The following is a 105047-nucleotide window of genomic DNA, read 5'->3' on the forward strand; positions in this document are numbered from 1 at the left end:
TTATTTAGCCTGCCTAATAGACACTAGGTATTCTATTTTTATTATCTATCGTACTAAAAGCTCCTTTACCGGTGATATTTTAGTAATACAGAACGTTTGTTTACTTTTACTGTGGATGGACTGGTTACCTATTGTTTTTAATAGTTTGACAAAAATAGGTACGTAGACCTTAAACTCATAAAAGGAAGGAAAAACTACATAAGTTTACTATTAGCTAAACCATTGCAATATTAAGCGATCTTCACGATAATACAGGGAAAACAGCTAGGTACATATTTGCAGTTCTATTGATAACAATCTGGTGTAGGCTCAGCTCGCCCCTTGGATCTCGCCCCTGATTGCCTAAGTGCATCAACTCGCCCCTTAAATTATTAGATACTCCAACTCGCCCCCGATTGTTGGTTAGTTAAAAGTACTGTCAGCACTCTAAGTTTATAAAATATTTAAATGAATATTTTTTCTTAAAACTTCAATAATGCCTTGGGATTTAATAGTGAAAATTGAAATAAAACTGCATGTGGAGTTAAAAAAGTGTAATATATATATAATGTAAATCACGCATACTAATCTTTTCAATGTTTAACAAACAAAATGTTATACTATGGTTTATACCTAGATAATTTTTCATAACATTTTTCTGAATATACCTTTTTTAGTTAAATTTCAAAGGGAATGCCGCAAGGGGCGAGTCGATGCATCAAAATAATTATTTAATTGTTAAATTTTTCAGTCGCCCCGTAAGGGTTTTCGTAAGGGGCGAACCACAACTCCAAATTAATAAAAACGGGGCGAGTGGAACATTTTAATCGGAAGGGGCAAGATCCATTGGGGCGAGCTGATACTACACCAACAATCTTATACCTATACCCGAGTATTTCTAAAGCCAAGGAAGGTTCAGGAATATTGAGAAAGCAACTCCATGTCATGTCATAACATACATATATGCCCAAACAGGTTTAAATTAACATGGACACAATGTTGTTCATACATCACCCTAACAAATTAATCAAAATGTCATCTCGACTGTACTTAAACACATAGTTGACCAATGAATTATTCGTATTTTGACAGGCTTTTAATATACTTCTAGTTATCTAATATGTTTAGCTTTAAGTTTACATAAGAATCGATCATTTGTCTACAAACCGGACCTCATTAGTGCCTAGGCCGTATAACAAAGACCTCGTTTAGATAATTATACAAATTCTTTGTTTTTCGGGATGAAGTACATGCGTTACATTTCTTGGCTCTTTACCCTGCTCATTTCCTTTTTATTTTTTGGTTATATTCCATAATCTGTAAGCTGCAGATGTCGTAATTCGGAGGTTTAAGATACCCGCTCCTCAAGCATGAGAGCGCGGCTTCGAAACCTACCAACGGCAAGTACCAATGTGACTTTTTCCGATTATTTAGACACCAAAAAGGAAAACGTCGTGAGGAAACCTAGGTTTATATTCGCAAATTATGAGTTTGAAATGGCCAACTCGCATTGAGCAGGCATGGTGATTAATGCTCAAAACCTTGTCCATGCTACATCGAGCAATGAACAATTATTTCATTATTGTGTTGATTCCACCCAAAATGTTAATTCTACTACTCGAATTTCTACATTTTAAAAATTAATCTCAAATAAATTAAATATTGCATGCAACATTCTAAAATTACGTAAAACGTCATACGCTATTTACTTAACATATCATCGTAACATTATATTTTACTTAAAGTTGATCTTCCATAAGCATTACTTAAAGGTTACAAGATCGGTATCAAGTAAGTAAGATAATTTGAATAATTGTTGACCTTATTAACATCAAAACTAAACAGTTTAAGTTACTTATACCCATTGAACTGCACAATTATATGCTTATTCATTTTATAGGACCATTACTCATATTCACGAATAGGTAATTTTATTAAGATAGCCCATAATACTTTGAAATAAATAATGCATTTTGCAAGTAAATTGATAGTTAATGAAATAATCGATTTTAGGGATAAAAATAAATAAAAAATCTTTTTAAGTGTTTGACAAACTTTTATGTTGAATACTGGTTTTTTAAACTTTATATAACGTTTTACTATACTCATTAGTACTTTAGCCGTATTAATTAATTAAATAAACTATTGATTTAGATAACAAATTAGGTATATAAAAAAATCATACACTCATATAAAAGCCAAAGCCACCGTATTAAGAAAATAGTAAAATTAGTATCAAAATGTTCTCCAAATAAAATATACACGTTCGTGAAGTTACATGTACATAAAAAATGTTCTTTTAAAATATAAAAATCAGCGCCATCTATACAAAGTCGGCAATACTCGCTACAAAATAAAGGTCGTATAAGATATTGTAACATCTTAAAAATCGATAAACAAAGAGAATGTACACCGTTGAATGATCAAAGCCTGCGTTACTTCACAGTTGAGCCGATAGATGGAAGCAAATAAAATGATACCGGTCTATAGTATATCATATGTATTATTGAATATTTTGTGTAAAATAACTTTGATGGATATTAAAAGTTACGTAATGTAGGTACAATTTTAAGTTAAAGTGCCAATTTATTCAAATTTCATGAAACACGAAAAATTTTAAAAACCAAAATTGAATAACATGATTTTGATTTTTTACAACCGAATTAGTCGCCTACATTGTATTTATGCAGCATCGAATATTACATAACTTTTTCAGACACAGTATTAGTAAAATATAATTTCAAAATTCTTTCTGAAATCACAGTCATAATGACATATTACTTTGCAAATTCAAAAAGCTTTGAGGCAATCATAATATTATAGTGTGAATGACCTATGCACTGAGAATCAATACGAAAACATAATGACATTGCAGGCAGAGTATTGAAGATTAGAAAATATGTAGACAGTACAAATTATCGTTCATATCTGATATAATTGATACCCTTTACAAGCCGAGGCGTGTGCAATACCGGCGCGTAATCTAATCATGGGACGTATTCACGGTGGGCCAGTTACCTTTGGTCCGACATCCCATCTGTCAACTTACATAACTATTGAAATCTTCGCCGCACTAAACCCGACAATACGAGACACGGTTTCATCATTATTATGCGACACATCATAAATCAATTGTTGGACATCACGCTAAACAATGACACCTGAACTTTAGATAATACTTATGTAATGTATTTGTGACTCTAATACGTTTTGAGTAGCTGTTTTTTATGACCGTGTTAATTTCTTATCAATCTGTTGTGGCTACTTTGTCAGCTGGCTCAACCGGTCGCAAGTATAACTACCGAACATCATATTTTTTTCTTTTTAAGGGGAGAAAATCAATGAGTGGCTTCTTCCGCCTTGGGCGAGGCCAGTGGGAGTGTCAGATTGTTATTGACTAGAAACCACCCAGTTCCAACTCCTGCTTTTCAAGCCGGCTCCGGTGACTCACTGGGCCTGGAAATCGAATATATTAGTTAAAATTTTCAGAGAAGTATGAAATTATCTTCTATTTTCACTTATAGCTGTAATTAGACCAACATTAACAGATGTGATAAAAAATGTACCAAACAGCTAAAAAAATGTTTGTGCTCTTTTAACAACATGACTTCTGGTCGTAATGCAATCTTTTTGTCCTCATTCAAATAAAAAAATATCACTTTCTTCCTGCACTTGCGAGGTCACATTGAGTTGCATTTCAATACACAGTACACTGACAAGTGCACTATGAGAAATATTATTCATCTCTTATTTTTTGTTGTAAAGGTGAATCCATATTTGATCTTTTTATACGTTTTTTTTTTATTTATGTGCCTTCCTCCTTTTAAATTATTTTAACCTCGATAAATCTTAAGATATCGTTCTTCTAAGACTTTTAAAATATGTATGCTCTTTGAAGCTACAAAGTATTTTTAGATGGATGTTAAATAATTCATCATTATTTATAATTAATATTTTGGACAAATATTTCACGCCAATTATATTATTAGTTATTGGGTTATAGGAAAATATTACACTACCAATGTCAATTCGAATATATATTTTTTTAAAGAAACGTTGACCCTGATTACTATTTTCCTGGATCGTTAGTGCATTTACAAACATACAAGTTCACATACACATCACACTCAAACCAGAATCTGTTTGTGGATCACACAAAGAGTTGCTTCGTGCGAGAATTGAAGCCGCTACACGTTGCGCGGCAGCCGGTTGCCCATCCACCGTGCCAACCGTGCAGTCAAATTACGTAAATATTTTATTATTTATTTATAATAGCGTCGATATCCATTAGTTTAATAATTGTATGCCAAATAATTATTTAATCATTTTAAATTTTTGTTGTTAAACTAAACGATAAAATGACTTAAGGTTTTTTTATTGTGTCGTTCGTGGCTCAAAGCGGAATTTACAAGCGGCCTTACTTATCATCAAGTAAAATATCTAACTTTGAATTGTAGGTCATTTATATACGATATATAGAAAGCAGCAGGATTTATTTAGGTCAAAATATAAATACTAGGTTCATTTCAGAATTAAATCAAAATGTGATCATTCGATGTGACTTTACATTTCATTTGACATCATTTTTGAAACCTCTCTTTAATCAAAGTTAGCTTTGATGTGTATATGATGGCTACCTACTACTTAATTTATAATGTAGTAATCAGGTAACTGAATGTACGGTATGTGTAATATTTGAACTTATAAAAAACTAAGCTTAATAATATGATGTTTCGTTGTTGTTATTTCTTCACACAGGTATATATTACTGTGGAAGCTTATGATTTAATGCATTTATAGCTTGTATGTGAGCATAAAAATCAAATTATTTCAAAGTGTTTTTTATATTAATATTGAGTTTATATCTTGAATTTGTGCTAATAAGCCTTGAGTCGTGTTGAGAGTTGATTCAAAATGATTCGGATTATCATCGCGTGCGCAGTCTTGTCGGTTGCTGCGGCAGCCGTCCTCCCTGAGGATTCTCAAGCTCAAATAGTGGATTATATTAACGAAAATGACGGATCTGGTAACTATAACTTCAGGTGAGATATAGTGAAGAATATAATTAGAGTTACTTTTTAAATAAGGTATAATACTTAACACATTGAAGGCCGTGGTGATCACCGGTGACCGATGTTAGCGGAGGATTTGCCTTTAACAGTTTTCTATTGGTTGTTGAGGAATCGGGGATTAGGAAGTTTGGGAAGGGGGTAAATGGGCATCCGGTAACCTCACTCACACAACGCAAGCGTTGTTTTACATTTGTTATCTGTGAGGCTCACTCCGGTGGGCCAGCCCATTCGTGCTGAAGCATGGCTCTCACATACTTCCCTTTGCCGAAAATACTATTTTTATCGAATATATTTTACAGATTCAAGACATCCAATGGCTTGATTCGTGAAGAAAGTGGTAATGTGGTGAACCCGGGACAAGAAGACCAATACATAGACGTTCATGGATCGTACAGTTACACAGATACCAATGGACAAGTCGTCAACGTCAGATATAGTGCAGACAAAGACGGTTACCACATTAACGAAGTAAGTTTAAGTTCGTTTATTGAAATTAATTTCGATTTTAAAATGATATAATACCTCAATTCTGATCGTAATTTCGCTCTATACATAAAATATTACGGGTATACTTTTGTGAATATTAGCTGTTAAAAGTAAATATTACAATTTATTAAAATAACAATCGTGAGAGGAACCGAATTATTTAGATAGTACCGTTCATTCACATGACTAGTTGAGAACGTTGTACTAGTTTCAAGATAAGACTGGGGCTTATAATCACAAAGGGTATAAATATTTAAAAATGTGGCGTGTTTACTGCAAAATATTTAAACTTTACTTGACTATTTAAGACAAAAGTTCCTACTTCAATTTATTAACAAAAAACTATTAACTATAATATTTAAAAAACATTAAGGCGTAGTCACGTTGTTGGACAACGCTCTACTAGTTTCGAGGTACGTTCGGAGTCTAAAAAATAGTGCAAAGACCAACAAGTAGCTACTGGATGTTGATCTACGGTACTGTATTTTTCAGGAAAAAGTGACGTCGCAGTTTCAAGATTTTGGTGCACCAATTCCACCAGGACTCCCGGCTGCTGCAGTAGCGTCATTGCTAGGATAAAAAATATTAAGAAGCTTCGAATATATTTAAATGATAAATAGGATTTTTAATCATTTACAACATGTCAATTTATGTATATACGTATTGCCTTAGATTGTGAATAACTCTTGTTATATTATCTCCCCTATGTTTTGCTTATTTAGATTTAGTAATTTTATATCATTTCATTACCTACCTTAAATAAAATTGAAAATTATGAATATTTGTTCGCCAAGACGGCATAAGAATAAGCTCATGTATTTCTTATTTATAATACCACTCCTGTTAATACATATAACAATATCTTTATCTTTATGAATAAAATGATATTCATCCAATATGAAGAAATAATATTGGAAACTATACAAATATGTCAAATAACATATATACGGACTATATGTGATATAAGTTAATAGTCAAAGAAACTGTTCCCTTATATTTGTTTTACGTTTAATATTTTAATTAATAAAAAAAAAAACTAGAATTAAATTGCGTAGATGTGTAATTATTTCTTCAGAGAGGTATATAACACTGAGAAGGCTTATGATTGAAATCATTTATAGTTTAGATAACCATAAAAATCGAAATATATTCGAGTTTTATAGTTATATTTAATTGATTTTCTATCCTGACCTTGAGGTATAATAATCCGTAGTTTCGTGTTATTAGTGAGTTAGAAAAAAATGTTACCATACTCTGTAAGAGTATGGAACGTGTACTTAACAACAGGCTCCTGGCATACCTTGAAGGTAACGACCTCCTCAGCGATCAGCAGTATGGGTTTCGCCACAACCGATCCACTGGGGACCTTCTTGCGTATGCCACCCACATTTGGAGCGAGGCCATAGAGAAGCACGGGGAGGCAATAGCGGTCTCACTCGATATATCGAAGGCCTTTGACAGGGTTTGGCACGACAGCCTTATCGGCAAGCTTCCTGCATATGGACTTCCCGCTGATCTGTGCAGATGGATTGCAGACTTCCTGAGGGATCGGTCAATTCGAGTAGTCATCGATGGCTGCTCGTCTGACCAATTTGGTATCAACGCCGGAGTCCCTCAGGGGTCAGTACTTTCAGCAACGCTCTTTTTGCTGCACATCAACGACCTGCTTAAGCCCGGTATCTTTGGGTATGCAGATGACAGCACAGTTGTTGAAAGGTATGTGTCCGATGCGCGGACTAGCGGAACACAGATCCAGTCTCTAAGAGAATCCATGGTCGAACGGTTGAACTCGTCCTTGAAGGCGGTCTCCGATTGGGGTGACGCCAACTTGGTCAAGTTCAACGCTACCAAAACCCAGGCGTGTCTATTCTCTGCCAAACGGAGTCAATTTCCGCTGGCTCCTACTTTCCGAAATGTATCCGTTCCAATATCGGATCATCTAGAGCTTCTGGGCGTAACTCTATCGCCAACGCTAAACTTCGGCTCTTATATAGAGTCGAAGGCGCATCTGGCTGGTAGGAAGTTGGGTATCCTCTCGAAGGTGAGACGGTACTTCACACCGAAACAACTGCTGAGCCTGTACCAAGCGCAGGTTCGGTCATGTATGGAGTACTGTTCTCACCTTTGGGACGGCTCGGCTAAATGCCAGCTAGATGCGCTCGAACACATTGAAAGGCGTGCCAAGAAGCTCATCAACGATGATGCGCTTGTGGAGGCCCGGCTTCAAAGCCTTGAACACAGGCGCAAGGTCGCAAGCCTTTCCGTTTTTTACCGGATACATTTCGGAGAGTGTGCGGGGGAATTGCACAACTTGATTCCCCCTAGTCCTTTTCATCATCGAACCACAAGACAATCGGCGAGGCGTCACCGCTTCATGGTAGATATCCCACCCACTCGCACGAAGCGTTTCGCTTCAAGCTTCCTTGTGCGAACTGCTAGGGAGTGGAACTCCTTGCCGGAGTCTGTGTTCCCTGATGGGTATAACCTGGGTGTCTTCAAGGCCCGAGTGAATAGGTTGCTTATGGGCAGACGTGCTCCACCGTAGGCCGCATCATCACTTACCATCAGGTGAGATAGCGGTCAAACGTCGACCCATTAAATGTAAAAAAAAAAAAAAAAAAAAAAAAATGTTCAAAATGAATCGGATAATCATCGCGTGCGCAGTTCTGTCGGTTGCTGCGGCAGCCGTCCTCCCTGAGGATGCTCAGGCTCAAATTGTGGAGTACGTTTATAATAATGATGGAACTGGCAACTATAATTTCAGGTATGTTTTTTTTATATTTCTTATACAAGCTTTCATTGGAGTATTGAAAAATAAAACAAATATAGTATAGTAATATTACTTTGTTATGGTACAAGCCGCTAAACCAGCACACGAATCATCTGATGGTAATCACCGCCGTCTATGAACACTCAAACACCAGAACACCAGAGGCGTTACAAGTGCGTTGCCGGCCTTTTGGGGGTTAGGAATTTAAAGGTTGTTGGAGAATCGGGGATGGCGAAGGGTAATAGAGCCCCCGGTAACCTCACTCACACAACGAAACACAACGCAAGCGTTGGTTCACGTCGGTTTTCTATAAGGTCGTGGTTTACTCCGGTCGAGCTGGCCCATTGGTGCCGAAGCATGGCTTTCACACACTTGAAATCTCACACTTTTTATTCAAGTCCGTTGTATAGAAAAATACTGTACCTATATTTTCAGGTTCGAGACATCCAATGGCATATCCCGTGAAGAAACTGGTGAAGTGATAAACCCAGGACAAGAAGATCAGTACATAAAGGTTTATGGATTGTATTCTTACAAAGATACCAATGGCGAAGTCGTCAACGTCATTTATGGTGCGGACAAAGACGGTTATCACATTGAAAGTGGAGAAGTAAGTGCATTATAATTATTTTTAAGTAATAAATAGTTAGTCAAAGTCAAATCAGTACTTAGCACTCTAGTTTTGAAACTTAGTACGAGTTTGAAAGAATAAATGAAGCAAACTCATACTAAGGCTACCGTACCTATATTACATTTTGCGCTAGTCTAGTGATTGATCCTTCTTTCGTAATCTCTAAATGAGGCCTAATGTTCATGACGGTAATTTGACCAATGTAAACAACTTAGCACGGTATATGCTATATGTGTAGGCTATATGGACTTACGATAATAACTGTGCAGTTCGACTGTGTGTTAGTAGACTGCTTTACGTACCACCTGCATATCCACACTGTTTCTAGAGAATGCTCGATTAGTTCCGAGCTAAGACTGGAGCTAAAATCTAGAGACTAAGGACTTGCAGCCACTCCAACCTGAACTATGATACTGTTTTTTCAGGAGCCCATAAGTCTTCCTCCTGCCGCAGTAGCTTCATTATTAGGATAAGAATAAAATGAAGTTCATCCAATGTGAAGAAACAATCCTGGGAACCCCAATCAAATAGAAAAACTAAAAATAAAATTTGTGATACAGACGTTAACATTTTTGAAACTTTTAAAATAGGGATTTGTTACAAATTTAATGAAATAAATAAATATTTAGGACATAATAAGATGCCTACGTATTGAAACATGATTTGTATTCAGTTGTATATGACCACTGGGGTCTAGACGAGAGGGTTTCAGTGATTTAAGGTTAAGATTTAGATTGGATTACTTGCTTCTTTCGTATAATACTTCTTAAATAAAATAAGTTCTAAAAATGTGCATTTTTTATTTTCCTTCGATGATTTTTGTGGCACTAACTCACATAAGAGTAATAGATACGCAAATAGGTACGAAAACATTACATATATTGCACCTATTGTATAAGGAATTTACATCATAAATGTTTTTTTCCTATAATGAAATTTACCGCAGAACATAGATAATAATTGAGTTTATAATAAAGTAAGTAGTCATGAAACTAAACAAAAATACAATACATTTTTAATTTTAAAAGCACATTGATCAAGAATTTGAGTACTTATCTGTGTGCAATATTCTAACTTAGACAAAAACTATAATTATTTTCATGGCTGTCATTATTGCGAGGTATAAAATAGAGAGAAGAGTTAAGATTTGAGCCATTTGTTGTTTGTATTCGAGTACAAAAATCGAGATTTTGTAAAGTTTTATTATTATATTTCAAGGTATATTTGAATTGAAGCTTACTGACCTTGCGGTATAATCACCTAGTGTCTTCTTCTTAATGTAAAGAAAAAATAACGTTCAAAATGAATCGGATAATCATCGCGTGCGCTGTTCTGTCGGTTGCTGCGGCAGCCGTCCTCCCTGAGGATGCTCAAGCTCAAATAGTGGATTATATTAACGAAAATGACGGAATTGGTAACTATAACTTCAGGTACGTTCATTCATATATAAATAGTGATATTTTTCCCTGAAGTAAGTATTATTTCAAAGATTGTGTGATTTGTTTTGTAACTAATATTACAGTTTTTTAACACAATGTTGGAGTCAAATTGATGTAAAGAGTTAAGACATTCGAGTAATAAAAATATGAGAATTTTTGTAGCTTTTGAATGAAGTAAAAAAGCGTGTACTTACCTTGGACATTTGTTCAAAGTATTATACTGTTAGTGATATTCATATACCTAATGCACTATTGAGGGATTAAAGATATTTTACTACGTATGCATATAACACTATTACAGGTTCGAGACTTCCAATGGCTTGAAACGGCAAGAAAAAGGCTCTGTGGTCAACCAGGGTCAAGAAGACGAATATATTCAAGTTCAAGGATCGTACTCTTACATAGACACAAAGGGAAGACTCGTTAACGTCGTTTACCGTGCTGACAAAGATGGTTACCATCTCATTGAAAAAGAAATGGGAGTAAGTAAATCTTTATATTATATTTTACTCAACATTTTCGTAATGTATACGATTAATAAAAAAAAATATGCCACATACGCTATGTTGACAGAGTTACCATAGTTAGAGGTGCTCACTATGCAATAAATTCAACAATATGAATTAACAAGATTTAGCTTTTAATAAAGTTTATATTACTTATACACTGAAAACATCATTGACGCCCGTTTAAGTTTAGTCAAACTTCTGATATAACGAAGATATCTGTATGGTTTTGTAAGTTGTTATGGATAGCTAGTAATTGTTCCATATAAAATACTGAGAATCAGCAAAATCTGACTCTGAATCAAACGAGAAATTAATTTTAAAAAAGCCAGGAAAAAATAGCACTCAAAACAGACCACAACTGTTTTATCGAGAATTATTTGATTGTTAATTAATTCAGATAAAAAATAATTGGTTTATTTTGAGAATTTATTCCGTAATTTTTTGACTAGACGACCTTAATATAACCCGGTACGTGACTTGCATCTATTTTAATAGATGTAAACATATATGTATAAGACGTAATTTTTGATTATCGGTTTTACCGTCCTATTAATTTTAAAATCCTCTCATGTCAAAAGATCATGATATTTAAGAAGTCCCAAAAAATAGCATATATCAATTATATATCTACTAGCATCCGATTCACATAGTACTAGTTTGTTTTAACATTTTTCTTAAAAAAATATAAAAAAACTTGACTTTAACAAAAAAAAAAAAAATAGCGATACATTTCCCATTGGATAAAAAGGGAAATCTTCCTGAACTATGAGTAGACAACCTTTATGAATTCATGAGTATACATTCTACCAACGCCTTCACCAAGAAAAAGTTAAAGAATACCTTAGCATTTAAAATATAAGGAGGAAAATTTTAAGTCTAACTAAAGCTAATTTATTGAAGATTTTTATGAATTTGAAAGACTAATGTCAGGTATTTATTAATAGACTATAGGTCACTAGACATGAGTGACATACACCTTGAACTTTGTAAGTATATATTATTAGATATCTTCAAAGCAATCGTGTTGTTATATACCGGTAATAAACAGGTCAAACCAGCATCATCCTTCATTATATATGCAACATTAAAAACATCATTTTTTCAAATTTTTTTGCTTCAAGTTCACCTTATTCAAGTTATTATTATATTCTAAGTAAGTAATAATGTTTTTTTTACTTCTTAATATTAATACTATGTAATACCTAATATGTATGTATTCTTCTCTTTCTTAGTAAATGTACTAAGTTTCAAACAAAAATATACTATAAAATTTTATTCCATTACGCTATTCTATCCACAGCTTCATCATTTTACAATGTCAATCAATAAACTACCCTATGTAAGAATGATTAAAGTTCACGTAACATCATATTCCTCAGAACCTTTTACGATACTTACATATATACGTTTTTCATAGTCTTGTCTTTAAGAAAAAATATGAGTATCATTAATATCTCTATGTATTATTTCTTTTTACAGACGCAGAAGCGTATTTTCTCACCGAGTGTGACGGCTACCCTGCTAGGATGATATAACGGATTTACGTCAAAATAAAATAAAAAAATATAATATGTATGAAAATTGTACCTGAATTTCGAAGTTATAAATTAGTTAAATTGACCAAAATTACTAGTTCCTATGTACTTTATAAAGTACAAATATATTTATTTTTAATGTCTTTTTGATTATTTTAGGAAAACGAAATTGAACTTTAGTCAAAAATCATTTAATTTTATTTGAATAAATTACTCAAAAAATTTAACACGTTTATTATTTATGCCATGTGAAAATAGATGTTAAATATTAACTAACAAATTACTTATTAAAAATAGTTAATAAAATAGTTTTAAGTTCTGTCAGACACAACGATTATGACGATTTACTATTAGGAAACATTAATTAAATTAAACATTTTCTCTGTTAGGTACGTAAAGTTTATAGTAATTGAGGCTGCTATACGTAATACATGACAAAACTACTAGTAGCAATCAAATATTTACTTTAAGCACCTAGCAGTGAACAAATAAAGCGACTAATTAACGCTATTTGCTGTAACTTGAGTGTGAAATGAGAAATTTACATAACAACTACTTAAATCTAACCTAGTCTTAATCTTTGTATTGCATAATGTGCTTTATAAGAGAATTAAAATCTAGCTCTATAAGTCTTTAACCAAATATGTATTTATAAAGAATGTTATGAAAAGAAGTGGTAGATTCAGTATGTGGTGGATCATATAGTATTAGTTGATTCATCTTTTTCGTGAAAATATTTCTGTGACACCCTAGTTTAGCTTTGGTTGGTGCAGTACTTCAGTGTACATTTTAATTGAAAAGCTAAGCATATTTTTCTTACTTTAACAACTACCTGAAGACCTCGAGAGGAGAAGTCTTGGATAAAGCGCTAATTGATTGTTCGAGTAATCTTTTTTATTAAGTTATTGCAATGTGTTTTTATTATTTGTTACAGCCAACCATCACTTTGCAATCCTCTGGTCTATCACCTGCTGCAATAGCTTCATTGTTAGGGAAATAAAGATTAAAATAAAAAGATCAACATCATACAATTTGCAAATCTATTAAATAGGTACACATATACAGTACATATAAGTAAAATCGTTATTGTAATAATTTGAATAAAATAATATTACAAGACTAACATTTACAAAATATCGATATATTAATAACCACTGTTGCGAACCTAGCTCAGAAATTACCTATGTAATAATTATAATATTTACAAAATCCATATACATCAATTATTACCTGTAATAAATACGTAGATTGTATAAAACAAGAAATAATTTGATCAATAAATGAAAGAAACGCTATTTGTTATGCAGAAATTAAATTAACTTTCATTATACTTTGTGAATTATTTTCATTATGAATTAAATGTAACTATTAGTTAAACAGATTCAGAAATAGTGTCGATATTGTCCTTATATGTACAATTAAATATTGATTTAAACATTTCTTTTGATTCAACCATACTTCTATCCCTTTAATAGTATACAGAACTGTTTTAATATCATATGTAATTGTGACACAAATTACAATAATTCTGCTAGTCAGAATGTGAATTATTTAAAGTCCTGGCAGTAGTTTAAATCTCACCCATTTTTTTCAATTTAATAAAAGAAAGCCTTTAAGTTTTCAAGCTATCAAGATTCAGGCTAAATAAACTCATATTTGAAGTTTAAATATTGTAGTTAAACGAGGTTTTGCTAATCACTTGACAGCATCAATAGTCCACGAGTTGGTTTAAATCACAATTAGTATATTATTATAATTGGAATTAAATTTTAGGAATGAAATTAAAGGTCTAAACATAGTCCAGAGAGCTGCGGACTTACCTAGCGGGTTTGCTGGGGCTCTGGCTCAAAAAGCAGGAGTAGGAACTTTTTAACTTAGAACCTTTTAGTCAGTAAGAGTCTGACACTCCCTCTCGCCTCGTCCAAGGTGGGAGAAGTCATTGGATGATCCTCCGTCTTCATAAAAACCATAGTCCAGAAAAAGAAGAACAGTTAATTATCTACTTAATTATTTACTATTATTTTAAATGACCTTGTTTTCTATTTGTTTCAGCCAGCCGATAATGATGTTGGTGTTCTGCAACCAATGACAATAAGTCTACCGGCCGCAGCAGTTGCTACACTGTTGGGAGGGTAAATAGGAAGGATTTTTTTACACAACACGAATAATTTGTTCAACTGAGAATCCATGCTGAATATATAAACACATGAAGAGTGACGAGGAGAGACGGCAACCAACGAACAACAAACCTTACAACAATATTATTCAATTTCAATAATAAATAAAAACATGTTATACTTATATAGCTAAAATATTCCCAATTATTTAATGGGTTTGGTTTTATGAACTATTGTAAACAAATAAAATGTGAGGTCAAAGTCAAAGCATTTATTTCAATTAATCCTAACTTAGGCACTTTTGAAACGTCAAATATAAGTACGTACTAAGTGCCTAAGTTCTAAGTGTATAAGTACTAAGTGCCTTTTCGTTTGTTTAAAATAATAAATGTATTTACAGATTATAGGTACTCATCGAATTATAAACTTTTAAAATCTAAAATAACCTCATACCTATACTTTCTGGAAGGGATTACTGGGACAGAAATACCCGTCATTCACTACTTAAGAATTATTAGCATAGGTATAAAATACTGGAATATTTGAAAATTTCGAAAACAATATTAGGTCTGATCTACTAAACCTTTCGCTTGAATCACTTATCTATTAACTATTAACATCAAAATCCGTTGCGTAGTTTTAAAGATTTAAGCATATAAAGGGAAATAGGGATAGAAAAAGCGACTTTGTTTTAACCTATGTAGTGATTATACGAGTATATTTTTTATTTACAAAACTCAACACAAAGATATCTTATTCAAGGACAAATCCTTGATGCCCATTAGAAAACATGAATATTGATAAGCGGAACCATGAACTAGAACTTAATGATGGTAAATTGATCACGATTAGGAGAATCATGGTAATAATAATTTAGTAACAGAAAAACGACTAAATAACTATTTTTATTCTTATATTTTTATTATTCTTTCTTTAAAAATCAAGAAAGAATTAATAAAAAAAGATATAATTTAAGATTTTGTCAGTTTATCTAACTGGATAAGTCTACTACGCAGAAGATATTAGGTATAGTGTACAATAGTGTGTGCGCAAACACAGTTGCACTCTCTGTTCCCTCATACTCTGAACCCGACGGGAGGGTAGACTGACACGACCAGAGAGGTTGCAGTCTCAGGACCTTGCTTGGCTTTACGCCTTTTTTTGCTTTTAAAAGCTATACCAAAATCAAGATTTCTTTAAACACGAAATAAAATAGGATGTTTATCAAACTGTTGTCAGGGATCATCTCGACAAAAAAAATTGAATTAAAAATTAATAGCTCTATACACAACATATTACACGACGCGATGTCACGAAGACGAATCGATTAGATTTTTAGCCTCTTGAAGGCAAACTTCAACATAAATCATAGACATTTAATATAGGGTCTATTATAGGTTAAAGTAACGGCCTTATAACAAATTTAATCTCCTATTAATTAACTAATAGCCTAGGTGTAGACAATTTATGTTTTTTATAAAGGTTCCCGCTGTTTTATAGAAGATTATCAAAGCATCTGCTTTAATGTAAGTATCGTATGATACTTAAAGATGATTATTGTTTAATGATTGATTTAGAAGACAAGAGCTTGTATGCTTTTCTTCATCATTATTATCAAAGTCAACATGTTGAGGTCCTTAGCCGACCAAAAACCTTAGCGTATCACATTATCTTCCTTCCCTATTCAATTACCTCCTGCCAGTAGCTCTTCTTGTTTGTTACTAATGAAACTTATCATAAGAAATTGAGTTAACCTCCTCAATTGGCCTTCCACCTACATTATTAATATACTAAGACTTCCTTTACCATAAAAAAACCCTTTACATATACAATGAAACAAAATAGAGCATCATCAATATAATACGCATAAAAAACTTTAACAGTTACATTGAAAGAGCTTGCTCGTTAAAAGACCTGAATGGCGAGGAACATTAATATAAATATCAGCCCTATTATAAAACCGGGTGAGATTAAAAAGAAACAGTGACTATGGTAGTTTACATTTTATTATTACAGGGCTTCTCAAACTTATACGCTATAATTTTTATAAAGAAAACAAAACTCTTGCATTCGGTGTTAAGTTAATTAGAGGCTTAAGTACGTTATAATTGAGTGGGTAATTGGTTGGCGGTGCACTTGATCATAAGTGAACAATATATTTAATGCTAAAGGCTCGTATGATCCATAATTATGACGGTGTTCATACTCTTTGTTTGGGTGCTAAAGAAACACTAATTCTTGCTCTTCACTCTCATTATTGCTTATTGTTTCCTAAGATGGTTAGTATTTCGAAGTCCATAGTTTCTCTCTAGTAATTGAGGTCATAAGATCATAAGACAAATGAAAGATTTATATAAAGTAATTACAAGTAGTAAGTATAAGAATAGTATCGATTAAATTAGGAGTAAATATAATAGGTCTGCAATTATGGGTAATAGTTAACCATAAATTCTTTGATAAATGATACCCCACCTGACGGCTCTTTAACACTGTATTGAATAATAATAAGGAATAATGATGTTCTATCTTTCTATTCATGTCAATCCCATAAAAGTGTTTTATGTGAAAAATAAAAGACAGCCACGTTAACATAAAATGGTATAGAGTCGTTTGTTTATAATAAAGTTTGGTTATTTGTAAAGATCACGGATATTTTTATTTTCATCTCTGTCTTTCTTTGTTGAATATTATAACGTTATGCATACTAAAAGTTCAACAGCAACAAAGCAGAAGCTTTGCTGTCGATACTTTTAGTGAAACACTGTTCCACAACATTTATATTTTTTTTGGTTCAGTACTGCATACTCATTCCAAACCTGTGTAATGATGCTGCGATGATGCGATGCTGAGTCTTCACTCTTACCAACCAAAGCCGCAGTCTCAAAGCTACCACCTATTGGGAAAAAGTAACTACACCAGCGACTCCAATCCCATTCAATAAAACAGGAGCGAATAATTACGCAGTTTAGCTGACACAGTGTGAACCGTCCTTCCCACGTTTGCGTAATAATGTTACAGTGTCAATGTCTCCTTTAGTCCTTGACGTGGCAATGTACTGGAATGAAGTCCAGACATGACATTCTTCAAGAACTGGATATAAAGTGTGGCCAGTTGTCCCCAACTCACAGTCCACTTAGATCCGCACTGTTGAAGAACACGCCCAATATGGTAAGTAAAAAAAAACCAGTTTCACATGTTATGTAATTGGCCGTATTAATTAACTGATTGGATTCGAAAACCAGATTTCAAGAACTTCAAATTAACTATGTTTTTGAGTTATCTATTATTATTTAGGAACATTGACCCTTAGACAAATAAATAAATGCATAAATCTCTACGTTATTACAACAGCTTATTGTTCACTATTTTCTGCCAGCGGCTTCTCCCGCGTTCCCAGTGGATAATCGTTCCCTTAGTCGGCTCATATCCTCTCTGTATAGGGTACCAAATGTCATCAAAATCCGTTCATTAGGTTCAGCGTGATTAACGAACAAATATCCAAACAAACATACTTTCATATTTATAATATTAGCATGATACACTTAAACAACTAAATATCACCCGTAACTAGTTAGTAAAAACACAACGCACATCACTTCTATTATTACTTCTATTCCAAAGACAGAACAAAAAATAGACAAACATCTACATAATTGCTTAGAAATGTCACTAATGATTATCTACCTATTGAAGTTCTTTTTTTACCGACTACATTATTTTGTACAGGTAGGTGGTCAAACTTGCTAATGTGCCAATAATATTCTAAAAGAATTATCTCGACTTGTCTGTCAATATGATAAGTATTTCACAAAACTTAAAGGCACGTACATACATAAATAATAAGTGTTTGGGTAACATACATGTATTGATTTCATATAATAATTCTTTCTTATCAAATTAGGGCGCTTACTCTGAGTGTCGCGAGCGCTCGAGGCGAACATTAACACATTGTCAAGTTTGCAGCCGTTGTTTGTAGATTAAGCGGCCCTTATGTGCCAACATGACAAACACATTCTCTCGCAATAGAATTAAAAAAGTTAATCTCTTGTTGATAGGTTGCTTCTTAGGAAACCGATAGCTTTTACACACCACTCCCACATTATTCTTTGGTAATATTCGATTTAGTATGATAGTTAATTTCCATAGAATTGTTTAATAAGTGTATTTTTATTGTTATTATACTCGAAATCGGATCTTACAATCTTATTATTATGTTCCTCATAAATCATCTTATAATCATGTCATATATGGATACCTATTATCTAAATATTAATTGAATGTACCAAGTAATAAAAAGTTAATTTGAAATTCCTATCAAGATATAGCCGCCACGTCAAATCAGTCTTTCAAAAAAATTAAAAAAAAGGTTTTAAAACTAAAAGCAGTATATTTTATTACACTAATTTGCATTTTACGACTTGTATCTATCATAACAATGCATTTTGTATTCTAAAATCATGCAAAACATAAAAAATGTAACGTGACTGTTGGAAGATGCATCCGGGATCAAAGCCTAAAAATCCGCATTCTTATAATATTACGATAGAATAAGGAAAATATCAGAATCTAATTAATGCAAATTAAATCAACACTTCATCGAAACAGATGTCATATTATTTATGACGTTAACATATCTTAGAAATGTACGAAAGTAGGTATATGTTTAGAAAACTTATATTGCTTAGTTATAGAAAAAAAAGTCTCTCTTTGAATTCATATGCCGCAATCTACTATGCCTAATCTAATTCAGTTAATGCATTCACAATATTAACCAATAGTGTTAAAACCATCAGACAAAGATGCAGTCAAAACTGACCCCGTATTTTATTTGAACCACGCAGGATCATTGAATAATTTTACAAAACTTCATGCACACATAAAATCTATGAATGTGGATTCTCAGGATAAAGTATGTATGTATATAAAACTGACATTGCAAACTAAAATCATCATCGTTATAGAAACCGCAAATGCCTTTAATAACACTAAAATTGCAGCTATTTTGTGGTTACATAACTACTAAATGTTTTTCAGTTCATTGCCAGACTTCGATAATATACCTAATATTTGGCAATAATCAAATATATCTAATTTGTAATCGGAACACGGATATATTATAATTTAAAATGCTATCTTCAAACATTAGTCTGTATTACTAAAGAGCGTTACAAATACCTACTTGCATGGTCATTCTCACCTTTTAGATTTAATATATAACAGAATAATAAGATATATCTGTTTATTTTTAATGTTTTTTAGGGGGTTGAGACTATTACTGGTTATTGTAATTAACACGTGGTTGGTATCATTGAAATAATCGTTTGTTTTCTTACTTGTTTCAAAATATTGATTTCATCATACAACATCTCCAACACTAGCCTAAAAATGTTCAATTGTTTAAAAATTATTCGCAATTTCCTCGAGTAATTGTCTAAAATAATTTAAATAAATACAAACTTGCAAAATAATTGTGGTACAAACCGCTGGCAGAGCCGCGAGCATAACTAGTGTTTTTATAATGAAAAGCGTAGTCTGCTTGACCCGTTGGCCCTGACATTATGGTATTTTGTTGCGCAGGTAAAAGGTGCTCATCTCTACGTCCTGCCTATGGTCTTTATGGCATTTGTCACTGTAGCTAGTTGCCTTGGGGGGCAAATTAAAAAATTCACTTACAACAATAATGGATACGGCTCGTACAGTTTTGAGTAAGTGTGATAATGACTGGTAATGCAATGTTAAAACTATTATTTTGGAATAAATAATTTTCTTGATGTAATAATCCTACGAAATTTCTTGAGAAGGTCATGTTTTATCAATTTTTGTTCGGTGATTTATAGTCTTTAAAAATCTACGACGATATTTCAATTATTAAAAAAAATACCTTTGACTTTCTTTACAATTGTTTCATAAAATATTAGACAGATGTATGATTTACGTAATAGATCATTTAATAGCTTCTTGTTTAATATTTACTGAAAATAATATTGGAAATTATTTTTATTTATAAAGATTAGTCATTGTTGGAAGGAAATTGAATTGAAAATATTATATGTTGTCCCAAATCGATATTGATGACTAATTTCCAAGAAAATTGTATTTTGGTTCGTGATATAACAAGGTAAACTCGTAAAACGTTTAGCATATTCGATTAATATAATTAGGTACCTATATTAACTGTACCTACCTCACGATCTCTTTATTAACAGAAAAACAAGTAAAAAGAAAAAGAGATTTGCTTCTGATTATGAATACATATCAATATTATTATCTTTCGATTTGATTTTATGACTATCTAATAACATGTTGACATGTTAATCTGCAAACATGACGTGGTTTTATTTTAATAAGGTCACATGTCATGGAATTAATGACAACGCAATTGTTTTTTTTTTATATCATAAGGAACATATGAGATTTTCTTATTTTTGCTTTTAATATAAATATTGTATGACATAAGTGTTAATGTTTTATTCTCAAAAAACATTTAGTTAATTTTGATCCATGATGAAATGAAATGACCTAAGCCACAGAGTTAATCAAAGATTCATTTTTATTCATTAGGTATAAGCTCGTGTAATAGTGCTATGTATAGTGATTAGCACACTTAACTTCATAACGAATTTTCTTGAAGCCTTATCTTTATTTCATACGAAGTGTTCTCCTAAATTAGACATACAGCTTAATAAAAAATATGTTACATTGTATGTTTTATTAAGCTCTACAAGTCATTACTGTTGAGATCCTAGGTTTTAATGGGGTTGTCGATCTTTCTCTTCACAGTTACTCCTCTTCTACAACAGATTATTATTTAAAATGGTATTCATAGCCTGGATTATTAAGGGTTTACTAAAATAAACTAGTGAAAATTTGGGGGATTTACTTTTATTATTTTCTCAGGTGTTTAGTTATGGTTATTAGTATAATTTATCCACTTTATAATAGCTATTATGACATTATAAATCGAAAATATTTGACATAGTTTACGTAACAAATGGGTACACTGTGTAATCAGAAAACCAATTGAGGTCTTATTAATCTGAGGTTAAGTCGAGGTGTCATCGTATAATAAACGATTATACAATGTTTTGTTAAGCATTCAATGTTTGTTAATTTTTATATAATCACGTTAAACTAAATATAGGAGTCACATTAATTTCAATAAATCTCGAGTTATTGCTTCGAAACTTAAATTTTCTATTATATTATTGTTTTTTCTATCTGTATTGACATGAGTTCGAAATTCGAATGTCTCGATAAAAAATAGCTCTTGGTTTTTTTTTTCAAGAGAACAAATTAGGAATGGTGTTTATTTTTTACTTTAGGATCTACCATAGGCTTAATAACGTAACTAATGAAATCGAACTCGAAAATCCTCTACCTTATATATCACTAAACAATACATCGTTAGAACCGACTTCTTAGCCTTTCCATATGAGGAATTCAGGTAATCATTGTTTTTGCGTGCAGAGTAACGAAATGCAATTCTATTTTATTAGGCAACCATGCATGACCAGATCGTTTCTTGCAATTGTTTGCACATCCCTCCTATTCTCTAAGCGAATCTGTACTTGCATATTCTTTGTTATTTTACTATCAGACCGTGATGTTAAATAATTTGATTTAGTGATTTTACAGTTTTAAAACACCATGTACCTATATAGGTATACAAATATTTTTACATTTATCTATTATTGCATAAAATTTAACGATCATACAATTAAACACAATTTGTTTTGATTTACGTTTAAAATAATTGTTGAATTGTATTTATTGTAATTTTGAATGTTGAGAAGTATCTAGAGTTGAGCAACTTTTATTCAATGTCTTTTATATCGCTGTCCAACCACGGAAACTTTATGAATATTTAAAACATACTGCGCCTTATTTGCCCAAAGGCCTAGACAGTGATCATACACCCACTATTTGTCAGTTAATTAATCTAATTGTAATATGTGCTGTTTATTACCAAAGCATTCTTAATTGGACAGGTGCAAACATAAATTCTATACTATTACTGATTTTTCTGAAGGCATGTTGTATAATTAACCGACTTCAAACAAAAGGAGGAGATTATCAATTCACCTATATATTTACTAACTATTTCTATATTTTCTTTCAACAGGTATGAGACCTCAGATGGCACCTACAGGAGAGAAGAAGGTGGCCTTGTTCCAGGGCCTGACGGAAGATCATTGGTAGTCCGTGGGGAGTATGGCTACATCGACTCCAGAGGAAAGCCATACTCCATGAAATATGTAGCTGATGCCAATGGATACCAACCAAGGATCAATGATGACCACACGAGGTTCAACGATAGAAGAATAATTTGATGTTGTTATAATAAAATAGTTGAAATTCTATTGATGTTTAATTGCCTCACCCATAATGCATTTTTTACCACCAATGGAAAGAGATTCCGTGAATGTTTTAAAAATTGACAGGGACTCAATTAACTGGACGGACTAAAGCGCTCTCTATAGTTGAAACTTTAAGTTGCGATCTTGGCATTCCTGCCAAGCATAGAGATTATAGAATAGCGCCATCTCTGTTTCTTGTAATGAAGTTCGCAAACAAACTTGTATTTTAAAGAACCTAGTAAGTGTAGGTATTGTCTGGTTCTAATAGATTAAAACTTATGTTCGAAAAAGTTGCATAGAAGAATGATTGTGTAATGAAATATTGAAACGTTTGTAATATTTAACTACGTTAGATAAGCATGTTTACTTGATTTGCGTGGCTTTTATTTAATTTTGTATCTGACGCAACTTCCGAATTTTTACTATATGTTGAGTGAATACCCGTACTTAATCATGCATGTCATACAATTTTCTGCTTATTTTCTTACGGAAGTCAATTAATTTGACAAATTAAATATGACAAGATTTTAAGAATTTGTTTATCTGTTGTCTGAAAAAATTATAAAGTGTTCATTATAATGTTACCGTATTTATTTTGTTTTAAATATGCATAATATATTATGCATATATTATAATATATGGCTTTAATTTCTTTATTAGGTATGTTTTCTGATTATACAGAATTACAGACGCAAATCACGTTTTTTTTTCTCTTTAGACTTAGGTATTTTTTATCATTGAATGTGACTTTCAAATTCTTTGCATTTTACCTGGTACATCTCGTCTATCTTTATCACCTTGGCAAAAAATAAAACTATAGTTAGGTGGAATATTTTAGTGGATCGATATAAGAAAGACGATTACATAAATTTATTATGTTTAGTGGACTGCCTCGTTGGTCGAGTGGTCGCAAGTGCAACTACCGGACAAGGGGTTTCGGGTTCGATACCTGGGTCGGGCAAAGCATTGCTGGGCTTTTTTCGGCTTTTCGAAAATATCTCAGTAGTAGCACGGAGTCTGGAATTGTGCTCAGTATATGGCAATAGGCTCACCCCCTATTACATGGGACTTATAACACCAACGGTGAAAAATGGGTGTACACTGTATAGCGGCATTACGTGCCATAATGAGTAACTCTGCCTACCCCTTCGGGGATAAAAGGCGTGACGTTGACGTTTTGTTTAGTGGTCAAACTCTCCGTAATAATATTTGCGGCGAGTAAAAGACAAGAAAACGCACAAGAAATAGTAAGAAAATAAATATTGATCTAAATTAATTTTATAGTACGTCTAGAAATACGGAGACACTAACATATTGTTTACCTAATTAACATTGCTATGTTAGCCAGCCAGCCAGTGCCTCTGGCTCTATAGTGACTTAATTTTTATTTTCTTACCTGCATACTTACTAAAATACTATGCATACTGTATTTACACGCGTAAAATACTCAAACCAATATATTTTATAGCTGTAACCAAATGCAGCAATGCGTTGCGTGCACCTTATCGCCTTCGCAAACTTGTCTCATCCCAATTTACACCTCGTTGTTCAAAAAAGAAAAAAGTATTTTCGAAATTACGAGCGTATAATACGACATTCAAGAGCATGATATCAATTCGAGTGGTTATTTTAAACGATACGAATGTATTAAAGGTTGATTTGGAATTTTTGTTTTTATTTTGAACAAGTTTATAAAGATCGCAGAAAACTTACCTTCGATTTATCTTTGCATATTCCATTGAATGAAGTCAATCTAAAAAGGTACGCTTAAACCGTTTACAACTTAATTTTAAGAATGAAATGTCTACTAGACATTCCTTTGCATTTTACTTGAGATTCCATTCCGTAATGAATTTTGGTAAATCTTAGAGGCACCGGATCAAACGTTTGTTGTTGACATACATAAAGTTGATATATTATGCAGGACTATACCACAACCTCATTTTTTTTAGATCGAACTGAACCAGATTTTTTCAATATCCATAGGTCTTGTAGTAAAAGTCTTATCAAAAATAATATTTGTCAATATATCGTAAAACTAAACCAATAACAATTTACGATATTATATTTCACAAGTATTTGTTTTTTATTTTTTATTTAAATAATACAATATTTATTTCTTTTGTCATACTGTACAGCAAAGATATCTCTTATAATGTTAAGGATATTTAGTTATTTTTCTGTGTATCTAGTAAGTGCTGTCTTTATTTTTAAGGTGTAGTTTATTGATAAAATATCGGGAAATACAATGTAATAAGCATATAATTTCATTTTAGGTGCTGAACAGTCTGATCAGACGATGTCACAGTGCAATTTATACTTAGTGAGTGCTTAATATTAGTTCAAAGATATCACTATTTACAACACAGGTTATCATCACGTCTTTTACCCCCAAAGGAGTAGGCAGAGAAGCAAATTACACACGGCACGTAATGCCACTGTGCTATGTAGCTACACCCATTTTTCACAATTTTTAAAGCCTAAGAAATATCCAATTAATTGATTGATTAATGTGTTTGTTTGTTTACTTTAACTTATTGGTTTCAGCGAAGATATTGAATTAAGACGAATATTTCCCAGTGAATTTCCCCAAGATACAATACGAAAATCTGGCTCTGTAGACCCAGAGGTAAAATTATACATTTTGATTTATCACTTGATAAGATTTTCACAGAACAATGGATTTATTGAATTTAAATATACTTTTCTAGCATTTAGGTCGTTACGCCGAATTACAAAGTTATTTCAAATACCCAAAAGCCAAGGTTAACAGCCATTTTGAGGAGTTGGTGTGCTATGAGAAAGACGATAAAAAGGTACGTCCACACATTTTATCTATTTGTTTTAATTTTACTAGGTACTATATGTTTTAATTTTACTAGGTTTAACACATTGAACGCCGTGGTGGTCACCGGTGACCGACGTTAACGGAGGATTTGCCTTCCACGGTTTAGGCAGTCAAAGACTTAATAAACAAAAATACTTACATTTTTAGGATCTTCTTCTTTTTACGTAGTGTAGTTTTAACTGAGTGTGATTTAGACTCTCCTATATTGTAGATCCGATCAGACATCGCTAACGATGTCTGATCAAATAATGATTTTGTTCCGTAATAGTTTAACATGTAATAGGCAGCCAATCGCTTACCTTCTGCACTTTAAGTAGGTACAAAATAACCCTGACATAATATTAATTTTCCAGCTATGTAAAATAGATCTAGAACGATATTCCCCCGAAGAAGATGCGTACTACATGTCTCCAATATTCGACAGCCATGTTGATCGACGGCGAGTCTACTGCTTTATGCTGCTCTGTTTCACAGAAGATGAACTAGACAGAGTGGTAGCTTCGTTTTAAATATAGTTTATTACGTTATTTTGTTTATTTTTTCTGCCATATACCTTGAAGTCTTTTTCTTGATCAATGCTATTCATACAATGGTGATAAGAACCAAGTATTTTTTTCTGTCTGTGTTGTTTTAATCTTCTGAGTTTGGCGCAGTGCACATGCCATGTTCTTTTTCTTGCCAACACTGCATTTACCTTCTCCTCCTCTGAAAACCTCATTACTGGAGATTTCGTCACCACTCCCATGAATCACCCCATTAAACATAATGTCGTGGCATTGGTCAGCATTTACTGACATTTACCAATTAAATAGAATATCTAAAATAGAAATGAGTGACAAGAAATATCTATTAGATCCAAAATCAAATGATTACTTAAACAAAAATGGTTTTAAATAACACCAATATATCTTACCGATGTAATAACGCCAATGATAAATCTAAATGACTTTGGATGAGTAGATAGACGCCTTAACCCCGATTATTATGGGCATTATTCTGACAGAGTAATTTGTATTACATCTTTATTTGATATCTATATTTTGTCTCTATTACATGCATTGGTTCTTCGTTCGCACACTCCAATGTTGGTTGAGACATAAGATTGTTATCATTCACGCCTCTGCCAGACACGATTGTTACGTCACAAGAGGATAGTCGTGAATAATTTCGTTTTCACTTAAGCTTTATAAGGAAGATCCATACACCGCGCACCGTACAATTTTTATTCTTACTAAACCAGCTCTATGCGATATTTATCGACTGATGTTAAAAGCTTGGATTTGTTTTTCCTATTAAGACCACTTGGTCCCTTATGTTACTGGTAGTAATGTACGTACTTATAATTACCCTTAGTCAATAAAGTTTTCCTTTTATAATACATTGTTTAGGCCAGTGCTTATCATTGCATGGAACACATTAAAAATCAATCTAAGCAATCACGTAACTAAGTTATCACTTACATTTATTTATTCAAAAACTAACAAACAACTTCACAACGTGATTGTTTCCCATAACAAATAAGGTATGTTCGTAATGGCCAGCAAATCACGTAGTCAATGAAGCAACAGATTCTTTGCAATCAGAAATTAGATAGATGCGCAAAGCAAATGCGATCGACTGATCTTAAATGTTATAAAGTTTATTTTATAGATTGTATCTCTATATGTTGGTATTACGAAGACTTGTTTATCATCGATAAATGTTACAGTTACGTCTTCATTTTTTACCACATCCGATGTTTCGGTGCATTTGTACAAGGGCTCTTAAATCAAAAGCCAATTAACAGCTGAAGGTCAACAGTGGTGCTTCGACGTGTTATAAAATCATAGAGGTCTTGACCATGGATGAGTGGTATTTTAATTTATGGGGACGAGCTACTTGTTTCATTGAAGTACCCATTTGAGAAGATTTTAAACTAAATTACACACCATTCATTCGTGGTGTATGAGTGCTAGGAAATTTTAAATTTTAACTACAAATTATCTTCAATTTAAGTTCTTGCTAATAGTTTATGTTTTACCGTATGACAAAAGAATTCTTGAGTAATAACGGGGTTAAGTCAACATAATCCTAACCACACAGGGCTGTGCAAATTGGTGATGATTTTCTTACGTCACTTTGGCGACAAAACCACAGTGGTTTGTTACTCGTACCTAAGGTTGCAATACGTCAATCAATAATTGAAAATGTGGTTACTATATACATGATTAACCTTGAAACACGATATATTTTTTCATGTCTTTACGTAGATATTATCAAAAAAACAATAAAAGAACAGGATTCTAGAACTTTAAAAACAAAATAAGAGTTTTTTAAAAAGACAACGAAATAAAAAGTCATCCAAAAATAAATATGAATATGGCGGTAAAACTACTGACCTATTAAAATGACGTGCTTGCTAATAATAATGGCATTTCTTATAAGCCTGATAAATTGATGACTGCCAAGTCCATTACCGATATTAAAGTAATAAAAAGCTAAAAAACATGGCTATCTTATAGCAAACGCATCATCGCATAAAACTTGACCCACTCAATGGAATGTAAATATTTATATAGTTATGTAAAATAATGAGGTGTCGTCTTGATGCCGACAAACTGTTATGTCATTATAACCTTGTACTACATAATATTAATGCATCTGATTTAATATGTAAATATTGGTTCTTTATTATGTTTTGAAGCGTCCGTATTAGAAGTTTGACCTAAAATTTGAGACGTTTTAATCTATAAGGAAAGCGACGCGTGTCAGAGGTCGACTCCGCGTGGTTTAGTTCGACGGTTCAACAGACTGTGACGTAAGCAGACCGGTTGGGACTTAACCTCTATTGTGAGGATGCAATTTTGTTTAAAAAAGATTTTGTAATCGCCTATTTTTGAAAAAGTAAACTTTACCTACTAGCTTTCAACGATTGCATAAGTGACACCCTAACATGAAAAAAAGCTCGACTACTTAAGATCAATCTCCTAGTATATGACTTAATTAAATACAACGAGTAACGCCCACCTCCTGTCAACTATTCCAATTGTTAAGTTACTTATATTTTAAAAAACTTCCTCGAGTAGTTTATTGTAGGTATGTTTACTTGTCTGTGTTGTAAGTACTATCGACAATGCATATTCAAGATCAATACAGATGAAAAATGCACCGTGTCTCCGTCTGCAAAGCTTACAGTTACATAAGAGATGAGTCTCCTAGACTGACACAACGTGTTCACACAGTCTCAAACTGATTCTATACAATGTCCATCACAAAATGTGAAACCTTGACCTTTCACACATCATTTTACATTTAACTCTGTGTTTTGTTCGTTTATTTATAAATTATATTTCCACAGCCAATTTAGACCTTATTTATTCAACACTAAAATCTATTTTTAGAGTTAACATTTTTACCAAAGTGCATCTTTGGAATAATTCGTCCAATGAAAATGTTAAAGGTCGATTTGAGATTCTCATAGCCTTAAGAAAACGTTAAAATTCCTTGATTTGTTTCGTTTTTCGTTTCCAGTCATTTGGTGTTGCTTTAATGTAGTTCAACTTTAGTTTTTTAAATTAATGCATATTCTTAAACTTCTAACAATAAAACTTATTTAAAAGTACTTGTACAGTACTCATAAAACAAACACTCAATAAAAGAGGACTTATTGTATGTAAAAAAAAACTTTAAGTTGAGGTCGATGACTCTTATTGACACAAGTACAGTTAATGATATTCGAAATAGTAAGTACTGTTATAAAATTTTCGATGTATTTCACTTTCAAATCTCGTTTGATGTCAAATACTATAATATATTTCCATAGGAATTCAAAATATCCTGAAAACTAATAAAAATTAATACCTAAATCCTGTACTATCTATCTATCTACTTATCTTGTACGGTTTACCGAAATATATGCTGAATTAAAGGGCCCTTTATAAAACAGATGAACAAGTTAGGCCAAATCTTCTACACACGTATTGTAATTTATTTATTTTACCTTCTACATACTAACCTACAAATTACGCATCAAAACGTTTAGAGGTCATAGGCAGGTGTCTAATGGCCTACATTATAATAATGTATTTTTTGCTCAAACACAAATACCTTTAGCTTCATTAGTATTACTATTAATCCTAAAGTACATTTAGTAAATAGACCAAAGTATTTCTACAAAGAACTAATACACTATGTTGATTAAGTGCTCTTTAAACACTAGTTTGACACCTTAACGTCAGGATAACTAATTACCGTCCAGGCTTCATTATGTCTAGTACTTTGTCTGTCTTTGAAAATGCTAGACGAAACTAGATGAATGGGAATGAGGCGGCATCGTTGCATAAACGAAGGCATAGTGAGCTCCACCCAATCAATGTCAGTTACTTTCAAAAGAAAGCGGTTACTTACCATTACGTCTGCTCCATATACGAATAATGTGAGCTCATATCGGCATATTATAAAGCCTTATGCAATACGTATTGACTGAATAAACTATGTACGTTTAATGTGGGAATGATAGTATTGATCTTTCTTAGTTAATGAAGCAATTACTCGCCTCAGTATCGTAAGTAGCCACGCCTTGCGGGTTTCTAAGGCTTAACAGTTGCGTTAAGTAGCGACAGCATGGTGTTAACCTATTGCCTTCAAACTCCACATGGCGCGTATAGGTCAGTACGACTCGACATTCTTGAGAGAATTCATCATAAACAACACGTCGGAACGTCGTAAATTAGACCCTTTACAACAGTATTTCACCGACATTTCCACATTAACACATAATATTATGTAACTGAATTGATATTCCAAATTTCCCTAAGAGGCCAATAAAAAACACGTGTCCAAACCATTCTAATAATTTCACCAGTTTGTTAAAGTCATAGATACCTAAGTAATGTTGTTTTAAAATGAGTAATTAATGGACTGTCTGGGACGCACTCAATGGCTTTTGTCACTGTCTGCTTATGAACATAATGTATAGGTACCGTCTAGAGAGTTCATTTGTGACTGGGAAGACGCGAAGTCGTGGGCAAAAGTCAATCTTACTTAATATATTACAAGTGAAGCCGGCGTGTAATCCTGTCCATTCACTACAATACATCTTACATTGTGAATCATAGGCGAATATGAAATCATGAACTAGGTACATTAACTTTTGTACCAAATAATAATGTAGATTAATGTTTTGTGAGTGCTAACTATTACACTTACAACATTACAAGTAGGCGCTTAATTTGACTCTGCTACTGTTATGTAATTTTTATTCATAAATTAACATAGTTTCCAGGGCAAATGTTACTTGGCCATGCACCCAAGATGTTATTATGTAGAAATAGAATACAAATTAATTTACCGTTTCGTATATTTGCTATCCTTCACCTAGGAAGTGTCTCTCTTCAATTAATGTGAACTAGATTTACAGAAAGCACTGTTGCATGGGAAATGAGACAAAACTGTAAGATTAAAATTATGCAATATTAATTAAATCCAGGGAGATCGTGAATTAAGAAGTTGGTAATTTATGTGAACATCATTATGATATCTGGCAACACTAGCTTTTGTCCAAAAATGGTTGTATTAATTTGGCGTATGATCACATCATTTGCAATACTATTTGCAATTACTAAACTTATTTATAATTTTAATTTCAAAATTAAAACTTAATTTAATACTGTAACTATCTTGTTGGCCTAGTAGGTGATAAGGTTGAACGATACATAAAATTTCAGGATCAATCACTATCAGGATCAAACAATTATCAAATAAAGATAGACCGGTGCTATTCAAAAAGGCCCAAACCGTTTGTGAGATATTTTAGTAGGATGACTTAGACCTGGACCAATATCAGAATCATGGATAGAAGGTACATATTTCATAGGTTTTGGCTTTTGTTTACGTAACTTAAACAGTATTTTAACATTAAAATATAAAATTATTATTTTCTTATACACGATTTTGTTGAAAACGTGGGCTAAAAATAAATGGATGCCACGAGATAACTGCATCGCCCACACGTGGCGTCTTCTCCGGAATGTCATGTCCATAATGTATGCGTTGACCTATAGTAGAAATAGGTCTTGTGCAAAAATATGTGTATTTTACTATGACAGCTGTAATGTTAAAGAAATATTTACAGAGTTGCTAAAATTAAATATTTAAAAAGGTCAGTCGTATGATGCATGCACCTATGATAGTAAATATATGCTCATTAAAAGTAACTTCAAACTTAACACACATAAATAAAATTGTCTATAAGTATCATTTAAATCATAAACGTTCAGTTTCAATTAGATATCGTTTCTGCAAATAATACATGTTGTTAAAGAAGACATTTATAGCTACAATAAACAGGTGCATTAACGCTAAATTAATGTCTATATCCATTAGGTGTGCATACATTTGTAATAATGGATTAATAAAATTGCATTAACAATTTGATGCAAGTAAAATTTTGTTAAAAAAGTATAATAGCGGTAGAGACAACAAACTTTTTGTAATTCATATTAACATTGACATTTGTACGCCAATTATTTCTTACATAAGACAATTGCATGGGGAATTAAGTGTTTACAAACACGTGATGGCACTAAAACTACATCGATTAAAAGCATGTAATATACGTACCCGTATACCACGTAGCCCGCCGAGCCAGACGCTGGATCTTGTGGTATAGGTAATAAGAAGCACCACTGGCCCAGCCGCAGTGTTGCAACGCGGTATTAGAAGAAATACTTACGTTGGTATATAAGAGAACCGTTTGGATACGTAATCATCCCACACATCAAGTGTACTCTGAAGAAGACAGTCACAAAAAACAAGCAAAATGAAATTGGTTGGTTTACTATCCCAGTGACGTCATGGATTGTGTAGTGAAAAGTGAAATTGTGAATTGGATTAACGGAAGAATTTTTTTTCAGTTCATCGTTCTTGCTCTGGTCGCTGCTGCGTACGCTGCTCCCCAACAGAATCCTCAGGACGTTCAGCTCCTCCGATATGACGTCAACAACGCTGGACTGGATTCTTACAGCTTCGCGTAAGGATTCGTTCTATTTCGATGCAACCTAGAATCGCAAGACACCTGTTTTTAATCCTGACGTTTATTTTACAGATGGGAGCAATCAGATGGATCCAAGCACGAAGAACAAGGGCAGCTTAAGAACCAAGGCACGGAAAATGAGGCCATCGCTGTGCAGGGACAGTACGCGTGGGTTGGCCCTGATGGCGTCACCTACGTAGTCACCTACACTGCTGATGAAAATGGCTTCCAGCCCCAAATTCAGCAAGGTCCCGGCGGTGCTGTCCCTTCAGCGGTTATTGCCTCACTCCTAGGCTAAAGCACCTTCTAGAATAGCTTGTTAAGACTGTAAATACTCTTGATGATGTATATAATATTTATATACTGAGTCAATAACCTTAATAGTATTGATTTAGATAATAAAGGAACTGATTTTTATAATCTAGACGTATTATTTTTTATCCTTTGTTTGATTTCGTATTTTTTGAGATCATTTTTTATAACTATGTTCATATAATATGAAAGTTAAAAGTGCATAGGCAGAAAAAAATGTTTTTTAAAGACGTTGATAAATATATATTTTTCTACAATTAATGACAATTTAGTTAGACAATAATATGCAACTTGAAATAATAACAATGCAGTTTGTTATTTTCATTGTACTTAATTTATTCGTTAAGCAATAAAATAAATAAGGAAACTAGTACAAGTCACATAAAACAATACACAATTAAATATTATTTTTCATTGAATATTTTTTCACGACATATATCCCAAGATATTCACTGACTGAAATAATTGCAAATGTACAAGGACTAATTTTCGTAATTATGCAAGGTAATGAACATTTAAATCAACTTCCTTAATCATTAGAGTGCATTTTCTACGAAGATTATTATTATTATGCAATACGAGCATCTTCCACGTGTTTTTGAGTAATATCATGTTATATCACTTTTACATATAAATGGATCAAAGATGATAAGGATTACATGTCATCGTAATTACATAATATGTAATATGAAAGTAAGTTTGTTTGTCACGCTTGCAAATCAAACCGTTGCATATAAATATAAATATGCAACGGTTTGAATTTGGGTAAAGAGATAAAAGATAAGAGATAGAAGAAAGCGAATACCGTTTTTGCGGAAATATTTAAAAATAAATTTCAAAAGGTATTTTTAGGATGTAGTTTTAAAGTATCTACATTCAATGTCGTAAAATGAATTTAAATAAAACTTCATTGTAAAGTAACGTCTTTTATGTATGTGTAGTTACCATTTGTCAATTAAAATATAACTCCAGTCTTCTATTGGGGCAAAACAATTGACATACCAAATTACTCAATTCTGGAATATCTCATTTGCCTCAATTACATATCAACTTTTTTGGGAATATTCGTTGTCGGACATTGAAGCTCACTCAACAAGATAGTTTTTACTTTCGCCCTTTTTCTATACAACTTTCTGCCTATTTGGCTGCCATACCTTCGAGTTATTCGCCTACTGTTAACTTTCCCATGCATAGTAGCTATGGTTAAAAGCAAGCACCAAAACACATGGGTCCAGGAACTACTGCTCCAGTACATATATCAGGAGCAGCAAAAATACGTTCAAATTGTATGATGACACATGATAGTATAACTGTATATTAAACTGTTATTTTAACATAGTTTTTAAATACCTATATCTTAAATAAATGCCAATTTTATTTTTAGATGTAATATTTATCTGTCATATTCTTACTAGCGAATTGGTATGTAGCAAAAATAAATTATTTTATCAAATCGATAGGGGATTAAATAATTAATTTGTTTGCATAATTTTCGAATAATATATTAGTATTAATATTCGCGTATTGAATATCGTATATCATCATTTCAGATGACAAACGACTTTAAATAATATGTTGATATTTTAATATTTAGACCTTGAGAGGCGAATGGCACATTTTCCTGTCGACATCCCTATATGAAATTATATGAGGTTTTGTACTAATAAATATCTACGCACTACAACCAATGTTAATTTTACCTAATATTTTATTCAATAAGTATTCATATATCTTATTACATAATATTCTAGAAAAGATTATTCTTGAATAATCCTTTTTGAAATATTATTCAAAAATATTTTTTCCGTCATATGTGAAATTGATTTGACCTCTATCTACTTCTTTCTGTATTCTTAATTTTTTTTCTAAGAAATTGAACTCGTTGCCTTCAGTTCAGCAGTCACGCAAACGTCTACTCGACCAATAGGACAGTTACTTGACATATAACTTACTTACATTGTAACTTGTTTGTAATATCATATTACTAATTAACCACATAATTATTCATCTTAAGTAAACATATTGCAGGGTTAGTGGCGTAATTAAGTCCATTAGGGCCTGTGGCCAATTGAGAACGGTAAACAGCCCTAAGGGCGTTTTTGAGTTGAGAGCCCTAATAACTATTGAACGAATATTTTTATTTCATAAATATTACATTTATTTAATAAAAATGCGAAAAATATTTGATTTCCCAAAACTGTTTCATAATGAAAATCTTTTAAATTTAATGACCCCTTATCTTACCATAATATTAGAAATGCGAAAGCGTGCGTGTATGTTTGTTACCCTACCACGTCAAAACGTCTGGAAGTATCGTGTTGAAATTGGGAACAAGGGTAGATTATGCTCTGGTACAACACATAGGCTTCTTTTTATCTCACGGGAACGTATGCGTTACTGCTGGAAGAAGATAGTTCCGCATAATATATGACGTTTTGAGGGAAATAATATAAAGCATGAGAAGAAAAATTTATAATATATGATGATAAGAATATAATTCTGCCCTAAGGATTATTATTTAAGATTAAGTTTAAAGCTATATAAATTCATTTAGGTACACACAACATAAATCAATACTTCATATAATCTAGCAACTATGTCAATTCAATGCAGTTTTATATGTTTACGAGATAGGACATAATCTGATATTATTACACTAACATTTACAGAGATTAATGCAATTGAGTTTTTATGTGATCCTCAAAGATTTATGTATTTGTTATTAATGCAAAATTACCTGTTATTTACAAGTCATAAAAGTTGATATTTGTAAAACATGACGTCAAAATGCAAGAATATTTCGTATGTACTTTGATAAAAGCTTTGTTCAACTATAGGTATATATTGGAGGTATAAAAATTATATAACCTAGACATTGTATATAAATGTGACAAATTTTTATACTTACGGATAAAACGCAACCAATTTTTCACATAAATTTGTAAATAGAGATTTTAAATACATTACATTTTACCGTCACTATTAACAGTTATTTTACACAAAATAAAAATAAAAAAAAATCGATTAATAATAAAATATTCCGTAGTAATAACGAACCATCTGCCGACTCAACCTCTAAGCTAATAGCTCAACTTAGACATTTAGCATTCGGATATTTTTCGTAACTATCTCAAGGTATTTTTGCAGAATCTATTAATATATGACATCAAAAGCAAAAAATTATAATTATACGCATAAAATGATTATACTTTATAAGTTTTTAAACCGACATGGCTTTGACACAGATTATACTTTCTTAGAAAACTTGGTAGTCTCAGAACAAAATATGCCTTAACCCATTTGCAGTAAGAGTCTTTCTTCAAAAATTAACATAATTAGTAATCTAATTATCTAATGGAACTAATTAATATGGTCGGCAATCGTGTTCTTGAGTAAGGTTGCTCTTAAAAAGTTTTGTTTATTCGATGATAAAGGGAATTACAATATATGAGTTGTCAAGCGGTTCACCTTCTGTTGTGCTATTAGCATAAAATCAAATCAAAAGTCGGGCTAGATATAAAGACCGAATTTTATGTGATATTCGTCACTTCACTGCATCCATCCGTGAAATCAGCACTTCAAACATGAAACTGGTTCGTTCTATTTTCTGTGACATTGTGTTAAGTGAAATATTTAATAAGCATCTACGCGCATACAGCGAAATTGAAAGGACTTTTTTCGCGTACATTCTTTGTTTTGTCTCCAAAAAAGTGTTATAGTGAAATAATTTAGAATCAAGTGCCGAAATATTATTACTACAGTAATTTACTCGAACTTTTAATACAGCAAAGTTACTACATCACCATATCCTATTATTTTCGAATTCAGCCTCGATGTATATTTCTAGCACAAAATTGAAGCCTAGCTTCCAAATATTTCATTTTTCTTCTTTCTTTTACAGATCGTAGCTCTCTGCCTGGTCGCGGTGGCGGTGGCTGCCCCTCCCTCAAGGGTCAACTACTCCCCAGACAATGTTCAGATTGTCAAATATGACAACGACAACCTGGGACTCGGAGACTACAGATTCGCGTAAGTGTCATCTAAGAATCATCCACCAAACGGACGAACATCATAAGTAAAAGTGCGATTCATGGTGGCTTACCAACAAACCAATCAAATCCAAGTCAAGAATAATTAAATAACCTTTTTGCTAAATAAGACAATTTGTAGAAACATTCATCTTAATATTTTTTGCCAAATCTGGTATAAAAAAATATTCCGTGTGAAACTAAAGATTGAAAAATTATATTACAGATATGAATTGACCGATGGTACCGGCGCAGAGCAGCAGGCTGAGCTCAGGAACGCGGGCAAGGAAGACGAGTCCATCGCAGTGAGGGGATCCTTCACCTGGGTGGGACCTGACGGCGTGTTCTACCGTGTCACCTACACAGCTGACGACAACGGCTACAAGCCCGAGATCGAACAAGGACCCGGAGGAGCTGTCCCACCCGCAGTCGTTGCCTCTCTCCTCGGTTAATTTATAAGACTTTGTTATTTAATTTATTGTATTACCAAAAATATACTATACATACATTTATAATAATATTTACAATTAAAATACCTATTACCTAAATGTTTTTTGTTTGAATTTACAAGGTATTGTACCAAATTATTTCGATATATTTACTTAATATACCTACACACAAAAATAAATAACAGCACCATAGAGCAATAGATAGAATCACAGAAAATAGCAATACTAAGTAAAATGAAACAAGTAAATTCCGAATCAGTTTTGATTCTAGTTGATTTATTTAAACAAACATCAAATATGATTCACGATGTCGTTATAAGGAGTTATAAGATATTAAATTTCATTATAAGGAATCATCGTATCATCAAAAAAATACAAAATAATAAGAGAGACAAAATACAAAAACAAAAAAGCTTATACGAGTATTGATAAACTTTTTACGCAAGTACATAATGAAATAACCATAATTATATATATCTTATTCCCACTTAGTCACAATAAACAGTCTGGTACTTACTAAAAATCTATAAACTAAGATTTACTCGTACATCAAAACATTTTATATTTTGCCTATTTGCACGTTTATTTAGAGTGCAAGAAAGAAAGAAAGGAAGAAAGCAAAATTGTTTACTCAGCACCGGCCATGATGCACCAAAAATACACACAAACACAAAAAAAAATACTGTACAAACTCGAACAAAACAAAAATACTTTTAAAAACCGGCCAAGTGCGAGTCGGACTCGCCCATGAAGGGTTCAGGGTTTTAGAAACCTTAATGTCTTTTTTAAAGTCCTGTCCATAGACACCCATTACGCATAATTTAGTTAGCTGAAAAAAAAAATTAATCAGTTCTATGTATGGAGTCCAGACCTAATAGCGGTTACCGGAATACATCAACCTACAAAGTTTCAACTATGTAGGCCCAACAGTTTCGGAAATAAAAGGCTGCATGTGACATACGTACAGAGAGACAGACAAGCATGACGAATCTATAAATAAGGGTTCTGTTTTTTTGCCATTTGGCTACGGAACCCTAAAAAAACGAGTAAAAAATACTACTCAATATAGTATAGAAGAAAAACTATAAAATGACAAAAACAAGGTGGCAACATGCCCAAGCCGAAAAAGATTGCCACCTCAGTATGAGTTGGGCTCAGAAAATACCGAGCACTGGTTTTCAGTTGACACCCCATCAATGACGCACGGACGGAGACAACGTAAATAATGATGAATGAAGTTTAAATAAATAAATTTTGCCATTTGGAAGTTTTTCGTAACTTGTCAAGGTGTTGTTGCAAAATCTATCTGTTAATAATTAATAATTAAAATTTTCACAATAAAAAATGTGAATAAAAGTTTTATATACATAAGCTACAAACCATATAACTGATCCATAATAATTTAATTGTTTAGCTTCTGGTTAGTGCTGAAAATCAGCGCCGTGACGTGCGTGGGACACGGCCTTTTTAACAGAGCACTGGCCTTAATGCGCCGTTTTCACGATATATTTGTACCTATTTTCTTTGTGTTTTTGTAACGGTGCAAATAAACTGTTTTTCTTTCTTATTCAAAATTCCCTGAGTAAGTGCCATGCTTCAGCACGCATGGACCGGCTTGACTTAAATGATACCAATGCCGTGCAATGTAAAGGCATATAATACTAAACTACCCCTTTTTTTATAAATTACTGACTTACTAACTAACTGACTTATGTTTTCATCGCGTGAGTGAGGTTACTAGAGGCTCAATCCTAGCTTTGGGTACAATAAATTACATTTGAACTATTCGAACAAGCACCTAGCCTCACCGACGAACAGAGTGACAGACTATTATTTACTTATTAATTATTTGTGGAAATTTTAAAAGTACCTATTTACGGCTTGATTGGAATAAATACATTGCAATGACTTAGCCTTTTCTTAAAAAAAAACTCACGATACAGTAGTCTATTGGACGATAGACGAGTAAAAGTTCTACTAGCGTCTCTAGCTTATCAATAGTAAGATTTTCTATTTACATAACTTTTAGTTAAGCTTGGTAGGTACTTGAAATTATCTTATCTGGTGGCAAGTTTGTCCCTACTTCAGCTAGTATTAAATTTGATATCATAAGAGATCGATTTATTATATTTATTAGCTTTAACTAATTTGTGGTAATTTCGAAATAATGTCTATTTTTTAATGTTTCAGCTTTCATTATATCTGTTTGTACATGTGAACCAATTACAATCAAGTAGAAAACACATCCACATATTTTATGTTTTAAGAGGTGATGAACCTATTATTTACTTTTTATTTTAACCAATCAACTTTTTTTTGTGTAAATAGAAAAAAATAAATAAAATATACATGCATGGGTACAGCCCGTACAGCCGAACGCATGTCCACAATCATACTACATTTTTACGTTACGCTCGGTATAAATCAGTAGCCATGAGGTTGACCAAGAATGCTCTTAGAAAGTATTTCTATATTCATTGATAAAGGGAATTGCATTATATGTTATAGTTGTCAAGTGGTTCACCTTCTACTTACTCTATTAGCATAAAATTAAATGAAAAGTCGTGCTAGATATAAAGACCGAATTTCATGTGAGATTCGTCACTTCACTGTATCCATCCGTGAAAACAGCACTTCAAACATGAAACTGGTTCGTTCTATTTTATTATATTTACAACCACTATTTCTATAATCAGGAAATTAATAATTTTAAAACCTGCAGTAAAAGTAATTTAAAAATTCTTAAAAACAAATTTTGAATTGCAATAGAGAGCAAGAACTTTCCTTTGCGGAAAAATAAGAATATAAACGAAAAAACAAAAAAAGAAAATGTAATGAATAAACAATAGTCTAGTCTACCTGATACTTTCAGGTAGACTATTTTCACATATTATGTTACCTTTCTACTTTCTTTTGCAGATCGTAGCCCTTTGCTTGGTCGCGGTAGCAGTCGCTGCTCCCCCAAGGTCTAACTCCGGCAACGTCGAGATTGTCAGATTTGACAACGACAACATTGGACTCGGAAACTACAAATACGGGTAAGTTGTCCCTGGATATGTATTATTTTACCCTCTACTTAGAAATAATATTTGGAAAATAATAAGAAAACTGTAATTTGATTTAAATAATAATGACAAATATTTTGCCACTGAATAAAATAACGAAAGAATAACGTAGATATATTTACTATTTAACTTAATGCAATCTGTCTGACCTATTTGTTTAGATTTAAATTATATTTTTTCCATAAGTTAAATAAGTACTTTACAAAGATAACACTTTAATTTTTTTCTAGATTTGAATTGACTGATGGTACTGGCGCTGAGCAGCAGGCTGAGCTCAGAAACGAGGGTAAGGAAGACGAGTCCATCGCAGTGAGGGGATCCTTCACCTGGGTGGGACCTGACGGTGTGTCCTACCGTGTCACCTACACAGCTGACGACAACGGCTACCAGCCCACTATTGAACAGGGATCTGGAGGAGCCGTCCCACCTGCAGTCGTTGCTTCTTTCCTTGGTTAATTAAAAAGACTGTTATTTAATTTATAATATATTATTACCAAAACTTTACTTTTTAATTTGTTTTTCCACCGTCACAACCTAAATTGATACACATTTACAAATATTTACAGAAAAAAATAATTTCGAAAATTTCTAGAATGCGTTCATAAAATCTAATCAGATTAAACCGATTTCGAAATATTTGCCTCGGATTTGACCTATATTATAAGTCCTAAGCAATCAACAAATGATTATCAATAAAAATAATAAATGCATAAACTATTTCTAAATTAAGAATATTTCGACAAAAATTAGCTAAAATTAATGTAAAAGGATGATTCTGGTGATTTTATACAAAATTAATTATACTTTATTAGTCAATGTTGACGCATTGAATATTAATATAGTGCAGAGTCGAAATTATCTACCTCGGTAAAACGGACATAAAGTAGTTTTTAGTAGCTACTGATTTGTGATCTAATAAATTGGTTGCACTTTTAAATTTCATCAGTTGTCTTTAAGCTTATATTGTATTAGAGAGTTAAAGCCAACGGTTGTACTACGTTGATCTAATCGTGTAACCTCGTCCAACAGTTACCAGAGTTAAATGTAAAACCTATTTTTTATTTAAACACGCCATTAAACGAGCATATGTATTACCTGATGGTAAGCAATCGCCGCCGCCCATGGACACTTGACACACCAGAGGCGTTACAAGTGCGTTGCCGGCTTTTTGGGAGTTAGGAATTTAATGGTTGTTGTTCGGGAATCAGGGATTGGGAAGATTGGGAAGGGGGGAATTGAGCCTCCAGTAACCTCACTCACACAACGAAACACAATGAACTCGTGTATAGTGAATGAATTTTGTGTATGGTTGTTCAGTTTGCCAACTTCTTCTATTATACTATACCTATATTAGAATAAAAAGTAAATATGTCAAACAATATATTGAATATCCATTTAAATAATACTTAATCTTACGTAAACAAAACGGCATTTATCTTAATGTTAAGCTTTACCTTATATTTTAACAAAAATAACCATGATCTGTCATCGTAAGAATAAACTGCGTAACGTTTTTATTAATAAGGCTGTTTTATTTGTTTACATTTTTTTATTCAATGTTAAAATGATGCACAAGCGATATTCACACCTACACAATGTTACCTTAATGTCTATATTTGTATCTAAAGTAAATTTTTCAAGGACTTATTAGATCTAATTAGTATCGTAAGAATGAATAAATTAATACAAAGCTTTGTATCAAAAATGTCAAAAAGTACAGTATTATTGACCTTTCACGTTAAAAATATATACCCTATTTTCACAGTAATGTAGTAGGTATAATAGTAAACGGATCTCTGAACATTTTAACAGGTATTTTTATCAGTTTCAACATGTAGAAGTTGATTACTCTAAATAAAAATTGTAAGTACCTATAATAATTATGTTTATAGGTAATAGTTACGTATTTATTGAAAAGACAAACGCCAGTTTCTTATTTATTATTATTTCTTATTTAAAAGTTTGAGCTAAGTTTATATTTATATTTTTTTTATTATTTCAGAACTAACCAACATTTATTTAATTTTATTCGTAGACAAACAAATTACAATTTGGTATACTTAATTCACACCCGATACATTGCTAAATGAATGTAGACCCATATGTTATGGACTCATAACTTAACAGGCTAAATATGGGAGTGGTCTACACCAATATCTACACCGTGAGGGACAACAGGCTTAATGTTGTAATGTACACATACTAATTACTAATATCATATAAATAAAAGGGCCACAAACAAGAAACTCGTGTACTTACTTCAAAGGGCTATCTATTGCGAAAAAATCAATTAAAACATGCATTACCTATCTAATGAAACATGTTAACGCAACTGTTCTTAACCACGCATGTGTGTCTACAGCTTTTTGTTTGAATAAATTATTTAACATATTTTAAAATTATATCCATTAGCACACTAATGCAATTGTGTTTTAATTAATTAACTGTCGAACGTGGTTCAATGGTTTCGTAAAAAGATATGGTAATGTTTAGGTACTTAAGTATATTGTACTTATAAACAAGTATTGACACCCCTTTATTAAACAGCAACAACTAACATTAATAACATAAACAAAAAACTGAAAAGAAAAGTCGAATTGTCGTAAAAAAGTAATTTAAAAGCGTTACATTGACAGTAGAATTTGATATATGTTCTGTAAGAAAACTAAACAAATTCTACCTATGAATATGTTTATCATATCTAAAATTCGCGCTCTAAAATATATGGTTTTTCAACAAAAAAGGGAAGAAGATACACCTTTTTCTTAACCCAAAATATATTAGGAAACTTTAATACACAGCCGCTTAAAATATTACAGGTAAATAATAATAAACAAATACCTTGCCCTTACCATCTTCAGTGTCAGCTCATAATGTACATGACATGTAATCAATCAAGTGTCAATAACTGATGTTATAATTGACATTGACTCGCGGTTCATTGAGTAACGCTGCACTTGTCGCCCACCCGAGACAAATACTTACCCTACATTCATTAGAAACATTGCCGCGTCCAAAAACTTGTTGAAAGTTGTTCCTATGTCAATGTTAGTAGCTCCTATTTCGTAAGTAGAGTATATTTACTAGTTATTTGTAATTTCTTGGCCCATGACACGTATTTGCGTGTAATAACGGAAAAATTAAATCTTATCAATTAACATTTCCGCAGTTAGAATGTAGTAGATATTACTATTTATGTTGAAGTGTCTATTAATTGGAGTAATTGGAGTAATGCTTGCAGAATTTTGACTTTAATGACTTGTTATTTAAATAAATCTTCGGTAATATTTGTTTTAGAAATTGTATTTCATACTTGGAACTTGCTATGACTAGGTTTTTCAATAATATTAATTTTAATGGTGATTATTTGTGCGTTTCTGTGTAGGCCAATGCGTGTAAGTTTGTGAAATTATATAATAACTAAGACATTCATAGTATTAGATATCTAGGAAAAAGCATTTACCTACATTTAAACTAATAATCACCTTATTTTAGTAATTAAAATTATTTATCTAAGCAATTAATGTTATATTGCAAAATATTTATAAGATACCTTCGAATCACTAGACGCCTGTAAGAGTTTTGAGCAATTGACAATCCATACATTGTAACAAACGTATTTATAATCGAAAAAATATTGTGTAATGATCTACAAAGTAAATACGGATAGATGAATAAGCACTAAGAATTGACCACTTATTAAGTCTTAAGTTGGTAACTTAGTCTTTTAAGTCAAGGCTCAAACACTTACACTAAACAATCATCGTGTCTTTATTTCCGTATTTTTTCAGATAACAATTCCCAGAATTTATTATGTTAAATTAACTAAACGGAGTTTGAAATCATGATAGATTTTTTTTTTGTTGGGAACATCACAATGACTACTCCCGGCTTGGACGAGGCAAAAGGGAGTATCAGACTCTGACTAAGTAAAAACCACCCCGTTCCTACTCCTGCTTTTCGAGCTGGACCTCCGGTAATTCGCTAGGTCGTTCGCAGTTCCGGGTCGGGTTCGGCCCCATCTGTGGTGGTAAGTCATGATACATAATGACCCATATAGATAACTGTTGAAATAACACATTGAAACAATTTTTCACCATTCGAAATCTGAACTTTCTGGGACTGATATAGGCTCTATATTTACTTTTCATCCCTTTTGGGATAGCCTAACAGTATTAGCTTCAATTTTAAAGAAATCAAAATTAGACCAGAGCGTAACTGCTAGCGGGTAACTTTTTTATTATGTTGAAAAAAACAACAGAACACCTGCAGTGCTTTATATGCTTATTAAATTCCTAACATGTTCATCTAAACAAGCTACATTTAAAATTATAAAAAGGATGTTATCATTATGATGATACTTCTGACAAGGGCATCGCTGCAGGCTAGAGATGAACCGTCAAATATTATAAGTGGCTCTTTAATTCCAACTTTGATACATTGGAACAAGGTCAAGACTTATTTGATTTGCATACGGTTTCCGTGTTATTGTCAACAATAATTATGAATTATACTAGTTTTATAAATATACGCATAAAATTACGACAACTGGATGACTTAAGACGAGTTTCCAGAAAAGTATGGTAAAAATATGTCGATAATACATTAGCAGTACCAGTAAATTAGTTAATTAATTTAAAGATGTTAAAGTATATTTGTTAATCTTTCTTGACGTAACATTGGAGAGTTTTAAGGGTTAGTGTCTAGAGATAGAAATATTTTTTCTTTTGATTACGAAGGCTAAGCATCAAGTAACAACTATATCAATGACGATTAACAACCACAGCATTAACACGTTACGACGAGTGTAAGGCGCTTTGCGTTCCGCACGCGCCTCAAAGAGCCATCAGACACCACAGATGGATTGGAATGGGGTGATTTTTTGTCAGTAAGAGTCTGACACTCCCTTTCACCTCACCCAAGACGGAAGAAGGCATTGAATGATTTTCTCCGCTCAAAAAAAAGTTGTATCGTTAAATCACCCACACAACACACTTATAGCTCTAACTTTATCGATAATTGACATACATAAGCAAGTAAATTATTAATTTTAACAACAATAATAAACTAAGTATGGAAGAGTACTAGTCACTCGCTAATCGGTTTAAATTAAAATTCATGACCTGTAATAGAATAAAACGAAAATTAACATATAATGGCAAACAATAAACCAGTCAAGCACATAAACGCACGCAAAGTACAAACGTGAAATATTTAATAGAATTAAAGTAATCATCCAAATTATTTACAAACCTTTCATCTATACGTAATGTATGGCGAGATGTTAAAAATGATTATTTCTATTGGCCAACCGAGTTAAGGTACAGACGTAGAGGTCATAGGTTAATGTTGCAACATTATTAATTAACTAATTTTGTATAAAGTTTAATAAGTATTTAATAGCTCCGTCTAATGACATAATTAACCGCGATCTTTTCAGTACTTACGAATAACTTTTATTAAATAAACTTTAAAGCTTTGAAGAAATTATGATTTAGCAATAAAAATATCTATTGAACTTTCCTCATTGCAACACTTATACGAAATATCAAATTAAATATTAACCATCTCGTGGTTTTCTGTCACAACCTTTTACAAAAGCATAACACTCTTCTTTTTAAGTCTAGGCCAAACAAAACCACAGGACAAGTATTACTGTACTAACTTACAATTAAATTAACGCAACAATGTGTAAATAAATCAACATATTCAATAACAATTCCAATGAAAGAAAGAAAAAGGTATCTACTAATTGCTGTCAATCACACAAATTACAGGTACCATCACTTGAAGCTACACATACATATTATTAAAATAAGTTTCGTAAGGTCCCTCAAACGTTTCGCGTCTTACCTTCGCCATGTCGTAGGAGTGGTCAAATACACAAAACACTGTAACGAGATGTGCGTCAACTAATAACAGTATGTTGTAATGCAATATTCGGAATAGTATAAAACATGGGTTAAGATAACTCACGAGCACATAGTTCAAGTAAACTCGATACGGTTAGCCGTTTAATAGCGATCATGAAATTGGTCAGTACTTTGTAGTGATTTAAATATTAAATTATTTTATTAAAATGTGTTTGTGCAAAAGTGTTAATAGTGCGGTTTTTATTACTTTCAGTTGGTGTTGTGTGCGTTCGTAGCTGTGGTGGCGGCCGCCCCTCAGAATCTTCAGGATGTTCAGATCCTACGCTACGACTTGAACAACGATGGACTAGGCGCCTACAATTACGCGTGAGTTTTCAGTTAATACTTTTTTACTGTAATATATCTTACGGTGATTCTTTTTAGGATTATAAATGTTCTTAGATCATAATTTAACTGTAAACTGAACAACTATTTAATAGTACATTATTATGTATGTAAATATAAATTCACGCGTTTTTCGATATTGGATAGGCAGAAGTAATTCATTACATATTTCTATAACTCTATATTATTCATGTTTATTTGGCCACATAAGCAAATGCTGTGGTAGAAAATGAAACTTGTCAGTGTAATTTTCACGTACATAATAATATAATTTTTGCTTAGGCAACAAAACAATCGCACATTTTTATCAGGAGCTTTCGACAATACTTATTTACTAAACTGTATCCCTATTACAGGTTCGATCAAAGTGACGGCACAGGTCATAATGAGGACGGAGAGATCAGAAACGCCGGCTCTGAAGATGAGTTCGTTGCTGTTAGAGGTTCCTACTCCTGGGTCGGTCCTGATGGTGTCAAGTATACCGTGAACTACGTCGCTGATGAGAACGGCTTCCAGCCCACCATCGAGCAAGGACCTGGTGGTGCCGTACCCTCAGCGGTCGTCGCCTCACTCCTTGGTTAAAGTATTATTAGTTAAATTAGTATAATTTGTTAAATAAAAGTCATAGTTAAGGTCTATTTTCAATTTATTGGTTTTATTTCCTTACATTCGTATGTCTTTGCCGTCATGGTGATCGGTAGGTTTAAGACACCCGCTTCTTATACAAGTACATTGTGACTTTTTCCGAGTTATACGTACTTTCTAAGATTATTTAAACTGACAAAAGGTGAAGGAAAATATCGTGAGGAAACCTGAGCTTATAATTTCTAATTATAGTTTGAAATCGCCAATCCGCATTGAGCAAGCGTGGCGATTAATGCTCAAACCTTGTGAGAAGAGGCCTGTGGTCAGCAGTGGCCACTTATAACTTGTTGATGTATTTATTCCTTTATTCTGATGCAATTATTTATTTAACTGTACTTATTTTATTATTTTACTGTAATTCAGTTATCGTGTAGGTAAACATTTCCACCTGGCCTTTGAGCATTGGTTTTCAAAGTTTTCGTTAGTTATTCAGATGACTATGTAGGGGTTCGTGATCAAAACGAGAGCGCTTTCGGCGCTCTGATTGGTTGGTACTTTCGCGCCGGCCAATTAGAACGCCAAACACGCTCTCGTTTCGTTTTCGTTCAACATAAAGTACTAAAGGTACAGTGTAAATACTAAGGGTACAGTGCCTTCAATTGCACTGACTGTGAGAATTATAAAAGAATTAGTGTTTAGTCACATAATAATATGAATTACATTAATAAATAATGAAACGAAACCAAAACTCCACATATAAAATTCTAGTGACTAACGGAAATAAAAATGTCAGAATAATAAATAACCATTCAAGTAAATTCACAGACTACCAAAACATTTGTTTAAGACAAATATTTGTTCCCACGCATCTTAAGAATACTAATAAGGCAATTAACTGCATACCTGCAGCAGTTTATATCTGCAATTATACATTCCGTTGTTTAATATCTTCTGGTTCATAAATCATTTTGTGTTTTTTATTATTCTATCTGTTAACTATAGCTTGATAAGAGACGATATATTATGGTCTTCAAACAGTATAATACTGTTTCTAATTACAACTAAGGACTCTTTCAATTAAGTTATCTTTCAGATAAAAAGCTAAATGCTAGATTTTTATTAATTATCCCGAATCATATGCCATATACATCTAATGAACACGTAATAAAACGTACTACACCCCTCTGCGTATATCGACGATCACAAACACGACGCTCGAATCAAACTCAAAATAACTTCAATAAGTTTTCAGTCAATTTCGAATACAACATAAGTGGATTATACTTCACAAAAGTAAATCCTTTTTATCATACTGCGTAAAGAATTTTCCTTTTGCTATACTCTTGCTCTGATTATTAAACTGAAAAGAAAGGAGACTCATTATTTTCATTGTAACTTTTAAAATAGGGATGAAAACCATAGCTGCAGACTACCTAGCGGGTTTACCGGGGCTCCGGCTCGAAAAGCAGGAGTAGGAACGGGGTGGTTATTAGTCAGTAAGAGTCTGAAAAAAAAATTTTTTTTACCGTCTCGCCTCTCCCAGGGTGGGAAAAAAACAAGGCATGAAAACCATATTTTCAAAGAAAACCAAGAGAGATCTAGTTCCATATGGCACAGTTACTTGTCAAGTTGATGACCTTCACACATACAAGTTGACGAGCACAGATACTAAGGAAGATTCGCTACCGTTAGTCGTCTAACAGTGAACATGAAATCGGTCAGTAATGTTTATTGATAAAAGTTTATTAGATACTTTACATGACCATTACTTTACTACAATTTAGTGCCGATGTAACACACAGTACGCTTAATACAAAGATACATTAAACATACAAAGTTCTCGCAAGTTACGTGACAATAGTATCGCAAAAGATTATTGTACTTTTGGAAAAAGTGTGTGGTTTTTACTTTCAGTTGGTGTTGTATGTATTTCTAGCTGTGGCAGCGGCCGCCCCTCAGGATATACAGCTTATTAAATATAATGTAAACAACGATGGACTTGGCGCTTATCATTTTGAGTAAGTTGTTCAAATGATAAACTAAAAAAAATCTTAAACTTAATTATCGTTTTTTATATTCGATTAAGCACTGATTGGTTAACTGATAATGTTTACTAGTAGTATGTTAAGTTTAAGAGATGTTCTTCACCATGAACCTAAATGTAGGTTTTATTAATACATATTTGAAATGTATTTTATTTTTACAGCTTCGAACAAAGCAATGGTATAAGGTACGAACAAACTGGAGAACTCCGTAATCCAGGATCTAAGACCGAATTCGTAGCAGTAAAAGGTTCTTACGCCTGGACCGCTCCTAATGGTGACGCGTTCATTATTGATTACGTAGCTGATGAAAATGGCTTCCAACCAACTATAGCACAGGGTGTTGCGGATTCTGTATCCCCTGAAGTAGTAGCGCATCTGCTCGGTTAATTCAAATTCAATTCGTAAAATAAATCTGTTTTTGTAATTTGATTTGTTTTATTTTCCATCATTTTGAATTAAGGATTCGTTTTATATTCATAGCCTGAATATTAATTTCAAGTGTATAAAATTTACGTAATGCTATGAAGCTTCTAAATGAACAAACAATGGAAACCGCGTCGGTGTGGTTAGAAAACACAGAATGGGTGAATCAAACTCTTAATTGAATTGCTTAAATATAATGAAATCGAAAGGTCATAAACCAAAACTTCAATCAAACGTGGAATAATAAAAGTGGATATCAGTAAACATTCCTTTCCAAATAAAAGCAATTACGGAGTTTTTTCATTTAAAGTTTTTTTTTTATTCTCATTGACTATTAAGCGTTTTTAAACCAGCAGTCGACCAGCATTGCACTAAAGTCCAAGAATTTTTTAGCAGTTCTGCATACAAGCGTTGTTTTCTTTGTAACATTGGTATGAAAAAGTTTCAAAGCAAATCAAGTGGTCTACGGCGTCAATCACATCTAGGCTCATAAGCCGGTAGTTATCGAGTTGGTGGCCTTCGACACACAAGTTCACAATCACAGATACTAAGGAAGATTCGCCACGGTTGGCCGTCTAACAGTGATCATGAAATTATTGGTCAGTAATATTTATTGATTTATATTTATTAGATACTTAAGAGGTATTTTATTTATAACTTGATACAGAGGTCAAGCATAGTATACTTAGTGCTGTGCATAAGGGGACCAAAATGGTACACTGTAGAGAAAATTTGAGAGAACAAATGTACAAAGATCGCTATTTTTAAGTGTTGAAACTGTGTGGTTTTTACTTTCAGTTGGTGTTGTGTGCGTTCCTAGCTGTGGCAGCGGCCGCCCCTCAGGACGTCCAGCTTATAAAATACAATATGAACAACGATGGACTTGGCACTTACAATTTTGAGTGAGTTCAAATAGTACCTAATCAGAATCATTTATTTACAAGATGTGTTACAATAATGTCAGTAATCTTATATCGTTTATATTCTGATATATTATGTTCGAGTTATGTTACTGTGATTGATTAACCTTTTACCGTAATATTTCTTAATTATTATTTCTACTCAATGTGCCCTGTGTTTCACAGTTTCGAGCAAAGCGATGGTACAAAGCATGAACAAACAGGAGAGCTACGAAACCCTGGTTCCGAGAATGAATTTGTTGCTGTAAGAGGTTCTTACTCCTGGACTGCCCCTGATGGTAACGCGTTCGATGTTTACTACACTGCTGATGAAAATGGCTTTAAACCAGACATCGCACCGGGCCGAGTTCCTTTATCCCCTAGATTACTAGAGCTATTCCGCAGTTACGAAAAGGAAATTGGGCTGCGTTCATAAATTGTTGGCCCTGGAGCCAAAAGCGTCAGATAATTTTTGTATTGTATTCTCTATCATTAGCTGATTCCTAAAAGATCTTGTTTGTATAGCGGACTAGTTGCAGAAAAGATACATTTAAAAGAAAGTATCAGATTTTGGGGTTATAATCTAACCGTAACAACGAATATTAAATGTAGGTACACGTCACTTATGTACTCTGCGAAAGTGACAATAACAGACGACGTGACGTTCACAGCAAAACTAGGGATGTAGTACGACACCACACCAATAATATTTTTTTCGATTAAAATTTAGTGTGGTCTTATATTATTACAAACTGTCTGTTACATTAATTTTGTAATATAAAACAGTACATGTATGTATAACAATGGTTTTTTACGCTGAAAAAGTAATGTTATTTTTGTATTCATTGACGTAAAAAATTAAAAGATGTTTGAATGATTGTATAGAAATAAAGTTTTGATTACTGTATAATATTATTCTTACTACATACTTAAATTGGACTATGACTGCATTAATAAAGTATTCTTATTTGGTTTTGGTTTTTAAAAATACACCTTAGAAAAAAAACACAATCTATAAATATTATAATTGAATGGGCATCCCTATTTCACTTCGGACACGAAATGACATATTGGCATTAGGCGAAGATGGCGATTTAATGTTATTAATCGCCTTAAATTCTATTAAAAGTACATTTTGGAATATAGCTAGTCAGTGATACAGAAGTATTTGTAACTTATATAATAAAACAGGCGATTGACTATCGTATATTCTGATACTCTTTATTGCAAGGGGCCATGTTGGTCATTGTCCTTTTTAAAATAAATCCTCTATTATAATTTGGTGTTTTATTTTCCATTGCTTTAATTATACTGGTTTACTGAACTGTGGTTATGTTTTGGTACAGATCAATAAGAAGTTCTAGTTACTGAGTTTTAAGAAAGTTATGTATCTATTATAAAAATGTAGATTTGGGGCATAACATTTCCATTTGAAAATATCCCGAAAATCGTTTTGATCATCATTGATTACCGTAACCGCCTAAAGTGTGGTGACTATTCTAGACAATAATATAACAATCATTGATTGTATCCCAAAAATAAATATGTTTGATGACCTTATAAAAAAGGTGAAGAAATAATGCTGTACCTACGTATCCACGTACGCTGTGCTCAATAGCATTTCTAAACTGACACAACCTTCAAATCTTCAAGAAAAGAACGTATTCTTTTTAAATGGCCTGACCTGTCTTCCCTATGGTGCTGCAGGTGTTCAGGGGCGGCGCTGATCACTTACAATCAGATGATCCGTTTGCTCGTTTCGCACCTATTCCATTAAAAAACCACCTTGATCAGTTAGCGTAAAAACACTTTTTTTGTTACCAAAGTTTAAATAATGTTCTTCGGAACTTTTTTAGCTGTTCTGCATATAATACAGAAATATGTTGTTATCATTGTAACATTCGTATGAAAAACATCACTTCAAAGCAAATCAAGTGGTCTTTGGCGTCAATCACATCTAAGCTCCTAAGCCGGTAGTTATTGAGTAGGTAGCCTTCGACACACAAGTTCACAACCACAGATACTAAGGAAGATTCGCCACGAATAGTCGTCTAACAGTGATCATGAAATTGGTCAGTAATATTTATTGATTTCTATAAGTATATTAGATACTTATGTGGTATTATTATTATCACTTGTATAAATTGATATAGATTTTCAGCATAGTATACTTAGTGTAGTGAATAAAGGAACATAATGATACACTGTAGAGAAAATTGTAGAGAACAAATGTACAAAGATCGCTATTTTTTAAGTTTTGAAACTGTGTGGTTTTTACTTTCAGTTGGTGTTGTGTGCGTTCCTAGCTGTGGCAGCGGCCGCCCCTCAGGACGTCCAGCTTATAAGATACAATATGAACAACGATGGACTTGGCACTTACAATTTTGAGTGAGTTCAAATAATACCTAATCAGAATCATTATTTACAAGATGTGTTATAATGATGTCAGTAATCTTTTATCGTTTATATTCTGACATATTATGTTGGAGTTATGTTACTGTGATTGATTAACCTTTTACCGTAATATTTCTTAATTATTATTTCTACTCAATGTGCCCTGTGTTTCACAGTTTCGAGCAAAGCGATGGTACAAAGCATGAACAAACAGGAGAGCTACGAAACCCTGGTTCCGAGAATGAATTTGTTGCTGTAAGAGGTTCTTACTCCTGGACCGCTCCTGATGGTAACGCGTTCGATGTTTACTACACTGCTGATGAGAATGGCTTTAAACCAGACATCGCACCGGGCCGAGTTCCTTTATCCCCTAGATTACTAGAGCTACTCCGCAGCTCGCCGTTATGAACATTTTTAAAATAAATCCTCTATTATAATTTGGTTTGTTTTATTTTCCATTGCTTTAATTATGCTGGTTTACTGGACAGTGGTTATGTTTTGATATAGATCAATAAGAAGTTTTAGTTACTGAATTTTAAGGAGATTATGTAACTATTATAGAAATGCGTAAATACGATAGATGTGGGGCATAAATTTCCATTTAAAAATACCCCGAAAATAGTTTTGATCAATATAGATTACCATAATCACCCAAAATGTGGTGACTATTAGACAATAATATAAACCATTCATTTTAAATAGACAAAAAATTTTTTGATAACCTTAAAAAGTAGGTGAAAAGCCAATGCTGTACCTACGTATCCACGTATGCTGTACTCAATAGCATTTCTAAACTGACACAACCTCAAAGAGTATAATAAGTCACAACCTTCAAATCTTCAAGAAAAGAACGTATTCTTTTTAAAAGGCCAGCAAAGCACCTGTCGTTACTATGGTGCTGCGGATAGCGCTGATCACTTATGATCAGATGATGCGTTTGCTCGTTTCCTACCTATTCCACAAAAAAACCCACATTAATCAATTAGCGTAAAAACACTTTTTGTTACCAATGTTCAAAAAATGTTCCTCGGAACTTTTTTAGCTGTTCTGCATACAAAGAGACAGACGTTGTTCTCATTGTAACATTCGTAGGAAAAATATCACTTCAAAGCTAAACAAGTGGTCTACGACGTCAATCACATCTAAGCTCATAAGCCGGTAGTTGTCGAGTTGGTGACCTTAAACATACAAGTTCACGAGCACAGATACCAAGGAAAATTCGCCACGAATAGTCGTCAAAAATGAACATAAAATCGGTCAGTAATGAAACAATAATAGTATAGGTAGTGTTTAATATTTATTGGATACTGCACAGTTGGTGCGGTACGGGTAGCGCGTCTCATTGCCGCACGGAGCATCCGTAATGATCCGCAAATTGTTGTGTCGAGTCTGGGTGTGATGTGCATGTGAAAATATATGTTTGCAAACGCACCCACGATACAGGAGAAAATCAAAAAAGTTATTGTATAATTAATACTTATTTCGTAAAGGTATGAAATGGCGAACAGAACAACTGTAAAAAAAAATAATACTTTCAGTTGGTGTTGTGTGCATTCCTAGCTGTGACAGCGGCTGCCCCTGAAGACATCCAGCTAATAGAATACAACGTTAACAACAACGGACTTGGCGATTATAATTTTGAGTGAGTTATTTAAATAATTTACCTACCTGTATTGCCTATAAGTTATATCATGTCAGTAATTTATTTTATTATTTATTTCTTTATACAGGAAATAATTAACCTAGGATATGTACACGTATAAATGTGCATGTTAATATTTATTGTCTACTCAATGAGCTTAATTTTTCACAGTTTCGAGCAAAGCGATGGTACAGGGCATTCACAATATGGTGAGTTACGAAACCCTGGTTCCGAGAATGAGTTCGTTGCAGTGAAAGGTTACTACTCCTGGACCGCTCCTGATGGTAACACATTCGTTGTTCACTACATTGCTGATGAGAAGGGTTTTCAGCCAAGCATCTCAACGGGCATTGATTCTGTCCCTCCCCCTAGATTACTAGAGCTACTCCGCAGTTCTTAACATTTTTTAAATAAATCCTCTATTACAATTTGGTTTGTTTTATTTTCCATTACTTTGATCAAACATTTTACTGGTTTATTAAACTGTGTTATCTTTTTGTATAGATTCAATAAGTAGTTCTTGTTACTGAGTTTAAGAAGACTGTGTACCTACTTATTATAGAAACACTTAAATAAAATGGATTTGGAGGATTAGATTCAAATTCTAAAATATAAAATAGAAAAAGTAGCTAAAATACTATAAACTAGCCATATCTCGCCGAAAAAACGTTGTAAACAATTGTTTTGTTTTCTTTAAGGAAACAACATTGTTTCCATACATAGTTTATTTTTTACTTATAACTGTATTAGCCGCTCCAGTCCCCTATGATAACTACATCGACGTCTTACCTTATAAGACATCGATGGATAACTTGTATCGAAGCTATGCAGTAAAACTGTTTCCTTGTAAACTCCTTTCAGCAACGTATTTCATAGATTTTCAATACAAAAACTTTTTAAAAATGTCTCTTGTAAAATGGTCAGGCGACCAGTAAATGTCAAAAAACAAATATTTCGTCAATATGTCATAGATATTGTATCAAAAAGCTGCTAGAAAGTTAATCTTAAAAATTTTGCGTAAATGTGTCTTGTTTTTATCAGATATGTGTATTGCTTTTTAGCGGCGCTATAAATTTTTACTTATTTTTAAAGGATAACTAGCTTGTTTGATGTAAGTCTAGTAATTTCAGAAGAATTTTTGGTTTGCCTCTTTGACAGTTTTTTCAGGGCGCTTTTCATGAATAAATTATTACTTGTGAGATTACAAGATTTTATATTTGTCAAATTGCAGTAAAAATGGGCAGAAAAACACCAGCTACTACTCCCAATGTAAATACAGGGGAAATGGTATTATCTGCAATTAAGAAATTGATGAAAAACACGGGATGGACTGCTCGCACCATCATCAAATTTATTAAAATGGAGTATCGGGTCCTTGACCCAAAACTCAGCCGAAAAGTTTCCAGGTACTGTGAATCATGAAGGTTTAGTCTTTTTTAAGATCCAAAAAAATTTGAAAATTATTGTATATATTACTTATTTGTTATATGAAAGTATTATCTAAAGTATATTAGGAACTTAATGAATCTCGAAAACTTGATGGGCTTTTTTATACAGAATATTATGTTCATGCAGCAATGCATCATCATCATCATCTTAGGTTAACGTTAGTATTGAGGGTGCCGGTTATAGGTTTAACGGGAGTGACTACCATCATACCTTAGCCCCGCTGGGAAGCTTCATGCTTCTCAGAAGAGGCACAATCTGGCACGAGCCAAACTTGGACCCCGAAGTTCCCTACTTAAATAAGGGCTCCCTATCCTCCTGTGGGATTAATGCTTTCATTCAGCAATGCATTTATCAAAACATACTTATGGTTTATTTTTTGTTTTCATTAGGTATTGGAAGGAGCAAACGTTAGACATTACATAGTAAAGCTGTAGTATCAAATTATCAATAATGAACAAAAGTAATAATGGTCTTACTATTAAACTACATAGTGTTCCTGTTTCAACAAGTTTTATTAGTCACTTAAATCGTTAAAAATAATAATTGTCGAATATCCTTACAATAAGTACATTACGGAAAGATGTAATTTTGTTCATCCTTCATCGATTCCGCATACCAATAAAATAAGTGTTTCAAAAACAAACGTTTAAAAACATGATGAGTAAAATAATTTGTTCAACCTTCACCTTTGCGTTGACCGTTCAGTTATTTGGAACACATAAGAAACTATGCCCTTTTCAAATGTCATTCATACGTTAAAAATCTCAGTGTGAACCTATTCACCCACACTTTTCCATTCACGTACATCTCTGAGCAAAAATATATTTTTTTAAATGAATGCAATAACATAATTTACAATCAAAGTTCTAATGGACATAGATTTTAGCTTCGCTAGCGAACTTTAAGTACTTTATTACTATATTTTTCCGCAATTTTCAAGATAGAAAGCTAAAAATTGGTATGTGGACTACACCACTTTTTTGTTTTTTTGGAAATCTGCAAAACCCTTAAAAAACGCAAGCGGATATAGCTGCGAGCAGAAAGCTAGTACTTTTAAAAATCCCTTTTTAGTTTTTTATAGCACTTTCACAGGGAACGTGCAATAAATAGATAGGTAATCTTATGATAAAGTTATACTGAACAAGTTGATAAAACGGTAAATCATTATACCCACTATAACTAAACAGCTAATCTATTTGATGGTCCATTACTTATAGAGTGGGATTGCTCATCATTACACTCAACAACGGCCTTGTTATTTAAAACACTCTCACGCTTCTTTTTACGAAATCGCTGATTATGATTTTTTTTGCATGTTTCGTCAAAAATATTTTTGATTTGCGTTTTCGATTTCGCTATTTGTTTGTGTAATTATTTAATTAAGAGACTATTCGCTAACCCATTCTGTTTATAGAGAGACACTAGAATAAACTCTAGGGTTAGCTTGGTTTCCGGAGCTGCGAAGTATCCTAGCGGGTTTACCGGGGCTCCGGTTTGAAAAGCAGGGGTAGGAATGGGGTGGTTTTTAGTCAGTAAGAGTTTGACACTCCCTCTCACCTCGCCTAAGGCGAGAGAAGTCATTGGATGATTTTACCCCCTTAACCCTAGAAAGATAGTCTGCGTAAAAATGACGCATGCGTTTGCGAAATATAGCTCTATCTTTCTTAATAGTGGGAATCCATAGATGTGCGTTTAGGACATCTCATTCGTCGCTGGGAGCTTCCATATGGCGCACTTGTCAGTAAGGTAAGTATAACCGATTTTAAGATATAACGACCCCATGCGTTAAAATTACGCATGATTATCTTTTACGTGACTTTTATGATTTTGATTAGTATAATATTTTTTATTTTTTTTGATGTTATTGTAATTGTATATCATTACTAACATTAACAGTTTCTTTTATAGATATTGGTGCAACAATGGGAAGTAGTAATTTGGACGCAGACCGTATCCTGGCCAGTCTCATGCAAAGTGACGACGAGCTTCCCTGTGAGGATACCGATAGTGAAGTAGGTGACCATGAGAGTGAAGATGACGTGCAGAGCGACACAAAAGAAGCTTTTATAGATGACTTAGAAGTAGACAGAAGAAAATACTGAAGAACCTGTAGTAAAAAAGGGAATTTACTGTACTTTTTGCCCTTCTAAAATAAGGCGAAGGGCATATGCGTCTTGTAATGTGTCAAAACTGTTTGTAACTGATTTTTATAGAATTCTATGTTCATATAATATGTATAGGATATTGTTATTGTTGATTATGTGAAAAAAGGCTGATTATTATGGTTAAAAATAATTTATAGCAGAAAAAGTAAATGTTATAAAGTTTATTTGATTTTGACTGAAGTTTATAAGTTTGGTAATTTTTTATAAAAAAAATATTTATAAATATATTATCTGCAGTTTAAATTATTTTATATATGTGTCAATATATATAACATACAATTTTATTAAAATTTAATAAACACCAACCTACAGCTAAATAAAACACATGCGTAAATTTTACGATGAGTATCTTTTCGTACTACACAATATGATTATCTTTCTAGGGTTAAAAAAAGGGTTAGCTTGGTTGCTGATAACCAATTGATTGCGCATCCAAGTTACAAACTTTCCATAACTATCGTGTCCTCATCATAGTATGCTCATAGCATTGTTTTATTGTATTGCAGGGCTTTAAAACGCGGTGTGAGGCTGGGGTTGTTGCAGATGGAACAAGGACGCTACAGGCTGAACATGATGTCTAGCCTTGCCAGGAATGTGCAAGCTAGTGAGATGCGCGTCCGTGCGCGTAGACAAAGACTACGAGAGCTTCCTCTTCGGGTCCGCAGCCGCACTCCCTCCTCAAGTTCGATTGACAATTATAGATGCCCAAGGAGAATTTAACTTATACAAACTGATTGTTTGTCTAGTGTCCGATCCTAAAAAATAATAAAGTGAATGCAAAATGATACGTTTCTTTCTTATACTACACTTAATCAAATAATAATAGCAATACGCTATAATAAAACATTGTAAACAAGTGGACATATAAAAATATGTATTACTATTACGCCTGTGCAAGTGTAACAGCAAATCACTATAGCTAACTTTGCGATTGAAAAATGATAGGCGCTACAAATACGTAAACAGCATCAGTGACACCTATGGTTACTCCATGTCATAGTATTACAATGTACTTACCTCATGTAGAAATCAATTGCAATCATAAAATTATTATGACTGGGAATAAACCTTTCTAAGAGGTGAACAGGCGCACAATACACTTTTACTTTTTGCCATACATTTCAATATTCCTATTAAAATAATGACACTGTTAATACTAAGAATTTAAATTTTAAGTAATTCTTATTTAAGCTGTTAACAAAAAAGAAAGTGGATTCAGTTTTGCAAAAATACAATTTTTGAGAAAGGATAAGCTAAAATGATAAAATGCTTTGCATGCTATCAAGTAATGTAGGAAGGACTGTTTATTTATTGACTTACTCCGAACCTTAATCGAATATTCATGCTGATTCTGAGAATTTTAAATCGAGAAACTCGGTACATCTTTCGAACACCCAAAAAATTGGATCCTGTATTACATCATTGTGCAAATAAACTAAAATATAATCGAACATACCTACGTAAATTCTAACATCAGTTGCATGGACTTAATAATTTTCATCGAATATTGTTGCGAGATCACCAATGCAAGATGGACCATTTCTTGAAGATTCAGAGTCCGCTATAAACAAGTGATTTGTATCTATAGATCTGTAGATTTTTTCTGTCCTCAGTGCTGTTTCAGCCATTGCTTATTAAAATGTAAAGTCATGTGATTTTAGAAAAGGCAGCTGGTGTGCAGTAAATTAGTCATATTGTTGTGTAAATCTTTACTTAAGTCATTGATTTGTTGTTTTATTAGCACGATTTTTCATAGAAGCTATTTTCCTACTTCATTTCTAGGAAATACTTCGCCTACCTACCTAGGTCACAAAAACGTTCCTGTAGAAGTAAAAAGGTGTAGATAGGTTATAAGCGCTCAGAGAGGCGACGTTTTTGTAGTATGGGTCCACTAAATGGAAAATAGGACGTGGTTTGTAACGTCTCACACTCTCCGTAAAGTGTCACGCATTATATCAAAAGAAATTCCAGTTTTGACATCTCCTCTTTGTATTAGTTTCATGATCTTTACATTAAAATTATCAATTCATTTACAGCAGTATATCTTTATAACAGAAGCTAGCGAAAAACAATCGTTTCCTATTAATGGACACCAGAAACTTATTCTTTTATCTACGTCAGTTTATCAGTACCTAACTACCTACCTACGTAAATATGTATGTATACCTACACAATGAGTTAACATTAACAATACAAATTATAAAAAATGAGCATAGTCAATGTAAATATTAATTTACCTCTCATCTGGACCTCTTAGTAGTAGAGTTCGATAAATATTTTTACATGGCAGCACAGACTCGTCTTGTCTACGTGTTCTGGTGAATTTTCCTTCTAATTGCTGCAGAAATGCTAGTTTTAATATACCTTGGTCATATTTTCCTGTACACGTAGTACGAGTTTGCTTTACGTTTAAGATAATCGAAATGAGAGCGCGTTCGGTGCTCTGATTGGTTGGGTTATTCGAGCCGGCCAATCAGAGCGCTGATCTTTCTCGCTGAGCTCCCCTTTCGATTACTTTTTCAAAGCAAACTCATACTAAGGGTACTGTTTGCTACGCCATTTATCGGTTAAACAGCCTACGTACATGACTTCATTAACATTAAGTTACTTAAATATTTTAATCACGGGTTTTAATCCGTTTATCAAACGGTACCATTTCAAAGCTTGGATCGCATCCAGCTTAATAACTTAGATGTGGTTTACAGCTACAAAATAGTGTTGACCGTTACAAACTAACGAAACTTGATCTGATGCATGCGGATTGGCAGTACCTCAAGGTGCTAAGACATCTTAATGCCGCTGGAACAATCGTAGTACAGAATCAGAAATTTGAACCTAACGAACTTTTTATGGAAGAGTAAGAATATGTTAAATGACTCACTTATGCGTGCAAAAAAAAGGCGATGCAAAAAAGGTACGGTATCCTAGAAGATACCGTACCTTTTTTCATTATCATCCAATGACTTCGAGTCTGGCACTCTTACAAACTAAAAACTACCTCGTTCCTATTGCTGTTTTTCGATCCGGAGCCTCGGTAACCCGGTTCTAGGATACCTATAACTAAAACTTTACACCAGAAGAGATATACACGTCGAAGATGTAAAATAAGCATTTCTCACAATTATCTTTTAGAGCTAAGAGACTGGAGCTAACCCTATTTGAAACAGCTTCGAGTCTTCTAGAAGGATATAGTTTGACTGAGATCAAGTCCAATTCGCATGAATAAGCCGATGTCTAAAGTACATCAGCTAGTATATAGATTGACAGTATTAAAGATTCAAGTTGAATACTTACATCTCAATAATATATTATAGATGGTACATCATTAATAAAAAATATTGATAATATTGGTTTTGCTAAGGTATAATTTTTGTACTTTAGGTGAGGTCAACAACTGGCTGAACTTGTTATGAATAATTACTACCGAGGACTAAGGTAAACATGATAAGATTATTTTAAACATAACTCTATTTTTATTTAATTTCTGTGATGTAATTGTGAGTAAGGAAGGTCGCGACATAGCCGTGTACTCATCAGAAATATACTAAGCTTATTTGTATTAAGACGTACATAGAAGTTGTATTTAATTTTCGATCCGTTATACCAATTTGATGTTATTCCCTCAACTTGAGTACGTACCTTAGCCAATTAAGTGTGAGCAAAAAACGTCCATCTGCTGATTCCGAGAACATTATACGGACAGGAAACAAATCTAAGTCATTTGTGGCTTCGATGCGTAGTGTTTGTAGTGCCAAAACGTTTTATAGAGCGTAAATATATTGGAATAAACCTTTAAAGTGCTGTAAATAACACAAGAATTGTTTTTTGAACTATCTTCAGTACATTGTGTTTATAGACGGATATATTTATATTGTAATCGACATAACTGCGACTCATATAAAATGGATTTCAGAGTAAAGGTAAGGACTACATACTTTTCTTTTATATTAAAGTGAATTAAACTATGGTTTAATATAAAATTTAGTAACTACTTTTATACTGAAATCTTGAATGATTTCAATCATTTAATTTTCGTTAGCTTTTACTGATTTTTCTTCACCTTCATAATTATTAAATGTATCGTTTTTGTGATTGCCTCTGTTATTGAATGATGTTTAAAGTATGATGGGATCTTAGTTCATTAAACTTAAACAACAACTTCAAAGTCAAATTGAAATCATTTATTCCAATTAACCCTTAATAAGTATTTTTGAAATGTCAACAAATAAAGAAATACATAAATATAACCTTTCCAACTATACTTGTTACGAGCACATAGTAAATGGAATCATACTACAGTGTAGCAAATTGTATTATGTAGGTATATACATGTAAAGATTTTTTTCCTTATAATTACAGTGAACACGTTAAAATTCTGTTGTACGAAAATGTTGAGATCTTAATCGAAACAGGCACTAGAAGCATAGGTCGGCTTTTTGTCTTGTAAGAAAAACATACATTAGGTTGATTGTGTAACTCTTCAGTTCTTATAAACGATAAGCAAGAGTCTAAGTTTCGGTTCGTAGATACAGCGAAATGTGTGAGCAATTTACCCAATCGGGTCAAATGATAGCGTGACCAATGGAAATAGGGATCCATACACAGATACAGTCCAATATCTACAGAAAACTGTTCTAGAACTCACGATGGTTGATACAATTTTAAATAAAAACAGTGTAAATATTTGAAACGAAAAAACAAATTAGAATTGTCCGAAAATAACCACAAAGCCTTTGTAAACCTGTGCGTTGAGTTTTTTTATAATCGATGAGCGGTCAATACTCTGCACGCACAGGCAATAAGAAAGACGCACGAATTATTTTTACATTAAAAACGTCACAAATTACGTCGTTTGGTAGATTCGGTAGGAACCGCTAATGTGGTATGATCATTCTAGTATGACAAAATTAATTCTAGAACTGAGAAAATCACAGTCATTATGAATTGTGTGACCCTGAATAAAAAAAAATAGTTTTGATTATTTATTCATGCGTGCCTTAAAGAGCCACCACATAATATTTGATGGTACTTTGGTGGTACCGGCGCTCTGCGAAAGTTGGAATTGGGTGATTATTAATGAGTAAGAGACACTCCCTTTCTCCTCATCCAGGATGAGAGAAGTCATTTGATGATTCTACCAACTGAGAAAAAACCTTTTATTGTTTATTTTCAAGTACTTTATCAATCAGGCAGTTTCTTACAACATACTCTTAATTGTAATTTTCCTCTGATTTCAGTTCCTGATGCTGTGGATATTATGTGTCAGCATAGAGTTGACTGCAAGTATGCCTTCTCAAACTGTGAACACCAGGACCAAAAGATCACCAGCAAATAGTTTTTCTGTATTTGGATTGAATTTAGGATCGTAAGTTCTTTATACACGTACACGTTCTCCATTCTTTGGCAAGAGTAATAAAGTATATACCATACATATGACCTAAAAGGAATCACAGCAATTTTTCAAAAAATAAATTGAATAACTAAGTTGGATAAAGAAATTAAAGTATAAACAAACTGATTCTCGCTTCTATAGTATTAAATTAACTAAAAACAAAGGTTTACCCATCATCGTGTGTGACTCGAAAATAATAAGGCTTTTCTCAATATAATTACTTGAGTAAATCATTGTTTTTAGTTAATTTTGTAAGCCTCACGATAGTTATTGTAAATTATGAGTTAGTGGTTGGCAGCAGTTGGTGCCATAATAAAATTATAAATTACTCTTACTATTTTTCACCATGTGAAGAGAAAAAATCCTTAATTTACAGTTGAATTTAAATAACTAACTAACGACAAAAGTAGTTCATTTCGAATGGAAGTTCTTCATAGTAATTATAAATGTTTTGCATCGAGAATTGCATGTCAACCTCAACAATGGCGCTTGCGATCATTAAATCTACCAGTTTCATTGTCATAAATAATAATAGGGTAATGAGTATTTATCTAAGTCATTTTTATGATTTATCTATTTACATAACCTTCCTTGCCATGATATTTACAATCAATACATAGGTTAAGTGGCGACAACTGCCAACGCTAATTTAAGTTAACTACGCCAACGTAAAATAATGATTCGAAAATTTAATAAGTTATTTTCTTTTTCAGCGCTTTTTCAGCAACAAAACAAGCGGCTAGTGATACCTACACAGGTTTTGAAAATATATTTACCGGTAATAACTACAACAATCGTAAGCAAATAATAGAACCTCCTGGCATCATAAATCCAAATCATCTCTTTAATATGTTGCCTGCAGGAAGACCAAACAAAAACATTGTACCTCCTACTACACAAAACAGTATCCCAGAAGTAAACAAAATTGTTTTGCCACAACAAAGTCAAACTCAAGTTAATAGAAACACTAATATTGTAACTGAAAAGTCACCAACACCAAACGATCAGCCAAACACAACAACAGAACCACCTGTAGATGTTAAAAATGAAGTAAAGGAGAAAAGTACCGAAACTAAAAATATTGAAAAGGAGATTGATAAAGAACTGTTGGATTATATTTTTAAAACTGAACCTACTGATTACAATACCGCTACCGATAGTAATCTCGACAATTCCATTGATTACACAACTTCTACCGACGAATTCGAAACTGTAAGTAAAAACCGTAACACTTAACCAACCGATTTTTGAAGTTCACAAAATATACCTATAACTAAAATTCAGGTTCTGCTAGATATCCAAAATGTAAATTTTCTCACATTTTCTGATAATATAATTATTGTATACCTACATAAAAAAAAAAACAAATAATTGAACAAGCACTACTTTTATTAATTTCAGACTACAATTTGTACATTGGACAACCGAATTCAACCAGCGGTTGTGGCCACCCTTCTAGGATAGTTAGGGATCGCATTGGCCATAACAAACCTGTGTATGAAGATAAGACTGGAAGAATTTCGAAACATCCTCCATGTTGTTCATCATTATTTCGACAATTTTTTCTCCATCCTTATCGTATTCTTCATAAAGAAGACTTTCGACTGTAGCTAGGCGTGGGTCTTGATCTTGGTTCTTCTTACCTCTTCTTTTTTTCTTTGAACTCTGTCGTAGTATTTGTTTGTTTATTATTAGAACACGTCTCTTTACTATTGCTGACGTCGTTTTATTAACTGATCTGAATGTTACATTCTCATTCTCAACTACAGTTGGCTCTGTAGTAACATTAGATCCGTCAAGCAGTTCAGTGGTAGCGGTTGGATTATAGCTTGTGGAGACTATAACTGTTGTCATGTCAATTGAATCGGTTCCAATTCTGTTAGGAAAAGTCATTACGATATGAATTCAATTCAGTATTAACAGATACTTAAATTTTAAGGATACCAAAAATCAAAAGTGCAAGAAAAAATATTTATTTCAAATAGACCAGGAAGATACTTTTGAACATCAAAACAAATATAATAATATTTCAAATGTATGTCTGTCTGTCGGTCAGTCCTCTAGTGAAGCTATTTGCTCGTTCCAAAGTGTAGATTTCAATGGAAAAGAACGAGCAAGAATACCTGATACACTCGATACCTGATACCTAAATTGATTTTTTTAATAACTTACCCATCTTCAGTTGGTTCCAGAGTCGTAACTGGTACGGTATTATTGCAAAATACAGGCAGAATTAAAGAGCTAATAACCTGCAAAAATAAATAGTTAATTTGTAATAATAGAATATGTTACTTTTTAAATTTAAATTATTTCTTACTTACAACTAGACATTTTAGGTAAATCATTTTAACAGACGTTTGAATTGGTCTTTTTAATTCATCAACATCATTACTTTGAACTAACTGTATGGAAGTTGTTATCAAAATGAAATTTCCATAAAAATTATAGCCTCATTAAACAACAATCAAATGAGAAAATCGTTTAGGTAGTATAAAAATGCATTACTCGTTAAAGATTCGTAAATTCAGTAATTTCTAGAAAAATGCTATACTATTATTGCTACTATTAATATAAAAAATACACTAACTACTATGATTCTCTTTCAGACATTTCTATTTATTTTGGAAGCTATTAAGCAAGCTGTTTACATCCTTAGTCTGTGGCTTTCACCTATTTATCTAATTGAAATGAAATTATTTTGTTTTTAATTTCATTCATTAATTTATATTATTATGTTATTTCAGTTTCTGTATCGTAAATTATATTTTATAATGATTTTAGATCCTAAAAATGTATAATATTTTACAAGCAAAAACAGAAATAAAGTTATCTCTTAATACCTTTTTTTATTTTCGGACTTACGAACCTTATCAATATTTGAAAAATAAAATAACTAAGAGAATTACTTATTCATTTTATGTATTTCATATACTAGTAATAATAACTGATTGAATAAGAACTGATTGAATGTAAGATCTCCTAAACAATTATTCATTTGGATTATTACATACCAGTATAACAGATACATAAACCAACATGTGCCTGATAGATACAACTAGCAATGCTGTCAGCCTTCTGGATATTTTTCCTATTGATGTCGATGCGGACGAATTTTTTTATGTTTTTTGAATTGCAGTTGGTAATTTTTAGTTTTCTTTTCCTGTTTTTAAGTTCTATGGTTTAATTGTAAATATTATATCATATATAAATCAAATTCAAAGAAAATATATATTAAGTACATAAAAAAACTAGTAGAACTTTGATACAAAACAGTTCTTCAGGAGAGCAAGTTGCTCAAATAAAATTTTAGGCGTTTGCATACACCATCATACATATATCACGGTGCGGGTTACACCACTTATTGCAAAAAAAAACCATTGTCATTGTGAAATATTTATATGAAGTACATAATAAGCTAAGAAATGCAAAACAGTCGACTTTGGTGAAAATTTAAAATACGGACCATAAAACAGATTTTGTTAAGTTAAGCGCCTGCGAATACAAGAAATAAATGATTGAATAGTTGCGAAAACGTAGATAATTTTACATACAGTTTTAATTTAAATAGACAGAGGTGATCTCAGGAAAGTGGTGGGGTTCGGTTGGATGTGGAAGACTAGGGGCATAGAAGAGAGTCATATACAGCAGCGAATCATAAACGCCTGACAACAATTTGTTAGCAATACGAGTAATACTGATAATTTCATAAACTTGTTCACCTAGCCCTAGAAAGACTGCATTAAAATGGATATACTTACCTATTATTATTTAGCTCTGTTTGTTGTTAACATCACGATATTTACGTAAATCAAACCAAAAATAAAAAGCTCAACTCTGTCCTAATAAAAAAAAACTTGACTGCTTTGCCCACTGAGCTGGACAACCAACTGCTGCGCAATGTGTCGCGGGTTCGATTCCCGCACGGAACAACTCTTTGAGTGATCTACGGATTGTCGTTCCGGGTCTGGGTGTCATGTGTATATGAAATTGGATGTTTGTAAATGCGCCCACGACACAAGAGAAAATCTTAGTGTAGGGCAAAGTTTAAAAAATAAAAAATATTACCGAATAATTAAAAATAAAATGGGTGTCAAAGATACATACATACATACTTAAGTAGGTACAAAAACACAGCACGTAACACGCATATACGTAACAGTTTATATGCATTTATGCAAAAGGAATTAATAGAACACAATAATAAAAGACAAGGACACCGTTTTATGGTCCAGTTGGTATTTTGTTGGTGGTCGTGGATATGTGATTTACTGTAGACTAACATTGAACCTGTCTTGCAGTTACACAATACATAGACGGACTATAATATCAATAGTCTATAAAATGTTTTAGAGATCCAAATTGATATTTCATAGGTACAAATGCAGCTGTCGTTGGCGTTATTTCTGAACCGATACGACCTTCAAACCTTCAAGAAAATAGAGTATTCGTTCTTAAAAGGCCGGCAATGCACCTGTGACGCCTCTGGGGTTGCGAGCGTCCATGAGCGGCGCTGATCGCTTCGTATTATATGTATTCCACAAAAAATACAATGATTCATATATGTATACACACATTGACTGCTTTATTGACAGAATGACTGATGACGCGACGGCCGAGCATGGGAATTTTTTGGATTTCATTCTAAAATGATTATTTTTAGTAATATTACTGAGTCTAAAATTGTATGGCAATAGGTTATATATTTATTATTTATAACTCATATAATATGAAGTGATCCCGAAAATTTGGTGGTAATTTCGAGAGAAAACATTTTCTCGATCGTCAATGAAGATGCTTTATAATTAACAAAATGACCTACAATCATATAACATGAAGCAATAAGTATAAAAAACAAAGTTGCCAAACCTCATCCTCTTGAATGAAAGTCAAATGTTTGAATTGAGCACGTTTTCGAAATAAATCACTCGATTACAATCCAAAGAAACGTTTCGCATATTTGAAATTCAAAGCCAAAGGTAAAAGTTGAATGGTGTGTTGAAAAGCAGGGGAAAATTATATATATACCAGTATACCTACATTATACATAGTGTACATATTATAAATCCTTTTCTACTTTAGTTCAACCATAACTCTTTTGAGGAAACGTTAGAGCTCTTTGCATACAATAGTGCCAAGTGTCAAGGACACGCCAAGTCGTAAATATTGAATGGCACCTTCAAATAACTTTTACTCATTGCTACTCTTTCTTTATCGAGGTATTATTTCGTCGACTACGAGTACGCAGTATGTAACATAATTATTGTAGTAGCTAGTATGACTGTATAATTGTATATGCGACTTTTTTTTATATTTCAAATACATTTTCCCCTACTAGGCATAATAATATATAAACATAAAAAGAAGAAATTGCTGTCAGTGATAAGACCACTTTTGTGCCCATATCTTTATTCTTGTTTTGTATTATTTTTAATAATGGTGTACAATAAAGACGAGTCTATCTATAAAGACTCGTTCGTATTCAATATAGATCCAAAATATATTATAACATTATAACCTGTATCATAATGACTTGATGCAACTCCAATTATTTTCGAAATTTTCGAAATCAAAAGACAAGAAATGGTTGTCAGGTCATCGGAAAACCCAACAACCAACCGCATTAAAGTTATTTCCTTAAATTACTGTAAACCTGTATACCGTACCGTATAATATATTGATGTATGGAGAGAAAGTATATAACAGGACATATGAAGGTACACCAACACTATTCAAGTTAGGTAAACTTTTTCATTTTGTCATTTTTATTCACAACTCGTACATAATGTACCCGTTTTGTGAACTTGGCTCTTTTTTATGTTATTTTGATGTATTTCTTATGCTGATTAATTGACATTGTAGTCGTTTTATTTTTGAGATTTTGAGTAAGAAAAAACTCAAGTTTTTGTAGTAAGATAAATTCGGTCATTGGTCTATTCCATTTTTGTGTCATAGGTATGATTGAAAACCTAACGTAACCTAACCTAACCTTTTTTTCCTACTTATATTATAAATGCGAAAGTATAGTATATTGGTTTGGTTATTTGTTATTCGTTCACGCCAAAACGGATCGAGATGAAATTTGGAACAGGGATAGATTATGGTATAGAATAACACACAAGCCACATTTCTACCACAGGTATTGCGAAGCTACTAGTAAATAGAATTTAGTTTCTCTGTAAACGTTTCTGAACCTTATATATGTGTTTTAAATTCTTATTTACTAAGAACTTCAATATAAACTTGAATTAAATGATAAATCCCTTTTTTATACAATTACTAATATCTAGCTAGTGTTTGCACATTTGGTATGAATCATTACGTAAATTCCTTGGACATGACATACATACCTATAAAAACAGTCCTATATAATTGCACTGCCTTATATAGCTAGTGTTGGATCCTGTATTACGTGATATTTGTCAAAATCATTAGTTTTAACAATACACGACTTACATTTATCGTATGCCGTCATCATGAGGTAACTACATATATACATGCACATGTAGGTACATACCTACTGAAGAAATATAATAATAATTCATTAACATAATTAAGTTTACATTCATTGTATTCTAAATGAGGAAATGTTGTTTCTTAATATAAAGTTAGGTCGTAATTGCAGTTTCTTATTTTGTTAAGATGATCTGTTAAAAACACCTTTATTACAACGCGAATAAAGGTGCAACTGAAATAAAATTCTACACAAAATGATGACTCAATATTTTATCTTAAAATTAATCAAATATATCCTGAGATAAAATACAAATTATAATGGGTTAATAACCTTTATATTCTATATTAATTAATTAACACAAAATTGGTATGCGACTGGTTCTCTTGACCAAAACGGATCTCATTAAGGAATAACATTACAAGATTAATTGCTGGCGCATACTTTCCGAGTTCGAGTTTAAAATTTCTTTTGCATATTAATACGGAGACGGATTAAATATACAAACAATTTAATTAGCATTATATAATACAATACCTATAAAACATTATAATATTTTTGACTATTGGACCCCGCGAATTTTGTTTCGCCTTGGATTTTTTTGTGCATCTTTGTTATTTATTTCGTACATAAGAAACTTATTTAACAAAATTACCGAATTGGGTTTAGCTATTCAAAAGATTTGCCATTAGCAACACGGACAAAATTCTAGACATAGTGCTATTACTAAGAATCTCTTAAATTTGAAAATACACAACGCAACCTGGAAATCAATCCTAAACCGCTTGCTCGGCTGCCGCGTTTTCTACATGGCCTACAAAGCATTCAAACAAGATTTGTTGCTAAACAATTGTAACAAATGACATTACAATTGTGTTTATAATACATTGTTTTTATTTATCATTGTGTACGAAAAACATGATGATGCCTAACAAAAGCCTATTGAAAATCAATTCTGTAAATATTTAGCAACATGAAGGTCGTGTTCCTATTAGATGACGTCTGAAAATCTTAAATACACAGTCAAAATTATTTTAAAAATGATGTAAAAGACATATGGTTATCTAGTGAACCTCTTAACGATCTCAAAAAAGGAAAAATATATTTTCAGGGGAATATTTTTCATTAATATCCATAGCTTGGATTTTGGTGGTCATTATTCTTATTATTCATTCATTCATTGGTCTTGGGTATGTGCGATGTTACATTATATGTAACGTGTGTGAGTTATTCTTAGAGAATTATGACATAGCCTAGACATAGTTTTACATTATAAGTACTATTCTTCTAAACTAAACTAAAACTCTTTCGTGGAGCACACAATGCGGACAAAAACTAGTTTATTTTATGAAATAAAAAAAAATACAATAGCCCGGTTTTAATATTATTACGAGTATCACTTAATTATCTCATTAATGCAAAGCCTGCTGGGTTTACAACAGAAACCGCTGCATTTTAATACATAATTACAATAATTTAGATAATTCTATTTGCCAATCTGTCAATAAATCAATCTATTTATTGCTATTTATAAAAATAGGACACAAAAGCTAGATTGTTATGACATCGTTGTTTTGTGTTAATTTCCTTTTAAGGCACATTTAATTTAGTTTTATGCACTTGTGTCAAAACTTTATAAAAACTTAATTAGTAATATGACATTAGTTACATAGGTAGGTAGTTATTTTTTCCCTAAAAAAAGTGTAGCAGTCGAACCAAAAAGTACTTAAATGCCAGCGATAAACATTTCAAATTAGCTTAGCAAAGCAAGTAAATGTAAGGAAATTGCAACTAGGTACTTATCAACAAATCTGCACGTAAAGAGAAGTCCTTTCGCAAATTGCTTCTGTTAGAGGATTAAGATAACGTGAATTATTATGTCACTTTTCTCCTTAATTTTACAATTAAAATTGTTGTATTTATTGAAAAACATTTACTGTAAAACGGGGTAAATATAATTCGAAGGGTAAAATTAAAAGATACAGGCGAGAGGTGAAAAAATTTTTGGAAAATGTTCTAATATCTATTCACCCCATTCTTATTTCTATACACCCTTTGAATTCTATTCACAGTTACATAACTTTCTAGTGTCAAAATGTGGTCTCTTCTCTGTTAATTTGCCCAATGATCTTCCAGTCGAGTGCCGACCAATGAAGAATTCCATGATACCGCAATAAAACATCCATAAATTAATATTTTGATCTCATTCATTAATTCATCTTACACATTAATATTATTTCAATACATTAATGTCACATAAAATACCAAATCTTTCAATCAAAACCTGATTTAAATGACAAAAAGTTTATAATCGTAGTTTGAAGTGATTGAGAATCATAGGTCAATTTTGCATAATCTTTGTACGTACGACCGTACGACCTCAATTTATTGCAAAAACAGCACCGTTCATAATAATAATAATCATTGCCATGTACATATATTATTTATGATATTTTGGAATAATAATAAAAAATTAAATAGCATAAATTTTGCTAAATATGCAAGCAGACGCAATAGGTTGAAATTTTCATTTGACAAAAATTTTGTATCACATATTTGTTTTATACACATTTAAATAATATTACGTCATCATCGCCGCCATTACCGCATGCATCATAGGACTGCTTGTCCAAATTGTGAAGCATACGGAATTATTGAAAATGTCCAAAACCTTTTAGTAAGATGTCCGATACAAAAGAAAGAGAGAAATATTAATTAAATATAAATGCAGCAGAGGTAAGTGCTATTTAGTCTATTCTGTCCTAACCACGCAGTGTCAGTGACAATTTTGTTAGTTCGTATATAGTTTGGATAGATCATAATATTTCTCGCTATTTCAGACTTCTTGACTTTTCTTGATTCTTTAAAATAAAAAAAACGAAGAAGCAAAAAAAATACGAATACCAAAAGTGAAAAATCTTCTTCCATCTTACAATATTCTCATTATGTAATTTCTATTGATTAAGTCAACCCAAATAAAATTTTAATTTAATAATAATATGTTGTATTATTTTACGTACATTAAGTAATAAGTAATGGTTAAATGCAAATTAAATTTCCTAAAATGTCTTAAATTATTAAAAGGTATAAATAAATTCACTTTGAGTAATGTTGCCGTTGTTTTTATCGCAAGGGCTTTTAAAGTGAAAGAGATTAGTGGCACGTAACAAAATACATTTGAATTTGGGTCTGTCCTTAGAAAGTCGATATCATTCGTTTTTGTATGTAAGTATTTATATATTTTTATTTAGAGATACAGCTTTGCAACATTTGTTTCATACAATGCCGTATTATCCCTAAGCGAGTATATAGGGCGCCTGGTTGCAGAGGAGTACCGCGAGGCACTTTAACCCAACTACAAATAGAGTGACGGCGGCAGTAAAAAATAGATGCGTCTATGAGGTGCTTACCAGATGCCAGGGTGTTCTCTATATTTAACGCGCTTCTGATTTCATTAGTCATAAATAATAGTGTGAGATTGTCTTACACTATGTTCGATTCCAGGCTCGTGATCGTGAGAAATATCTAATACCCAATAATTTTTTACCAAATTAGCCAATTGACTCAGAGATCGCTTGCTTAGAAGTCAGGCTTGTGATCACTCTACAAATGAGAAGTTATTCTTATCAATATTTTTTCAGGAAGATTCTCTCATCATCATTAATATCAATTAGGTATACATAATTAATTAAATCTGTCGGTGATTTGCTAAAGATTTGTTTCAAAATATTAAAAAAAAATATTGCAACTGCAGCCGTAATGTCATATTGAAATCTTGAACTATATTAAAATATTTTATTAATGTTAACGCTCTATGTTGACCTTCTGTTTGATCGATATGTTTTGAAATCTATGATAAATATTATAATAATCAAAATGTCGTAAATCAGTGGTGATTAAATTAGAACCATTCAAAATTGAAGTCAATGAACAAATTACTTGTAGATGAATTTCCTGTGATAAACTGCAACAGAACTTTAAAATGGTTCAAATAAAATTTATAATAGAGCTTTAATTAATGTAATGTAATCTTTATTAAGGAACATACGATTAATCTATGTTCTTTAATAAAGATTTAAAAATCATGTTAAAGAAAGTAGGTACACAAATCCCTAAAAATATGTAATCAAGTTTTTTTAGGAATATTTTAGCGTACGAAAATACATTTCAAACAACTGTGCGTGTCTATTCTCCGCCAAACGGAGTCAATTTCCGCTGGCTCCTACTTTCCGAAATGTATCTGTTCCAGTATCGGATCATCTAGAGCTTCTTGGCGTAACTCTATCGCCAACGCTAAACTTCGGCTCATATATAGAGTATCTGGCTGGTAGGAAATTGGGTATCCTCTCGAAGGTGAATCTTCACACCAGAACAACTGCTGAGCCTGTCAGGTTCGGTCATGTATGGAGACTGTTCTATTTAAATGCCAGCATCGAACACATGAAAGGCGTGCCAAGAAGCTCATCAACGATGATGCGCTTGTGGAGGCCCGGCTTCAAAGCCTTCCAGTCGCAAGCCTTTCCGTTTTTTACCGGATACATTTCGGAGAGTGTATTGCACAACTTGATATTCCATCATCGAACCACAAGACAATCGGCGCGTCACCGATTCATGGTGGATATCCCACCCACACGCACGAAGCGCTTCGCTTCAAGCTTCCTGCGAAAAGTGGAACTCCTTAGTCTGTGTTTCCTGATGGGTATAACCTGGGTGTCTTCAAAGCCCGAGTGAATAGGTTGCTAATGGGCAGACGTGCTCCATCGTAGGCCACATCATCACTTACCATCAGAGTGAGATAGCGGCCAAACGTCGTCCCATTTAACAATAAAAAAAAAAAAAAAAAAAAACTCTAAATATCTACATAATGTGCTATCTGGGCTTTACTAACCATACTTTACCGACCAAATTTTTAAGTTTAAATAACAGGAAAGTCTTTATACAATTAATACCTATTTAAAAGTACAACAAAGACTTTATTTAACGGTGATTGAGTAACAAACTACTTATTAGATAACAGTAGAAGACTAAAAGAATTACAAATTATTTGGAACCACTAACTACCTAACGTTATTTCCAAATTTTCATTAAGTCGTTGCACGTGCAACTTAGCACCTACTTACTTCAATTGACGCGTTGAAATGCGTCACTAGTAGGTAAATAAACAACAATCATGTAAACACATTTTTTAGATAAAGTACAGCGCTAACAAATTTTAAATTGTAAAGAAAACAGTGCACATGATTCCCGTTACAAAAATGCAATTTCCTCAAGTGGTCACGTAATCTTTATAAGGTTTATGTGAAATTTGATAACATTTGATTTTATCTTTTTTGTTTTACCTGGTGTAAGTAGCTTACCTTGTTTAGGGTTGTCGAAAATTCCAGGTAGTATCTTAGGGACCATTAAATAACAAATGACAAGTGATTACGATAACTGGAGGCGATAAACACTTTCATGTGTAGTCGATATAAAGCATATTATCGACACTTTTTTCGATACTCGTAAATATTAAAAGTGGATGTACAATGTCCATTTATCAGTAAGTTAATCAGGAAACAACTATTTATTTTTCCTCTATGGCTTCAGTTTTTATTACTTATTATTAATCCATTTAGCACAAATCTATTTATAGACGAAAATTCTAATCAGAATGACATAAATAGGGACTAACCGCAACCAATCAAGGATGTCCATATTTAGTCATTTTGGTTATTCACGTAAGCTGAAGATGAAACATCACATAGACATCTGCTTATGTTTCCTGGGATTGAATTTTGAACTCAGCTATTTATGGTAATCTATGCACTTTGTAGGTATGTGTACGTTCCCCGCCACTGCAAGTCTTACTTGGATTCGTTGCTATATTGAAAGGCATGTACCGAAGCCACACGCGTACTTGTACCACTTTACTCAACAGACTTTTGTCGCAACTAACCATTAGTCATATGAGAGGAACTATTGTCCAATTATTGGTTTTCCAGAAACAAAACATTAACACACGTATTACCAATGAATAGTCTTTACTTTCAATCCGCAAAACCATTTGAGAACGTATTGTTTCTTTGTTAAAGCGGGTACTTTGTTGGCCCGAGTTCTGTAACCGTAGCATCGGAGCGGATGCTGAGTCCATTCATATGTCGATCTATGTAATGGTCATCTAGAATTGGCTCTGTTTCAGCGCAAGCGGAGCTCGCCATACGCTTATATGCGGCCAGCGGGCGCACACACCCGCCACTCTTTATATATAAAGGAGATCTTGCGAAACCGTTAGCACATTCGGACTACAACCTGTCCAGGAAGTCACCTGCTTCTTTTGTCATCTGAGAAACGCGACAAGATGCTGTTCATTCTGGTAATTATATACCGTGTTAAGTGCTCAAAGTGACGGAATAAGAATCAAACAGTGTCCACATTTCCATAGTAAATTGTGCTGATAAATTGAGTGTTTTGAACTGATGACCTGTGATTGCGTGTTGACAAAGTGTGTTGCAAATACCGGCGCTTGGCAAAGGAATGTTTAATTTTACCTAAAGTCGTTAGAGGTTTAGGTTCTGACCTTTTCTGTATCCGCGCCTTCTATGTTTATGCCTACTTCAATGACGAAATCTTAAAGTGTACGTTTAATTCAAGAATTACTATGACAAGAATTACACATGCTAAGTGAATCTTAATTTATTTATCAAGATAAATATTCTTAAAACTTGGCATTTAAATAAATATTTATAAAAATGATGCGCTCTAATATTACATAAATATGTGAATTTTGACAGGATGTCTGTTAATTTTATTGAATCATACGCAAGATCTTAAAATAGTCATTCTAGGCATCCTGATAAATATTTCTATGACTATCATAAAAATGCTTCTTTTTTGCACTCCACGACGTTTGTAGATTGTTTTATTGACTGATAATAATTTAAAGGTCATGTAATTAATTGCAATTTTTTATACTGAAGAAAAGAAATTGTCACAAGAACTTACATAACAACACTTGTATTATATTAGAATAATCGGAGAAAATTTAACATCAAATGGAAGTATTTTGGCAAATTACTAGTTATAATAAATAACTACTAATTGGCAAATTTCTATAAATACAAAATACTAATTTCAAACGCAAAAGTAATGTGTAACGCACTCGTAATCAGAACAGAAAACTAATGTGAACTTAAAACACATACATTTAGAGATCAAGGTCGAGGTTCTGTTCTTGTTATGGAATGGTTAATCGCAGGCAATTAAATTTCACTGAACAATCAGCCGGCGCCAATTAAGGAATCTTGTACAAAAGTCTTATCCAAAACTTTTACCGGTCGAAAACCTGGCGATGTTATCATTGAATTAATTAAGAACGCACGAAGATCCCAAAAAACGTGTTCCGTGGGACACGATTGTAATTGCTAATTATGTAAACATGCTTTGATTTAAGCCAGTAAAATGTATCAGTGTGGGAGTAAAAAGGATGGGTTGCATCATTCTCTAAATTTTCAAAAAAAGGATCCCCAACCTATTTATCAAGTGTGGGGATTATGGCGCGGTGGCTGGGCAACTGGCTGCAGTGCAATGTGTAGCGGGTTCGATTCCCGCACGGAGCAATCTAAATCAAATCTTTGTGTGATCCACAAATTGTTGTTTCGGGTCTTGGTGTCATGTGCATGTGAAATTGTATGTTTGCAAACGCACCCACGACACAGGAGAAAATCCAAATGTGGGGCAACGTCTTTTTAAAAAATAAAATAAAATACTAAAAGTCTTACGGCTAATGATAATGTTGTTAATGAAATATATTGATTTTTTACAGTGTGTGGTGTCTACGTTGCTGATGCAAACGATTGGGGCGAGTCCTGCAGTTGACAATCAAAACAGAGCTCAAATCATCCGATATGATATCGAAACAGCGAACCTGCCAAACTCCTATAGATTTCAGTAAGTATTTATTTTAATGCTTTTTTGTTTCTCAAAAAACTCATGTGATTTGTCACACGGTATAACCTTGAGACCTGGCTAATGAACATAAACAAAAAATATAGGTGTGTTAAGTTGTGTTATTGTGTATACGAGTATTACCTATCGAAACTATTTTTGTTATAAAACTTAGACTTTCCAAATATTTTCGAATAGTTAGTGATAATAAAATATTTATCTCGAATAGCCTAGCTTCACTGACGGACAAACTAACAGACTATTATTTATTCCTTTATTTGTTATAGAAAGGTGAGGTAATCGTATAATAATCTAATCGAAGAGTACATAGGTACATTTACATAATATACTAAATTGTTTCATAGAAGTACATAGAAAAATATAAGAACATACGTATCAAATCATCAACCACAGACATTAAATACAAACACTATAAATAAAAACAAAATATGCTTTATAAAAAAATTAAAAAACCCCCGACAAAAAACTTAATTTCCCTTTAAAAAGTAAAAAAATAATAAAAAAACTTAATCTTAAAGTACCTAAGAATGTACTAATAATTCTAAAAAATTACGTCGCGGTGGGGTCCGTTCCTAATTATTTCTTAGAATTATTCTATTATATTCTAAAATAGAAATATAGCGGCGCGGGCGGCGGTGTACAGTCCATATGAATGCGGTCCCCCAACGAGACGTATTTTTTTAGAATTATTAGTACATTCTTAGGTACTTTAAGATTAAGTTTCTTTTATTATTTTTTTACTTTTTAAAGGGAAATTAAGTTTTTTGTGGGGGTTTTTTAAATTTTTAATTTAATTTTTTATTTTATACTTTTTATAGGTAGGTTAGGTTAAGTTAGGCTTAGTATATTACATATACTTACTATAATTTCGATTCTTGTTAAGGTAAAGATTACATTCGAGGTCAAGCTCGTTCGCTTTTATTTTTTTTTTTTTTGACTTATTAATTACTAATTTTTGTTTCTACATATAAGTAGGCTAAAGATTACATTGGTGCAAGATTTTTTGTTTATAATAAAACGTTAAATTAAAATTTTAATTTTTATTTAATTTTTTATTTATGTTAATAAGAAAAAATAATATCTTTCAATATCTTCTTTCATTGCGGTTTAATTTGAGACCCCATCCCAGTATATTTGCAGACCTTCGGCTAATCTCCCCACTTTCACCGCCCATAACTTTAAAACGGCTTAACCGATTTTCCTCAAACATGTCTAAGAACACTCGCATGTAAGTCCCCTTTCATACGAAAAACTAAATTGAAATCACTGCATCCGTTTGGGAGTTACGATGCCACAGACAGACAGACAGACAGACAGACAGACAGACAGACAGACAGACACGTCAAACTTATAACACCCCTCTTTTTGCGTCGGGGGTTAAAAAATTAGACGCTACTGAAAATTTTAATTTAAAGTTAATTACGTTCTTCCTCCGAACATTTGGCTACTGGTTGTGCCCATTAAGGCAATATAAAATTGATAAAAAAGACATTAAAATAAGTCCATAAATAAATGCACAGGATACAAAGATGCTTTAGATAAAAATTTGGTTGATGCAAAAAGCATTTAATAGCGTCTTGTATTTTTAAGAAACACAAAAAATACGGGTCGAGGATTTAGCAAACACTCATGTAATAAGAATTTTCGAAAAAACAGAAATTCAAGAGGTCAATAAATATTAGGGAAAGTCCGACAAGAATGTTTCCGTGGCCCTAAAGCCCCTTTGCCATTTATCACAAACTAAAAAACGTCCACCGACCAAAATGTTTGCTCTCACCCAAAGTTGTTAACAAGATCGATGCGAGAAAATAAATTTAAATATTTTATTAATAACTTTATCTCAATGAAGGACATACGTAGATAAGATAAAACAATTCACATAATAAATAATCACTCATACTATAACGAACTAAATATTTTAACTACAATACTGCTTACTATCAATTAGGTTATACTGCTTACCTACTAGCGTAACAGTTTGAAAGTTAGTATTTGGTTATAGTTAAGTTTATTACTGTGTATTTTTTTTTCAATAAAATTATTAACATTTTATATAATTAATAAATATACAGTCACAGACAATATTATTTCTAATAATAAAGAATGTTTAATTACTGAAAACGAAAATAAAACGACAAAACGAAAAGAAAATAACCGACACCAATTGACGATGTTTAGTAGTACTAAAATTTTCTTGGTAACAAAATTTCGCCACAAGGCATTGAACAGCATACATCACCATTCAATAATCTAAATTGCACATTATATTTCAAAACCACCTTGTGACATTTTTACTATTAAATAGCTTAATATTAATTTACAATTCTATACAATTAATTGTAATTTAATTGTGTGGTCTAGCAACTGTTGTTCTAATATATTCATTAAATGTACAAAACTTCAATCAAATGCGCATCCATATATTTAAAATAGTTTATATATAAATCTTATATTATATAAATAGCTTCACTAGAGGACTGACCGACAGACAGACATTTTTATTATGACATGCTTTGACGTTTAAAAGTGTTTTCCTGGTCTTTTTTGAAAGAAATAATTTTGTAATTTTTACTAACAGATATAATTAAAGTAGGTATAGACTGATTGATCATTAAAACTGGAGTCACGATTGCTTGTTTTCGGTTAAAATATTCAAATTACCGTGTAATTAATACACAGACATTAATAAACCTATCGCCTAAATTGAAAAATATGAAAGATTTTATGATTAAGTCATTTATTTTCCAATAAACTTATCGCGGTCACAATATTTTGACATAAACATAATATGTTGTCCATATTTTTGTCAGCTTATTTATCTTAATGGGATATGAAATGAGTATTTTTATGATATATTGACATAACAGTAGTACCTACGTACGTAGATATTTATTCATGTTTATTAACTTTGTTCTCTGTCAAATTTTGACATGCGTACCAATTTAAAAAAATATTGTATTTAAATATAAACTGTACTCTACGTCTTATAAGGTCAACGACCCCGTTACATGAAATCGGTATATAAACAAAAAATAACCGATCCATCAATACTGTGGTCTGTCGTATATTTTAGTGAAACGACTAAATAAATCTAGAATTTTAGAAAAACTATTATTTTTTGTGCACATTTTTACCAAATCTGATTGGGTCATCGACAATTTTGCATTTTAAAATAATTATAAACGTTTAGTTTTTAATCGATTTAGATTTATGTTATTTTCGTTAACGGTTAACATAAAAAAGTAAGAATGATTAAGAATTTCTAAATACATGGCATTCTTTAATTGTTGAAGGTCTTCTCTGATGATGATGACTCCAACATTGTGATAAAAAAGTTAATCTCTCTACTCTTTCAAAATTTAAACTAATTTGGCAATAGACACACTTAAATAATTATATTTAATTCTACAAATTATAAAGACATCATTTCGTATACAAGTGTTAATCAATACCTTTACAATCTTATTCGCGTATAAGTTCATCTGTATGACCGTATGCTAGTATGATACGATATGTATGGAGTATATGTAAATAATTAGTCAATCCTCAGGTCAAGCCTAGCCCCTGTTTAGCAAGAAACACTAGAAGATAATATGTCGCCAAGGACACTGGCATCAAGTTGCATAGACGACACCTTTATTTTGTTCGTCCTACTTATCTTTAAATTGCATATCCGTTCAACAATGAACTCTATGTATCTAGAATTTATCTCATAAATTTTATGTCTAATTTGTACGCAAAATTAGTCTCTATCAATAGCAAACAGTAGGTGATTAGTCCTAACAGGAGTTGAGGACAACGTAACAGGTTACCGGGGCTCTGTCGGTAAAAGTCTGACACTAACTTTTGTATCACCCACGGCAGGAGTGATTAGATGATATTTCCCCTCAAAAAAATGGCAACTAGTCCTCTTATAATATTAACTATTGTAATATTTTTCTTAAGCCTTTTCATAAATATGAACCGAACAATTATCCCGTAGACTTTCTTAAACCCACTTCATGTTAGGCGATATTAATTCATATCATGACTAATCCATAAATAGTGATTGGCTAGTTATTAACAACGAAATTAAACTTTCAAATAAATAGTTTAGCATCTAGATAGCTTAGAAAGTTACCTAAATTGTGTATGTTCGATAATTGCACAAAATTACCTATCAATTATAAAAACCTCGTATAAATAATAATTATATACGATAAACCTACTCTAAAACCGTGTCAACCACTTTGTTTTAAGTATCTACTCCATTTAGCTAACAAAAAATGCTCGTATGTCTCTACTACATGTAATTACAACAACTACATATTTCATATCTTATTGATTGAGCCTGTCCTCCTACACACAGGCAGGTATTTAATCCTTTTTTCAAAGAAACAAACCGAGTACCACCTACTTTATGACTTTAATGCCATTAGTAAACCGTTTTGTAGAAGCAGACCATGTATGCAAAAAGCATATATTATAATATTATAGTTTCACATATACATATTTTTTTATAGTTGATCAATCATAATTACATTTGATTGAATTGTTTTATTATTTTTAATGTCATGTTTTTGCGGTTAACACAATCAACTTGTTGATGGTTTAGAGATCAAGGTTCAGCTTCTGAGTTAATTGAAAAACATCGTACCGTATAATATGTTAAGGTTGAATATTACATAAACTCCCAAGAACAAGGCAACGAATAAGAAAATTCCGGAAAATCCTCTTTCACTTTTGTTACAACAAACAACATCAAACGAAGCTGTTAAAGGTAATAAAACGGCTTCAACATTTTGAATACTAAACGAAAAGGAAAGCAAAACGTCTGAGTCACCTATCAACAACACTAGGTTCTCAATGTAAACATTTGACCAACACTACGGAATGTCATGTTTATGTAAATTGACCTTTATGTCCTTACGTGTGCAGGTGTAACCCGATAATCCGAATACGTGATCTTAATCCTTTATTGTCTCTAAAGCTGTTTATTTGGAAAGCAAATATTTTTAAATCGCTCTTCCGTGGTACTTGTTGGCTTTCTGCCACAAGGATAGCGGCAATTTGTTTGAAGCTATGCACTACGCTTGGTATGGTATAGTCGTGTAGTGTAAGTAAACACGGACATCGATTGTATTTGCAGTTAATTATAGCCGACATCGTGTGATAAGTGCTAATCTGTTTTCAGACATGATACACAACAGAAAGGCGGTAGTAGTGTGAGGACGGGGATTTTTTAGAATATTTATGATTTGAGATCATCCACTTTATTAATTTTCTTGCACTCAATTATTTTTCTATTAAAGAGAGAAATTATTATTTCTAGGAAAATATAGGAATAAACTTTTCATCAGTTGCCTACCTCAGTAAGCAACTCATAGATGCAATTCTCTATACAACAAATCAAAACTATGCCGTTTGGAACACTAAAACAAATGGGACAATCTAAACGTCAATATTACTACTATTAACAGAATCCAATCAAAGAAACTGCCTTGGCCTAAAGAAAAACAACAGTGAACAATGACTGTTGTTGAATGACTGAATATTGTAGGTTACTTTATAATACTTTATGTGGAAGTTTTAACGGCGCGGTATAAATATTAATGGTGCATGAACCGGCACGCTCACATCCTTTGAAACTTAGGTATAACGTATAACCCACTTAATACTAGGAACCAGCAGACTAATTTCACATGGTGCACGTTCACGATCCATCATCGTGAATGTTAAATATTTCACCATCAAAAAATTTCTCATTATAAACAAATATTTTAGAACAATATCTTGCATTGCAAGTTTACTTAAACTCATTGCTTTAGAGAAAGACAGACGTACGTAATGTAACTTATTGAAACAATTTGAGAAGTAATTATTATTTCTAGGGTTGCCCAGCAAGAGTCTTGCAAGTCTCGCATTTACCAATTAGCCAACTTATTTTTTTTATACGATTATGATTTAACTGTATTAACTGTAGTATTGACTGTATTTTGCAGATTTAACTATATACAGTTATATTGTAAGGTGTGGCCGCTATTGAATAACCTCAAATATAGTATACTAGCTACTTTGTTTCATCATTGTAAGATCAAAAGCACCTAACATATAAAAAGTAGCATTAGGCTAATAGGTATTTGTGAGACTAGCAAGACTCTTGCCGGGTAGTTAATACAGTTAAATCATAATCGTATAAAAAAATAAAGTTTAGCCAACTTTTATTGGTAAATGCGAGACTTGCAAGACTCTTGTTGGGCAACACTAATTATTTCCATTAATTACCCACAACAGCTTCAAATTAAACGTTACTTTTTCGAGATGTTATGTTGTCTCCATAAATTATTCGACTTTTTTCTGTCCAGTCAACCGTCCTTAGTCAATAACAAACACGAAAACCAAGACAATACAAATTAGATAGAAATTCTTCCAAAATGACCGAATAGCCTTTTTTATCCATGTGACAAATCTTTAAGCTTTTTTATATCACATACCATGAAAAACTCTATAAAATCTAAAATATTTGTAGGTATAATAAACATTTATTAGGTATAAATAGCTAAGTAAATGCCAATACAAGAAAAGTGTGATATCATCACATAAAATACCTCGGGCTATGCAATAATATGTTTTATGATCACGGATGTGCTTTGAAGAAGTCATTCATAAATAAATATACAAATAAAGGAACTATTGTACTAATTGCTATTTATCTACGTTCATTGTCTAGGTACTAGTTTAACTAATTATTAACGATGTACGACTGAAAATGAGATCAGATTTATGATGATTAGTCATCTATAATTGAGGTGTTTTGAACGAAATCTCTTTTATTACTTGATCGTGAGGTTAAAACCGCTAGGTAGATTAGTTTCTGTTATTATTTTTCTGATTTTTGACTTTCTGGGCTATTGAAAATAATATTTATTGACTCTCTACCGCAGTTTTAATGACAAATCTATTTTAATCTATCATACGGTAACGTTAGATGGAGTATAACATTCCTCAAGAATTGAGCTATCAAGTCTAAAAAGTTTTATTAAACAACCATGAAGATGAAAGCATTGAAATACTTCTTTTAAATTCTTCGGTGCCAATATAGATTTATAATTTTGTATCTATCATAGAATATCTATCAGAATGACACCTAATATAGATATTTTAAATCACTTAACTGTCAATTCGTATAAATAAAATAAAACAATAAATAAACGTTATTGACCAATAACTTTCTGTTTCGCATAAAAAAGCGATTAAACCATTTCACTAAAGATTTATTGTCGAATATTTCATGTTCCTATGAACTTTCGTGATATAGACATTGACCTGTCAATAAGTATGTTAGTAAGTTTAACTGTCTAGCCAACGGTAGATATGTTAGAAAAATTACATACATGAATTTTATTTCATAAAAAATATACGTACTTATTAATTAAGTCATCGTATTTTATTTTCTTGTTTTCTCGTGCCCGCTAAATGTACCTGTATTTATATTACGATGATTCATAGAAATAGATGTATATCCACAAAATAAAAACGTGTTTATATGTAAGTTAATTCTTTATTATAATAAGTCATTCTGCCAATAACTTCAATTATACAAACATAACTCAATCAAAATATTGTCAAACAAACGATGATGCGATTCTCACATACAAAAGCCGGATCTTCGAACTATTTATAAGCTTATTATCTTTCAAACAAACGACATCTTGCCCGTCATGCTTGTCACTTTAATGTTTATAAAAAAGTAGAATGGTGACATTGTCATGTGGTACAAGAAATCATGTCATACGCCTCCTTTAAGTTGAACGTCCGTACAATACGAAGACCCTTCCAGCTCCGTTATTTCAATTTCAATGGGTAAATGCCCTCAATTCCGAAAACATCATACTTATAGGTCGAATTTCACTTGTCTCTCGGTACAGGTTACGATTCCAGTTTTTTGTGTATCGGATTGTCGTTTGTTTTTTTACTACAACACACTGTTTTTTATGGTGTCATCTGGTACCGGAAAATTGATAATGCATGTCTTGTACTTGCTGTTTTGGGTAAAGTTCCACCAAGTGTAATAATGACCCCCTTTTTATAATATAAGGCGGTAAATAAACAGACGGATCACCTGATGGTAAGCAATCGCCGCCGCCCATGGATACCCCAAACACCAGAGGCGTTACAAGTACGTTATCGGCCTTTTGGGAGTTAGAAATTTAAAGATTGTTGGGGAATCGGTGATTGAGAAGATTAGGAAGAAAGGTAATTGAGCCTCCGGTAACCTCACTCACACAATAAAACACAACGCAAGCGTTGTTTCACTTCGGTTTTCTGTGAGGCCGTGGTATTACTCCAGTCGAGCTGGCCCGTATGTGCCGTAGCATGATTCTCCCACACTTGACAAATACTTTCAAAACTGCCTGCCCTAGAAAAAAATTACATATTTTCCCGGACACAAATACATTGTTTCTCCATAAATACCCCATGGAATATGAGCGTGTGTTTGTTTCTCTGTATATAATTTTAATTTCATCTAAACAGCAATTACGGTGTAAAAGAAACTTTTAGCGATCATGGTAAAATTTTCATAAATATTTTGCAATAGAACGGATACCTATATTATTTATTATAATCAAGAATTTCAGTACGGAGTGTAAAAACCCAACAATGACTCAATAGCTCTGAAAAGCTAATAATTAGTATTGATTAACAAGTTACGTGATTTTTCTTAGAATCATGCGCTAAATGCTTGTACTTGGCTATTGAACTCTTTCACAAATGGTATGTGCAAATTTACTACGAAAATATCCTTATCAAATAGCATCCATATTTGTATATTAAGTAAATTTATTTTCTATAAATTATTTGCCGTCTATATCTCAAGGAAAATAAAATTTTCTAAATTTAAATGTATTTTTAGGCATTGGAATTTTAAATGAGCTTGAGCTTTACTTAACAATAGTTTTGAAGTACTGAGGTAAGTGCAAAGCTAATAAGTCACTTTATTTTCAATATATTTACTGAAGTTAATGGTATTGGAGTATTTGACCATGTAAAGAAAGGTCAGTTCAGACATTTTCAGAAATTCATTTCCAAAAACGTATATAATTTTTACACTTAGTACTATTTCTTTTAATTGGGATTGACGATATACGATGACTACTATGTAGTTAAAAATACGGAGCAATTTAAGAACTTCTCTTGTAAAATATTAAGTGTGGGAGAGCCATGCTTCGGCACGAATAGGCCGGAGTGATACCACGGCCTCACAGAAAATCGTCATGAAACAACGCCTTCGTTGTGTTTCATTGTGTGGGTGACGTTTGCGGAGGCCCAATTACTCCTTTCCCAATCTTCACAATTCCCGATTCCCTAATAATCCTCAAATTTCTAACCGACAGCTCACTTGTAACGCCTTTGGTGTTCGGCTGTCCATGGGCGTCGGCGTTTACCGACTTATACCATAAAAATGTACATAATATGTATAAGGGTGTATTTGTTTATTTCTTCCGGCAATAATAAGTGTGCTTTCATATTGTTCTCACATAAAGAATTATTGTAGCCATTGGCTATTAAACTAATAGCCGTTACAAGCTTAGATGAGCATAGAACAAATAAATTATGTAAATTAAAACAAGTCTAACTAAAGACATGACTCATAAACTTTTAAGTAATTTTTCTTTCATCATATTGACTTTCCATAATGCTAAATCCTACGAATATTATATAAAGTCAAAGTTTATTTTTTTTTTTACACTAGTATTTCGTCGTGGGCGCGTTTAGAAACATATACATTACATTTAGACCTGAAACAACAATTTGTAGATCAAACAAAAAATTGCTCCGTGCGGGAATTGAACCCTCTACTCGTTGCACGGCAGCCATACCAACCGTACAGTATTTTTTTATGTTTGTTCCTGAAGGGATCTAGATGAAGTGGAACAAGGGTAGATTATGATCTGGAATAACACATGGGCCATTTTAACCCACAATCCAGGCGAAGCCGCTAGCAGAAGCTAATATTGAAAAAAAATCTTATTTAGAAAAACAAACACTGCGTCAAATGTAGCCTTTGCAGTGTCTAGGAACAAAAAGTTCTAGCTCAACCTGATATAATTTTGAAACGATATAAATTCTTCAAATTCTATATAAGGTATTAACGGCTAAAAGTCAAGGACGTTCGACTTGTGTTTATGGGACTAGTTTTCTTCAGACTGACTAAAGTATTTGTGCGTGGGTCTATGTCTAGTAGGTAATAAATAAGACTTCCAAAATAGACATTACCTTATCTTTTTTTGTTTGAGTCTCGATTGTTCAATATGTCGGCAAACGTTTTATCCGGGTCCTAATTAACTGTCTACCACTGCATCAAATTGCACAAGTACACTTATACGTTACTTGGCATTTAATTTAAGAAATATTTACTTATCTTGACTTTTGCACTTATCACTCATCAGATTCTGATGGATATTTGTTGTATAGTTTCTGATTTTTATGCTATGAGGAAAGGAAATTCGTTTAGCTAAATTGTGGCTATGGTTAATCCTTTTTGTTCAGGATACTTATGTCACTCCTTTATTCAAATCCTTGGGTAAATCTTCTAGTAAACATAGTCTTCTCTACTCATTGCGAAAGATAGGCTAAAGATAACAATCCTTCAAAAGTGTTTGAAAACTTAAGTGGACACGACTGTGGTTCGAAGCAAACTAAACAAAATACTGTCCAGTGTTGGAAATTTACCTTGCAACATATTACTTCGTCGGTGTATACTTCGACGATTTTGCAAGAAGTTTAAAAAAAAATAGAATTAGAAATCTTTTGAATACGAAATTAGTTGATGGAAGTACTTACTTAAGAACAGAGCATACATACTTACTATCAGCAGACTTGTTATAGACGAACAAAATTTTTTACATTTCATTAACTTTATAGGTGCTTCATAAAATTTTAAATACGTCTTCAATATACATTTTATCGACTAACCAAATAACATAGATAAAAATACGAGTTGATCTACATTTGTCATTTAATGTTCAGAAAAAATGTTGGCAGACTAGATTTTATAGAAAAAAGAAAAATATTTTAATATTGTCGTAAATACCTACTTCATTATGTCAGCATTCAAATTAGCATAAAAACTGCTCGCATTTGGATATTAATAACATATTTACATGTAGGCGCCTGATAGTTTAGGTACCTATAAATATTTTAAAACGGCAACAAAACTGGTTGCTATGCTTATACAACAAGGCACAGGTATCTTGAGCATTTAGATTTTTTCACTCTTCTCGAATTTATCCAAAGACAATAATAGAAACTTCCCCATTGAAATTCAGGATTTCTACCCTTAACATTGTTCGACCCTTAAGTCGACAAAAATAGGTGCAAACACATCACTCTCTCTCTCTGATCTCATTATAAGAGTAAAATTTAATTAAATAAAAATATGAGACTACGCAAATATTTGATTATTTGGTTTGATTTCATTTGAAAACACATTAACAATTGTTATTAATAATTTCAGTTACGACAACACTGATGGTTCATCTCGTACGGAAGAGGGCGCCATTTTGAACCCGGGCACCAAAGACGCTGCCTTGGACGTCGCAGGCGCCGTACGCTGGTACGACGCAAAGGGCCACCTCTACCAAATGACGTACAAAGCGGGGAAGAGAGGCTATAGAACAATTATCAAGAAACTATCATAATACATAGTCGTCAATGTAATGCGTGCCTTAAGTATTAGTTCGAATACACTTCGATAACAAAAGACTGGACATAATAATGTTATTTATTTACTAGAATCGTTTATTTAATTAAATTAAACGGAAATTATCTCGAATGATAATACTTTTGAAGTTAAATCTTAGTTTTGTCGAATATTAATGTAATGAAAATGCCATATTTTCTCTTTGTCAAAAATTATAGTCCACTTGAAATTGTAAAAAAAGCAGTCTATGTAGTTAACTTATAATAATTTGATACGTAAATTAATTGTACATTAAATATAAGTTCTTCTATAATTAAAACTTAGCAATAATTTGTCTAATTATTTTTAAACCTGAATTCTGTTCTTATGTGTTGTTAAATCTGTTTCTGATTGGGCGTGAAACGCCCCCGGTGTCATCACTGTGAGGACCGCCCGTTCCAGAACTAGCCTCGAATCAGACCACCACAGATCCCCATTAGGGCTGATGCTTGATCCAGAAGTGCGGGTTACCTAGCGGGTTTACCGGAGCTCCAACTCGTAAAGAAGCAGTAAGAACAGGGTGGTTTTAGTCAGTAAGAGTCTGACACGCTAATGCTAGGAGATGTTACTACAGGACCAGGATACCTATTTCGATATATTAACAACATATTGAAGAAGGGCCAAGTCAAAAGCATTCTCAATCGACGAGTGTGTTTAAAGGGATTAATTAATGTAGATGAAGATTACTCAATATTTCTGTACTATTCATGTGTTTCAAGGCAAGTAGGTAGTTAATGAGCTATGATTGTAAACACAAACATACAGCCGACAGAATGTTTGTCAATTTCGGCGCATGCCATATTTCATAAGCTGATTCGTGTTATCACCTTAGTTACTGCACTTCAACGAATTGATGTAACTTAACAAATAGACAATGTATTTAAGGGGACTTCCATTTGTTTTTATATCAGTCACATTTTGTGTTTTGTGTGAACCTGGATACTAAGCTATTACCATGATTGCCACGGTAAGTTCAAATGTTTACTACCCTTAAGTTTGTGTTAAAATATTAAGGTAACTTAGGAAAAAAGTAGGAGTAGAAAGGGGTGATTTTTAGTCGGTATGAGTCTGACAATACCTCTGACCGCGTCCAAGTCGGGAGAAATCATTGGATGATTTTCCGCCCTTAGAAAAAAAATATATAAAAGTTTTAGAAGAAACAAATGCAGGTTCAACTCCGAATCAATAACTCCGAATGCTATACAAACTACCAATTGCTAGAAGTATTAACTTTAAATCTACGTGTACAAGACAAGACAATACAAGACAAGTATGGTTTTGGCTGTTGTTGAAAAATAATACTTAACTACATATTACTTATTAGTAAATAGAATGGAAAAACCTTGTTGAAATCACAATGAAATATAATTTACATAGGCATTGACTTGTCAAAGATTTTACATAACACCTTAGACCTAGGCAATTGGTGAAAAAAAATGAAGACTGAGTTACGTCATTACAATTTTATGTATGTCGTATTTTACATACATATTATGGCAATATTGGGTTTTGCACCTAATTGTCATCATCGCATTTAATTGTAACCACAATTAGAAAAAATATTGTCTATAAATTTACAAACGTAAAAGTAGGTGAATAAGTAGAAATATGGTCCGAGATCCCAGAGCTGTCAGACATATCTTATTTTTACAAGCATTTAACCTTCGGCTTACAGTAGTCTTGTATATACTTTTTAATGCCTTAATGTTTGTAAAGCTTGCCGAGTGACACCTGCGCAGGTACCAGGTGAGAAAGGTAACTAAAAATTAGACTCACTTAACGTAAATTTTTATGTCTGATTTTTATATATGTTTTGTAGAATATAATTACTTTGAAATCATATTAAAAAAATCAGACACTTTCCATGGACCAAAACTTTTATCAGACGGCTTAAAGCTCTAAAAAATAGTGCGCCTTACAAAATTGTATATATATAATATTGTATATAATATCATAAATCTTTTTTAATTATATAAAAAGCTTTTGTTACATCTTGATGTGTATCAGTGATCAAAGTTATGTATTTTTAATTTCAGAAACTCTTCGTATTCGCTCTCTTTGCCGGAGTATTGGCTGCGGACGAGAAACCTGTTGCTGAAATCATAACTGAAAGTACCATTGTTAATCCTGATGGATACAGTTTTGAGTAAGTATAATTTGGAATGCGATAGACTGATACTTATGACAATAATTCATCGTGAATATTAATAGGTTTTTACGGCGCAAAGTTCAATGACTATGTAATTTGAAAGTCAAACATTCATAAGGACTGCTTTGTTTTTCGAACTGGATAATATAGGGAATTTGACTTCGGGTCTTCTAACGGGGTCAACCCTTCAGTAAGACTGTAGGAACCCAATATACATTTTAGTTACGGAGTCCAGAGTGCACTTAGCGCACAATTAAATTTATAACAAGGTTTGTTACAAGGGTTACAACGACCTACATAAAATAATGAACCTAGGTTCACTATAAATAATAGATATATAGTAACACTTACTGTTTCATGAACTAAATAGAAGAACACACCACATCAGAAGTGAAACATTCATAAGGACTGCTTTGTTTTTCAACCTAGATAGGTTTAACTTCGGGTCTTCTGACGGGTTCGATCCCTAAGTAAGACAAGAGGAACCCAATATACATTTTAGTTACGGAGTCCAGAGTGCACTTAGCGCACAATTAAATTTATAACAAGGTTTATTACAATACTTAAGGACCTAAAGTGTAGCGCACAACTATATTTGAAACAAGGTTTATAAGAATAGTTACAACCACCTTCATAAAATAATGAAAGTAGGTTAAATGTAACTAATAGGTATAGTACCACTAACTGTTTCAACAATTAAATAAAAGAACGCACCATGTTAGAATAATACCGCCCTTTGAAATCTAAATAACAAATCCAATTCCTCTTATAGTTTCAAAACCAGCGACGGCATATCCAGACACGAAGACGCCAGCCTGATCACAGTGGGAGACAAGCAAGGCATCGCAGTTAAAGGCTCCTACTCTTACCTGACTCCTGAAGGCGAAGAGTACCAGATCACCTTCACCGCTGACGACAAAGGCTACAAACCCACCCTTCGAGTTGTCCCTGCTCAGCACTAATTTGCCAATATTTGTACTTTTGTATTGTTTTTTTACCAATTTTTACCCACGTGATGGTGTAAATAAAAAGTGTTGAAAGAATGCCTGAATTTCAATTGATTCTTTATGTAATTTAACGAAATTATAGTAAAGCACAGTCACACACACAAAAGTGCACTGACAGACAGACCGACGAATAAGTCAATTTTACGTTTCATAAATGCCTAATTTAGGATTAATTAAAATGAATGCTTTAACTTTGACTTTGAATTTTGAATCAATAAAAATGTGTTATAAGTGCTTACGCCAAAAACACTTCCAGCATAAAAGACACAAGAAATATTGTCACACATGTAGCTACTTTTGTTTTCAATTCATTACTGTTATGAAGTCACGATGAAACCGTGATCGTGATGTATAACTTAGAAAGAATGGAGAATTTAAATTTCACGACGAGAAAGTGGTGTCCATAATTCAAGAGGCATGTGCAATTGTGCAACCGCATATTGTAGGAAGTATTTTTATACGTAAATCAAAATGTGAAATTAGTTTAATTTAGGAAATGCTATAAGTAGATTATAAACAATTAGTAAAGGATCATATAAAAACACATTTTTTAGTTACGATGGAGTTTCTTTCTCGTTGTTCTCCATTCGAAGCTATATTTTGGAATGGCACCTAACTTCACTGACAAATAGACTGACAGACAAATTAATCAAACGTTACAAAAGTGCTTAATTAAGGATTAATTGAAATAAATACTTTGGCTTTGATTTTGGTTAACCAATTTGTATTCATCATGACCAATCGTAGTAAGAGAAGATAGGATCTGGAAAAAGGAACAGCCAGGAGTCACAGGAAGGTACTCCGTTATAATATCTAGGTTATACGAAGGTACTGAAACTATCACAGGCACCAATGCTCTCCACTGGTCGTTGTGAACCTTTTTATTAAAATAGTGATTAAATTAGTCAAAGTTTAGGTCGAGTTTTAAATTCCAGATTAGTAGCCCAGATTTATCTTTAATTAAAAACGGAATATATGCAATTAGCTACTTATAATAAACTGCTTAAACTATATTATGTACGTAACTTCTAAAAACACGCCTCACACGATTCATGTACCTGCATGATTCGTGTGCCTTGAATCATTGTCACCGCTCATGTATCGTGTAGTTTCATTTAGTAAGTTCGTGCGTACAATATTTTAGCAGGCACTTAATTCAATTATAATAGAGTTCAAAAAGTGGACTTCATCAGAAAGAGTGTTCAGTCTTCATAGACACCAATAACTGGTAAGTGCAAGTGGCCTACTATTTTCGCGTACATACTTTCCTAAAAAATAATTAAGTAGATATTTATCGATAGAAAAAGTTTCAAAGATGATTATTTACGAACAATCCAAAGCTGAACTGATTTTATTACAAGGATGATACTTTAAATATGATTTACTACTGATAATTGCAATCATAATGTTCTTGTTAAAATTAATTGTAACACAGGTACATTTTTCTTTTCAGGTGACGATATCTAGCTTTTGAAAATACCAAACCAAAGCAAATACGATTTTTTTCATGGTATAATCAAAGCCGCCCATGGACACCCGAAACACCAGAGGCGTTACAAGTTCGTTGTCGGTCTTTTGGGGGTTAGAAATTTAAGGGTTGTTGGGGAATCGGGGATTGGGAAAGGGGGTAGTTGGGTCTCCTCACTCACGCAAATAAAAATCACGCAAGCGTTGTTTCATGTCAGTTTTCTGAAATAGATGAAAATTCAACACCAACGACCAACGTTCATCTAAAATAATAAGTCAATGTGAGTAATTTTTATGTAAAGAGAGTAATAATTATGTCGTATACGTAATATAACTTTGGCCTCACTTAACAAAAATGATTATAAAATTCTAAACAAAACTGATATTCTGACTTTGTAAGGAAGACATTTAATTTATGATTTTAAAAATTACTTTTTTCTTATCTCCCTATGCCACATTTATGCATGTTGTTTATTCTCTGTATTTGTTTTAGATCCATTCGCTGATGTTGGACACTAATTTGAATTTACCAGTTGGTAAGTTAATTGATCTAACTTCAAGTAGTTTTTGTGTTGGCCAAGAGCTATCCTTGCCTTGCTTAATTCATACCTTCTCAATCGGTTTCAAAAAGTATATAACAAAAAAATAGCAAAACCAAAACATAAGCTTAAATGATGAGTCACTTACCTAGGTAACTGAAAGTCATTGATCATTCAAACAATTAATAATACTATTCAAGCCAACTCTTTTTGTGATTGTGTCCTATTTGACTTTTAAATTGGAACGTGATTTTAATGCTGATTAATTATCATAAAATATATCTTACAAAGAAGATTCAATTCTTTGACGAACTACCTAGATGTTTTTGTGTTAAACTACATTCGTTCTTATAATTATTTGTATTCAGTTCAAATTGATATAAAAAGAGAAGTAGGCAGTGATTAAAAGAAAATAAAATACATAATTTTCACCCTTTGGTAGGTAGTTGCAACTTTATTTGGCAGTGTTAAGATATATGGGGACCAAACATCCCTTTCAAACATTAATATTTGGTGTCAGCGAATATTTTGTTGGGCTTGCGTCAGCTTTGGTGGGAGTTTAGGCTTGGGGAGCGGCAGCGGCGGGAGCGTTGGCCTCGTCAGCAGCATTTTCAGAGGGCTGGTAGCCGTTCTTGTCAGCGAGGTAGGTGACGGCGATGTGCTGGCCGTCGGGAGCGACGTACTTGTAGCTTCCCCTCACGACCAGACCCTGCTGTTCTGTGTCGTTCTTGTACTCGCCAGTCTCCTGTCGTGAAGTTCCATCGCTAGTCTCAAACCTGGAATGATGCAAGAGAAGATAATTACTATCTGTTTCATAATGAATTATTACCTAACTGTAGACAATGAAATGCATTTCCCTGGTTTTGAAAAAAAAATGTTGATTTACAAAATATAATTATTTAGAAAAGGCCACAATTTGTTTAAATAAGACACCATAAGTTCTTGACTCAAGGAGCCCACTATAAATATGTATGTTCTTCTAATACTCTTGCGGTTATATTAATCTCCTTAGCATATTTGCGTGCGGTTAGTTTGTTTGGCTAAGAAAAGTTGGTGATTAATAAAGTAAATATATCAGACACCTTTTATCAAAACAAACACTAAACATAGGTATAATCCGTAGAAATTAGAGCACAACTGATGAATATCTAATGGAATTTCCTGGTAGGAAACTCTCTCTTGTTTATGAAATACCACTTTTCTTCTCTCATAGGATATCATGTCCATAAAATGATTAGAGTAAGGGCTACGTCTTCTATCGGTTCGCAGTACATAAAAACCACTGGACCACTGCACTTTTTATGCAATTTTCCACAAGATGCAGTAAATCTTAGAAGAAATAAGAAGGCATAAGTAGTGATGATTTGAAAAAACTACACTATTATATAACAAATCCTGTGTGTGTGTGTGTGTTATGGGTACTTACTCAAAGTTGTATTTGTCAACATCAACATCCTCGACTTGCTTGACAATCTCTACAGCGGGGCCTGCTGCTGCAGCGGGGGCTGCTGGGGCAGCGGGGGCTGCTGCGGCCGCGGGTTCCGCCGTCTCCTGAGCGCAGGCTACCGCAAGGGCGGCCAGAGCGAACAGCGTCTGAAATTAAATGGGAGTAATGTTTTATTGGATATAATATTATTATGGATTTTATTTTTCTTTTGCTGCTATTTGGATGAAAAAAGAAACTGTTAGTTGTAATGGTTTTTAAACAATGATTTGCTTAAGATGAAATAACTGTTTTTAATTTAGAAAATTTTGGAAAATTAATTTTCCATTTGTTCCCAGTTACTATGGGATCAGCAAAACAAAATTGATTATTTTAAAATCTTTTTTTAGAAAAATATACAGAAAATCACTTACAATTTTCATCATTTTTGTAGTGGTATTTTTTGATGAATTTCAAGAAAGGATGTGTTGGTGGTAGGACGAGTCCTGAACGTCTATGCTCTGAAGATACATGTTGAGCTATAAATATCATTCCATTGTATTGACAATGCGATGTTTCGAAGTTTCATTGGGAGGCGAGGTGTTAATCACAATCATGCAAACAGTTTATTTAAGGTGATCCAAGAAACGTTACAGGGATTTGTGAATTGTGTAAATTGTTTGCCGTTGGTCACCGCACGCGTGTCTCTCTTAACCTACATTGTACGCACATCCTTGAAAACACGATTTTTGTTTTCATTTAGAGTTCACACTAACGTGAAAATGCATCGCTATTAAAGCTATTAACAAATGTGCTAATCGTATCAAAAACATCCTCAGGTATTTTAAATGAGGGTAAATATTACATCAAGGTACATAGCGTGTTGCGGAACTGTTATAATCGGTCTTAGATCATTTCTGGGATTACATTCAGGTAATACAAACGTTTTGTCACATTTTTTCCATATGCCATTTAATATTAACTACCTATTTTTATAATTTACATATTTTCAATGTTCATTATAATTATTATTGTGTGGTATTTAATTTGATGTAGGACTACTGGATATGACACAACTATTTACAATTTTTCAAAAGTGATTGTGTTTTCATAATTCATTGTAAAAAAATAAGTACTTACCAATTAAATAGTAATGTGGGGCAACGTTCTTAAAAAGTATGAAATAGGTGGATACCCAGTGTAATAGTTTAATATTCTTTTTCATACATTAATTCATGTGTGAGAGAACCATGCTTCGGCACAAATTGGCTGGCTCGACCGGAGTGATTCCACGGCCGCACAGAAAACGTTACAACGCTTACGTTGTATGAGTGTGGTTACCGATTCCTCAACAACCCTTAAATTCCTAACCCTAAAAAGGGCGGCGACGTACGGTACTTGTAACGCCTCTGGTGATTTGGGTGTCCAAGGGCGGCGGTGATTGCTTTCCATCGGGCGGTGCGTCTGCTCGTTTATCGGCATATACTTACCATTAAAAAAAAACATTTTATTTTTACATTATGTCATATGCATTGTGTAATAAATACTAATATCCCTGCTATTGATTTTAAAGAAAAGTATTATCAAGTTTTAATAAACCACGTACGTATAAATAGAACAGGTACGGTATGTAAGTTTTTCGGAAATTTCATCCAGAATGAAAGAAAGATTGGTTATCTGTATTCTTTTCATTCTAGTTTTTTTTTCTGTTTTTCTTAAATAGTTGCTGCCCTCAACACTCACACCTGACAGACGATATGGTCAAAGGTGAAGAGGTGAAGAATTATGCTTACACATAATATTTCTTCTTGGTTAATTAAATGTTACCTACCCAGTGTACACCCACATGCTTCCTAGACAATTTTAATGAGGTTTACAATCACTGAAGCAAGTAATTTAATGTTTAGCCTGTCCTTCTAACAATATCTCCGTTAAGATCAGAGCCCATTTTCTAAGAGGATGTATCAGTAGGGCGGGTCACGAGTTCATATCAAACATGACGTCACCACACGAACTTAGTACAAGGATGAGTTTTAATTATTAGTTGCGATGGGTAAAAAGGTCATACAAAATACAAGGTACAAGTATCCTTAGTATTTGACGTTTAACGTACTTGTATGTTTATGCATATGTATGTATGTTTAGTAGGTACAAGTTATGTAATGGACGACTGCGTTAACCCACACCACGCAATATGTCATTGTAATTGAATTTTCAATAAAATGTTGCAGGGATGTCCGACTTTGTTTCTTTTAGTTTGCAGTTTTCTGGCCGTCTTAAAATTTTTTATATAATATTGAGGAACTTTACTGTATTACATTTCATCTAGACTTTTAGACAAATAAATAAAATTAGAGTGTTTTTTGTAATATTGAAATAACAGCTTATTACTGCACGTATATGAATATACATACGATACATACACCAAAATAATATTTTTTACAATTTTACAGTCTATCTGTCTGTTTGTTTGTTCTGCCTAATCTCTGAAATGGCTAGACCAATTTTGACGAAACTTACTGGTTAGTGTTATTTTAGAAAATGAAGTCATAATATCCGTAATCCACGCGAGAGAAGCTGCAGACATCAGGTAGTCATAGAATAAAATATATATAGAACAAATGACTGGATGTTTTCTAGCTTACTTAGCTATCCACATCACTTAAGAAAGCAGCTCTAACTAAATTCGCAATTTATTTGTTTTTACAATAATGTATTTTTTTATTATTTATTTATTTCGTTTTAATAGGCATAGAAGTCAATATGGAAATGAATTCCAACCTTATAACTAGAGTTATCCAGTTGGAATTCATTTCGCTTGACCTCGTCTAAACTAACGTGGAAACAAACCATGCTTATGTAGTTGCGTTTATGGGTGAAAAAAAAAGATTCATGATTCAAATGCGGAATCTACGGCCATTACATAAATATAAGGTCATTATTTTATACTAATGGTTATATTATTGTTGTGTGTAAAAAATAAATTGGGGTCTGGAGTAAAGACAATGCGTGGACCAGCGTAGTATATGGTGCCCTTCAGATATATGAAAGTAACGATTGAAATGGATAGAGAGGGTTGTTAGATTGACCTCAGTAACGAGGTACTTATCCGACAGCGTACAGAAATTGATGTTGAATAAGCTCAGCTCAGCTGATTAGACTTTCTACTTCTATATTACTTCTGTTTATTATGTGAAGATTTCAAACCCTCACGTGATAGCGCTAGGCCGATATACATATAGACAATTCGTTCGGCTTTAGATAAGTACCGGCTAAGCGTGAAGTTTAGTATATAGTATATGCCTAAGTTTCTTTAACTTTCTTTGTCCAAAGATCATAATGATGACAGTGAGATTGTATATTTATCTACGCAAGGACTGTTGCTACAAATGGCTCTTTCAAAACAAGAATTCTTTGTTTATTTGTTTGTCTGGACTTTAAAAGAGACCTCTAAGTTTGTTTCGGTGTTTCTTCTCAGAGTAGTCGGATAGAAATTGCCAGCCTGATCTATTTATTGTAGAGAATGACGTGTAAAAGTGTTATTTTCTTAACTATTTGTAAAAATATATCATATCATTTATCGTTTAGTAAACAGCATCCATTATGACATTAATTGTATTGTAATATAATTGAACTATAGAAAAAATAATGAGCATTCTCACGATTACATTCTCGAAACACCATATTCATTTTAACTACGCATCAATGTTTAGTGTGACTACATTACGCGCTTGCAGTACCTACATAAGTACTTTTATAAATAAATACCGGTTATTATGTCATACATTTGTCATCTTTATCTATTATCGTCGACATGAACGTACACGAGTAACTGCATTTTATAAACTTCTGTTTCCGCACCTTGAAAGATATGTTTGAGTATGTTTTTCAAACGTGTGTATAAGTTCGTGAAATTCAAGACGTCTCGTAGTCTAGTCAAACAATAAGTATTCGTGAGTTGTTTACGCCTATAATATATGTATATAGAATTAAAATAGTAAAAATTTTTATAATAGTATTTTTATGCATGGTTATTCAATAACCATTTTATGACACTTTTTCCAAAACAACCTCCAACTGTGCAAAAATAATCATAAAGGTAAATCAATAATCACTTTCGTTCTGTTATAAGGCTATAAGGCCTGGCAAAAACCAGGCAGCAATGTTACCTAAACCAAAAATAAAACATGAGAAGTGCGCATCCACCATTGCCAGCATTGTTCACGGTATCAAAGATAGAGATAAGCAGTATTTCCATGTATTATCACTTTATCTAATAAAGTGACTGCCGCAAGGTCCCGACTTAGGACATCCACTTAGTTCTATGTCGACAGGTCTGAGAGCCACACATCTCCTAAATCCAACATTGTAAATTTCTTACTCATTAACTCCTACCCACTCAAATCTTTTTTTTTAAGTCTCCTCGTAAGCCCGTTCCCGTAAGTGCGAAGAAGATACATTACAAATGTAAATACAGAATTTATTTACACGCTTGTTAAGAATTTCTATAAATTGCTTGGTGTCATCAATACGCAGGTTCTATCTGATTTATTATCTACTCATTTTCCCACGCAAATCATTGAGTTAAAGGCAGCTAAGTTCAGATGATAATAGAAGTGCTGGCAAATACTTCAAATAGTATTTACAAAACATAACATACCTATTTATATACCTATGTACATATGTATGTCTTGATCACCGAAAACAGAGATTCTCCATATGCAGATACCTACACAATGTAATACCCAATTGTCACCTGTTACATGGAATGGGTCGTATGTAATAAGCGGTGGGCCTATTGCCATACATAGAGCAAAATTCTAGACGTCGTGCTACTTCTAAGTTATTTTTCAAATTGAATTATTTTCTTTTACTTCGACTTAGCAATCTACCTCGGTACTAATAAGGCCGCTTACTTCTTCTACTCGATATCAACTGCTATAAAAGTGGTAACTACTTCTGCACATTTTCAAAATAACTTGCAACACACATGATGTAAGCTATGAAGTTATAAGTATGTGAATCTTTAAGAGAAACTTAATCAAACATTTGCTGTGTGTACTGGAACAATACAAGTGTACTTGTACACAGAATGTGTTATTTGATTTACTCAACACTCCCCTTGATTAATTTCATCATCTTCTTGAGTGATATGAAGTCAAGCCAATTTTGTCAAACTAATCTAATGAAACTAATTATCATTGATTGACAAGAGAAAAAAAATCATCCCTTTTGTATAAGATGAAAGTGTGTTCCTTATACATAGATATATCTACATGGCTACTACAAACTTACATAACTGATTGTTTTTTTAATACAAAAATCCAATTAATATTTTAATTTCGTGCTCAGAAGGTACCTCTTACCAACTCGACCAAAGAGATATAAATAAAAAATAACATCCAAAGAAACAAAAAACATTAAAACATATATTTATCTAGCCATTAAAACACAGTTATTTTTATATTATGCATACAATAAACAAATATGGAAAACTATTTAGGAATAAATATTAAAGTTTACGATGCACGGACAAAAGTCAAGGATTTCGTTAGGGGACCGTGTGAAGTATTACAACAATTGTCAATTAATTGTGCCTACATCGTTTATTTGATTTAATATTAAATTAAAGTACCCCTTTACATATTATTATCATATCTTAATTACACTCGAGGGCTAGAGAGGACTACCTCTCTGACGGTCACACATTACACACACACATCAAACGTCACATCAAGTTTAGTACCCTTAGTACGAGTTTGCTTTACATTGAACGAAAACGAAACGAAAGAGCGTTTGACGCTCTGATTGGCCGGTGCGAATGAACCTACCAATCATACCGCCTAGCGTGCTCACGTTTCGATTTCTTCTATTTCCATTTCGTAATTCAAACTCATACTAAGTGTACTGCTCAATTCACGGGACAAATTAATTGAGGACTTAGGAATCGAAGGTTTTATTCACCAGTCAAGTTCGGTGTAGTATCAGCTCGCCCCTTGGATCTCGCCCCTGATTGCCTAAGTGCATCAACTCGCCCCTTAAATTATTAGATACTCCAACTCGCCCCCGATTGTTGGTTAGTTAAAAGTATTGTCAGCACTCGGAGTTTATAAAATATTTAAATGAATATTTTTTCTTAAAACTTCAAAAATGCCTTGGGATTTAATAGTGAAAATTGAAATAAAACTGCATGTGTAATAAAAACGGGGCGAGTGGAACATTTTAATCGGTAGGGGCAAGATCCGGGGGCGAGCTGATACTACACCCATAAAAGGTCCCTTTTGTTACAGTAGGTAAGCCAGGTAATAAAACTATCACAAGTGGTTAAATTACTTACCAGTTTTGTTTACTGTACATTTTTCTGAATATACCTTTTTTAGTTAAATTTCAAAGGGAATGCCGCAAGGGGCGAGTCGATGCATCAAAATAATTATTTAATTGTTAAATTTTTCACTCGCCCCGTAATTTCGTAAGGGGCGAACCACAACTCCAAATTAATAAAAACGGGGCGAGTGGAACATTTTAATCGGAAGGGGCAAGATCCAGGGGGCGAGCTGATACTACACCACATTTTCAAGTTATTTATTATTAAATAGGTGTTAAAGATAAAGATAAAGTGTTCTAGGCTATTTTAATCAATTTAGGCGCATCAATGTATCGTGTAAAACGAATTATATAAACATCGTTGTAATGGATCTGTTAATTAGTCAAAATTTATGCACTCTATTTAATAACATGTACAAGAGTATATAGCAAACATCTTGTTAAAAGTGAACCTAGATGGCAGTTTGACGGATACCAAGCTTATGCAATATTATAAGGTTCTCTTAATCGCGAATATCAACATTTTGTAAACGGGATTCTCCCAAAAACCCCAGACAGGTAATGATAAAAAAGATAATTATTAAAAAAAAAAGGAATTCCATATCCATTTTTTATAATAATAGTCGCAATCTACTGCTTAAGGCTGATGTTGCATGGATAACAGGAAAATTAAAACGATTAAAACAATATAAACAAAAAAACTTTAGCATTTTTCGAGAGCTTTCCGTTTTCGACTTAACAATAATATTCTTTGTAAAAAATAGATTAAGCAAACATAATACAGGTAAACTTAATCAAATGAAGGACTATTGAAAGACATGAATTATGCAATGTACATAATTATGTACATTGACTAATATTTTTTAATATGAAATAACCAACATCAGAGCACATCTTTACATCGCCATCGCCACCGGTCCCATGCATAGCTAAATAAACGAAATATCAACTGACATCGCCTTGGCATTACAATCGCACGTTCATTAGGACGAGAATGTAAACAGTTAATATTTTTCTTACTGAACTTTATCGACAATAATTAAATAACCTTGGTTATGTCAAAAACTTCCAATACATAAAAACACAATACCCAATTAAATAAATATTAAACGCAATAGACACAAAAACATTGAACGGTCGCCTCTAAAGATCGCGTGGAGTTTTTTTTTTCTCACAAAATTATTGGTAATTTATATCATTATCGTGTTATGGACGATCTGTATAATAATACATTTTAATAACGTTCTTGTATTTCGGATTACTTATATACATCATTATCTAATAATAACCTATGCTATAAATAAACTTTGACTTCTAAAAAATATTCTTTAGACTTCTATTGATTTTTTCTAGAATTTGAGTCATTTAACCGGTTGGTAAATACAACAGGGTTGCAATACAAATGTTTAAACAGTTTGATCATGTTCTAAAAGGTGTGATGTTAGCAAAAAAATATTTAAAAATAGCCAAGCATATTCCAACCTAATATCCTAAAATTCACAGTTTATATTTGTTTACAAACTCTGTCCTGACATTTTCAACACCTGATAATAGTTTTTTTTTTTTATATCTAGTTAGAATACACATTTAACCTTAGAGCTAAGTGGTCGAACTTAGACATTACGTACGTTCATAAGTTTTAGTAATTGTACTTCAAGGACAGAAGAGAGATTAAGTCGTTATTGGTAATGATCATAATATTAAGCTCTTCTAGCATTAATTTTAATTGTACGTAATTACTTACTAGAATAATATATTTGTCAACTTACCTTACCACTTTATTGAATGATTTTCTCTTTTTCTTAGACTTATTATGGTATAAGCCAGTAAACAAACGGGCGGATCCCCTGATGATAAGCAATGGCGGCCGCCGGTGACCACCTGAAACACCAGAGGCGTTCCAAGTGCGATGCCGGCCTTTTGGATGTTAGGAATTTAAGGATATTTGTGGAATCGGGGATTAGGAAGATGTGTAATTGGGCGTATGGTAACCTCACTCACACACGAAACATAACGCAAGCTATGTTACACGGCTTTTTGTGAGCCCGTGTTAGTCTCCGGTCGAGACTTCTTCCAACTCGATTTTGGGGTTGGCACTAACATAATTGGATAGACCTCAGTGCTATATTGACATAAGATAGATTACTAGATTCGGCTAAAC

At 32.8% G+C, this 105047-nt stretch overlaps 13 protein-coding genes and 1 pseudogene across 23 annotated transcripts; 12 read left to right on the forward strand and 2 right to left on the reverse strand.

Moving 5' to 3' along the window:
- Positions 1 to 4759: 4759 nt before the first annotated feature.
- LOC118282355 (endocuticle structural glycoprotein SgAbd-5-like) lies at positions 4760 to 6159 on the forward strand. The gene is made up of 3 exons (XM_035603398.2): positions 4760 to 5021; positions 5351 to 5519; positions 6030 to 6159. Exons 1-3 carry the CDS (start codon positions 4894 to 4896, stop codon positions 6114 to 6116), a joined length of 384 nt encoding a protein of 127 aa, XP_035459291.2. The 5' UTR covers positions 4760 to 4893; the 3' UTR covers positions 6117 to 6159.
- A 502-nt stretch (positions 6160 to 6661) lies between these two features.
- LOC118282356 (endocuticle structural glycoprotein SgAbd-5-like) lies at positions 6662 to 9727 on the forward strand. Of its 2 annotated transcripts, XM_035603399.2 has the most exons (4): positions 6662 to 6772; positions 8159 to 8301; positions 8743 to 8917; positions 9364 to 9727. In XM_035603399.2, exons 2-4 carry the CDS (start codon positions 8165 to 8167, stop codon positions 9409 to 9411), a joined length of 360 nt encoding a protein of 119 aa, XP_035459292.2. In that variant the 5' UTR covers positions 6662 to 6772; positions 8159 to 8164; the 3' UTR covers positions 9412 to 9727. The 2 variants fall into 2 exon arrangements, with proteins under 2 accessions (XP_035459292.2, XP_050557556.1); XM_050701599.1 differs by lacking the exons at positions 6662 to 6772; positions 8159 to 8301 and adding an exon at positions 8457 to 8621.
- A 357-nt stretch (positions 9728 to 10084) lies between these two features.
- On the forward strand, positions 10085 to 14805 carry LOC118282354 (endocuticle structural glycoprotein SgAbd-5-like). 3 transcript variants are annotated; one of them, XM_035603395.2, is made up of 3 exons: positions 10085 to 10368; positions 10679 to 10859; positions 13356 to 13859. In XM_035603395.2, exons 1-3 carry the CDS (start codon positions 10241 to 10243, stop codon positions 13419 to 13421), a joined length of 375 nt encoding a protein of 124 aa, XP_035459288.1. In that variant the 5' UTR covers positions 10085 to 10240; the 3' UTR covers positions 13422 to 13859. The 3 variants fall into 3 exon arrangements, with proteins under 3 accessions (XP_035459288.1, XP_035459287.1, XP_035459289.1); XM_035603394.2 differs by lacking the exon at positions 13356 to 13859 and adding an exon at positions 14474 to 14805 and having other exon boundaries at positions 10086 to 10368; XM_035603396.2 differs by lacking the exon at positions 13356 to 13859 and adding an exon at positions 12366 to 12648 and having other exon boundaries at positions 10086 to 10368.
- Positions 14806 to 17548: 2743 nt separating this feature from the next.
- LOC118282357 (uncharacterized) lies at positions 17549 to 33175 on the forward strand (annotated as a pseudogene).
- Positions 33176 to 36506: 3331 nt separating this feature from the next.
- On the forward strand, positions 36507 to 41121 carry LOC118282288 (endocuticle structural glycoprotein SgAbd-5-like). 3 transcript variants are annotated; one of them, XM_035603285.2, is made up of 3 exons: positions 36507 to 36660; positions 36969 to 37096; positions 37322 to 37643. In XM_035603285.2, exons 1-3 carry the CDS (start codon positions 36652 to 36654, stop codon positions 37545 to 37547), a joined length of 363 nt encoding a protein of 120 aa, XP_035459178.1. In that variant the 5' UTR covers positions 36507 to 36651; the 3' UTR covers positions 37548 to 37643. The 3 variants fall into 3 exon arrangements, with proteins under 3 accessions (XP_035459178.1, XP_050557555.1, XP_035428776.2); XM_050701598.1 differs by lacking the exons at positions 36969 to 37096; positions 37322 to 37643 and adding exons at positions 40464 to 40582; positions 40840 to 41121 and having other exon boundaries at positions 36596 to 36660; XM_035572883.2 differs by lacking the exons at positions 36507 to 36660; positions 36969 to 37096; positions 37322 to 37643 and adding exons at positions 40044 to 40194; positions 40464 to 40582; positions 40840 to 41121.
- A 5357-nt stretch (positions 41122 to 46478) lies between these two features.
- On the forward strand, positions 46479 to 47511 carry LOC118282407 (endocuticle structural glycoprotein SgAbd-5). Its single transcript, XM_035603473.2, has 3 exons — positions 46479 to 46644; positions 46736 to 46848; positions 47223 to 47511. The coding sequence occupies exons 1-3, from the start codon at positions 46636 to 46638 to the stop codon at positions 47446 to 47448; spliced, it is 348 nt and encodes a 115-aa protein (XP_035459366.1). The 5' UTR covers positions 46479 to 46635; the 3' UTR covers positions 47449 to 47511.
- A 1563-nt stretch (positions 47512 to 49074) lies between these two features.
- LOC118261898 (endocuticle structural protein SgAbd-6-like) lies at positions 49075 to 49918 on the forward strand. The gene is made up of 3 exons (XM_035572920.2): positions 49075 to 49168; positions 49366 to 49469; positions 49658 to 49918. Exons 1-3 carry the CDS (start codon positions 49160 to 49162, stop codon positions 49881 to 49883), a joined length of 339 nt encoding a protein of 112 aa, XP_035428813.2. The 5' UTR covers positions 49075 to 49159; the 3' UTR covers positions 49884 to 49918.
- A 450-nt stretch (positions 49919 to 50368) lies between these two features.
- Positions 50369 to 53649, forward strand: LOC118261769 (endocuticle structural glycoprotein SgAbd-5-like). Of its 5 annotated transcripts, none has more exons than XM_035603364.2 (3): positions 50369 to 50518; positions 50718 to 50821; positions 51005 to 51790. In XM_035603364.2, exons 1-3 carry the CDS (start codon positions 50507 to 50509, stop codon positions 51252 to 51254), a joined length of 366 nt encoding a protein of 121 aa, XP_035459257.2. In that variant the 5' UTR covers positions 50369 to 50506; the 3' UTR covers positions 51255 to 51790. The 5 variants fall into 5 exon arrangements, with proteins under 5 accessions (XP_035459257.2, XP_050557560.1, XP_050557559.1 ...); XM_050701603.1 differs by lacking the exons at positions 50718 to 50821; positions 51005 to 51790 and adding exons at positions 53103 to 53206; positions 53389 to 53649 and having other exon boundaries at positions 50374 to 50518; XM_050701602.1 differs by having other exon boundaries at positions 50423 to 50514; positions 50717 to 50821.
- A 669-nt stretch (positions 53650 to 54318) lies between these two features.
- On the forward strand, positions 54319 to 55282 carry LOC118261848 (endocuticle structural glycoprotein SgAbd-5-like). Of its 2 annotated transcripts, none has more exons than XM_035572846.2 (3): positions 54319 to 54468; positions 54751 to 54854; positions 55026 to 55282. In XM_035572846.2, exons 1-3 carry the CDS (start codon positions 54454 to 54456, stop codon positions 55252 to 55254), a joined length of 348 nt encoding a protein of 115 aa, XP_035428739.1. In that variant the 5' UTR covers positions 54319 to 54453; the 3' UTR covers positions 55255 to 55282. The 2 variants fall into 2 exon arrangements, with proteins under 2 accessions (XP_035428739.1, XP_035428738.1); XM_035572845.2 differs by lacking the exon at positions 54319 to 54468 and adding an exon at positions 54505 to 54670.
- A 6682-nt stretch (positions 55283 to 61964) lies between these two features.
- Positions 61965 to 66699, forward strand: LOC118262045 (uncharacterized). The gene is made up of 4 exons (XM_035573147.2): positions 61965 to 62388; positions 63706 to 63833; positions 64574 to 65072; positions 65262 to 66699. The coding sequence occupies exons 1-4, from the start codon at positions 62371 to 62373 to the stop codon at positions 65322 to 65324; spliced, it is 708 nt and encodes a 235-aa protein (XP_035429040.2). The 5' UTR covers positions 61965 to 62370; the 3' UTR covers positions 65325 to 66699.
- On the reverse strand, positions 65232 to 66544 carry LOC118261725 (uncharacterized). The gene is made up of 3 exons (XM_035572675.2): positions 66182 to 66544; positions 66033 to 66109; positions 65232 to 65736 (listed from the first exon to the last, which is right to left on the reverse strand). Exons 1-3 carry the CDS (start codon positions 66203 to 66205, stop codon positions 65325 to 65327), a joined length of 513 nt encoding a protein of 170 aa, XP_035428568.2. The 5' UTR covers positions 66206 to 66544; the 3' UTR covers positions 65232 to 65324.
- Positions 66700 to 76438: 9739 nt separating the features above from the next.
- Positions 76439 to 90268, forward strand: LOC118262087 (endocuticle structural glycoprotein ABD-5). Its single transcript, XM_035573205.2, has 3 exons — positions 76439 to 76663; positions 78113 to 78237; positions 89753 to 90268. Exons 1-3 carry the CDS (start codon positions 76649 to 76651, stop codon positions 89934 to 89936), a joined length of 324 nt encoding a protein of 107 aa, XP_035429098.2. The 5' UTR covers positions 76439 to 76648; the 3' UTR covers positions 89937 to 90268.
- Positions 90269 to 90784: 516 nt separating this feature from the next.
- LOC118261870 (endocuticle structural glycoprotein SgAbd-5-like) lies at positions 90785 to 93169 on the forward strand. Its single transcript, XM_035572885.2, has 3 exons — positions 90785 to 90944; positions 92014 to 92123; positions 92899 to 93169. The coding sequence occupies exons 1-3, from the start codon at positions 90933 to 90935 to the stop codon at positions 93086 to 93088; spliced, it is 312 nt and encodes a 103-aa protein (XP_035428778.1). The 5' UTR covers positions 90785 to 90932; the 3' UTR covers positions 93089 to 93169.
- A 2395-nt stretch (positions 93170 to 95564) lies between these two features.
- On the reverse strand, positions 95565 to 97161 carry LOC118282374 (endocuticle structural glycoprotein ABD-5-like). The gene is made up of 3 exons (XM_035603430.2): positions 96997 to 97161; positions 96566 to 96732; positions 95565 to 95915 (listed from the first exon to the last, which is right to left on the reverse strand). The coding sequence occupies exons 1-3, from the start codon at positions 97006 to 97008 to the stop codon at positions 95699 to 95701; spliced, it is 396 nt and encodes a 131-aa protein (XP_035459323.2). The 5' UTR covers positions 97009 to 97161; the 3' UTR covers positions 95565 to 95698.
- Between the last annotated feature and the right edge of the window lie 7886 nt (positions 97162 to 105047).

Source organism: Spodoptera frugiperda, chromosome 20 (genome assembly GCF_023101765.2).
Source record: "Spodoptera frugiperda isolate SF20-4 chromosome 20, AGI-APGP_CSIRO_Sfru_2.0, whole genome shotgun sequence".
In the NCBI taxonomy this organism is placed as follows: domain Eukaryota; kingdom Metazoa; phylum Arthropoda; class Insecta; order Lepidoptera; family Noctuidae; genus Spodoptera; species Spodoptera frugiperda.

Excerpts from the sequence above, each read along its gene's own strand:
- LOC118282355 (XM_035603398.2), top strand. The coding sequence starts at position 4,894 with ATGATTCGGATTATCATCGCGTGCGCAGTCTTGTCGGTTGCTGCGGCA. Across the intron at positions 5,022-5,350 it reads TCTGGTAACTATAACTTCAG|ATTCAAGACATCCAATGGCT; the intron begins GTGAGATATAGT and ends TATATTTTACAG. Across the intron at positions 5,520-6,029 it reads ACGGTTACCACATTAACGAA|GAAAAAGTGACGTCGCAGTT; the intron begins GTAAGTTTAAGT and ends TGTATTTTTCAG.
- LOC118282356 (XM_035603399.2), top strand. The coding sequence starts at position 8,165 with ATGTTCAAAATGAATCGGATAATCATCGCGTGCGCAGTTCTGTCGGTT. Across the intron at positions 8,302-8,742 it reads ACTGGCAACTATAATTTCAG|GTTCGAGACATCCAATGGCA; the intron begins GTATGTTTTTTT and ends CTATATTTTCAG. Across the intron at positions 8,918-9,363 it reads ATCACATTGAAAGTGGAGAA|GAGCCCATAAGTCTTCCTCC; the intron begins GTAAGTGCATTA and ends CTGTTTTTTCAG.
- LOC118282354 (XM_035603394.2), top strand. The coding sequence starts at position 10,241 with ATGAATCGGATAATCATCGCGTGCGCTGTTCTGTCGGTTGCTGCGGCA. Across the intron at positions 10,369-10,678 it reads ATTGGTAACTATAACTTCAG|GTTCGAGACTTCCAATGGCT; the intron begins GTACGTTCATTC and ends ACACTATTACAG. Across the intron at positions 10,860-14,473 it reads TCATTGAAAAAGAAATGGGA|CCAGCCGATAATGATGTTGG; the intron begins GTAAGTAAATCT and ends TATTTGTTTCAG.
- LOC118282288 (XM_035572883.2), top strand. The coding sequence starts at position 40,099 with ATGAAAAGTCGTGCTAGATATAAAGACCGAATTTCATGTGAGATTCGT. Across the intron at positions 40,195-40,463 it reads GCACTTCAAACATGAAACTG|ATCGTAGCCCTTTGCTTGGT; the intron begins GTTCGTTCTATT and ends TTTCTTTTGCAG. Across the intron at positions 40,583-40,839 it reads CTCGGAAACTACAAATACGG|ATTTGAATTGACTGATGGTA; the intron begins GTAAGTTGTCCC and ends ATTTTTTTCTAG.
- LOC118282407 (XM_035603473.2), top strand. Across the intron at positions 46,849-47,222 it reads CTAGGCGCCTACAATTACGC|GTTCGATCAAAGTGACGGCA; the intron begins GTGAGTTTTCAG and ends TCCCTATTACAG.
- LOC118261898 (XM_035572920.2), top strand. Across the intron at positions 49,470-49,657 it reads CTTGGCGCTTATCATTTTGA|CTTCGAACAAAGCAATGGTA; the intron begins GTAAGTTGTTCA and ends TTATTTTTACAG.
- LOC118261769 (XM_035603364.2), top strand. Across the intron at positions 50,822-51,004 it reads CTTGGCACTTACAATTTTGA|TTTCGAGCAAAGCGATGGTA; the intron begins GTGAGTTCAAAT and ends TGTGTTTCACAG.
- LOC118261848 (XM_035572845.2), top strand. The coding sequence starts at position 54,629 with ATGTTTGCAAACGCACCCACGATACAGGAGAAAATCAAAAAA. Across the intron at positions 54,671-54,750 it reads TACAGGAGAAAATCAAAAAA|TTGGTGTTGTGTGCATTCCT; the intron begins GTTATTGTATAA and ends TAATACTTTCAG. Across the intron at positions 54,855-55,025 it reads CTTGGCGATTATAATTTTGA|TTTCGAGCAAAGCGATGGTA; the intron begins GTGAGTTATTTA and ends AATTTTTCACAG.
- LOC118262045 (XM_035573147.2), top strand. Across the intron at positions 63,834-64,573 it reads TTTGGATTGAATTTAGGATC|CGCTTTTTCAGCAACAAAAC; the intron begins GTAAGTTCTTTA and ends TTTCTTTTTCAG. Across the intron at positions 65,073-65,261 it reads CTACCGACGAATTCGAAACT|ACTACAATTTGTACATTGGA; the intron begins GTAAGTAAAAAC and ends TATTAATTTCAG.
- LOC118261725 (XM_035572675.2), bottom strand. The coding sequence starts at position 66,205 with ATGATTTACCTAAAATGTCTAGTT. Across the intron at positions 66,110-66,181 it reads TTTACCTAAAATGTCTAGTT|GTTATTAGCTCTTTAATTCT; the intron begins GTAAGTAAGAAA and ends TTATTTTTGCAG. Across the intron at positions 65,737-66,032 it reads CTGGAACCAACTGAAGATGG|AATTGGAACCGATTCAATTG; the intron begins GTAAGTTATTAA and ends TTTTCCTAACAG.
- LOC118262087 (XM_035573205.2), top strand. Across the intron at positions 78,238-89,752 it reads CCAAACTCCTATAGATTTCA|TTACGACAACACTGATGGTT; the intron begins GTAAGTATTTAT and ends TAATAATTTCAG.
- LOC118261870 (XM_035572885.2), top strand. Across the intron at positions 92,124-92,898 it reads CCTGATGGATACAGTTTTGA|TTTCAAAACCAGCGACGGCA; the intron begins GTAAGTATAATT and ends TTCCTCTTATAG.
- LOC118282374 (XM_035603430.2), bottom strand. Across the intron at positions 95,916-96,565 it reads GTTGACAAATACAACTTTGA|GTTTGAGACTAGCGATGGAA; the intron begins GTAAGTACCCAT and ends GCATCATTCCAG.